At 41.4% G+C, this 144,179-nt stretch overlaps 1 protein-coding gene across 1 annotated transcript in view; it reads right to left on the bottom strand.

Annotated features, from left to right (window-relative positions):
* dcc (DCC netrin 1 receptor) overlaps positions 1-1,787 on the bottom strand; it is a gene marked incomplete at both ends in the record, with an annotated part of 329,103 nt that extends 327,316 nt beyond the window's left edge. The window contains one exon of the mRNA XM_083929753.1: positions 1,664-1,787. Coding sequence (XP_083785879.1) covers positions 1,664-1,787 — 124 coding nt within the window. The remainder of the gene's footprint in view (positions 1-1,663) is intronic.
* Positions 1,788-144,179: the final 142,392 nt, after the last annotated feature.

Raw genomic sequence — 144,179 nt, 5'->3', positions numbered from 1 at the left:
GACTCGGAGAGGGAGAGAGTTAAAGAGCAAGAGAGAGAGAGAAAGAGTTAAAAAGAGAGAGGGAGAGAGAGAGAGTGTGTGTTTACGTGTGTGTGTGTGTGCGTCCGTCCAGCAGTTCTAAGATCTGTTTGTTCAATAACCAAAATCATAAAACAAAGCAACGAACATTAAGTGACTTTTAAACGATGTTTTGGGATATTTGAAGTGGACTGAATCATACGTTCATATAAAACCCCCCTCAGATACATAACCTAGTAAAGTTATTGCTAAAATGCAATTGTATAATATTCTAGGGCGATGCTGTGCCTTCATGTACAGTATGCAACATTACCCAGTGATTTGCATGAATAATGTACAGTTTATGTGAAAGATCATTGTCCTACATTTAAGGTTTATTTTATCCAAGCTGTTTTTTTTCATATGATTTGGCTTTTTGCATCATTTTGTTCTTAGGGTTTTCTGTTTTCTGTGACTTGACTGGAGAGGGATTAATAGAGCACCATATCAGCAGCCTGAAAAGGATCTGTCATTGTCATTTGGAGAGAAGCTGAAGGTAGAACAGCAGCTGAATCCAGAGTGATTCACTGATATGAGCTCAAACCAGCAGCCCGGCGTGTGTTCAAAGCAGGTAAGATAAAAGCCCATCAATACAGTCAAAACCTGACAAACCTAATAAATCATGAAAATCAGTCAGGCACAAACCTCTTAATTCTGGGAGCAACTTAAGGCAGCAGAAGATGAAAGATTCACCAGTACCTTCTCAAAGCAGCAACCGAGCAAATGATTCGACCCTCTGCTAAAGCCCATTCAAACAGTCAGAGCTGCTGAAATAAAACTAAATATATAACTAAAACCCAGCAGCCTAAACCTGAAACGCCCCTGTTAACATTTCCATTCTGGCAGAAACTGAGGGGAACATAGCAGCAAACCCCCTAAAGGACTGACTAAAAGCAGCAATGTCAACACATGATAAGGCTCACAGAAAAAAGGCCAAACCTCAAGCACTGTTAGAGCCAACAGCCTAAACCTGAACAGCACTAGTACAATTATTATTATTCTGGGCAAAAGTGAAAGTTAAACAGCAGCAAAACAAGTGTAATATCCAGAAAACCCTGCTCAAAGCAGCTGCCTGACACACGATCAGACTGCTAAAGCCACATCATCCATTTAAACCCAGTAAACCCGACATGATCAGACCATAGATCAGACTAGCACAAACCACACAGCCCCGTGAAACCTAATCAAAACCTGGTGTAAACCAGTCAGACCAGCAGCCTGAACTAGATAAATCCCAGTCTAAATCCAGTAAAATTCACTAAAACCTGCTCAAAGCAGCAGCTTAACACATGATCTGCTGAAGCCCAGTGAAATCCATTTAAACCCAGTAGAAGCTGGTCAACCCCTGCAGCCTACAGCGTGATCACGCACAGCAGACCCCAGTAAACCCAGTTCAACCCGGCCAGACCCGGAACCCCCTCCTCTCCCCGGGTTACAGTCAGCCGACGGGGGGACGCAACAAATGTGCCAATTCTCGTTTGGTCTGCGGCAACCAGCAACCACACACACGCACACACAAGCGCGCGCACGCACACACACACACACACACACACACACACTCACTGCAGAGATCACGCATGCATTTCTCTTTTTTTTCCCCACTCACCGTGCGCTGTGGTATGAGCAGCCAGCAGCCAGCAGAGCAGCAGCAGGTAGAATCCTCCTGTCCTTCTCCTCCGCGCCAGCACCTCCCAAACATCACCCATACATCCAACCAAACCCGGCTCCATACCGCCCGGCTCCAGTCCCCAATGAGCCCGAGGAACCACAGTAACAAAATCCTGCTGTTGTGTGATTGATTTTATTTTTTTAAATCCTCCACAGAATTCAACTGTCAATTCAAACTCAAAAATGAGAAAAAAAAACCCACACACACAGGATGGTGAGTCCGGAGGAGGAGGAGGAGGAGGAGGAGAGAGAAAGAGGGGTAAAACAACCTCTCCTCTCCCCAAAATAACCCTCCTCGATCGGGCTTGGATCCCAAATAGAAGGGGGAAAAAAAGAAAAGAAAAGAGAAATCCCAAACAGACACACACGCGGTTAGTTTCCTTCTTTTCGGGATGACAAATAAGTTCCAGAAACTATGAAGGCAGAGTCTCCATCACTCCTGCCGGTGCGGCTGATTCCCATTCACACAGATGCGAGGAGGGTTCAAATCCACGCTGCCTTCCCGGAGGTCTGCTCCGTCTGCCGGGGAGGACGGATGGAGAGGGTCGCAGGAGGAGGAGGAGGGAGAGTCAGACCCACTCCCTCTCTCTCTTTTCTCTATAGGTCTATACAGCTGGAGAGAGAGAGAGAGAGAGAGAGAGAGAGAGAGAGAGAGAGAGAGAGAGAGAGAGAGAGGCAGTGTAGAGAGCTATTGATCTACAGAGGCTGGAGGTAAAGCCCGGAGCTGGAGCTCAGCGGGTGGATGTGATGTGGAAGCTGGAGCCCGGGAGAGGTGGCAGAGCAGAGGGAGATTAGCTGAACTCTCCTGCCCTCTCTGGTCACACCGGGAACTCTAACACTCTAGAGCCGGGGGAGAACGTTCATCAAGTCATCAGTATGCTCTTTGTAAGGATTATGCAAGATTTTTCAGTTGCCATTGTACACTCAGCTACAATGTATGGAAGCACGTTTCTGCAAATAAAATAAAATAAAAGAATGAACTGTTATTTATTAGAAAAAATGTTATGAGAAGACTAAATGAAAGATAATAAAGATAGTAAATCAAAAATGTGATTTAATGTGCATACCCACGTGAAGGGTTTAAAAACTATCCGTTAAACAAAAAAATGAATTTGTAAAATAAAAGAAATATTACAATAAGACAGAAGCTATAGAATATCTTGCTATGGGATCACACCAGCAGCTCAGACCACTTTTGAACTTCGCCTTCATTTTGATCTACACACACTTGTGAAGTTTGGTAACTATGTTGCACAGTTAGGACGCTATCACAGTGACAAAATCTGTCCACAAATAGCTAATAAACACCTGACCTGACTCCTCCAGATGGATTGATTCTCATTGGCTCAGCATGTCCATCTGGGAACTCTTGATTTTAGGTCTTTTGGGAAGGGGCGAAAATACTGGTTGCTGATTGGATAAACCCTCTGTCTATCACCAACATATGGGCCAAATCAACCAATCAGATCAACGAAGCGTATGAGTACTAACAGAGCATAGAAGCAAAGCACAGAAAGTAAACAACATGTCGGTAAAGGATTTCTGCATCTTTTCCTCCGAGAAAAGCCTCCAGTGCCGTTTTTTGCTCTTCTTTCAGAGATGGAATACTCACTTATTCTGATAAAACTCACTTGATAGCTGCGCTCATCTCGTCCACGGAAGCCTCCTCCATGTTGTTTACACTGAGCATTTGTTTCTCGTTTCGTCACACAGAAGCACGGACATTACAGTTCATAATGTGCATTTCAGGTATACATCCGTTCCTTTAATTTCATGTGAGGAAAAGTAATGGCTCTACTTCCAGTTCAAGAAGACTACTTTGGGATCACCTGTTCTCGTTATTCCTGTTGTTGCTCGTTGACTCAGGCCTCATCCACACGAAAAAAGAGATCGTACGAAAACGATAGGGGTTTCCCCACCCGTCGTTCTTAGAAAGTTTTCTGTCCACACGGCCTCGGCTCAAGAAACATCTGCGTCCACACCAGAGAAACCGAGCCAAACCGCTGTAGTACACATGCCAGGCCTGTAGATGGCTCTGTAACTGTCCCACTGAAATACACCATCAACGGAGAAGAAGACACTTTTGTCATTGTTGTGCAACTGTGCATATTTTTGATTTTGTGTCAACAACACCTGCCCAACTCTACCTCTGATTGGCTTACCATGAAATGTTACTCACCAATCATCATCATTTATGCGGTTGCCCCCCCCCCCCCTTCACCAAGGAAGTACAGAGATCTAGTTGGTGTGATGACAACAGCTTCAATGAGCTAATAATTAAAGTAACGCGCTGCATATTCTGGCAGTAACTGGGAAGAGTAATCTGTTATATTACTCATTACTGTAAAAAGTAACGCCGTGAGTAACACCGTTATTCCCATCACTGCTTTTAAGTGACAAATGTTTTTGCCAGGAATTTTAACACTAGCTTTTCTGGTATAAAGTAAAGTTGATGATGCTGAAGTCCTTTGGAACACATGGAGATGTCGTGCTGAAACCTGCCTCCTCATTTGTACGAGCACTTCACGATTACCACTTTGAAAGCAAAAGTCAATGTGACATTTTTTAACTTAACCAACTTCTCTCTGTGCAGGCTGTTTTCATGCATTTTTGGCACATATATCAAGGAAAAGAGTTGTGCAGTTATTTGTGCATTTTCCCTGTATTTATTGCATGTCTACTCTACATACTGAAATCAGGAGAGCAGGAGAATTTCCGCTTAACTACGTAGGTTGGGGTGGTAGATGGAAAGTCATCCACCAGATGCTGATGGACGCCTGGGTGAAAGACCTGTGTTTTCGACTTCGGACTTTCACCCAGGCGTGCAGGGTTCGTTTCCTGGGCCGTTGCCGTTCATTGCCGTTCATGTCCTGGACATACTAAAGCAGACTGCAACCTTTTTTCTAATCCTAAGCAAGTGGTTTTCATGCCTTACCCTAACCATTACCTTTTGTAGGCTTCGCAGTCGAGCTCCGGTCCATCACCGTCCGGTGGTCAACTTCCATTCATAACATATCATACGAATTTGTGTGACTTTAGCTGTGAATCGTGCTTGGGTACAGTACGAGTGGATGATGTGAGTAAAACCTTAGTAGAGGCACTTGAGCCTCGTTCTTGTCCACTGTATAACCCCAGCCTTTCTGGCCATGAAAGGCCATGAAAGGCTGGCCATGTTAATGTTTTAGAAGTCCTTTATTTGTCCATCAATTTTCACTCTATTTTTTCAGTTTACAAACACACAGGCCCGAAATACACACCTATGCACAGACAGGACCTATATATATGCAACTAATGGAGAGATGTTAGAGCGAGGGGGCTGCCAGTGACCGGCGCCCCGAGCAGTTGGGGGTCCAATGCCTTGCTCAACGGCACCTCGGCAGTGCCCAGGAGATGAACTCACACCTCTCCAGCCACCAGTCCACGTTCCATTCATGGTCCACACAGGGACACGAACCAGCAACCCCACGGTTACCAGCCAAGTCACCTATGGACTGAGCTACTGCCGCCCCCAGTTTTGTTGTTAATCCAACAACAGCACCACCCACACCGCACGCATGCATGCACACATCCTCACTACTGACTCCACTGACAACCACAACTCATCCTTTACTCAGTTCAATCATCTTATGTTCACAGCTATTATTCTATGTAAATAAATTTCCCTTCTTTTGGTCGTGGCTTCAGATGCAGGCTGTGAAACTCACACATGCACACACAGATGCTCAATGTTTTTCAATATATTATCAAGAACTACAATGCAGTCCCATGAAACTAGAATAAATACAAAGTGTTAATGTGTGTCTGCCTGCTACTTGGTTATTTCTGATAAATATAGCCTGGCAGATGGGCAGATTTTGAAAAGTCATCATGTCCCCGACATGATGACATGTAAAAATCAGGCAAGTTGAAACTCCAGGAAAACAGCAGGGAGAGGGACTGGAAAATCAAAAGGCTTGGCAAACGATTCATATTTTCTAATATTTTTTTTTATTAGAATCAGATATAATATATTACAGATATATATTACTTATTACATATTAATAGTGTGTTTTCTTTCAGATTTACTCGCAGCATGCAGAGAAAGTAGACCAGATGCTGCAATAATCGCTCCAGATCATGGTCCACAGAGCTGTGTAAACAGCTCAATTGGTTACATTGGGCGCTGAATAGAAGAGGCAGCGCTTCCAAAGCCAGTAAACCTGTCCCAGTGTTCCACTCTGTCTGCGGCGACCCATGGCCTATGTCACGGACAAGGAACTCCCATCAGAAATGGAAAATTAAAAATGCTGACCACTGCCTGCCCCTACGCCACAAATATAGTTCAAATCAAACTAACCCTAACCCTTACCCTTTAACTCCTGTTCTTAATGAGAGCCCAAGGTATACTAAACTGCAGGTAACCATAGCAATGGCAGTTGTATGGATGACACTAACCTAACCACAATTTAAACTGACTGCAGACACACTAAACAGACAACATTTTTCTTCTCTTAATTTTCCGTTAAAGTTGTAATCCATAAGAATTGAGATATATTGTTGTGAACAGCCGCACTGGGGGTAAGATGTAACTGTAGGCGAACCTCTGGGACTTCATCTCCCAGAGTTCCATGATTTCATTTGATTGGCAGCTCTCACGTCCTCAATGCTGCGTGATGCCTCATATGCTCCATATGTCTGTTGATCCTCCAATGTGATTCAGCAGTAATGAAATGTTACTGCACCGGTCAGACACATAGGAGCAAGTCTGACTCAGAATTCAGACTTGAACGTTCCATTTCATTGCCCTTTTACCTGTCAGAAGTTGGAATTTCCCAATTTCCGAGTACAATGGAGCGCAGCATAATCTGCAGTGACCGGCTCCACCTGGGCAGACCAACAGCTGCTGACTGACGAAGCATCACTAACTTTGCAACACATTTGAATAGAGCATAGGAATGTCGCCACAGACACTTAGATCGTATTTCTGAGCAAAGAGTACAAGTGTTTTCATTAGTGGGTCATATGACCTATCACCATTGTTTAACTCACTCTTTGATAGATAGGAACTTAACAGACAATTAACTAGATGAACATCTATGTAATATATCTTACACTCCAGATGTAGCGAATGTTCTTAACTATCCAGAAGTGCTCTTACCCAGCTGTGCTGAACGATAAATCTCACTTGATCTTATTGTTTATTAGCAAATGTTAACAGTCCCTTAGCATTATATAAGGGTGGGTGCTGTGCTGTGTGACACATGATCAAATGTTTTACCTCAAAGAAGAGCAAAAAGAAGATTGGCAAAACCCTGAAACCAATAGATACTAACCATATAAAAACAAATCATGGACATGTACAGAAAAACGAGAAGGAGTTCATATCATACAGCCTCTATATGGTTCATATTTTACTGCATGCACGAGGCCCATTGTCACACAAGAACACGTAACACACACACACACTTCCACAGACATGTTACACAAAGACACACAAACCTTAGATGGAAAGAGCAGATCATCAGTGTGTGTCTGCTCTCAGTCAGATCGGCCGATAACAAACCTCGCTCTCCCTCACACACATACAATTACCTAATTACTGATTATCAGACTGTGAACTCACAGCAGACTAAACACTGCAGCTCTGTCTCTCTGTGTGTATATATATCTGCGTGTGCATGTGTGTGTGTGTGTGTGTGTGTGTGTGTGTGTGTGTGTCAGAGAGAAAGAGAGAGAGGCCCAGTGTAATAAAGCCTTCTTTATTCCACATTGAAACCCTCCAATAGGAGCCAATTAGAACACAATACAGCTGATAGCATGTGTTTATCAGGCTGCTGCCTCACTGCCTCTCCTCTTCTGGTGGCCATGAAGGAGGTCTGCATCATCAGTGAGAAGGATTGAAGATATATGTGTTCATATGAAAGGCTTCTTCACTTCAAAACCGTTGTGACCAATAACACCCATATCCCTGAGTGAGCTGACCACACCCATCAGTAGAGGACGTCCCCCCACTATAAACCTGTGGGTGCATATACGCAGTCTTCAGATTTTAGTGGCACACGAGACGTTGAGAATATTTCCATTCTTCATCGTTTTTCCCTCCAGTTTCACCTTCTCTCTGTGTTTCATCAAGATCAGTAGCTCAGATTTACCAACACAGCAGTGGAAGACAATGAAACCCCAGAATGTGTGTGTGTGTGTGTGTGTGTGTGTGTGTGTGTGTGTGTGTGCGTGTGTGTGTGTGTGCGTGCGTGCATGTGTGTGTGTGTGTGTGTGCGTGTGTGTTCATCTATGAGCGGATATTAATGTCAGACGGGAAATTAAAAGCCAGGTTTGTAAAAACTGTGTGTCTGTGTCTGTGGGGGCAGCCTGACAGATATGAACATACACACACACACACACCCATGCACGCACGGACGCACGTATGCACGCACTCACACACACACACACACACAGACACACCCACACACACACACACACACACACACTTTCAAATTTGTAACCAGTGTTGTGGCTCAGTCAGAACAAGACACGACAAACACTAGAGATGTCCACGGAGCCACAGTGTTGAGGAAACACCTGTCCATTAGGAAACTGTCCTCTCCAGGTTCTCACTCTGCTGTAAGTCCCAATCTTTCTCGTGTGTGTTGTCATCTGTGACAAGGTCCACTTAATAGCTTCTTCCAAAACATCATCACAACATCTCATGGTCTTTTTCAGCGGATCTTACTCTACTTGCTTCTCCCCAGAGAGAGGAAGGCGAAGCAAGGGAACCAAACGGATACAAAGAGCGCCAACGTAGGACTAGAATGGACACTGCTAACCAGTGCTGTGCAGTAACACCTTACCAGGCTTTAGTCCAGTCATTTTAAGCCAAAGTAAGGTTGAGCGTTGAACAAATTTCAACAGAGGCAAACTCAACTGATTTTGTATCCTCAATATGTCCTGAGTAAGGACAAAAAGCCCTGAAAAATCGCAACAGGAGAAAGTTTCTAAAAAGACCCAAACATTCCCTATGCATTCACCTATTCTTTTTTTTTTCACGTGAATAGAAAAATAACCTTCACATATCACAATGACAATAACTGAGTTGATTAGTTACATCAAGAATAACAAAAAATATATTACAAGTTTTTTGAAATTGTTTGTTCACATGGGCAAATGAGGCATAATCTCAATATGTATGTGCTAATTTTCATAAATACCACAACAAATCTAAACATTGGGTAAAGCTAGGTGAAAATTTGTTGTTGAATCTTGTTAACATAGAACAGTAAAAGACTTATTGTTATAGTCTGAATGAACCCATAACTCTATTCATGAGCATTAATAAATGGAGGCAGGAAGAAAGACTTTAAAGCAGCCTTTATGAATGATAATTGCAGAGATGGGTTTGGGGCTGGGTCTGTGGGTCTGTGGGACTGTTTCTGGGGGATGAGTCTGAGAGAAGAACAGGAGAATGCAGAAGACAAAAGTGAGATAAAATAATGTCTATGTTTATGTCACAGTTTGATCGGAGTTGATGAGCAGTTATTGACACTCTGACTGTTTCTCAATATCAAGTAGGCCAGGTTCTGTCTTGTGACTTCAGACTTGGCAAGTTCGACTCGGGATTCCAGTCTCTGGAGGACTGGAGGACGGCAGGATGCAGTCCGCATGTTGGTCTTGGTTGTCAGGGTTACCCCAGCACCTCACATCTCCGAAAACGTTGAAGCAAATTTTAAAATAGGTCCTATACACAGATTCAAAGTTTAAACAACTATGTTCTCACCTAAAAAAAAAAAATCTTATATCTGCTTTTCTTGAGACAAATATAGTAGTATTTTGAAAACTACTAAACTCAAAGTTGCGCCACTTTCGCTGATGTCAGGGTGAAATGCATTCTGGGATAGCTGGCTGTCTGAAGTCCACAAAGTCACCTCCGATGCATCCTTGATAGAATGGACGGAGCAAGTCACATCCAGAAATTTGGCGAGATGCAGACTATTGAATTGGAACATGGCTCGGACTGCAACTGGTGGCGTTTCACAAGTCCACGAGAACACAAGTACAGACAAGAGCGCAGATTGAGAAACGGCTTGTGTCAGAGACTCCTCTGCTCTGATTGGTTGGGTGCAGTGGAATCTAATAGATGACATTAGGAGCAAACAGAGAGGTGGAGATACATAACGTTTTCACAGATCAACTGTCTCATGGGGCCGTTAGAATATAGTGACAGTTTCAATAAATATGAATAAACAAACTTATTTTTTACAGAAAGTTACCAACCAGCTTTAAAACAACTGCACTTTAGCTGAGGAAGAAACATTTCCCACATGCACACATTTGACCTCTGAGAACACTACTAATACTACCAGTTTTGAAGCTGTCCTGCTGTTTGGATGTGTTTTGGGGGTCATCCCTATGTACTCCGGTCGCATCGGCCTTTGCCTTCGTTGATTTGATCAAGCATATTTTGTAAGGCGAGGTTACAGTTAGGGTCAGGTGAGTGGCAGGGTTAGGAGTAGTGTTAGGGTCTACATAGGCCTATTTGCCAAGGAATTTGGCACTGATTGTGCAAAAAATAACAGGCCGGGGAAGATGGTCCAGTGTTACCCGGTCACATTACATAGCACCCGGGGAACATAGGTATGCTCCCGTGTTTTGTTAGCATGTGGCCTTGTAACACAGAGAACCATGTTTAACAACATTCCTTTTGTCTTCCAATCACACTGACACTTGTCAGTCTTGTCTATCACCTGTATTCCCAGTTTCATTTTTATTTATCTTATGTATATTCTAGTTTTGTGTGTTCTTCAGTCATTACCATTTTTGTCTTGAGTTGATGATTCCCACGAACAGTTCAAATGCCTGCAGGTTATTTGAAGTATGCTCAATAAATAATGTGTTTTAATGTAAAGTTGAATTCTTTGGTTGAGTTATGTATTATGTATTCATCATTTGTAAAGGTTCAACCAGCAGGAACAGATCAACTGGCGTGGTGGGCTCCTATTGGGCGAAAGGAGAAGATTGACAACTACTGGATCTGCTATACAGGTCTGGAATTTGTTTTTGACTTCACACAATGCCAAAGTTTATGACATGACAGTCACTTTAATAAATTTAAACTGTGAGGACACTCACATTAAGCCCAGATGGAGGAGTCTCCAGTGTTGTGTGCTGACTCATTTTCTCACCTTCAGAGGTAGTGAGAGCTTCTCCCTGTGGCTTCTCAAGTTGTTGGTGTATCTTTAAACACCAACTCAGAACTTTGTGTGTATTTGATGTCAATTGCCTGTTTCCCAGTGTATAACTAGGGGTGCTGGAGAGTTTGTTGTGACTCCAACCTTTTGGGTTATCAAAGGTCTCCCGGGCAGCCTTTTGTGTGTACTTGGCAGCGGTGGTTTAGTTAAAGTGCCAGTCGGCAACATTTGTTTGATCATATTCACTGAAGTCGACACTCTGCTCTGATAGAACAACTTAAATCATCCAGTTTTAGAAAAATCAGGCCTCTACGTGCACCTAGAGCCTGATGTTTGTCAAAAATCCACCGTGCCCTTATCATCCTGTCCACTCAGCACAGAGCTGACACTCAGTCACAGTTCGTGCACACACCACAAATCCCTGCTCCCCGCTTGCACAGGTTACAATGTTACAAACACTAAATGACGTTAGCAGTTGCTATCTATGAGTGAGTTAGCCAGCCTACCTCCATGTACCGTGTACTATATGTTGTTTATTGATGAGAGAGGACACGGGCGCGTTCACAGGAATCTGGTGCACGTGCACTGACAAGCACTTGATGTGAGGGAGCTGAGGAGCTCGGTGGTAGAGGGGGAGCGGTATGAGAGTTGTAAACATTCAAAATTTGACTGAGTCAACTCGATCTGCCAGACTTGCTGACGTCAGCTTTAACCATTTTAGTGCTTTATTTCACTAAGAAAGCCTGTAGTGGCTCTATACAGTTCCATTGTTTTTTCTCCCCTTTCCAATCTAATGTTATCCCTCTGGGATAACATTGAGACTGCCCTGGGTTTGCACCAGAGTCCCAACCCCACCTTTTCTGACATTAAACACATCTTAACCATTGCTAATGTACAACAACACATTCACTTCAACACATTTTAATATGGCTTAATACAGTACATCACAAAACAAGAAGGAAAGTACATTAGAAATTGGATTTCAGGATGCTATTTCTACTTGTAGCAAGTCCTCCAAAATAGCAGTCATACGGCCGAGAAAATTGATTTACACGGCTGTTCTTGTAGGTGGTCCACCTTTCATATCGCTCCTCTGCTTTGAGCTTGCGTTTTTCGTGCTTTTTCTCTGCGTAGTTCTGGTAACCATAAATCCATTGTCCAACTTTCAGTCTCTCCTGCACACACTGCAGGGTCCTGTTGAGTTTGGGTGTTTTTGGTGTTTCTTAAGACAAAAAGGAGATTAAAGTTTAATTAACATACTCTATATTCTGTACATTAATGATGAATAAAATGTTACATCTTCATTTGACCCTCTTTCATTCCCAACCAAGCAAGAGACATCCACGCTTTTTGTTCCTGTAAGATTTCAGTATGTCTGCTCGTGCGCTCACAGCGCTTGACAGAGAAAAAACTCCAGTCCCGACTGCAGCTTTAGAGGGGAGATAAATGGAGCAGCGAAAATGTTCATTTCAACTTCATTTATGCTTCCCCCAGTACTGTACTCTGTATGAAATGATTACTGTGTTATCACAAGTTGTTAAATATTTTACCTTTTGCTGAAAAAATACTGAAAAAATGCTTTGAGACAGCCATTTTTTAACATCAATGCCGGACTGCAACACTACCAACATGGTGGAAAACGACACTGTTTTTAAATTAAAACACCTTTTACTTTTATTAACTTTTGCAAACTTTTCTCAATACTATTTGTAAAGCTTTTAAAAACTAAGGTATCGACCAATCAATGGATTTTCCCCCGGAGAATGAGCACACACACTTGCAAAAACTTCACAAAAGACGAGTGCTTGCTAATGTGCGCTGAGTGGCCAAAAGTGTACAGAACACAGTACTCACTAACTCTTTTTTCTCTGGATCCTTCTTTTGAATATGGACCGGGTTCCTGAAATTGGGCCTTTGATCCGTAAATTCACGTTACACAAACGGAAAATATCCTTTACCTACATGTTGTTTAGTTTTTTAGCTTTGCCTCGACACTGTTAGTACGTCATACGCTTTGTATATCGGATTGGTTGATTTGGCCCGTATGTTGGTGATAGACAGATGGTTTATCCAATCAGCATCTAGAATTTCTGCCCCTTTCCAAAAGATCTCCAAACCAGAGTTCCCAGATAGATATACTGAGCAAATGAGAATTATGCGAATCAATCTTTTTGGTGGAGTCAGCTTAGAAATATGTATCAATGTAGAGGAATGTGACACAAATGTGATCCAAACCTTCAGCCTTGGGTCCTGGTTTTGCAGCAAAGAGGTGATAGATGGAGCTGACTGTTTCTGTTGTTATCTCTCCAACCCAGTTGTTGATCAGAGTTTTCTTTTTCATCTCTGCTGACTTCACGTCAGAGGTCAGGTTATCTGAGATCACCGTTGGCAAACAGCAGGCCTCCTTCAAATCACTTGAAGGAGACCTGGGCCTTTTGACATCCTCTTCTACCATCATCACTTTTTCCCACTGAAGCCTCTCTTTCTTCTGCCGGTCTTGTTTTATTTTCTCCAGGGCCTCCTGCCTCACCCTCTCCTCCTCCTTTTTTTCTTCCTGTCTCCTCTGACTTTCTGACACTTTCTCTCTCTCCTCTCTGTCTCGCTCGCCCTTCTCCATGGTCTCCAGAGCAACTCTTTGTCTGCGCTCCATCTCCATTGCTTTCAGTTCGACAAACATTTTTCTCCTGCCCTCCATCTTTCTCTCCTCTGGAGTCAGTTTTTTCAGGCTTTTCACAAGATCCATTTCAGTAAGGAGGTGCTGTTTTGCAATCATCTTTGCATTCATCGTGACGCTCTTGCTCAATGCGTGTAAGTTAGTAAACTCTGATGCTCTCAGTTCAAGAAGTTTGAGCTAAATGACCAGACAGGAGAGTTCTCTGTATGACCTTGGATGAGACAGAATTCTTGTTATGACTTCAGCATTCTGGAGTGGGAACATTCTAAAAGAACAGTGTGCCCAATAGAATTCCATCAATTCCATATAAGGTTAATTCAATTTAAATTCAATTCAATTTTATTAACAGTGCCAAATCATAACAAAAGTTATCTCAGGACACTTTACAGACTAGGTATAGAAATAACTACTGTGTGTACTGCAAACTCATGTCTTTAGCCCCTCTCGTGACATCACTTTGGTCCACACAGGAATATCTAAACTATCGCATGGATGCCATGAAACTTCATAGAGGCATTCACGCCCCCCAGGGGATACAGCTCACTGACCTTGGTGAAGCCATGTCATTCCCTGTATGCCAGCATGAAATTGACATTTATGAGTTTAAGTTAAGTTTCTTGACAAATATTGCTGAATGGATGGATGAATTGCTATAAAATTTGGTACAGATATCTTTGGTACCCAGGGGGCTGTTACTTTTTACTGATCGAGCTCCATCAGTCAACATTTCACTTTGTCAAATACTTGTGTTTATAACCAAATACCTGCAAAACTAATCACATTTCCCATCAGCCCCAGTTTTAATTGTGTTTAGTGTCCATTGGCAAATGTAAGCACGCTAACGCATTTAACTAAAAGTGAGACCATCAACATGGTAATCATTATCTGCTAAATATCAGTTTGTTAGCACTGTGAGCATGCGAGACACTGTTTTTCTTTTTACATATTTTTTTCTTTTATCTTTTCTTTTAAATTACCTTTCTCTACCTCGGAGAGTGAAACTGAACTATCATTCTTAACAATATTATGACACAGCTACAACGCCACAATAATATAAAGGCAGTTACTAAATAAATAATTACATTGAGAAGAAAAGATGTTAAATCAGAAGACACAAAAATAGTAGTATACTATATATATATATATAAAGTAGACTTTCAGTTGCAACCTACAAAGCTAGGGAGGCTTATTCTTGGCCTTATTTCCAAGCCAGGGGTGCCAAATTCCAGTCCGGGGGCCACTGTCCTGTAGATTTTACATTTCTCTCTGCTCCGACACACCTGAGTTTAATGATGTGCTTGTTATCAAGCAGCTGAAGCTTGTTACAGGTTTGAAAATTGTTAGACTCAGCTGTGTTGGAGCAGGGAGAAACTGTGGAACTGGGCACCCCTGGTCTAAGCTTAAAGATAATAAAGTCAATAAGTTTATTTTTATTAACTGGTCAAACATTTAAGTAATTTATCAAGAAGAAATATCAACAGTTAGCTGATTTTTGCTGATTTTTCAGTTTCTGTTTTACATCACTGTAATAGATATAAAACATTTTCCTCTCATGTCACTTTGTGATGGGCATTGCTCTTCATTTATTTTTTTATTTTAAATAGATGTTTATATCAAATTTTCAAATACAACAGGAATACATTGTAAAACATTGTTGTCGTACTTAGCAGACATACAGTACAAATATTAAATTCAGGTTTTCGAGTCTTCCAAAAAGTATTACACAACAGATATCTTCTTGAATTTATCTATCATACTGCTACGATCACTGCCTTTGTTGTAAATGTTGTTGTTTTTTGCAGTAAATTGATAAATATTTCACCAATGTGTGCTTTTAAGCTATTTACACAAACACACAGTGTGTGTTTAGAGGTCTGTTCGCTAATGAATGGAGTCATTTATTTCCTTGAGTTTAAACATGTAAGAATATTATATTATATTTGCATATTAGTAACTCTGGGATTAGATACAGAATATTACATTTTACTTTTAAGAACTCTGTGGGCCTGGATTTTAAGTGTTTTAAGTTGTTCAATCGCTGTTATACATGCTTAGTAAAGCACTGTGGCCTCTGTATCATGATACTTGTCGTATCATGGCCTCTGTGTCATGATAAGCATTGTGTGGTAGCCTCTGTATCATGATATATAGTAGTGTGGCCTTTGTATCATGATACGTATCGCATCCTAACCAATGCATCGTTATATGCATCGTATTGCATCTGTATAGTGATACATATAGTGATACATATCATATCGTGAGGTTGTAGGCATCACCCAGCCCGTGGGTTAAGAGGCTCTAAGGTCTGAACCATGATGACCAACTGCAGCGCATCAAAGGCTTCGATTGCAAATATCAGAAATAGAAAAACAGACGGATAAATATGTAGATATATAGATGGATGGATAGAAAGATAGGTGTATATATAGATAAATAGATAGGTTTGAAGATATTAGAATGTTATTGTCAAATGTAATAAGTAGTAGCTGCTGGTTAGTCATCTGCAATGTGTTTGATTGCAGGATGTCAAATATCAGAAAAAGAAAAACAGATAGCTGTGTTTTATCTCTTTGTTGGGGAGAAGGTTTTTCTCTTTTATGTTTATTGTTGAGGATGTCCACCTCACACCCATGATGAAAAGTTGCAGGACAAAACATACCACATTTGTGTTTTGGGTATTTGCATAACTTTTTCTCTGAAGACAGGAATAAGATCGTTCTCTAATGCAAGAACTAAAATCAGTGTCCCAGATAAACACGTTCAACTAGAGGATTTTGAAGTGAGCGAAAAGTCATCCAAAAGTATTTAAAATACTTGAGTAATCCAAGGAAATACATTACAGATTACATTTTAGGACATGTAATCAATGATCTGTAAGGGGATTAATTTGAAAAGTAACTCTCCCAACACTGCATATTTGAGCACTTGATGGGTCACACATCACCATTCTGGTCTCCAGTGAAACCAACGAGAACATGTGTAGTGCAGTGTATTTTGCCATAAGGTGTACAGGCTGCTAGCTGAATTTGCTTAATGAAGAGTAAGTTATTTAACAGTTCTTCTCAGACATCAGGGCCAAAAAAAAAAAATGCACGTGCCATGTTCACGAATGTCGACAGGCTAACAAACCCTCCTGTGTCAGTAACCTCCGAATGGCTTTCCACCAGGGCCTGCAATGAATTTGCCTCCTTCTTTAATGACAAAATCAAAAAAACTAGGCAAACAGTCAGTGCCTCCACATCAGGTGCAGGACATGTGCTGTCCATGTGTCCAACATTTGAAATCCTCCTCCTGCTGCCTCGATATTCTCCCCACAGGCCTTTTCATAAATGTATCAAACTGCATGGCTTCAGATCTTCTACAGATTTTAAACACGTCTCTTCTTTCAGGTGTCTTCCCACATGCCCTGAAAACTGCTGTTATCAAGCCTTTCTTAAAAAAGAACAATTTCACTAATGAACAATTATAGACCAATATCAAACCTCCCATTCCTCAGTGAAATCCCTGAAAAAGCTGTTTTTAAGCAGCTGAACAACATCATGGTAATAAACAGCTGTTTTGATGTCTTTCAGTCAGGTTATACCACACCAACGCACTGAGACGGCTCTTGTTAAGGACTTCAATGACATCCATTTAAACACGGACAATGTAAAAATTTCTGTCTTAGTATTATTGGCTCTCAGTGCTGCATTTGACACAGTCGATCACAACATATTACTAGACTGTCTGGAAAACTGGGCGGGACTTTCTGGCACAGCATTAAAATGGTTTGAATCCTACTTGAAGAAAAGGGACTACTTTTTGTCTCACACATCACACATCTGGGCGGCCAAAAATTCCCTCTTCTGCGGCTGTGGCTCAGTTGGTAGTGTGGGTCGGCCAATGTTCGGTGGTTCGGTCCCAGCCCGGCCCTTCTTCTGTCATGGCAAGACACTTCACCCACATATTTGAGGAGCTCCGCATCAGGCGCTTCTGTAAGTCTGAGACTACTATCGTAGTTTACCACTACCATGTATGGATGTGTAAATTAATTGAACCTGGACTCTGTAAAGCGCCTTGAGTACTGAGAAAGGCCTGCATGTGGCCTTTTACAGCTAAAACGTTCAAGTTTAGCTGTGTTAACTACTATAGTTATTATTTCATTTACTTTTTTGCATCGTCCTGAGCGACACAACCTGGGTATAGATAAAACTGTATGGACCTGAATAACTTTTCCAGCAACTAAACCTCTTTCTTCCTCTCTCATGTTCCATTCTTTCTTGCCCTGTATCTGTCGTGTCTTTACGACTACATAATAATAAATGTATTATTCTCAAACGGAGATGAAGTTCACTCAGTCTACTTTTAATGTAGAACATGAATATTACTGCGCATGCCGAACCACCAATAGGGAAAACAATGCACATGGGGAGTGATTACACCTAAAGAAATAGATCCTTTTAAAACACTACACTCCTCCCCTTTTAGATTTGTACTCCATATCTAAGCATATAGTAACATACTCAGTTTTGTGACACATTTCAATACAACAAATATCAAAACAGTCTGCCTTGCAGATCAATATCAGTGCATCAACAATTTCAACAATATCTTTTTTTTTTTTTTTTTAACAGTTCAGTCCATAACTTTGTTATAGCCACTTGTAACTAAGACAGTTCATTATAAGTGAAGTCTCTTAGGTGGCTCCCTTATTCTGTCAGGGTAACATCTTGGAATCTGTGGAGTGCCTTTTTCAGGAGGCACATTTCCTATTGTCCCCTACTGGGGGTGTCATGATCAGGTGTGGGAGATGGGTTCGGCGAACACACCGTATCAGGGTTGTTGGATGCAGGCTGCTCAGTGGTGTTGTTTGGCTGAGCATTCAATAGCTGATCAACATGACGTCTCCATGTATGTTCTCCAATGTCCACCTCGTACATCAGTGGTCCATTCTTCGTGACTATTCGCCCAGGTGTCCACTTGTTTTCACGATAATCCCGCGCCAAAACTTGCTGTCCAACATCAAAACTCCTTGCAGACTCACTTGACATTGTTTTGAACTGTTTATTCTGCACTTTCCTCCGTAAGTTGGGTTTCAGGAGGTAAATGCGAGATCTCAAGTGTCTGTTCATAAAGAAGATTGCCGGGGTTTGATTAGTTGTTGCATGAACAGAGTTACGGTACACAAAAAGGAAGTTATCCACTTCATGCTGAAGAGAGATATTCTCCTTTTCCATTGCTTTAATGGACTTCTTAAAGGTTTGGACAAACTGTTCTGCTAATCCGTTCGTTGCTGGATGGTGTGGCTTGAAGTGTTTAATGCCATTCTTCTTCATAAAAAGCCTGAACTCACCTGAAGTATACTGTGGACCATTATCACTCACAATTTGCTCAGGGAGACCATTCCTGGAAAAGATGTTCCCCAGTACAGAAATAGTCTTTTCTGAGGTTGTAGATTTCATTGGTATGACCTCTGGCCATTTTGAGTGGGCATCCACAGCAATGAGGAACATGGAGTTCATGAATGGCCCAGCAAAGTCGATATGCACTCTCTGCCAGGGTGCAGATGGCCACTCCCATGGGTGTAAAGGTTCCTGTGGGGCTGCATTTTGAATGTTGTGGCATCCTGAACAGGTTTTGGGGACATCTTCAATTTGTTCATCAATCCCTGGCCACAATACGTAACTACGGGCGAGACTTTTCATTTTAACTGTACCCAGGTGACCTTCATGTAGGTTCTCCAACACTCTAGTGCGAAGCTTTGAAGGCACCACCACATGTGATCCACACATCAGAGTTCCCTGGAAAACGGAGAGTTGATCACGTCTCACAGAAAACTCATGAAACATGGCATTTCTGTGGGCTGGCCAGCCTTGCACCGTGATGTCATACACTTTTGACAGCATCGGATCATTCCGTGTTTCTCTCTGAATCTCAGCATTCGTTACTGGTAACTGTTCCACCAGTGCTGTATGGAACACTTCTGCTGGATCTCGATCTGGATGTTGACCTTTCTTCCTCAGTTGTCTGTAGCGGGAGGCGTGACAAACCATCAGCATTACAGTGTTGCTTGGTCCCCTTGAACTCAATGTCATAGGAGTGAGCTCCCAAAAACAGTGTCCACTGTTGTAGTCGGGTGGCTGACATCACAGGGATTCCTTTCCTGGGGTTGAAGATAGATACAAGGGGCTGGTGGTCTGTCACTATTGTGAAGCGCTGGAACTTCTTTATGCCCCACACAAGGCTGAGGGCCTCTCTGTCGATCTGTGCATAGTTGCGTTCAGCGCTCGTCAGAGACCTTGAAGCGAATGCAATTGGACGCTCAGATCCATCATCCATACTGTGTGACAACACGGCGCCAATGGCATATGGGGATGCATCGCATGCAAGGCGAATGGGGCGTGATGGATCATAATGGGTAAGTAGTGCATCAGAGGTGATCAGTCTTTTTGTTTCTTGGAATGCTTTCTCACATCTTTCTGACCATTCCCATTTGGTTCCTATCTGCAGCAGGGTGTTCAATTCAGGTTTGGAATTAACTTGTGGTAATAGTTTACTAGGCCCAGATACGATCTAAGCTGTGACACGTTTTCTGGTCTAGGGGCTTTCAGTACTGCTTCGACTTTCTCTTGAGATTTGTGTAAGCCAAGTTTGTCAATGACGTGGCCACAATATGATATTTCACTCTTGAAAAACTCACATTTCTCTCTCTTTGCTCGTAGGCCATACTCACTAAGCCTTGTGAGCACCTTGCTGAGGTTTTCAAGATGTTCTTTGTCATTCTTTCCTGTCACAATTATATTGTCAAGATAACACTGTGTTCTCGGTATATCTTGAAGCACTTGATCCATTGCTCTTTGCCAAATGGCTGGTGTTGATGCGACGCCAAACACAAGCCGATTATACTGGTGCAGTCCTTTATGTGTATGATAGTTAACAACTTCCTACTTGATTCCTCCACCTCCATTTGGAGATAGGCTTGTGACTAGGGATGTCCGATAATATCGGCCCACCGATATTATCGGCCGATATTGAGTTAAAAATGTAATATCGGGAATTATCGGTATCGGGTTTTTACAACCGATGTTAGTTCTGTATGCTTCAGCATTTCCGAGTGTACCTGAATGCAACACGGGCCGTAGGCTTCAGCATTTCCGAGTGTACCTGAATGCAACACGGGCCGTTTACAGGCGCGTGCTTGATGACGTATAACAACAACAACACGCTCACTCGTAGGTTGCTAACCGTGGCTAACAAGCTTCAGCTCTCCCGGTGCATGAGATGTCCGTGGTTTGGAAGTATTTCCAAGTATCACCTCCTAACAGTAAATGTGCGCTTTGCAATGACTGCAAGGCGTTAGTTATGAGAGGAGGAAACAAGGCGTCTTCCTTTAATACATCACATTTGATCACCCAGCTCAAGAAGAATCATGCGGAGTTAAACGCTACATCTGTGCAGCAAAGTGATGAAAAGAAGCAACAGCCGACACCGAGAAACAAACTTTTTCTATCGTTCGGGATGCCGGATTCACCAAACTTATGTAGTTTCTCGAGCCCTGTTATGTCTGTATAACGCCCAGTCACAAGTATTTCTCAGACCAGTGTTTACCCGAACTGTACAGCGTTGTTTACCGTCACGTCGAGAAGGTAATTTCTGGTGCTGTATCCATTAGATCCAATACAGGTTAGCATGTTGAGCTTGACTGCTGATTTATTGATTGTATTATTTGTCAAGTTACTCAGTCTGGGAAAAGAAAACTAAGTTTGTTTACTACTCTGGACTGAAGCTATGCATCTTCCTTGTTGTGATAATGTCTGTAGTGTGTTTGAAGCAAAATATTCTCTCTAAAAACACAAACAATTAAATGAATGGCACTTTTTTCAATAACTTATTTTGTACAGACTGTGTTTACATTTGAAAAGCCGTGTTGCATCTATGTATGCATCCAGTGGGGCATCACAATAAAATTAGGCATAATGTGTTAATTCCATAATAGGTGATATGTGATGAATATTTGGTGTAAAAAGGCTGCATATATCGGTATCAGGTGATATCGGTATCGGGTGATATCAGTATCGGGTGATATCGGTATCGGAAATTAAGGGATGGACAATATTGGAATATCGGATATCGGCAGAAAAGCCAATATCGAGCATCCCTACTTGTGACAAATCAATTTTTGAAAACTTCTCCCCTCCGGCAGGGGATACTTCACAGTACGCAGCACCGGGTTAATGCTCACTTTGAAATCAGCGCATATGCGAACACCTCCACTTTTCCCTTTCTTGATAACTGGAACGACTGGCGTAGCCCAGTCACTCCAATCAACTTTAGAAAGAATGCCAGAAGTCTCCAGATTCTGAAGTTCAGCATCTGTTTTCGGACGCAGTGCGTACGGCACTGGACGCGCCTTGTGAAACCTTGGTGTTGCATTGTCGTCCAACTCAATTTTTGCTTTTATGTGTTTCAGTTTGCCAATGCCTTTTTCGAACACATTTGCATGATCTTTTAGGAGCTGTGAAATCCTTTGATGAGAGCTACATGTGGAACTCTTCAGGCCTGGTGATATGTTGAGAGCTTTGATTGTATGACTTTTCAGTACATAGAGCTCCACCTGGTGTGTTTTGTCACCATAAGTCACATCCACTTGCAGTTTGCCTTTAGGAGACACCTTTTCGCCAGTGTATGTCTTTAACATCACTGAGGTCTTTTCTAATGACAGCTTGGAAAACAGTCTTTTATAGTCCGCTTCAGATATTACAGACAAAGCCGAGCCTGTGTCCAGCTCCATTTTCAGCTTTACTCCAGACACTTCCGTTGTTATCCATATTATTTTCCTATCTGATCCGGTTATGCTATGCAGTTCTAGACATGACAGGTCATCTCCATCAGTTTCAGTGCTGTCTGAGTTTTCACATTCTGTCACTTTGTGTACATGTTTTGCTTTATGCTTGAAACTTTTGTTTTTGTCAAATTTTTCTTTTTGGCTGTGTTTTTTATCTGTTTTGCACGCTCTTTCTATGTGGCCTTGTCTATTACATTTTCTGCAGGTCTTTTCTTTGAACCAACAGTCATTTGCATCATGGGAGGTTTTTCCACATCTGTAGCATTTTTGCTTTTTCACATTGTTGAATGACATCTTATGCATTTCAGTTTCAATACTTTTCTTTTGTAGTTCTGAAGCAACCTTAGCTGCAGTTTCCATTGAGATAGATATAGTCAGTGCTTTATCTAATGTCAAGTGCTTTTCTGACAGTAGCCTCTTCTGTGTGCTTAAGCAATGCATGCCACATACTAGCCAGTCCCTTAATGCATCAGAAAGTCCCTCCTTGAAGTCACAATATTGAGAAAGTTTTCGTATTTCAGCCATGTAATCAGAAATGCTTTCATCCTTTGCCTGATTTCTTTTATGGAATCTGAATCATTCAACTATCACTAGAGGTTTAGGGTTCAAGTGGTTTCTCAAAATCAGATTAATTTCGTCAAATGTCTTGCTAGACGGTTTATCAGGGCTAACTAGGTTGCGTAGGAGATTGTACGTTTTAGCTCCCTTTAGACTGAGGAGCACGGAGACTTTCTTCTCATCCTCCACGTCATTAGCATCACAGTACAGTTCCACTCTCTCTATGTAAGTATCCCAGTCATCATTTGCACTGTCAAAATCATCTACTTTTCCAACGAAAGCCATTGTCAGTCTACAGATGAACCTTTTTAGCTTGTTTAGTTGCGTAGCTTTCTGTGTACTATGCACGTTACTCACGCATCCACATTTGGCCTCTACATTTCCCCTCCGTTAGTGCTGCTCCTCTTGCTTTCTCTCCTTCCTCCGGTTGACTTGTCATTCCATACCGTCTGCTCCATTTGCACATTAGGTTCGTGGAATCCTCGTCGCCAATTTATTGTGTCTTTACGACTACATAATAATAAATGTATTATTCTCAAACGGAGATGAAGTTCACTGTATGTAGAACATGAATATCACTGTGCATGCCGAACCACCAATAGGGAAAACAATGCACATGGGGAGTGATTACACCTAAAGAAATAGATCCTTTTAAAACACTACAGTATCCATCTGGGAAAGCAGCTCATGTCACTCATCATCACAGGTGGCCCTGTCATGTTGAGGCTGAACAGTGGTGCTGCTTCTGGCTGTGCTGCTCAACATGTCACTTAGTTTGGGACATGTAGTGGTTTCAATATCTAAATGTCCCATTTTTCCCCTCGCCTTCTCAGCCCCATCCTTTTCTTTCTGTTTTTTTACCGGTGTCTTTCAATTTGTTCAACGCTTCAGTTTATGACCAAATACCTGCGTAGGCTACTACTCACCAAACCGACGACTTTGGCTCTGGTACGTGCTGACGTGTTACGGTGACGTATTACGTTATTTCCGGTGCTTGTGTGTTGGTCACTCGTTTTTGTTTCACTGTTAGCTGCTCTCGCTAAATTCAACTGTTTTTGCTATAATATTCACCACAGCGGCTAACTACCGCTTAACATTTAAACATCCACTAGTTCTACTCAAGCACTCACAGCTCTCCTTCTTTCAGCCGCTTTCTGGCTAATTAATCGTTACACGCTGTTAGCCACTTTAGCTTAGCAGTTAGCTTCACGTCTGGTGATGGCTTCCCCCGCTCTCTCTCCTGCTCTCTCTTGCTCGGAGTGTCGTATGTTTAGCTACTCCTCTGCCTCCTTTAGTGATAATGGTAAGTGTAATAGGTGTAGTGTATTTGTAGCGCTGGAGGCGAGGCTCAGTGAGTTAGAGGCACGGCTCCGCACCATGGAAGCTCAGCCTTACGCTACAGTAGCTAGCCAGCCACCTACAACTTTAGCCGGTGCGAAGCCACATAGTGTAGCGTTAGCTCCTGCAAGCCCTCCCCCGGCAATCCCTGAGCAGCCAGGGTCCTCCTGGGTGACTGTGAGAGGAAAGCATAGTTCTAAATCGAAGCCCATGGTTAACCATCCGCACGTTCACGATTCAAACAAGTTTTCTCCACTCAGTGACACGCCTGCTGAGAAAACAACACTGGTTATTGGCAGCTCCATTTTGAGAAACGTGAACTTAGTGACACCAGGGACAATAGTAAAATGCATCCCAGGGGCCAGAGCGGGCGACATTGAATCCTATTTGAAACTTCTGGCTAGGGATAAATGTAAATATGGTAGGATTGTTATTTACGTCGGCTGTAATGACACCCGATTACGTCAATCGGAGGTCACTAAAATTAATGTGCAGTCGGTGTGTTCTTATGCAAAAACTATGTCGGACTCCGTAATTTTCTCTGGTCCCCTGCCCAACTTGACTTGCGATGACACGTATAGCCGCATGTCATCATTCCGTCGCTGGCTGTCTGGATGGTGCCCGGTAAATAATGTGGGCTTCGTAGATAATTGGCAGTCTTTCTGGGGAAAACCTGGTCTTATTAGGAGAGATGGTATTCATCCTACTTTGGAGGGTGCTGCTCTCATATCTAAGAACCTGGACGCAGTTGTTAACGGTCTAAAACCATGACAACCCAGTGTTGGGATCAGGAAGCAGAGTCGCAGTTTAATACTCCTCTCTGCGCTGCCCTTATCGCAGGTGCCCAGGAAGCAGAGTGGCAGTCTCTGCGCTCCCCGTGGAGCATTTTCCAGCTCAGTTTAGTATACAAACACTGTCTGCCCCACGATCATTTAAATTAAACAGATCAAAAATGAACAGAAGAGGAGCTATAAAGAAAAACTTGATACAAATCAACGCAAAATCTGCGACAATGCAACAATATCAGAAAATAAAATGTGGACTTTTAAACATTAGATCTCTCTCATCTAAAGCTGTATTAGTAAACGATCTGATATTAGACAACCATATTGATTTACTCTGTCTGACCGAAACCTGGCTGCGTCCCGAAGAATATGTTAGCCTAAATGAATCCACTCCTCCCAGTCATATTAATACTCATATTTCTCGAGGCAGTGGTCGAGGAGGAGGCGTTGCAGCTATTTATAATTCAGGCCTATTAATAAACCCTAAACCTAAACTAAATTATAATTCATTTGAAAGTCTTGTTCTTAGTCTTTCACATTCAACCTGGAAAACTGTGCAGCCAATTATATTTGTTATAGTGTACCGTGCTCCCGGTCCCTACTCTGAATTTCTGTCCGAATTCTCAGAGTTTCTGTCAAATTTAGTCCTTAAATCCGACAAAGTAATAATTGTAGGTGATTTTAATATTCATGTGGACAGCGATAATAATAGTCTCAGTATCGCGTTTATCTCTCTATTAGATTCGATTGGTTTTAGTCAGAGTATACATAGACCTACTCACTGTTTTAATCACACCCTCGACCTTGTTTTGGTTTATGGTGTGGAAATTGATGACTTAATAGTCTTTCCACAGAATCCTATTTTATCAGACCATTATTTAATAACTTTTGAATTCATATTACAGGACTACTCACCACTGGGTAAAAGTGTCTACACCAGATGTTTATCTGATAGTGCTATAACTAAATTTAAGGAAGCGATTCCATCTGCATTTAATTTAATGCCTCATCCTAATATTCAAGACTCCTGCACTAACGCTAGTTTCTCTGAAATTGATCACCTTGTTGAAAGTGTTGCAGGCTCTCTAAGAACAACACTTGACTCTGTTGCTCCTTTAAAAAAGAAGATAATAAAACAGAGGAAGTTAGCTCCGTGGTATAACTCACAAACCCGTGAATTAAAACAAATATCGCGAAAGTTGGAAAGTAAATGGCGCTCCACTAAACTGGAGGAATCTCACTTAGTTTGGCAAGAAAGTCTTAAAACCTATAGGAAGGACCTCCGTAATGCCAGAGCAGCCTATTACTCATCTTTAATAGAGGAGAATAAGAACAATCCTAGATTTCTTTTTAGCACTGTAGCCAGGCTGACAGAGAGCCACAGCTCTATTGAGCCATGTATTCCTATAACCCTCAGTAGTAACGACTTCATGACCTTCTTTAATGACAAAATTATAACTATTAGAGACAAAATCAACTCGCTTGGCACTATTTGTTCATCAAACCCAGGAACCTTACAAACTGTACGACCTGAAATATTCTTGGACTGCTTTTCTACAGTCGACCTTAACAAATTAAACTCTACTATTTCAGCATCAAAACCTTCTACTTGTCTTCTAGACTCTATTCCGACTAGGTTACTTAAAGAAGTGTTACCTTTAATTAGCACTCCTGTATTAGATATGATTAACATGTCTTTATCAGCAGGTTATGTACCAATGTCTTTTAAAGTAGCTGTAATTAAACCTCTTCTTAAAAAGCCCAGTCTTGATCCTGAGGTACTAGCCAACTATAGACCTATATCTAACCTTCCCTTTCTCTCTAAGATCCTCGAGAAATTAGTTGCCAATCAGTTGTGTGACTTTTTACATAATAATGAGTTATTTGAGGATTTCCAGTCAGGATTTAGAGCAAATCATAGCACTGAGACAGCACTGGTGAAAATTACTAACGACCTTCTAATAGCTTCAGACAAAGGACTTGTCTCTGTACTTGTCTTACTAGATCTTAGTGCTGCCTTCGACACTATTGACCATCACATCCTGCTACACAGACTAGAGCATCTGATCGGCATTAAAGGAACCGCACTGAGCTGGTTTAAGTCATATTTATCAGATAGATCTCAGTTTGTACATGTTAATGACAAATCCTCCATGCACACTAAAGTTAGTCACGGAGTCCCACAGGGTTCTGTCCTTGGACCGATTCTTTTCACCTTATATATGCTTCCCTTAGGAATTATTATAAGGAAGCACTCCATAAATTTTCATTGTTATGCTGATGATACACAATTATATTTGTCGATCAAACCAGAAGAAACCCATCAGTTAGATAAACTTCAAATGAGCATTAAGGAAATAAAAAGCTGGATGACCTGCAATTTCCTGATGTTAAACTCAGACAAAACTGAAATTATTGTACTTGGCCCCAAAGGCCTCCGAAATTCAATAGCTAAAGATATTGTTACTCTGGATGATGTAGTGTTGTCCTCCAGCACCACAGTAAGGAATCTGGGTGTTATTTTTGATCAGGATATGTCCTTCGATTCTCACATAAAACTAACAACAAGGACTGCATATTTTCACCTGCGTAATATTGCAAAAATTAGGAACATTGTGTCTCAGAAAGATGCAGAGAAACTTGTTCATGCATTTGTTACTTCTAGGCTGGACTATTGCAATTCCTTATTATCAGGCTGCTCCAATAAGTCTGTTAAGAGTCTCCAGTTGGTCCAAAATGCTGCAGCTCGTGTACTAACTAAAACAAATCGAAGAGAACATATTTCTCCTGTATTAGCTTCTCTGCACTGGCTACCTGTAAAATCTAGAATAGAATTTAAAATCCTTCTCCTTACGTACAAAGCTCTTATTGGTCAGGCTCCGTCGTATCTTAAAGAGCTCATAGTACCGTATCACCCAACTAGATCTCTGCGCTCTGAGAATGCAGGGCTACTCGTCGTTCCTAGAGTCTCCAAAAGTAGAATGGGAGGCAGAGCCTTCAGCTACCAAGCTCCTCTCCTGTGGAACAAACTCCCAAATGTTATTCGGGAGGCAGACACTGTCCCCTTATTTAAAAGTAAACTTAAAACTTTCCTTTTTGATAAAGCTTACAGCTAGGGCTTACGATAAGACTTTATTCTGCTTAATGATGCTGCTATAGGCCTAGTCTGCCGGGGGATAATACTTTTCCTGATACTCTGAGCTTCTCTCCTCTCTGTCTGAATCATTCATGTCCCATCAATGCATGTCACTAATTCAGCTTCTTCCCCGGAGCTGTTTGTGCTTTGTCGTCTCGCAGGTCTCTGCTGATCGTGGTGGTGCTTGATGCCGTTGTCCTACATGACGCTTCCTGCTGCTATTGTCACTGTTACTCATATATACTATCACTAGTTTAATAAACTATAAAATTTGTAGCTGTATCGTAGCTGCTATTGCCACTACTCATCATTGATCATGTTTGCCACCATAATTATTATCATTTTCATATTCTGTCACCTTAGCTGTGCTTGTTTCTACTATTCTGTTGTATTAACTGCCTTAACATATACGTCATATTCACATTACTATAAATATTATAGTTACTGTTAGGCTTTGCTTGCATCTCTGGAAGTGTGTCTGTCTGTCTCTCTCTGTCCATCTGTGTGTCTTTTCTCTCTTTCTCTCTCCTTTTCTTCCTCCCCAACCGGTCAAGACAGATGGCCGTCCTCCACAGAGCTGGGTCTGTCTGACGTTCCTGCCTGTTATAGGGAAGGTTTTCGTTGCCACTGTACTCTACAGAGGAATTGTTGGGTCTATGTAAATCATAAATAAGTCATTGAGTGTGGTCTTTACCTACTCTGTAAAGTGTCCTGAGATAACTTTTGTTATGATTTGACACTATAAATAAAATTGAATTGAATTGAATTGTTTTCATGGTCTGGATTCATCTTTGCTGCTGCTGCCCACCTCTTCTTCCTCGGGGCAGCTTGCATCCGACTTACAGGTGCATTGCTGCCACCTACCGTACTGGAGAGTGAAACGGTAGATTAGCAGAGGAAAAAAAACAGGTGTTCACTGAGTGGCGCGTGTTGGTACTCGTGGTACGTGGTCGGCTGCCCATGAGTACCGGCCGCTCTGTGATTCTCCAGATCACAGATGGCCAGTCCACCCCTGCTTATATGTAGTCATGAACTCCGACCTGAACTGTAACAACCACATTCAAACAATTACAAAGTCAGCCTACTATCACCTAAAGAATATATCAAGGATTAAAGGACTTGTGTCTCAGCAGGACTTAGAAAAACGTGTCCATGTATTTATCTTCAGCAGGCTGGACTACTGTACCAGTGTCTTTACAGGTCTCCCTCAAAAGTCCATCAGACAGCTGCAGTTCATTCAGAACGCTGCTGCTCCAGTCCTCACTAAGACCAAAAAAGTCGATCATATCACTCCAGTCCTTAGATCTTTACACTGGCTTCCTGTCTGTCAAAGAATTTATTTCAAAATACTTCTGTTGGTTTACAAAGCACTGAATGGTTTAGGACCAAAATACATTTTAGATCTTCTGCTCAGCTACGAACCATCCAGACCTCTCAGATCCTCTGGGACAGGTCTGCTCTGTGTCCCCAGAGTCAGGACTAAACATGGGGCAGGTCTGCTCTGTGTCCCCAGAGTCAGGACTAAACATGGGACAGGTCTGCTCTGTGTCCCCAGAGTCAGGACTAAACATGGGACAGGTCTGCTGTGTGTCCCCAGAGTCAGGACTAAACATGGGACAGGTCTGCTCTGTGTCCCCATAGTCAGGACTAAACATGGGGCAGGTCTGCTCCGTGTCCCCAGAGTCAGGACTAAACATGGGACAGGTCTGCTCTGTGTCCCGGGAGTCAGGACTAAACATGGGACAGGTCTGCTGTGTGTCCCCAGACTCAGGACTAAACATGGGACAGGTCTGCTCTGTGTCCCCAGAGTCAGGACTAAACATGGGACAGGTCTGCTCTGTGTCCCAAGAGTCAGGACTAAACATGGGACAGTTCTGCTCTGTGTCCCCAGAGTCAGGACTATACATGGGACAGGTCAGCTCTGTGTCCCCAGAGTCAGGACTAAACATGGGACAGGTCTGCTCTGTGTCCCCAGAGTCAGGACTATACATGGGACAGGTCTGCTTTGTGTCCCCAGAGTCAGGACTCAACATGGGACAGGTCTGCTCTGTGTCCCTAGAGTCAGGACTAAACATGGAGAGGCAGCGTTCACTTTTTATTCTCCACAAATCTGGAACAAACTCCCAGAAAGGTGCAGGTCTGCTGCAACTCTGAGTTCTTCTAAATCAACCTGTAACCATGTTCTTTATTTTTTAAATTATCTTTTGTGAGTTAAAAAACTTTTATATGTTTTAAATTACTTTTTATGGGTTTTTCTTTATATTTTATATATTTATGTGCCCCCCCCCCCCCAATGTTTATGTAAAGCACTTTTTTTTACAAGTTATTCGTAGTGACCCTCCCAACCCTGCACTTTACTATGTAATACGACACAGTTATGTGATTACTTATTTCACTAACGAGTTGTAAAAGGGAATTTTAAGTTCATTAATTACACTCCAGTTAGCCTGTAAATGTTCTCATTCGTCCAGGTCATCGTTATCCTCAAAGCAATTTCAGTCAAAAACAACTGGACTGGTTGTTTGTCTAGGAAGACGTTTCACCTCTCATCCAAGAGGCTTCATCAGTTCATGTAGGCATCTGACCAGGACACTCCAGTTACTAACACGGCATTACTTTAAAATTTGAATGTCAAAATGTTCTGATAGCAGTTTGGTCTCCCTTCAGTCAAATTGTAATTATATTGTATGTAACAGGAAAAAGAGCAAACTCTGAAACTAAAGACAAGAAATTAATTGGATGTAGATTCTTCGAAGTGTCAGTTGTTGTGTCTCCTTAGAGTTTGACAAATAAGGTCAGAATAAACGATGCCCAAAGGTCACAGCGTGCATGTTTACAGTTCTGTGAGGACATTTCACACAGAATAATAAAATATTTAACATTTTAATGCACTCAGCCACTCACAGCACCCAACAATAACTACCCCCATTATTACTTTTACTTGAAAACAGAACAGAAAATGAGACGACACTAGCCTGTTTAACAGAAAATCAGTCATTATCCCAGAGATGTTTACATGTTTAACACAAAGGAGGTTGCACATGTATAATGGATTTCTGTTTTTGGCAATGTTTCAATCTGCAAGATCTTTCTCAGGCAGGATATGCCGACACTTTGTCCCTCTCCCTCTGTCTGTCTCTCTCTCTCTCTCTCTCTCACACACACACACACAGAACTGAACAGTCATTTAACAAGTTCAAGTTCTACTTTTCATTTCATTAAACTAAGGATTAGTATTAACTTAGAATCTTTCCGACAGCTCACCAGCTTTGGAAAGCATAATCAGTTACCATTAAAATCCTAGAGCCATGACTGAAGATTTAATTGAATAGTTTTTGGTTAACATACTTGTTGTCTTACTCTTGCTTAGTGTTCGATGAGAACACTGATACCGTTTTATGTCTGTTTTGGTCCATTAAGATGATTCTAAGACATGTATTTAGTGTTCTGGTCCAACGAGTTTATTTTGAAACATGTATGAAGTGTTTTAAAAAAGTGGCTTCAGCATAGTTATTCTTATGCGAAGGAATACATAGAAAAAATGTCAAAGGAAAGGGCTGTCTGAATTTATTATTATTATTATTATTATTATTATTATTACATTCTAAATAAAGTGTACACTTAAATCTGTAATCTGTTAGATTTGAGATACATTGGCCCTCATTTATCATACGAACGTACAGCAGAAAAACGTGCGTACGACCATTTCCTGGCAAACTTCGGCATTTATCAATTTGGATGTGAGCGGGAGCTACGATCAAATCTCACGTCTGGTCTGAGATCGTGTACGCACATTTGAGCCTGTGTATTTGCGCTGCAGCACAGCAAAATCTGGCTGAGAATAATGAACAAACCTCAGCTGTCATTAAGCATGAGTAGTCACATATTAAGAACAGATCAAAACGGATTCTTGAAACGAATAAAAAAATTGTATTGATTGTGATTGATTGTACTCATGTGCGTCTGAAGGCACCATCCATGAATGATTACGCATTCATCAATCGCCAAAACTACCACTCGATAAATGTGCAGGTGATTTGTGATGCCAAGCTGTCGCTTTTAAACATGGTGGCCAGGGAGACACACACAATTTTTTTAACAGCTCGGCTCCAGCCCCCCGCCACCCCGACAGGGACAAGCGGTTGAAGATGAATGAAAGAATGAATGAATGACTGTGTTGGCGCGCGGCTGCAGGAAAGCGCACTGCAGAGCCAAAGTCATCTCCTCGGTAAGTGGCTACCCTCGATAAATTGCATTAAATCAAACAAGGTATCAGATGATTAACATCTTGGTATGGTTCTTCTAGACGACAAAGGTTATCCTCTAACGGAATACCTAATAACCCTGCTGGCAAACACCGCTTCAGAGCAGGAGCGCAGGTTCAGCAACGCACAGGCGCACACGGGTCACAGTGGAGTGCTGCTTTGGGTTGACTGCCTCCGTTATTCTTTTCCATACAGTGTTTTGATGGGCCCCTTTTATTCCACTCTTAAGACTGCCAAAAAACACATCTTTATTTTGCTCTACCTCGGATGTCAGGATGCCGATCTGTGTGTCGGAAAAGTGTCTTTTCTTCCCAGCGTTTCTCCTCTGCATGTTTGACCTCAGTGGGCGAGGCCTCCGAACCAGGAATATTTAAGGGCGTAACATGTTAATGACGATCGAATTCAGCCGCCTCATTTATCAATTCGTACGTTGAGATTGGTCCGATACAAATATTTCATAAATCCCACGTGGGTCCTGTCATACGACTAATTCTGCGCTCAGATCTGCGCCCGTTTTCACGCAAGATTGATAAATGAGGCCCATTGTATCTAGTGTCCTCTGTGGCAGTAAGATGTAACTGCAGGTTAGCCTGTTCTTCCAGAGCCTCCATCTTGTCACGTTCACGGCTCTTTTTTTAAACTTTACTAAAACACATTCACCTCTCTACTTCCAGTCCTTCCCCCTATATGTAACACCCCCCCCCACACACACACACACACACACACACACGCACACACACACAGACACACACACGTTCCAATTAAATTGCCCTTACTTCAAGCCTGACTCAGAAGTTGGAAGTTCCTGATTTCAGAGTACAAGTGAATGCAGCATACCCTGCTGACTGGCGGCACATTAACATTTAGAGAGGGAATGTCTCCACAGACACACAGATTGTAATACTCTGCAAATACACAAGTGCTTTCATTAGTGGGTCACATGATCAATCACCATTGTTTTAACTCACTCTTTGATAGATAGGAACTTAAAAGATTATTAACTAGATGAAAATCTTACAGATTATATCTTTAAACTCTTTTTTTTAAATAATTTTTTACTTTTTAAATTTCTCTCCAAACTTCTGCCTGCGCAGCCTAAACAACATGATAACGGGGAGCCATGCAGGACTTTGGCCCCATCACAGGATGTGTACTTCACTGGCCGTTTGTAATTATCCATCTGTCTGCACTGTAAAATAGTCCATGCTGCTAATGCTCTTCATTTTCCACAAGCTTAATACATTTGTTCTCTCTGTTTGTCAGACTTTGGTGATGAGTGAGTTCTTTAATGGGGGATAATTAATTGGATCAGCTTCAGCACAAACTGCACAAAATCACAGTGCTAGCACACAAGAAATTATTTTAATTAACTATCTATTCACAGACGGGGAGAGTAAAACCGAAAAAAATGGCTAATGCTTTCCTCTCCTAACTATTTTAATCACAATGTAATTGAGGAATATATTAAAATTGTTGCTCATCAATTTACATACAGATGGCCACCAATTGTTTTTGCCAGTTTAGTGTATAAGTCAACTCTCAGTGACTTTATACATTATCAGCTGTAAATCGCTGTTTAGAATTCAAACTCATTCGCACTGACAAGCTGTCATACATTCAAATGAAACCTAAAAGGCAAACCTGGAGCAATTAGAAGCGATGTTGTACCTATAACCTTTGCACTCTGGTATTTTTAGTACATGTGACTTAACATTGTAAAATTTTGAGAGATCCATATCTATTTTTAAACCTTTTTTAGGGCTCTCTCTTGCCCATTTATTATTAATATTGATTATGGATGATTGGAAACGTGGCAGAGAAAGAAGATGACAGGCAGAAAAGAGCTATGGGTCAGAATCGAACCCAGGCTGCTGCCAAGGACACTCTGCCGGGTGACCTAGATGTTGCCCAAAGTTATTGTAATACTAAAGAACTCCAGATTACAAGCTTACATGTTAATCTATGAAATCAATATCTTCAACCCATTCTTATCTCAGCTCATCACGTACGGATGTCTTGTAAGGACTCCTTGGCTTCAATGGGTAGCCCTGCATGTCAAACACATGGTACTCCACTATGATGACTGTTTAAACCAAGCACCCACCACAGCGACTTCCTGGTTGATCCAAGTCAGAAGTGCCAAAAACTGCAGTTATTCGAGTGTCCACTAGGAGCAGTTTCTCATTGACCCCCATGATAAACAGGCTGTTTTCACAGCATCATTAAACCTGTTTAAGGCCTGGTACAAAAAAACATTCTAGTCTGTATGTTTAGGTCATATCTCCATGACAACACTGAGGGGGTGAATTTTTTGTCGGCTAGTTTTTATTTTATTGGAGGTTAAAGTTTATGAATTAAAAAAAAGTGTGGCCTCTTGAGTGACAGCTAGCCTCTGGCCCTCACTTATCCTCGTAGGTAAACATCAGCCAGATGGACGTATGTCCTTCCCCCCAACGTCACATACATGCCCTTTTTTGGTAAGAGGAAATGAGAGTGTTCCCCAGAGGGAACTTATTATTGTCCAGGACTTGGGATGGAAATTATTTTTAGAGTGATCTATCAAATCATGTTGCTGCCACACAGCTATATTTAATTAAAATGTGATGCTGTAAAATATGCATATGGGCCAGCCTCGTTAAAAAGGAGATCACGCATGTTGCCGTTATGCCAGTTACATGACTGTTGAAGAAGAAAATGCAGAGAGAATTGAATTAAGCATCAGGCATCAGTTATGTTTGATGTGCATGTTCTGGACGTACTAAACCAAACCACAACTTCTCTCTGTGAGAAACTTAGGCGACTGTAACGCCTCATGAAGAAGTACAGACAGGCAATTTTACAACAGCCTCTGGTTAATAATGTTGGTGGTAATTAAGTTCTGATCCTAGTTCTTCTGGTTAATTAGAGTCAGTTTAAGTCCACCAGCTTGTTATATCCGCCTTTAACCCATTAACCCCTTGTTTCATTCAATACTGTATTATTCTGTATTATTCTTACAAGTTAATAAAATAAATGTTCAGAACTTCACGTCGTTGTGAGAATCTTCCCTTCTATGCAGAGTTGATGGTCAATATTACTGTACAAACTAACGGATTGGAGACGAGACTGATAAGATGTAGTTAATACATTACATTAAATTGCTTAAGGTATTCTTCTACATTAACAGGTATAAAACCTTCACCAAAGTTGGATAAACATCTTGTATCAAATGGTGTGGTGCCCTACATTACAGAGGTAAGTTAAATTCTTAAAGTTGATTTATTTAAGTCATAATACGTGTAGATTTCCTACACATGTCTAGGCTGAAGTGGTGACCTTGGATACAAACTTCTTGAATGTACTTGTTGAGCAGTGGAGATGTTCTGACATAAAGACAACACCAAAAATGAATTCAAAATTAATTTCACATTATATTGAATATCTGAAATTTGAGCAAAACATACCAAAAAAACATTAGATTATCTAAACCTTGGTTGTGATGGATTATCTTTTTTTTGTTTTTAGCATGTTTCACATCTGTAGGTTTCACAGAAACGTAAAAAAGTGAAACCAATCACTGCCTGGAGGATCTGGGAAATGATCAGCAGGTACGTGAAGGAAAATGTTAATAGTTCATGTTTTCAAAGATGTAAAACCCTTTCTTAAATCCTAAAACCACTTCCTGCTACCAATTATTGATGTTGGCCAGAATAGTGGGATATGGTTTGCCTGTTTGAGGCCAGAATCAATACTCAGAGGTGTTATCAGTTTATTAGCAGCGGTGGTGTGCCAGCGACTCCCCTGATAAGGTTGTAATGTAGCCGCAGTCCAAACAGCAGCTAAATAGACTGAACAAGCTGCTGTTTGTGTCTGTCGGCTGGAAGTCGGATTGTATCTGCAAAACAAAGAGCACCAGAGAGACGGCACACAAACACACACACACAGAACGGAGCCTTGAATCAATGCCGCTCAGCCAGGGTTGGAGGGAGGGGATAGAGAGGTAAAGTCAGCAGGAATGTGAAAGATACAGAAATAAAGAGAGGACAAGAAGGAACAGAGGTAGAGGTGAAAATATGAACCCATCAGATGGAGGGCTGAAGAAAGGGATCGAGAGAAAAACCTAGAACTGGAGAACTTACTCCAACAGTAAGTGGTGAGCATTTAAAGTCAAAGTACAAGTCCATTTACCATTACCAAAGATGAACTTCTTCCGCACTCCCTGACTGACTTTATTGCAACATCACTGAGTTAGCAGCATGGACTGTATAAAATGGACGTAGCGTACATCTGTGTCTAGTAATCTCAGACTGTATTTGGTCTGTTTTTTTCCCGCATCTCATTGTGATTTCATCTCACTCTGTGACGACCGTTCCAAATGTTTTTACCAGCTGTGACAGCGATGCTGGTTTTGTTTTCACCTTGTTAGTCTGTGTGGCAAAATGTGGTCCTGGAGACATCTGCTGTAACATGAACAACCACAGTTTTGAGCATTTTAAAGGATGTTTACATGTCTGTCTGTCTGTCAGTCTGTCTGTGGACAGATTTTGTCACCTCTGTAGCATCACAACCATGGCAGATATAGTTCAAAGATGAGTGTGGTCTGAGCAAGGGTGCCAGAAATAAGGGTCTAGAAAGTAGTGAAGGAGACAACTGACAACTTTACGCCCCTGGCCCAGATTTGGCGTTGCGGCTGGTGTGAGGAGGAGAGAAGAGAGCTTGAACGAGGGAGCGTGCTAGGGTATTGTTGACCTGATCGGGGCGTACTTCAGGGGTAATCAGGTTTCTGTTGCAGAAAGTGATTTTAGGCGAGGTGTGACTGTTTACATATCATTTATTTTTTCACAGTTAAAGTTCCGTTTAAGTCATCTGTGAAACTTTAACTGTACCTACAAAGGTGAAATAGGCTTGAGGTATTGAAACAGCAGGTTGCCAGTTTTTTTTGTTTCTGTTGGTTGAGATGATGAAACAGATTTTTGTCATCTGCTGGGAAAATAGAACAGGAAGAAACATAAACCTTTGACTCCACAGGGAAGAAAAAATGAATAAAGTACCATCAGGAGAAACTTGCAGTTGGTTCATGGCTGTCATTAAGAGACCAGTTTGTAGAGACGAGACGATGATTTCCTGTTTTATATCAACCTGCAAGTTGATCTGATGACATGCACAATTCAATTCAATTCAATTTTATCTATAGTGCCAAATCACAACAAAAGTTATCTCAGGACACTTTACAGAGTAGGTAAAGACACACATACCACACTAAGAGCTGGATATGGATAAAACACTGAAACTGTTTTAATCACTGTTCTTAAGGCACAAGCCGCTGCCCCTCCCAAGCATCACAGTTAATCCCTGTGAAGTAGCTTTGCCATCTACTTTACCTGCAGCCCAGTTGCAAACCAAACCCTTTCAACTAACTCCAATTTAAAACCATGACCAAGCAATCCAAAAGTCATGTGACGTGGTATAAAATGTCTCAAACGGCGCTTAGAGAGGAGGTTAGGGTGAATGGTTGGTTCATAAACACACAACCTGTCCCATGGTAAAGTGACCTATCTCAGTACTACTGATTTTATACCAAACCACGATCTTCCTAAAGCTAACCAAGTACTTTTGATGCCCGAACTTAACCATGTACATTAGTTTTGATGACTAAACCTGACCAAGGAGTTTTGATGCCTCAACTTAAGTAATAGTTCTCTTTTGAATTCACAAAAAAAAACTGAAACTGTGGCATATCAAAAAGTAGGTAGTAAGGGAATGAGAAGGTTGCAGCAGTTCAGAAATGTTTATCCAATTGTACTCACCTACAGGAGTTGCCATCTTTTCAGACTTTGACTCCTCCTTGGCATGTATCTGATGTTGGGGATGGAGATACGGCCATCTGGCTGACATGTACTGAATTAGCCACATTAGCACCACCGCCCGGGAGCTTTATTTTGCATGCTAATCCTGACAACTAGCCTCTGAGGAGAAGTGAGGGCCAGAGGCTAGCTGTCACTCAAGAGACCGCGCCCCTTATTATTCATAAGCTTTAACCTCCAATAAAATAAAAACTAGCCTGGTACAACCCCCCCCCCCCCCCCCCCCCTCAGTGTTGTCATGGAGATATGAGCTAAACATACAGACTAGAATGTTTTTTGTACCAGGCCTTAAACAGGTTGATGATGCTGTGAAAACAGCCTGTTTAACATGGAGGTCAATGAAAACTAGTCCTAGTGGACACTCGGCGAACTGCAGTTTTTGGCACTTCTGACTTGATCAACCAGGAAGTCGCTTTGGTGGGGGCTATGTTTAAACAGTCATCGTAGAGGAGTAACATGTGCTTGACACGCAGGGCTAACCAGTGAAGCCAAGGAGTCCTGACAAGACATCTGTACGTGATGAGCTGAGATAAGAATGTGTTGAAGATACTGATTTCCAAGATTAACATGTAATCTTGAGTTCTTTAGTATCACAATAACTTGGGGCAACATCTAGCTCACCTGGCAGAGTGTCCTTGGCAGCAGCCTGGGTTCGAATCTGACCCATACAGACTAGAATGTTTTTTGTACTAGGCCTTAAATAGGTTTAATTATGCTGTGAAAACGGCCTGTTTAACATGGGGGTCAATGAGAAACTGCTCTATTATGAAACCTGCAACAATAGTCAGTTGTCAGTCATTTTGCCCAATCTTCCAAATGATCATCATTCAGTAAAAAGCAAGTACAACCTTGTAAGTCATTATTAATCAGAGAGGTCCTTTTCTTTAAAGACTCTGACTGTGTGATCTTTTCTTAAGCTCACTGCAGCCAACCGAGTTTCAGCTCATTTGGTCTCAGGTTGAACAAGCTATTCTAAGAAATACACTTGAAAACTGTTCAAGGAAAAGCTGTTTGTGTTGCCAAAGCAGGAGAGAAAGCCAAGAGATTCAATAGTTTCAAAAGGGGAAAAAAAGGAGGCCTTCTCAGAACTTTCTGGCTAAAATGTTGCTCTTATAAATAAGGGCTGGCTAATTTGTGTGTTTGAGTGTGTACATGTTTTTTCTAATAAGGTTATGGTCGGCATCATTATGCTGTTGAGCCTATAAGGATTTGAATATTCATATTCTAAATGTTACAGCTGGGAAATGGTAATAAGCTGAAAATAATAAATGGTAATAAACAGAATTCATTGTGATATTTAAAAGATCTTAAAAAGTGCCCTTATTTTTCACTTGAGCAGCCGCCCACCAAAATGTCCATGCACGGCCCTGACTGAGCTCATATATGTCAGACAGATTCAATATGAGGGGCATATTAAGTCAGCGCCTACAGAACATACCTCAACAGAAACAAATATATAGCATTTCACACACTGTGTCTGTGCACAGGCTCAAAGGCCCTAAACCCCCACCCCACCCCAATCTACTCCTCCTCCTCAGTATTCTGCTGGCAGCGGCAGTGAGCGCTGCCAGCCCCTATCGATCAGACATTTAGCTGAATGTTCTCATCGAACAGCCGGCTGCGGATGAGACGCACGTGGAGAGACTGGGAAACAGCCTCTCTGACACACACACACACACACACACACACACACACACACACACACACACACAGACAGACGAAGAAAACAAGAGAAAACACAGGCAGAAAGAGGGAAGTGATATTGCGGACCATTAATACACATCTACGTAAGTGATAATCATGTACTAATTAAATAACTATTCACTTGAAATGCATTATCTCCGGATAAACACCTTGAGATGTGTCTTCTCATTTTCAATGAGGTCCCAAACAAACACTCATCAAACAAACAGAAACCAGAACAGTACAAGACACAATCATATATAGCAAAACAATGATAAAACAACCAATCAGCTATCACGTCTTAGGGATGGCCGATTTGGACCCAAACACACAGATGAACTGATGAAGAGTTCAAAGATTTATGAAGACAATAATTTATAAGTCCAAAGCAGGGAACATCAGTAAATCGAAAAAACTAGGAAGGCTCAACACTGGGATGAACTAAACACTACTGGAATGCTTGATGCTCCGAGCAAAGAACAATAAGAAGTGGCACAAGGAGATTTGTGCACAAAGATACACAACAGGCCTGTCTCTATTCGTTTTCAATTTTCCGCTCCTCATTCTCCAGCTTGTGACCCAGAAATCAATCTCAGCGATCCATCTTGAAGGACGTCCCGATGCCTAAAATGCATCTCGAAGAGTGAGGGGGCTCGCCAAGGGAGCTATAAGTGAGGATACACCGGTGTATCCTCGAAAGTCTTTTGTGCACCGGCGGCCTATGAAAGAGGCTCCACTCACACATAGTTAGAGAGGGAGAGAAAGAGAGAAAAAACATATAGTGATGCAGGGATTGCAGCTGATCTACAGGCGTGGCCGTGGGTCTGACAGGCTCATAAAAATTTACATTCTGATCAACAGCAGATGGATGATATAATACATCATTAATGAGGAAAATATTTATTAGGCCTGAATTCTTCAAAATGTGAACATAGAGCAGAGCTGCTCCGCTGGGCTCATGTAAACATAAGGAACAGCAGCGTCATTGATTATTTCACAAGCTAAAAGTTTAGTTCTGTTTCCTCTGTCATGTTTAATACTACAGTGTTTAGTTTTGCTGCTTGAAGAGTAATTCTGGCGTAAAATCATCCCATGGTCTTTTTCTACGCTTGCACACATCAGATAAGCCATCAAGACAGTTTTTTTCGTGTTTAAATAAATGTATTTCAATGTATTAAAACGTCTTTTTTAACCACTAATACTGCTCAAAATAACAGCAAACTTCTGCAGCAGAATGAGAAGAGTCCCTACACAGAAAACAAAGCACCATCAATGTAGTCAGAGAAGGAGTTTATTAAGAGTGTTTTACCAGCTCCTTTTATACTAAAGTCTATTCAAATCGATTACCAAAGACAGTCCAAAAGGAAGGAGCCCATTGATGATTTATTTAGGAATTGGTCACCTCTTCCAATTTATTCTGGGGACATGGAAACAAAAGTGTCCAGTACGGTGCAGTTGATGAGGGATGGGGAATCCTCCATGGCAGTCACACAGCGTGTTACGGTATTCAATGATTCCAGGCCACGGTGAAAAATGTTACTCTGGCAGCATAAACATTCTTCTTCAGTGCCCATGGGCTCACAGTACCCACAGGCACACGAGACTGATGCTGTGTGTGATGTTTCCCCCTACTGGAGCCCCTTCCGGCAACAGACGCTCGCACCCAGGGGCGGATCGGGACACAAAAATCCACCAAGTCAATTCTGACTGCACCGGCCCACAATGGGCCCACAACTGGCCCAACCCATCCCCTCCACCAGGACTTAACAGAAATATGACCACTAGATGGCAGAAGGCAAACTCACACAATTGATAATAAAGTGTAGGTTTAAAGCTCTTATGTGATTGCTACAAAAATCTGACACGAGTTAAATGACAGCTCTGTGTGTGTGTGTGTGTGTGTGTGTGTGTGTGTGTGTGTGTGTGTGTGTGTGTGTGTGTGTGTGTGTGTGTGTGTAAAACTTGCGGTGCAGACTGTGATATGATGACACCGCCCTGCTGAGGAGGAACTATGAAGAACTCAGCTCAAATGTTTTGCTAATTCTCACCAGTGTCAAAGCTTGAGCTAACCGTTTTCCTATCAACTCACCTGCAGCACTAGTTGACCCCTGGTTCTGGATGTTCCGGAATAAATCTGTGATTTTTGACCATTTTGATGCACTCTCCTCTGCACTCCCATTCGTTCATTGGATAAACGTGGAGCGATCATTGGAGCGATACAAGGTTCCCATTTCCCATGAGGCTTTGCTCCGACCATTTTACATTAATTTATGAACAAAAAACTAATTCAATCGTTGGCCATTTTATATTTGTGGTCATGAAAGTTATGTAATGTCTGAAAAAAAATAATTAGATCAAGATAGGAGGCTAAACAAAAATCAGTAGGCTGGATTAATGAGAGTGAGTGTGACTTTGTAGCAACCATACGTGAGATGTAGAGACACAACAAGTGTTATATATAGGGGTTGGACCTCTGTGCCTTGAGTTTATAGAGATCTTGGAAATGTTCACAGGGTTGTACTTGAGCACAACATGACCACGCAAGGCAGTCTGCCAGGCTGGTCAATTGAGCTTATTGGCCACTTGCCAACTGGATGATTCCGATGGCCACTCTGCCCCTGCCCCCACCCCTTTCGATAGGCATTTTGCAGCATTGGGGAAATTCGCTGTCTGGGACTTTTCCAAACCTTTTCAGTCTTTTATTAACTTTTATTTTACCATACTGCCACAAACTGGAAACTGGAATAAATCATCAATGGACTCCTTCCTTTTGGATTGACTTTCGTAATCCACTTGAATGGACTTTACTATGAGAGGAGCTGGTACAGGGGCCAGTAGGTAAGTCTTTAAAACAATCTTTTAATAAACTCTGGGTTCACTTACCATGTTGTTGGTTCTTTGTTTTCTGTATAAGGACTCTTCTCATGCTACTGCGGAGGTTTGGTGTTATTTTGAGCAGTATTAGTGGTTAAAAAAGACGTTTTAGGATTTATCCGGTAATAGTTGTCACATGAAAAAAAAAACTGTCTCAAAGGCTTATTTAATGCATGTAAGTGCGGAAAAAACACCATGGGATGATTTTGTGCTGGCATTACACTTTAAGAATGAGGTCACACTGTAGGCTACAGATTACATTTTACACCTGAAACATGTTATCATGTGCTTTCCTTATCCAGATAGGATATGTAGACACAGGTGTAGATGAGGTCTGAAACACAGGAGAAGAGACAGGATGCCATTTCACCCATCACCACACAAATGTTTCCTGTGGAGTAACGTAAATGCTCACGTCCTCTGACATGCAGGAGTGACAATCTGGAGACAATGAATCCCTTTGAATCCCTGAATGACGGTCTGATTGTTTCAGTGTAATGGAGAGATAGGACTGTGTCTCTGGAGGTAGAGCGGGTCGTCCACTAATTGGAAGATCGAAGTGTCCTTGGGCAAGATACTGAAGATGAAACTGAAGTCCAAATTGCTCCTGTAGGCTGTGCCATCAGTGTGTGAATGAGAATTAGATTAGATCCTGATGAGCAGATTCTCTGCAATCACTGTAAGAATGTGTGTGAATGTGGCATGTAGTGTAGAACGCTTTAAGTAGTTGGAAGACTAAAAAGGTACATAAATGCCATTACACTTAAGTCCATTAACTCGTGACACATAGGTGCGGTTCTGCTCTGCTCAGCAACGTAAAAGCTGGTTATTGCAGTTCATTTATATTCACAGACAGTTATTCTCAATCTTTCCTATCCTCCCTCCATCCTTTCCTCTTCTCCCCCTCCTCCCAGTCCTCCCAGTAGGAGGTGAAGCAATGTTAACTACCTCTAAAATAACCATCTTCTCTCTATCATATTTGCCGTTCTTGACAATTGTAAAGATGATTAAAAGTAGCTTAGCGGCTTCGGGGGGGCTGTTCCCCGGGGCACTGTGTGTGTGTGTGTGTGTGTGTGTGTGTGTGTGTGTGTGTGTGTGTGTGTGTGTGTGTGTGTCTGTGTGTGTGTGTGTGTGTGTGTGTGTGTGCGCGTGTTAATCTGGTGGAAGTTTGAAATGTAATTACAGACAGTTTGAGTGTGAGACTGAAGCTAACAGAGGTCAGAGTAGCTGCTGCAGAAGCATTAAAGCAACACTCGGCGATCTGAAAATGTGTCTGACAAACACACACATACACACACACACACACACACACACACACACACACACACACACACAGTAACTTGAAAGTTGTTTGGGCTTTATGTGTTAAGTTTTTGGGATATCTGAATTTAGTTCACAGTGCTCAGTGTAGAAAAATGCTATTTTAAAAAATTCTGCAGCATGTCTCTTCTGCAACTGTGCCCCAGAGCACACACAGACAGTTTTCTCAGGGACTATTTCTTCTGTGGGTGGTTAATATTGAAAACTGTTGAAGTTGCTGCCTAATCATTTGTATGTGTATATGCATATGCTACCTACTGACGCTCTACACATGTTCTGTACTTGTGGGGACCCTCATTGACATAATCCATTTCCAAGACACTAACCTTAAAACCAAACCCTCCGAAGACGGAATGTCTTCACTTTTCCAAAAATGCCTTTACTTTTTACCATTGTCCTCTGGAAACCCAAATTTACAATATTCGTCTAAATATGTAATTCAGGGGTTTATGAACATATAGTAAGCATATAAAAAGTATTAACAATTTGTTTAAATCCAAATTTAAGTTATTTTCCTGGTTTTGGATTTGCCTATATTTGATCCATCTATCTTGCTATCGTCAGCTATCTATTTATCTATAGTTAGTTGTCTATTTTCTCTATTTCTTCATAAATTGTTAGTTGTACAGCTAGCTGTTATCTATCTAGCAGTTATCTATCTCCGCTCTGCCGCATCATTCCTGTGTGCTGTCCCTGGGTGCACGAACACCGGCTAAGAAAACAATGTGTCCTCCTTTTATTAAACATTTACGGTAAAGTCCACTGGAGAAACAGCAGACCGTGTTTTTAATGAGCTGCGGTGGACTCGACCACAAAAACTCCCGTATATGCAGCTCTCATTTCCCCCAAGACTGGTTCTACAGTTTCGGCTAAAAGGCTCTGTCTATCACCTGGAGCTGCCCCATCTATCACATGGAACTTTACCCTCCCTCCGTCTTCACACAGCACATGTCCATGATGTCCCGAACCTGGAGGTTGATCATGTGAGTATCAAACCATGAATAAAATTAATATATACATTAGTGAATTATTAGACTATATTTAATGTAAATGTTATCTAACTTGGATGTGCTGACAGTTAGCTCTGGCTATTCGTAGCTAAGCTAAAATGATTGTAATGTACAGTGATGTGGCATGTCTTGAGCTAACGTTAATTCATTTAGCCAGGTAATCACTGTTAACATTACATACAGTAAAGTGCGTAAGATAACATATCAGAGGACATTAGTTAAGTGGGTAATGGTAGTTTTTTTAGTCCATGTTAGCTTTGATATTGTTCATTAACAGTAGCAGCCTGTGCATTAACTACCTAGATGACATTCTCAGAACTACATTTGTCTGACAAAGTTAGATTAATGTCAGAATTATCTTTCACCCGCACAGATTATCAGTATGCCTGCACCCAGAGGTGGATTAAAGCACAGGCTGGCCTATAGGCTGCAGCCTAGGGGCCCCAGGTGTGCAGAGGACCCAGATTGGCCAGACTATTTTTAATTTTTTTTTTTCAATTTAACACACTGGGGGAAAAATTTTTTCCTCCTATTAGGGCCCTTAGAAACATAGGAAAAATAAAAAAAAATACAAAAAAATTGCTGATTGGATAGATATGGCACACATTTTCCCAATCAACTGCCATCATATTGCCGGGTTCTTAAGGTCACTTTTGTTGTCAATGATACTTTACTCACTCTTATTAGACAGTAAAGCGACAAAATGGTTGCAGACCAGTTTTTTTCTGATAAAGCATGATAAGTAATGTGGGAGGCCCAAACAAACAGCAACCTTGGGGCCCATGACCCCTTAATCCGCCACTGCCTGCACCAACATCCTGTAGCAACATCACTGTTGCGTGTCAGTGCGTGGTGGAGCCTGAACCTTCATCACTATCTGTGAGCGTGCAAGACTAATGCAGCCCTGTGGAGCCAGTCTGTGAGTCCACAGCTGTCCAGAGGAAGGAACCAAGGTATAAAGCTAATAATGTTTTTGTGAAAACAATGTGATTTAACATTGTTAAATACAAAAGCCATGCTGTTTACCTGCTCATTAGCTCTGTGTCATAGAACAATTGTGTACAACAAGGTTTTGTTCTTCATATTGAAACCTCCACAGCTATCATTGTGAATAGTAGTTAAATGTTTTTCATTGTTGTAATATACTATTATAGTTCTTATTTTTATAGTATGAAGTGTACACACTGTATATAAATATTATTATTATTACGATTGTTATTATAGATATTGCAACATGTTGCTGCTCATGGAGGAATTGTTCCGTCTCTGTAAATCATAAATATGTCATAGTGTTGTCTAGACTTGCACTATATATGTATAAGTGCCATGAGATAACTTATGTTTGGATTTGGCACTATTAATAAAATTGAACTGAATGGATTAAGGACTGTGTTTTTATGCAGCCATGATTAAAGGAAATTGAGCTTTTATATTAATACTCAATTTGTTATTTAAATGAGTTTTGCAAAAACCTCTTAAATGTTGTCTGTATGCTCTTGTTTTTAATCTTGTTTTACTCTGTAGCTCTTTGGGGTTGCTTTCTCATGGAAAAGTGATTGACGAATGAAATTTATTATTATTCAAGTAGAATATCATACATTAAATTATCTAATACTTACGCTCAGTAGCGTGGGAAGGGGGGTGCTGGGGCTGACTGTTTAATACTGGAGCTACTATGTTGTACTTTATCAGGGCCAGTCCTGGTTTTGTCTTTAAATGTACTGACATGGCTGTACCATAAGTCCCGTAATGTTTTTCACAATGACGGGAAAATCTGAGGGCCTTCCGTCAAGTTCTCAGACACTGAGGACGATCTACTGTAACTAGGTTGTTCAATCCCGTTTGTAACGGTACTGATGACATCATCTTCACCTTGCGTGAACATGTGTGTTGAGAGGTTACATTGAACGCGTACTTTGCCGACTGATCGCAGAGCTGCTGCTGACACGCCGGCTACACCAGGCGTGAGAGCAGTGCCATAGTGGTGCGAATGCACAATGGAGATCTGCTGAATAAATGTTGCTCATGGTAGACTGGCTCGTTAGGTGCATGCATGCATGTCTCCCTTTGTGTGCGGCAAGTTTTTTTTTTTTAAAAGTGGCAGTGTCTTTTTTTTTTGAAAGGCAGAACGCTAACCAATATGGAATGAATCAGAAAATATGTATGTTTTGTAAGATTATTTTTTTGGGGCAAGTTTTCAAGTTTTTTATTAGATAGGACAGACAGGAAATGGGGTGAGGGAGAGAGGGGGAGACATGCAGCAAAGGGCTGCAGGTCGGAGTCAAACCCATGGCCGCTTCCTGGAGGGCCTTCAGCCTCTTTACATGGGGCGACTGCTCTAACCACTTGTCCACCGGTCGCCCCGAATCAGAATATTGTGTGGAAAAAATGTGTTGTGCATGTTGGAAATGATGATATTTGTCTTTTGTCAATAATTTTTTTTTGCTTTTGGATACATTTGAATCCCACTAGTCGGACACAATCCTTATTCATTAGTAAGTTATTTATTTTAGTTTTATGTGTTTGGAGCATTTGGCAGTCAGTAAGCAGCCTAGTAGTGTGCGATGCGGTAGGGTAAAGCAGCAGAAGAAAATACGATGACGATGACTCATTCATTCATTCAGTTGGCAGCACCCCCTACTTAAAACATCTTCCTGCTTACGCTGCTCTCCTCACACCTGTCCATGGCCTTGAGAAAGTGTTAATATTATACAGGGGCATGCAAAGTCACACGTTATGAGAAAAAAAAAAATCTCATCTGAGATTGGACATAGTCAGAATCTTCACACTGCTTAACCTGAAGTACTTCCCCCATAAAAGTGTTAATTAGACTGATTAAAAGGTGAATTGTTTTTATATGAACAAACATTTAACATGATAAAGTGTCATAACTTTACAGGAAACTATTCAGTCAAATAAATGTATTCTATGCCTCTGCCCAACTAACTAAGTAATAGTTAGACATCACAGTAAATTGACTGTATTTAAGATTTGAGTGAGATAAGAGCATGTGTTTTAAGATAAGTCTTTATTGATCCCCAGAAGGGAAAATTAAGTGTTTCAGAAGCACAGATGGAGAGGTGTTTAAGCAATCCAAGACATGGTTACTGGGTAAACTGACACAGTATGATTAATAGCAGCAAGTCTAGTAAATACTGTATGTAAACAGTGTACACCAGCATAATGTAAACTATACTGTGAGTGAGTAATGATACTTAGTGTTGTTGTATAGCAACATGGAAATACCTAACAGTATATGATGTGGTAAGACGGTATAACAATTTAGTATAGTATGAGGTATAAAATGCATTGTGATAGTAATATAATAATATTAGTGTAACAATATAGTACAACAGAATATTAAATGTTATATGGTATGGTACAGTATAGTATAGTATGTATATAATATACTCAAATTTGATATATATTAACTCAGTAGATTTACAGTGTAGAATGTTTGATATGGTATAATATAGTGTAGCACGGTATGAAATAAATAGTAAATCAAGTACAATAAATAAATATCCCTTCAAATATATAAAAACCTGTAGAAGAACACCTGTAAGTACAATATATGGTTAAACTTGTCAATGAGTACTGACTTCACTATTTGCACCCGTTAATGACCATTTCACAGTTGTACGTTAACCCTCATGCAGATGCAGGGTCATCCCTGCATCTGCATGTTATACAGTTTGTCCCAAACTAGCGGACCCCAACCGTCTGCCCCGCCACTATGACAACATTACTTTTCCAGGAGGCGCGGGAGTTCCAAAAATGATTAAAGTCATGATAAAATATTAATAGCTCTGAGAACATATGGGGAAGTCTGACGTTATGCTAACGTTGCCTGTGTATGCTAACTAATCTAACGTTACTCAGGAGAAATACGGAGAGCAAAACATTTAGTAACTCAGTGAGCAGCTGAGAGGAATGATTTTCATTCAGCAGGGCTTCTGCTTGGTCCTCTGATTCTGAACACTGATTCTGACACCCAACTATGATATATGACATATATACATTTTTACTTTTTAAGCCATGTTTCCGGTGGCTTTAAATATCCTCACTGTCCTCCAATCTAAAATGTCCACATTTTATTAAATGTTGTGGCCTGGACTTAGGGGGTTGCTTGATCTTGCCTCTCCCTCCCAGCCCAGAGCTATGCCCCTGGCCACACACACTGCACTCCAGACAGAAATGTTCCCTCTGACTTCTGACTGGCTGAACTGCTCTGCTCTTTGCACTTCATTCTGACTGGATGTTAAGGTGGAACAAAAAACTCACAAAAAACTGTGCTAGTCTGGAGTTAGGAATCCACTTAAATGCTACATATTTGCTTTGAGAACTCCGACGTGGGAGTGTTTAAGGAGGGTGCAGATCTGGAGGAATCTGCATCAACTGTACTTGCCTACTTACATTTCTGCACTGACACTATCTTCAAAGTGTTTATAAGCCAGAAACCATGGTTGTACAGCACAGTGCACTCTCTGCACATGGCCACTTATTGGTTGGGTGATGTGCGTTACTCGTGCTGGGTAAGAACTTGTCCATGCATTTATCTTCAGCAGTCTCGACTACTGGAACATATCAGACCTTCTGCTCAGCTATGAAAAAAACTAGACCCCTCAGATCGTCCAGGACAGGTCTGCTCTTTGTCCTCAGATTCAGAACTAAACATGGAGAGGCATCGCTCAGTTTATATGCTCCACATATCTGGAACAAACTTCCACAAAAACTGCAGGTCTGCTGCAACCCTTAGGGCACACTTGTGCTTTTGTGTGATTGTCCTCCCTCCCTCCTCCCCCAAGGCCTAGGCCCACTTGTACTCACAATACTTGAAATGATCCGAGCCTCGGCTAGAGTGCTTCATGCTTATATTTCATCACCCCTGAGAGATTTTTTTTTCATGTTTTCATCTGACCAAATCTGCAATAAACACTCCACCGCCGCATTAAGCCAACGCAAACGCTTCAGCGGTATCTTTTTAAATGTCCGTCGCGAGGAATAGTCCTATAATTGACATCAGGACCGCCGTCAATGCTCGCGCTTATGCCTGTACAGTAAAGGGTATAGTTAGGACCCAATAGCAGCACACAATCAGGCAGGTTTAGTTGTAATTAATCTTATTCAACAAAGAGGGACAGGCAAAAGGAGAGTTGATGGCAGGCAGGGATTTATCTAACAGCTCTAGAGAGAGAGAGCTGGAAACCAGGAGATACTGGACAAAGGTCATGGTTTGGGACAGAAGGCTGAGGTGATATCCAGGAAGACGACAGGACAAAATGGTCAGGGGCAGTCAGGGTAGGGCTCCAGAAAAACGACTAGATTTTGAAACAGGGATTGGTTTAATTGGTGATTGGTGTGAGCTTGAACTGACCTTTACGGAATCGATTTAGCCCCGAATGATTTGTTCTGCTCATTAAAGGCAGGTTTTGGACTTTGAGCCCCACTTTTCTTAGCATGCTTGACGGAACGGGCCCGAGGGAAGTAGGAGGATTTAACAGTTCTTTTGTTTCTCCATCATGTCTGACTTTGGCAGAGGTCAAGGTGTCTGTAAAAGTGCAGCTTCGGGCTACTGTTGACTGATAACGTACCCACCAGCTCACAGGCCCAAGGGGAAGAACCCATGCACCTGAGAGGCGCCCTCACAACTTGTGGCTACCCCAGCTAGACCTTTGTGAAAACGGCAGCTGCTTCCAGAAAGACAACCAACGTGTTTTAGAAAGAAAAAGAAAACAAGAGAAACAACATTGTCATCCCGTATGTGGGTGGGGTATCAGAGAAACTCAGGAGGATCTTTAACAAACTCTGAATCCCTGTGTATTTCAAACCCAGTGACACACTCAGACAGAGACTAGTACATCCCAAGGACAGAACACCACACACCCACAAAAGCAATCTGGTTTATGCTGTCCAATGCAATGAGGAATGCAAAGATCTCTACATTGGAGAAACAAAACAACCACTGCATAAATGCATGGCCCAACACAGGAGAGCTAACTCTTCAGTTCTGGACTCTGCTATCCATTTACATCTCAAGGAGAAAGCCCACTCCTTTGATGACAACAATGTCCACATCCTGAACAGAGAGGACAGATGGTTTGAAAGAGGAGTAAAAGAAGCCATGAATTGCAAAAGTAGAGAAACCATCGCTAAACAGAGGAGGAGGTCTGAGACACCACTTATCTCCAATTTACAATGCTGCCCTTTCATCCCTTCAACAATCTAACCTCAAAGAACAACTGTTCACAAATGGCCTCCTGTGACTCCAGGCTTGTCGTTATGACCCAATAGAGCACTAACGAAGTCTGAACCTACTTCCCACCAACGACTGTCACTCCAACGGCCTTGTGAAGGTTGAATAGCTGGATCTCCACAATAGATAGTTGGACCAGTCCCAGTCTGGTCAGATGTGTACATGAACTGATGAAGTCCTTGGATGAGAGGTGAAACGTCTTCCTAGACAAATAACCAAGTCCAGCTGCTTATGACTGAAATTGCTTGGATATAGTGAGTTGTTGTTGATGTTGATAGCGGATGAGATGAATGATTTTTACCTGTAGCGACGGCCTGAGGGAAGGAGTTGGAAAGAGATGTGGAGTGGGTGTGAGGGTTCATGTAAGATAGTGGTGGCTTTAGGTCTGACTGTCTGTGTGTGAAGGTCTGACAGGGAGGACTGTGTGGTGCCTGTTATTTTACTTGCATATTTGATGATACGTGAAAATTTGGTTTTGTCCTTGACAGAAAGAAACGTGTACCAGGATGAGATGTTGTAAGTTAGGACTGTCTTAATAAGTGATCTGTAAACTGTTAAAATGTCTTTTGTCACATTAAAACTCCTCAATTTCCTCAGCAAAAAGAGCTGTTGCTTTGCCCTTGTGTAGGCTTGTTCAGAGAAGACAAAGAAGGACAGTGTTCGGTTCACCTCAATGCCCAGATACATGAAAGCCCCCTGGCAATATGCTATTAGGCTGTAAGTGTCCACCAGGTGAGCCACCAAGGCCATGTCCGCATATTTGACAAGTGTCATTTCGTCCATGTTGCAGGTTATTTTGTGTAAATGGCAAAAAGAATAGGAGATAAGACACAACCTTTTGGGACCCCTGTGTTTATGGTGATTTTGGTGGATCCTTTGCCTTTGACTGTTACATGCTGCATGTGATCTGTCCTGTAGAAAGTGACCAATCCATTTAACCAGTGTTGGGTGACCTGTAGTTCAGTGAGCCAGTCTGATAAGGTGTTCATGTTGACTGTGTTAAAAGCCGAGGGGAAGTCCATAAATCCAATCATGTAAAATGCATAAGTGTGGTCCTTGTTTTAGTAACAATGTCCAAAAGTTTCAGGTGGGCGTCTTCCACCGCTCGACTTGCTTTATAGGCAAACTGGAGTTTGTCTGTCTGCGACTGAGCAGGTTAACAGCACATACCACCCGTTCCATGCACTTGCATAGAACAGATGTCAAGGCCACTCACCTGTAGTCTTTGGGGACCATAGCTTTGGTACTCTTGGGGGTTGGAATAATGGTGGATTCTTTCCATGAGCGAGGAACAAAACCTGAGATGAAAAGCAGCTGGAAGAGCTGGATCAAGAATTCAACCATGTAGTCTGTCTGGGCCTGATGATTTTCTTGGGTTCACTTTGGAAAGAAAGTGGACCACTTTAATTTTCTCCATTTTGATTGAAGCATTTGAGGGGCTGGGAGTGCTGGAGGTCTCAGGTCTTGACAGGTGTAAGTTGTCGATCTGTTGTAAAATGTGTTTAGCTGCTCTCCAAATGAGGTGGGATCAGGGCGTTTGATATGCACAGTCCTCTGCTCTCTTCCCATCATGGAATTGAGCCCTTGCCAAGCCTCCCTGACATTCCCTATTGTAAATTTACCCTCCACTTTGTTTTTATAGTGGATTTTTGCCAGCTTTGATTTCTGTCTGAACTCTTTCTCTAACTCATGCACCTTCTGTCTGTTGCGATGCAAAAATGCCAGTTTCTTTTTATTTAGGCATGTTTTCGTGTCTTTTGTAACACATGGTTTATTGTTGGGGTACAGTCTAACCTTCTTTGATGGAATGACAGAGTTAGTGCAGAAAGTCATATAGGATGAGATTGACCAAGTTACCAAGTTCAGATCAGAGTTGTTTTATTTTGAAAAACACATCCCAGCCATGACATAACATTAAAGTTCAATTTATTTGGGCCTGATGGGAAACATTATGTTCGGCTGCGTACTAGAAAAGACTAAACCCAAAGTGTCTAAAGAAGTCAGTTAAATTTGGAGGAGGAAGTGTCATGGTTTGGGGGATGTTTTCTGCAGTAGGAGTTGGGCCTCTTGTACAGCTACATGGCAGGGTGAATGCACATGTTTCGGTGAACCTCTTTCGGCAACATGCAACACCTTCACTGCAACTGTCTCCCAATCAGCTGCAATTTAAATGGAAGACAATGTCCCCCGTCACAATGCAAAACAGGTAGAGCAGTTCCTTGAAGCTAGGAATATTGAAACAATGAAATGGCCAGAGTCCAGATCTAAACCCCATAGAGGATCTCTGGAAAATCCTTAGTAACAAAGTAATGTCTAAGAAACCCACTACATTTACCGAACTGTGGAAGAGACTGAGTCAGAATGGACCAAGATAAACCAGAGCAGTGTGAGAAACTAGTGATGTCCTGTGGGTGCAGATGTGCTGAAGTCATTCAAAGCTGTGGCCTCTACACTTCCTGTTCATTTTTCAATCCTATAGCCCGAAGAAAACAGTGTTTAAATGGATGCAAGTATGGATGTTCTTTTACTCATCTGTCTTTTTTCTTTCCTCATCCATCTTTGTTTCCTTCCATCTTCCCTGTCTCCTTCCCTCCTTCATCCATCTTCTCCCCCTCCCCCATACTCTCCTCCCCTTAATCTATCCTTTTGACCACTCATCTTTTCTCTCACTCCATCCCTCCCCCACTCACTCAGCAGAGAACAGTCACCACAGATCTTCAGTTCAATTTCACATTTTCACACATTTATTTTCTCCTGCAGAACACTGTCAACAATTATTTGAAGTGTTAGAGAGAGCAGGTGAGTATAATTTTATATAATATGTATATTGATTTTCAAAACATCAATAACAAATAAACCATTCATACAGATTTAATGCCTATGTCTGTCTCATAAATAGATATCAAAGAGAGAGAAATAAAGATTCAAAATAAGTAATTAGGTAAATAAATAACATTTAAATTCAGAGGGACATAATAACAAGAATATGGTAGTACAGTATAGCAGGTGCAACTTGACATCGAGCCTCCCATCCATGGAGCTAACGTTAGCAATCGTCAACTAAGTTATTGCTATCGCTATTGTAAGATCTTAGCCTCTGTGTCTCAACATCAGGGGGGAAATGTCCTGTGGTGACACCCCTCATGCCAGTCAAGATGAAGGAATGAGAAAACACCTCTCCAGTGGCAAATTGGACTGACTTCTACATTTGTAAAGGATGAATTTTCCAGGAGAATCCAAAGGATGTGATGTTTGCCTTTCTTTAGCTACCTTACAGCCAACAGTGACATTAGCTAACGCTAGCTAATAGAGTCTAACTAATGTTAACAAATGACTGCTATGTTTTTGTGCTGTGTTTCATTTTGCATCAGCAGCCCAGAGGTTAGCGGCTGTTCTGTAATGGCAACAACTAGTTTGCTGATCCAGAGGGGTGACAGACTCTGCCCCTGCAGAATGTGTGTAGTAGAGGCACAGCATGGAGTTTCCTGCAATGCCGATTAAATCCTAGGTAGATCGTGGTTTTAGCAATTGTTAGATAATTTAAGCTTTCTTTTTAATGCGGACAAATTGCAAATTGTTGTCATTGGCAAAAACATTGTCGCCGTAGGCAGAAACATTGTTGCTGTTGGCAGAAACATTGTCTGTATTGGTAGAAACATCGTTGCTGTTGGCAGAAACATTGTTGCTGTTGGCAGAAACATTGTTGCTGCTGGCAAAAACACTTGCTGTTGGCAGAAACATTGTCGCTGTTGGTAGAAACATTGTTGGCGTTGGCAGAAACATTGTTGCTGCTGGCAAAAACACTTGCTGTTGGCAGAAAAATTGTCGCTGTTGGTAGAAACATTGTTGCCGTTGGCCTAAACATTGTCGCTGTTGGCAAATACACTTGCTGTTGGCAGAAAAATTGTTGCTGTTGGCAGAAACACTGTCTCTGTTGGTAGAAACATTGTTGCCATTGTCAGAAAAACTGTTGCTGTTGGCAGAAACATTATTGCCGTTGGCAGAAACATTGTCTATATTGGTAGAAACATTGTCACTGTGGATAGAAACAGTGTTCCTGGCCGCTGTTTGCTCTGCCCTATTGAATTGTATGCACACAGGGGATTTTACCCAGAACATATGGTAAAATAAACATTGTGATCGGGTCTACTGACACATTGTTGCAACTGGTAGAAATGTCACAACGAATTGAAACTTTGTTGCTGTAGACAAACATTGTAACCGTTCATAGAAATAAGGCTGCTGTGGACAGAAACATTGTTTCTGTTAATAGAAACATTATTGCTCCAATAAAAACATTGTTTCTGTTGGTAGAAACATCGTAGCTGTTGATATAAACACTGTCGCTGTGGAAAGAAACATTGTAGAGTTTGCAGTTTGGTGAAACATGTTTCTTCTTTCCACTTTTGTTCGCATGTAAGAATTTGAGATGTTTTGGTATTAAATTAAAAGCTACCAACAGCAATGTCTGCCTTTCAATGTCTGGTGACTGCTTCTGTCTCGGGGGTTAGATGCAATGTGTGTGTGTGTGTGTGTGTGTGTGTGTGTGTGTGTGTGTGTGTGTGTGTGTGTGTGTGTGTGTGTGTCTGTGTGTGTCTGTGTGTGTCTGTGTGTTTGTGTTTGTGTGCATGCAGACTGCAGATTGATCACCCCTGTCATAGCAGGATTGCTGCAGAGTGCTGAACACAGGCTGCTAATTGATAGTGCTCCTCTGGGCCTCATTCACTCCGACAGCAGAGAGAGGAGACAGAAAAACTCCAGGCTCAAAAGAATGAGGGAAACAAGGAGAGCCCAGTAAAAACTCATCTGCTTGGGCAGATGATATGTCATCACCGTGGGTACCATCATCATCATCAAAATCAAATTCACTTCAGGTTAATTATGCTGCCGCAGAAAGGTGTTTCACTGTCAATACATTTTTATTTTGGTAGAAACACCCAAACACTCCTCTTAAATTACTTTTGGTTAAAAAAAAAAAAAAAAAACCCTGATCAAGGGGCCGCCACTGGCACAGTGGTTAGAGCAGTCACTCCATGTGAAGAGGCTGAAGGTCCTCGAGGGTTCAACTCTTACCTACGGCCCTTTGCTGCATGTCTCCCCATCTCTCTATCCACATTTCGTGTCTGTCCTAAATTAAATAATTTAAAATAAAACCCTGATCAAAATCATCAGCATTAGTAAACATGTTCACACAGTTCCACAGTTTTGTTTTTTCTCTCTTATTTGTTAAACTAATTTAATATTATATACTTTTGTGTTCTTTTTTTATTGACATGCCTTTCTGAACTTAAAAATTCATAAAGTAAGTAGAAACAGCAGTAATTGGATGATAGAAATAGCATCACTGTGGGTAGAACTGTAGAATAAATAACAATCAATTACACCTGCGCCGTGACAAGCAGAGAATGTCTGCTGTAAGGTAGTAAAAGAATCATTGCTGAAAATTTGAAGACCATGATAGTGGTCTCCATATTTGCTCTTACTTTAAAGGTTGATTCATTAAAAGCTATATTAAAAAAAATAATAATACACCCACATGGTGTTTTGAGAGGTACAGAATAAAAAGAATGCTCTTCCATAGAAAATATATTTAGTCTGAATTAATATTTTAATTTTTTTTCACTGGTTTGACAATGACTTTCTTTCACGTTTCTATTATAGCAGCCAAAAGCGTTGGGCGTTGCTGGTTGCCAGGGCTGCCTGTTGTTGGGTGCAGCTACTGTAGGCTGTCACTGTGTGAAATGGAGTTTGCCAATCCTGCAGCTACTTCGGAGCCTCAGTGAAGGGGGTGTTATTTGTCCCAGCAGCTGAGTGAGCGGAGACGGGCAAAAATCAGAGTCAATATAGGCCGAGCATTCACTCCATGGACTGAGAGAGAGCAACATCACTTTTATCCTTACTTAGCTGGAGCGGTTAACGCTAACGGCTACGGTAACTTTCTTTCAAACTCCTCTGCAATCCTTGTTTTTATGGTGTGATTTGCCTGAGGGGATGGGTTCAAACAGACTCAAACAGACTCTGGTCTCCTGTAGGTTACTGGGTTGGGTCTGACCAACCTGGCAACCTGAATGCTCGAATTATGTTTTGTTGTTGCGACTGATCTTGAGACACTTGATGGTGCTATTCGGCTCATTCTCCATATTCAACCTTTAATATACAGCATATCTTCCATCTGAACGAGTCCCTGAGGAGTATGGAAGAATCCAAATATATAACACAGTCAGATCCATGCTAGTTAATACTGAAATTGACTTGTACTGTCCTAATTTACTTTGGATGGTTTAATTCTCCTCAACCTCTTTTTTTCTCCCTTCCCCCCTTATCTTTATCCCTCTGCACTCCCCCACATTTTGTCCCTTGCGCTGAGTCGATACTTCACATCTGTTTTAGTCTGTTCAATATTTGATGAACAGATAATTTGACGGATGCAGATGAAGCACAGCAACCGTACCCCACCCCTTTCCTTCAGCATCCTTCTCCCCTTCATCCTCCTCCACCCGCTCATTCCATAACTCCAGCCCAATGGATTCGTCTGACCTGTCCCTCCATGGCAGCACGTCATTAACAAGTGCTTTGTCAGCTGAGCTCTGACACAAGATGGCTGCTCAGCTGCAAACCAGACGCCAACCTTCAGACTCTTTGGTCCCGCACTGATATTATCTAGCTACATACAAACACAACCAATTACTGAAAATACGGACACATTATAGGATAACAAAAATAAATAGATTAAAAAAAAGTGTTGCAGCACGCGTACATGCACATAACTAACCAGCCTGGTTTAACCCCATATGCTGTTTTTCCACACACATCATCATTATCAGCTTGGTTCGACTTTCCATTTCCTTTTCCTTCAGTGGCGTGGTTTTTCGGGGCTACCACCTTATGGTAGCGTATTTTGACCTTTCTTATATTTTTAAACAGTAGTATTTTAATAATATATCTCATATCACAGGAATTAATAAAGTCATAAAATGTGAATTCATAAATATGTAGGATATTATTACATTGGGTTCTGACCTTCCACATCTGCTGTTAGAAGCCAGCGAGCCTGAGTGGTCAAAGCTGTGAAAAAGATAAATACATTTAATTTCCCCATTATTTTGGATTGCAACCCACCCAATAATCCAAACCAGCCACCACAACCCACCCAATATGATATCATAATTATTGATGATGAATGTTAGTATTAAAAACACAACAATATGGTCGATTTTCTCAATTTAGCAGTACAAAATGGCGACGTTTTTCGGCGCACTCTACCGCTCTGAGCTTTGGTTATGCCCACCTCAGACCTGTGCACCCCTCCAGTCTCTCCCTATGTGTGAAACAGCCATGGTGGGATGAAGACAGCACAAGAGAAAAAGAAAGGCCAACCAACAAATTTAAGTTGTTGGTTGGGCAGAAGAATAAAAATATCTTCCCAAGAGGAGGAACGCTACTGTTAGGGCTACAGTGCCACCACTCACGAGTCAAATAATGTTAAGTGAACAAAAGTTAGTCCTACTCTCTGTGACATTCAGTTCTCAGCGCTCACTTGGTCACTGTGTTTAGTGCAGAAAAACATGACAAAAAATGTCTGCAGCTCATAATGTCTGGACTGTGCAGTGCCTCTCTGCCTCACTTAACACACATTGGCCCTCATTTATCAATCTTGCGTGAAAATTGGCGCTGATCTGAGCGCAGAATTGGTCGTACTACAGGACCTATGTGTGATTTATGAAACATTCGTATCTGACCAATCTCAGTGTACGAATGAGCGGGCCTTGATAAATGCGGCGGCTGAATTCGATCGTCATTAACATGTTACACCCTTAAATATTCCTGGTTCGGAGGCCTCGCCCACTGAGATCAAACACGGAGAGACAAAACACTGGTAAGAAAAGAAACTTTTCCGACACAGAGATCGGCATCCTGACATCCGAGATGGAGCAAAATAAAGATGTGCTTTTTGGCAGTCTTAGGAGTGGAATAAAAGGGGCCCATAAAAACGCTGTATGGAAAAGAATAACGGAGGCAGTCAACCCGAAGCAGCGCTCCACTGTGACCCGTGTGCACACTGTTGAACCTGCGCTCCTGCTCTGTAGCGGGGTTTGCCAGCGGTGTTATTAGGTATTCCGTTTATTTTTAATCTTTGTCACCTAGAAGAACCATACCTAAATGTTAATCATCTGATACCTTGTTTGATTTAATGCAATTTATCGAGGGTAGCCACTTACCGAGGAGATGACTTTGGCTCTGCAGTGCGCTTTCCTGCAGCCGCGCGCCAACACAGTCATTCTTTCATTCTTTCATTCATCTTCAACCGCTTGTCCCTGTCGGGGTCGCGGGGGGCTGGAGCCGAGCTGTTAAAAAAATTGTGTGTGTCTCCCTGGCCACCATGTTTAAAAGCGATAGCTTGGCATCACAAATCACCTGTAAATTTATCGAGTGGTAGTTTTTGCGATTGATGAATGCGTAATCATTCATGGATGGTGCCTTCAGACGCACATGAGTACAATCAATTGCTCCAACGACAATTTTTATTTTTTTTATTCGTTTTAAGAATCCGTTTTGATCTGTTCTTAATATGTGACTGCTTATGCTAAATGACAGCTGAGGTTTGTTCATTATCTTCAACCAGATTTTGCTGTGCTGCACCGCAAATACACAGGCTCAAATTTGCGTACACGATCTCAGGCCAGACGTGAGATTTGACCGTAGCTCCCTCTCACGTGTAAATTGATAAATGCAGAAGTTTGCTTGGAAATGGTCGTACGCACGTTTTTCTGCCGTACGTTCGTTTGATAAATGAGGGCCATTGTTTTCATGGTACATGATATACCATACCAAGTGCATTCCTGCAAATAATACATTTCATACCATAGTTAGAGCCCCCCAGTCCCTAAGCCCTTAAAGAACTCCCGTATAACATTTTGAAAGACATTCATAATAATCTTCTGTATTTTCCTTTCTATATGTGGTCATGTGACACCACCACAGCATGAATATTCTGAAAGCCCAGGTTGTTCTGAATAAAAGGTTGCAAAATACTTGATTGTACCTCATAGGGCTGAGGTTTAACCACTATACTTACACTAGGAGACCAGGCGAGAGGAAAATAGAAGAATATGCCATAGTTAATAGGGTTGATGGTTAATCCTCCCCCAAAAGTTTGTTTTGTTTTATACAAGATCAGTGAAGGTGAAAAAAACAAGTAACCACTTTCAAGATGGTTTGAAATTATAATGAGTACTCTAAAATTTCACGTAGGTGTGAATGGTTGTCTGTCTCTGTTCTACTCTATGTGCCCTGCGATAGACTGGCATCCTGTCCAGGGTGGACCCCGCCTCACGACCGATGTCAGCTCGGATCGGCTCCAGCCCCCCGCGACCCAGACAGGGACAAGATGAATGAATGAATCACAGTATTCAGTGTATTGTTTTACAGTGTATCAGATCAAAGAAGGTGAATAGAGACAGCTGGGAGCAGTGAGATAGAGGTTTCAGATGAGCAGGTAGGAATGCTATGCTCTGACGAGGCACAATTTAAATATGAAAGTAACCTGATATCATTATCATTATTTATTTTCACTACTCTTGTGATCTCTCTACCTGAGCGGCTCATGTAGCCTGTATGTGTTTATGTTCACTTACTTGAGCAAATAAATGCTCAAGTTTATGTCCAAAATATTATATAATACAAGGCTGGCCAGGAGTTCTCATCTATCTCATCATCTGTTTACTACTGTACACACACACACACACACACACACACACACACACACACACACACACACACACACACACACACACACACACACACACACACACACACACACACACACACACACACACACACACACTATTTCTTCCCTTCTCCCGCATTCATTCATGCACCACATTAACATTAGTGAAGTAAGATCTAGATACATTTCAATATACCAACAATCCCCTGCTGTTACACTTAGGTTAATGATAATGTATAGGCTACTGTCACTTTCCAGGTGACGTTATGATACCATCAGGCTCAATTTCTGTACCAGTTGAGTCGCTTCCTGAAGTTTCTGTAAGGTTAGCGCTCGTGTCAGGCAACGGAAAAGCCAGCAAGCCAAGACGCCTGCTGCTGCCAATTTGCCAAAACCCCACACAGTGATATGACAGTTAGATAATAGAAAACCGCTCTGCGTGGCCGAGGTGATTCTTGTGCCCCCCACATGTCATGAAAAAAACTGTCCCACCTCGGCGGCCCCGTCGGCCCATGCCCAGAACCGCTACTGCCTGTGACTGATTAGCTGCACACACTTAATCAGAAACACCTGACAACTCTGGGAAAGCAGCAAGGGGATCGGTGCACTGGCAGGGGGTGTGTGGGACATTGATTAGGAGACAGGTGTGAAGGTCTGTGAGAGGAGACGGAGAAGAGAAAAAGACAGTGTGCGGTGTCGGCGAGGAGCAAGAGAGCGGGGACGAGAAAGACGGGAAAACAGGAGGGGAACGACCAGTGCGGTCCGTGAGGAGTGCTGAGACGAGGGGATGCGTATCATCCCCAAAATACTGGTCCATCACCAACATACGGGCCATATCAACCAACCACATCAACAAAGAGTATCAGAGTAACAGTGTCAAGGTCCATATTCTTAAAAAATAGTGGCTTTGCTCGAAAGCTGCGCTCATCTCATCCGTGGAAGCCGCCATGTTGTTAACACTGAACAGTCGCCTCTTGTTTCGTCACCCTTAAATCCGCCTCAAAACCAACACTGATTGGACGTTCGCTTGGCAAACGGTTCCAAATGTTTTCTGCCGCACTTTACCGGACTGATCTGCAAGTAAAATACAATGGAGCTCATAAGATTAGGACGGTCTCACAAGGCTAGTAATTTATTTTGTTAGATAAAAAAATGTTGTCAGCAGTGCCATTTTGTTCGTCTAGATTACTGTTAACGACCCTCTATTTTGATGATAAAAGGCAGGGTCATTGAATAGTGTGTTGATTAATGGGGAAGTAGGACACCATAGAACTGCAGACTCGTCCTTAACTGTGGATTCTCTACACAGGCCTCCTAAATCCGGTGTCTGAACACGGCCCGGCCGCACAGGAGGAAGACGCACCCTCTCACGGATTCTGGACTTTGTATCTGACTTTAAAGAGGCTGTAGCCCTGGACGCTATGAGACGTATGTTTCAATTTTTTTAATAAACAATATCATTAAAACCCCCAAATCACGCTGTTGTTTTGGCAAAGTTCTCACCAGTAAAACATACGTAACAAATTAGATTTATTAAATGGGTCTGCCCCGTTACAGTTCTTTAATGTCTGTTTTCGATAAATAGAGTGTAGTTTAATGCCACTAACGTCCATTTTAATCCAAGTAAAGTCTGGTTCTAATCCTATTGGGGACTGGTTTACCCCCACTAGTGTCTGATTTAACCCCAGTAGGGCCTAGTACAAAACTACCTGATTTGGTTAAGGCAAGGGAATGATCAAAGTTAGGGTTCAAAGATATGCGTTTGTAACATAACCACTGTGAAACACAGACATGAACAGAACACAAACCAGTCTCCTGGGTGAAAGTCCTGTGTTTGTTTGACTCATCACCACTCTGACCTTCTCCTCTCTGCACAGATTTTGTTGATCTTATTTCTGGAGCACTTGCTCTCAGCGTCTAATTATGCAGTGGATGGATTTACAGTTGAAAGCCTGCTGCGTGATAAACAGACACTCAAAGGTGCCTTGTGCGACGGGTCAACCTCCAAGAGCCATGACAACAGCAGTATTTGACACTCTGAGAATGAAAATAGGCTGCAATATTTCTGAGCTGTAGCAGGTGGATGTTACATTGTTGTCTTAGTTCACTGTGTTAGCATGCTAGCATTTGCATCAGTGCTTAACATAAAGTAGTCTACAGCTCAGGGTGATGTGAATGTCAGTTTTGCAGGTATTTGCTCCTAAAACCAAAGTAGTGGACACATTTTTGCTACGTTCTCACTTCAGTTCTTAGTGACCTGAATGACATTGAATCTGACATTTTCAGGTTCATTTTATGCGACTTTGCCGTCATTCTGACCCGCGCTGCACTTTTTTGTACATAAATGATAAGGTTGAAAAAAAAAGTGCAATACGCGGAGCCAGGAACAGAATCAAAACAAACATGGAGGACAGCAATGAAGCAGGCGGCCACTGGAGGGAGAGGGAAGTTTTAGACCGCGTCTTATCGTAACCATCTGTTTTCGATAGCATTTTGAGAGAAATGTCCGAACGTTGTGGCATGTTGTCATCAATGATCAACTGCGCATGCGGGTCACTTCAGGAGCGTGAGCTGTTCACACAGCATCTGTAGACAGGCCACATTTAAAGACGTAACGTGAACAGAAAATCGGATTTGAGGCAATAAATTGGAATTGTGCATGATGACCTGCAGTGTGAACAGAGCCTTTGACCCTATGATGGTGCTAGAGGAAAACTCAGGGGATCACCTAAATCGTTAGGGTTCATTCTCTGGGGAATATGAATGGCTGTACACAATTGTATGTCAATTCATTGAATAGTTGTACAGATATTTCAGTCTGGGTCTGGTGGATTGACTGACCGACATACCAACATCGGCAGTTGCACGCATAGCTAAAGCGGGTTTGTTAACATTTTGAGTTGAATAGAGCACTGAGACAGATACATACATACTTCCATGAAGGGAAACAAACACTAAGGTTAAAACTGTAAACTGCAATTTGTGAAGAGACACTCCACATATTGTGTTTCAGCCTGCTGTTTTGTGCGGGGAAACTCATTTCACAGAGCTGAGAAAAAAACACCATAAACAACACACGACAATAATGAAAGGTAACACTGAAAGCAGTGAACTTACCAAGGAACTTTCACTCTCTAACTTTCAACTCCATATTTTTAGACATTAATGCCCATTTAGAACCAAATGGTCCCAAATGCGAGGATTATCCTGGTGAAAAATTCAACACAGTAATGTAAATACAGTGAAATAAAGTGTTGCTGTTCTGCACCAGAGGCCTGGATGGCTAGCTTTCATATTTTGATCAGCTATTGGGCGGCAGTAGTCCATAGGTGACTCGGCGCCGAACTGGAGGGTCGCCGGTTCGAGTCCCTCTGTGGACCATGAATGGAGTGTGGACTGGTGGCTGGATAGGTGCCAATTCATCTCCTGGGCACTACTGAGGTGCTGTTGAGCAAGACACCAAACCCCCAACTGCTCAGGGTGCCGATCCATTGGGCCCCCCTTGCTCTGACATCCCTCCATTAATTGCATGTATATAGAATCGAATCCTCTCGGCAACCGCTCGCCGAGCTCCGCTCTGTTGTTCTCAATCGTTTCTGTCTGGTTAAATCTGTGGTCAAATCACCAACGCAATGTTTTTTCTACTGTGAAAAAAATAAGGTTAACACAGAAAACTGTCAGTTCACCAGAGAACGGAGAAGTTTTAGTTTCTGTCACTGTGAAGCCTGTGTTTACTCCGCAGCCAAATCTGGGAGGAAAGAGGATAAGCTGAGAAGGCATTTTCAAAAATCATGCAAACTTCAACACCACGTTCCCACTGAACTGTAAAAAAATACTCTGCATTTATGTTACGTTCATTTGTGTCAGTCCATTTTCTGATGAATAAACTAATGTTTCACATGTGCTTGTCAGCCTGGTAAAGGAACTAGTAACTGAAGTAATCAGATAAATGAAGTGGAGTCAAAAGTAGAATATTTCACTGCTTTGTAGAGGAGTAGAAGAATAAAGGAGCATGTAAATAAAAATACTCAAGTAAAGGACAAGAGCCTCAAACTTTACTTTAGTCCAATAATTGAGTGTAAACCTCTGGTTAACAGGTTTGTTCATTCAACAAGGATTGTTTTTGACAAGCTTGTTGCACTTTGAGACCTATGACAAATATTTACATTGATAAAATATATTCCCTCCTATGTCACCTGCATTGTTTTACAATATCCATTAATGTGATGTTCATATTTTTCCAGCCCCTCATTTTGGATCATTTTCATCGACCCGCCCCAATTCCACATTAATTGAATCGCCCTGATGTAGAGTAAATCTGAGCAGAATTACATTCCTGCTGATGCTGAGATCCCTTTAGTTTAACAGAAATAAAGTGCCATGCTGAAACAGAGCGTTATTGATCGGCATGATTATTTTTTTATGACCAAATGAAGCAGCAGGCGCTGCACTGAACAGGTCTCTGTGGTGAAGCAGAATTATTAATTTAGCCAAGAGACTCAGGCCTGTAGGTCAAACACTTCTAACAATCATAACACTGCTGTTGCTTCCCATTTAGATAGATGTTCTTATTTCAATCCCATAGGTTAACTTAAAGCAGTAAGACTTTATGTGATGGGGTGTGCATAAGACTGACATGACCATGACATGACACCTGTCATGAACATGAACAATATTTATAACTGTGTTGACATTTAGTGTCATTTGAGACATTTTGACACTTGAAATGCAAAGTTAACAGTGTTTTAGATGTTTGTTATGACTTTTAAATTTTCAACACACTGACAAATTCTAATTCTACCACTTTAAATGAGGTCAAATAAAAATATGTATGAGCCAATGTCGAAACCAACCACTTATGATAACTTAATGTAATGTATACAGATAAATAAAATAAAATTATGCCTGTTTTTGACAGGTTATAGTGGGTTGCTTAATCTGTCATTACACAGATCTTAAACAATGTCAAGTTTGCATTAATAGTGTTATTTACTGATCGAGGGGGGTCCCGGTATCTTTTAATCATTGGATTTTCAATTCACATTCATTCAACGGATATAACAAAAAAATTAGTGGTTATTGGATTTTCGTTTTACAAGACTAAAATCCAAACTGAATTACATGTACAAGGCGTTTTATTTGATTTTTGTTTTGTAGTTATAATCACAAAAACTCACTAGAATCACTAGAAGAGAAAAACGAAAAAACAACTGTTTTTTTTCCTATTCTCCGACTGAAAGTTTCCATTTCCCCAGTAAAGCAGCTGTGAGGACAGTGCTGTGTCACAGAGGGATTTCTGCTTCTTCTTTGATATTTGAACTTGTGACAACACACGGTTAAGCTCCTGAGGGGCTTGACTGTTGGGAGTTGGGACTGGTTTGGTTCAAAAGTGCCGTATCTATCGTTATGGCTTATTGTTGTTGGAACGCTAGCTTGTTGTTGTTGCCATAGCTACGGTGAACAGAGAGTACCATTATTATTGTTTAAATATTATTATTATATGGAAAAATTCAGAGGAACAGCCCATCATACACTATTAATATACTAAGAGCTATAACTAACGTTAGATATAAGGCCACAGAAGCTGTACCATTGCCTTAGCAAAAACAAAAGCTAATACAACTAGCAACAGCCAGAATCGTTAGAACTGTAACTGATGTGTTATGATAAGTTATTTGGTCAAAGTCTGACGGCTGTTAATCTACAGTCCGTAACTGTATCACCAGTTGGGCGCCGTTCGCTGGTAGGGTCCCTATCCGGACACATCCCGTCTTTTCTTGGTGCTTTTAGAATTCATTTACACACTTCTAAGAATCTACAAGTGATATTTCATATTTGTCCATGGACATTTGGTGACTTAGATGAGAGAAAGCAGTAAGAAAGTTTGGGCAACGCTCAGCCTGAGCGGCTCAGGTGGTGGTTTACATTAAAAATGGAAATGAAGAAGACTTTTACGGTATATTTTGGAGCTGTTAGAGCACGTCATTTATTATGAAGGCCTGAAGTGTGGCCCTGAACGTGTTGACAGACTTGTTTGGAGCTCCCAGTGTTCACGGCGAGGAGAACGGGGCATCTGAGTATGGCCAAGGGTAGCACACAACGTTAATTCACCGGTGTCAGCGTCCTTTTGATGTCTACTGTAAACACAAAGCTAAATCGGACCATTAAAACAGTTTATGGTTACAAAAGTAAGAAGTTAGACTTTAGTTTAACACCATTAAATAATTTTGAAACATTACACGAGCATTCATATTTGTAGGTTAAACAGAAGGTTTGATCGAATTTAAAAACAGTCCGACTGGTGACATAAATCCGTTACATAGTGCTGTTCTAAGATACTCAAGCAATCTAATGTTAATAAATAAACTGAACACAACGATAAAGACACACTTCCATAATAGCAAATGTAATGCTTAGGTGACATTTACCCACACAGGTAAAATAATATCAAGACGTGGTGGCTTAGAAGTGTGTAAATGAATTCTAAAAGCACCAAGAAAAGACCGGAAACTGTTCCAGATGGGATGTGTCCGGATAGGGACCATATCAGCGAACGGCGCCCAACTGGTGATACAGTGACAGAGCCGTCCAACTTTGACAAAATAACTTATCATAACACATCGGTTACAGTTCTAAGGGGTCTGACTATTGCTGTTTGTAATAAGTTTTGGTCAGAAATGCTGGATTTCATGGCTTATTGTTGTTTGGAAGATTGCAGCTAAGCTAATACAAGCTAAGGCAACGGTAACTACTAATTTTTTGATTTTTAAGATCCATTTGTGAGTTGAAAATTGAATGACCAAAAGATACATGGACCGTGGGGAGTTAGGGAGAGTCACGGACAGGTTTGGGGAGAGAGTTCCAAAGTCTAATAAAATATCTTTACTATCCCCAAAGGACACAACCAATAAATAGATACAACAACAACAAATAGATTCAGGTTATTGCATTTTAAGAGATTCATTTAACATGCTAATAGCAGCAGGAATAAATGACCACTTGAGTCTGTTTGTTGTGCATTGTAGCAGGATGTTTCTGCATTGTTGTATTTTGCGCTTCATAATGCACCACACATTTTCAATGAACTGCAGCAGGCCAGTCTAGTACCTGCACTCTTTAACTACGAAGCCACGCTGTTGGAACACATGCAGAATGTGTCCTGTCATTGTCTTGCTGAAATAAACAGGGGCATCCCTGAAAAAGACTTGGCTTGGATGGCAGCAAATGTTGCTCTTTTAAATGTTGCTGTACTTACCTTTCAGCATTAATGGTGCATTCACAGAAGTTACCCATGATGCCATGGACACTAACACGCCCCCATACCATCAAAGATGCTGGCTTTGAACTTTGGACTAAAAACAATCTGGATGGTCCTTTTCCTTTGTTTCAGCCCGGAGGACACAACCTCCATGATTTCCAAAAACAATTGTAAAGGTGGACTCTTCAGACCACAGCACACTTTTCCCCTTTGCGTCAGTCCGTCACTGATGAGCTCAGGTCCAGAGAAGCCGGTGGTCTTTCTGGTGTTGTTGATGTATGACTTTCACTTTGCATGGTAGAGTTTTATCGTGCACTTATAGATGATGAACTGTGTTAATTGACAGTGGTTTTCTGAAGTGTTCCTGAGCCCACGTGGTAACATCCTTTACAGAATGATGTCGGTTTTTAAAGCAGTGCCACCTGAGGGATCGAAGGTCACGAGCATTCAATGTTAGTAATCGGCCTTGCCGCTGGCGAGCAGAGATTTCTACAGATTCTCTGAATCTTTTGATGATAATATTATTCTGTTGGACTATTTGCCCATGCAGTTGTTCACAAAGTGGTGACCCTCGCTCTGTCCTGGCTTGTGAAGTGACACTCACCTGTTTCAATGAACCTGTTCACCTGTGGAATGATCCAAACAGGGTTTTTTTTTTATTATATGTCTTGTCTTTGTAGTGTATTCAATTGATTATCCGGCTGTTAAGTCATGACGTAACACCCTTTCAAAATATCTCTAGCGCTACAATGATTTCCTACACAAACCATAAAATATACATCAAAATGAATCATCTCATTAAATTTGATTTGGTCTTGTCTCACCTGACATGTCCCCCCTCTCCCCATCTTCTCTCTCGTCTCCACATCTGATACTTTACTTCATCTGAACTGCATCTCTTTGCACTTGTTTCTTATCTCCCAATATAATTGTCTAACCCTGTCTCATCTATTTTACCCTTTCTTTCACATTCTTACTTCAACTCATGCTACTTAGTACTCTTTACATTTTCTCACCCGCTCTATTTTATCTCATCTTGAGTCCAATTTTGTACGGTGTTGTGTTTATTGTTCCTCATATCTGACATCACTTAACTTTACCTGACCTCATCTTTGATCCCCACATCATCTCATCTTGTGTTTTCAGGTTATCAGACTCAGCTTCAGAGGCCAAATAAGTATGAACACATCCATCATCCACCGACTCAGTGCTGTTTGGAAATGTGTGCCCGTGACGCGAAGCACACAGAGACAGCAGAAGGGTGCACAGAGGGATGACGGAGACGTTGTATAAGATGACACACACATTAGCAGTGGTTCGGCATGATTTAAGAAAATGTAAAGAAACACTATCTGGCAAACAACATCACCAATAAATGAGCACTGGAGTGGTGAGTGTTTTATTACAGAATATTGAATGCTACGGTACATTCTCCTCAGCTGAGAGAATGTGAGAGAGAGGCAGAGAGATTTATAACGAAGCTTCAGGACTAAAAGAATGACACATTCGCATAGGAAGAAACATTGATGTAAGAGTCTAGATCAATGCAGCGCACACACACGCAGCGCGCGCGCGCACACACACACACACCCACAAACTCAAACCTGGTCCCTACCACGCCCAACCTGGCTGAACCTGACTAGTAAAACTACATTTGAAGCCTGAGACCAGCATCTCCATCTTTGCTTTGCTCTATCGTTACGTTCTCAGGACAGGTGCAACATAAGGACTTTACTTTCACTCTTCTCACTGGGCATTGCATTTAAAAATAACCAAACCTGGACTTGACCCAAGACCAATGATTTTTGCAACAACCTGCTCAAACAACAGACGTGACAACTACTTTGTCTAGTCCTGTCAGGCAGCAGAACCCTACGGTGTGTACAGACTGAATGCAAACATCAGTGGAAAGAGTTAAAGGAGCCGACTCGACATACAGAGCATTCAAATTATACTTTTTATTACTCACCTGTTTAAATTATATTAAGCCTTAAAGTTGTACTTAAGATTTACATCCATTTAATTGCCTTTTAAGTTAATTTCTATCAAAGAGTGAGTTAAAACAATGACAATTGATCATATGACCCACTAATGAAAGCACTTGTTGCCTTTTTGATGAGTATTCCAATATCAGTGTCTGTGGGGACATTCCCTCCCTAGACGTTAATAAGCCCCCATGTTAGTGAGCGGTTGGTCTGTCAGCCCAGATCGTCACAATTACAACTTCACTCAAGCTTGTAGTAAGGGCAGAAGTGTAATAGGAATGTGTGTGTGTGTGTGTGTGTGTGTGTGTGTGTGTGTGTGTGTGTGTGTGTGTGTGTGTGTGTGTGTGTGTGTGTGTGGATTTAAGAGGGTAACATATAGGGGACAGACTGGAAGTAGAGAGGTGAATGTGTTTGTCAGCACACGATGATCATGAACGTGACAAGATGGAGGCTCTGAAAGAACAAGTTCCTCTGCAATTATATCTTGTCACAGAGGGTGTGTGTGTGTGTGTGTGTGTAGGTTCCACTTTTTTCAGTGTTTCAAGGAGAGCACCTTTAAAGGCCCAGACGCACCAAATCAGCTTCAAAGAACTAGTGGCACTGAAGGCAGACTTTTGCGTCGCCTCATGTCATCTGTGTCCCACCCAAAAAGTTGCACATGAACACACCGCAAGGACTACAAACAGCCCTTAGCAATTACGAGCCCTTAGCAATGTTGTTATTTTTAAGCTGATTTTGTTCTGCTTAATTATGCTGCTATAGGCCTAGTCTGCCGGGGGATAATACTTTACCAGATACTCTGAGCTTCTCTCCTCTCTGTCTGTATCATTCATGTCTCATCAATGCATGTTACTAATTCAACTTCTTCCCCGGAGTTGTTTGTGCTTTGTCGTCTCGCAGGTCTCTGCTGATCATGGTGGTGCCTGCTGCCGTGGTCCTGCATGACGCTTCCTGCTACTATTATAATTTATCACCTTAGCTGTGCTTGTTTCTACTATTCTGCTGTATTAACTGCCATAACATATAAGTCATATTCACATTACTATAGATATTATTATAGTTACTGGAAGTGTGTCTGTCTCTGTCTTTGTGTCTGTCTTTGTCTTTCTCTGTCCATCTGTCCGTCTTTTCTCTCTCTTTCTCTCTCCTTTTCTTCTTTCCCAACCGGTCAAGACAGATGTCTGTCCTCCACAGAGCTGGGTCTGTCTGACGTTCCTGCCTGTAATTGGGAAGGTTTTCGTTGCCACCGTACTCTATGGGGGAATTGTTGGGTCTTTGTTTATCATAGAGTGTGGTCTTTACCTAGTCTGTAAAGTGTCCTGAGATAACTTCTGTTATGATTTGGCACTGTAAATAAAATTGAATTGAATTTAAATTGAATTGAATTGACTACAGCTGACAGCCAACTATCGTGTACATTCTGCACCTGCATGAGAGGAACTAACTCTCCATACCAGCAGGTGGCAGTATCTGTATTCATTATTTAAAAAAGGGAACCCCGGAGAACGACAGGATGGATTAAAGATGCTAGCTAGTATGCAAACGATCGACATAACCTGATGTTGAAAGAACAAATTATATTTTCCCTATGTATAAACATTAACCCAAGCATGAACTGTTTCTGCAAAAGAGCACAATGGCAAAAAAAAATCTTACCTGATTGTTTTCCATCTCACAGCTGCTTGAATTTAATCTTTTGTTTACTTTCCTCACTTCCTTTCTCCTCTTGTGCATTGATTCCCTCAAGCTGAACTTTCAATCAGATGCTGTGTCCCAAATCGGCCACTTCCACCCTCAAACTTTTTTGAGGGCGGAAGATCGCTCTTGCCGGAGTCGGTAAAATGCATTGTACTGCATTTATCAGTGCGCACACTCAAAAACGGCCAAACTGCTGAGTGTGAATTGGCTGAAAAGTGCAGGCGTGGAATGATGAGGGCCGACTACTGCCATCAGTGCAGGACACAGACAACAAGGACAACAGATGATGGACGACTATCAGCTGATGGCAAGACTTGCCAGGAACGTCAGTGTTGTGCCTGCTCTTGCATCAGGTAATGATCACTACTTTGATCTTGTTGTGATAACGGCTGTGCCTCAGTTTGGTTTCCTTTGTTTCTCTCTGTTTCCTCACGCCCGCCATGTCCCCTGTTGGTCTTTCTGTGTATGTGTTTGTGCATGTGTGTGGTTCCTGTCCTGCTTTTCACTCTCCTGGATCCCTGTTCACCTGTGCACCCGCCATCAATCGGCTCATCACCTCGCTCAGTGTGATCACCTGCCTCTCATCAGTTCATCAGCCTTGCAGTATTTTATCTGATGCCAGATTGTTGCATTTGTAGGGACACGCTTCAGTTCTTCATGCTTTATTCCTGGATTATACTAACTGCATTTTTTTTGGGAGTTTTTCCGCTGTCTGACATCTAATTTACCAGGATAAATGTGCCTGCACAGAAAACACACGCACACAAGATACTGATGATTGCAAATGGACTGACCAGATGTGTACAGTGGGCCATGTCTATATAGTTATTATATCCACTGTTGTATTTCAGTACCAGCTACAACTAGTGCAGAACAAAAACACTGAAAATCCATCAGCAGGCCGGTATGTGCATGGTAATTGCACTGGGCCGGCTGAGACACCATGGATGTCCTGCTGAGGCTACTGCCACCTGAGATTATACATGGAGGTACCACATTACAATACTATTTACAGCACTGGCTATGGCTTGTAATATAGTGTGGTGTTCAGTGATGTTGAAAGGTTCGCAATGTAGTGTTACGCCCCAGGCTGGGGGACAGATACACAACATAAATGAGGCAGAGAACGGCGTTTTTTAAATCAAGAACACTGTAATTTATTGTTCACAGCTTTAAGGAGAACAAAGACTATGTACAAATGTGTGGACAAAGTCAAAACACTATAAAACCGAAAACCAAGTGAAGCAAATCTTCGGGGTGAACCCAGGCCAAAAAAAAAAAAAAAGAAACTATCTTCTCAACCAGAATAACTTGCTCTCGGAGGAATAAAAAGAACATAAAATTTCAATACCTAAACTTAGTCCCTAAACTAACAAAAACAGGAGAAAAAGACGATCATAAATAAAAGGCAATTACACGCTTACTGCTTCCTAGCCAAAATAAATATTATGTGCAAAAAGTGATATGTACAAAGTGAGGTTAACTAAATCTAGTGCTAACGCACAGCACAAAAGGTTGGCCAGTACTAACACACATAAGATAACCAAAACCACAGCTAGAGATGTTACATATTATTAGAATACAATTCAAACAAAGCTCAGGTCAACAGCTCAAGCAAACCTGGGAGAACAGCCACAGTGCACAGTGATAGCCCTCCCATGCTATTCAACTGGACCCGTCAGGCTCATCGGCTGCAGCTGCGGAGGACCAATTGCTGGCGGCAGGACCTATAAATCAAACATTAGCACTCACTTGGGCCTAAATATCAAAACAATCGGCTGGGGCCGTAACAGTAGTGAGTCCCTCTGGGTCATGTGAGTGGGTGACATGGCTCTTAACATTTTTCACCATCCTCCCTGAACCATCTGAGATGTAATGTAATCTGTCCCAAAATTAATATTCTTTGATTTCTATATTTTCATTAGTTAAAATCAAAGTGTGATCTGAAACATAAATAAATAATAAATCATTTTATTTAAATCAATCTGAAAATATTAGACTATTAAATCAGTCACACCACAAATGAAGGACTCTTGCAAAGCGATGGAAACTGCTTTCAAGAAGCAGGAAGCTTTTAACTGTGGTAGATCCTGATAAAACATTTCAATGCTCCACTCTGATAAAGATTGCAAATGTCCCTCACCTTGTGTTCTACCACATGCTAATATGATTAGCATCACAACTTCTAGAAACTTGATTCAAATGTTACAGTGTTAAAAATACACACGTGCATATACTGTAACTTCTGTTGATTGCAGGCTGTGCGCAGGGGTGTTTCTAGGTGGCAGCCTGAAAAGTGATTGGCCATCTCAGTAAGAGAGACTGTCTTCAAAAGAGCTGGTTCCATTTCAAAGCTATAGTAAAGATTGGTATCATATTAAACTGGACAATCTAAGAATCCAGGAGGCTAAATAATGTTCCAAAGTTAGGCTACATTTTGGCGAGGGAAAAACTGGTATGTCCATTTTTAAAGGGATCCCTTGACCTCTGACCTCAAGATATGTGAATTAATGTCTTTGGGTACTCACGAGTTTCCCCTTTAAAGATATGTCCACTTTATGCAGTACAAATTTGTGCATTCAGTCGGTCTGATATTGCCCGTCACCCCTTTTCTTGTTGTTCAATAATAGCGTCCAAATTTCCTTTTTACTAATGACATGCTTCACTTCCTCATAAGTTTGTATTAGTTCTTGCCGTGAACGCGCACTCAACAGAATTACATACACCTGGCTTCTCATCCTGGTTTGGCGTACGTGCAACCGATTAAACCAGAATGATCAGACCAGACTAGTTCAAGGCTTTTTCATTCATCCCGGATGTCTTAATTGTCCGGTGCAGACATATGTCCGTCCTCCACAGAGCTGGGTCTGTCTGACGTTCCTGCCTGTAATAGGGAAGGTTTTCTTTGCCACCGTACTCTACGGGGGAATTGTTGGATCTATGTAAATCATAAATAAGTCATAGAGTGTGGTCTTTACCTTCTCTGTAAAGTGTCCTGAGATAACTTTTGTTATGATTTGGCACTGTAAATAAAATTGAATTGAATTGAATTAATTCTGCCTTCGTGCAACAGCCCTCTGATGTTTTCAGAAATCCAGCCACTGAACCTCTTGCATCATTTCAGGGCTCTGAGATGAGTCTGTATCCCAGTACAAGTAACTCAGAATAATAGGCGTTGACTTGCTCTCATTTAAGCCTCGTATTTTGGCACCTGTTAAAAAAATGAGGTGAAATTGGGTTTTTTATTTTAGAAACAAGTCTTGCTTTTCCTTTGAGGCCAAAAGCAGAATCGTTACGACCACCTTTATGTCTGTGCTGGAAATGGCGGTGCTGTATTCATGCTTTCATTCCACAATGCACATACTGGATACTGCAATATCACGGAGCACTTAGATTTATCACATATCTCAAAGCCCTTACTCACCATTGTTCATGTAACGCTCTGGTTGCATGGTCAGCCACCCATAGACTTTACCATTGGCATTTTTTATTTAAAGGCTGTCCTTGGACTCCTTCTGTCACAACTTCAGCCAGGCTTTAGTTTTGTATTTGTTCATGTCCTGTTTTGCCATGTTATTTCAGATTCTGCTTTGCTTCACTGCTGTTTCCAATCACCTGGCCTGCCCCATCCACTTACTCACCTGCTCCTCATCAACTAATCAACCCCTCTGTTTATATATATTGGTCCTTTCCTTCTGCTCCTGGTCAGATTGTCTAGTGTCTTGACCTTGCTTTCTAGTGTTCTGCCTGTTCCAGTTTCAGACCTGCCTTTTTGGATGATCCTTTATGTCTGCCGTTATTGGATTTGTTTGCCTCGCTGACTGTTCACCTGGTTTGACCTCTGCTACCAATTAAACTCTGTTTTTGCACTTGAACTGTTTTTCTGTCGTGCTGTTGGGTTCTCATCTGCCAATATTGTGAAGCCGAACATTACAATCTGGCCAAAATTGAACAAACCCAACAAAAGGACCAGCCATGGAGTTTGAACAGGACTGTGGAAAAATACATTGCCTCCCATTCATGTGACCAAGCACATGTTTTGGAGAAGATTGCTGCACTACAGCAGTGGCTCAAGGTTTTCTCTTTTCACCACTATCAAAGCCTTCACCTTGGCATACCCTCACCCAGCCAAACTCTCAGACCATTAGGGTCGGCTCTCTAATTGTGCAGCCTGTCTGTCCTGAGCCTGCTCTAGCCCCAAACCCATTCCTGGGAACCTGTCTAGCCCTGGGAGGTCCACGAAGCTTCTGCAAGACCGCCAGGCGTCGAGTGCAGAGGCCCAGTCTTTTTTTGGGCCATGTTGCCACCATGGCATGCCCCTCCAGAGCCTATCCTGTTAGCTCTCAGCCTGCTTCCCCATGCTAGCCTCCAGCCTGCTAGCCACTGGTCAGCCCCTCTGTTAGTTCCAAGCCTGCTTCCTTGTCAGTTAACCTCAGGCCTACTAGCCTCCAGCCAGTATCCCAGTCTCCTGTGCCAATGCAGCAGTCCCGTGGTCCGTTGCAGCTGCAGCACCCTGGATTCATGCCACATTTTCACCCCAAGGACTCTGATCGACAGCATATGATTGCATTCTCCACTTCACTACATGAAGTGGACCCTGGCTGTACACATGAGGGTTCTCTGGGAGATTTAAGAGTATTCAGGTTGCTTTCCTGACTCCAAGCTGGTGACTGCTCCACCTCCCAGGCCCACCTCTAAGGAGTTTCAGCTCTGCCTCTGCCCTGCCACCAGGCTGTCCACTTGAGGGCTTCAGCTCTACCCCTGCTCCACCATATAGTTTACCTGGTTTGACCTCTGCTAACAATTAAACTGTTTTTGCACTTTAACTGTTTTTCAGTCATCCTATGGTTTCTCGCCTGTCAATATCAAAAAACTGACATCTTCCTTCTCACCTACAGATCTACATCCTACAAAAAAGTATGGTCTACACTTACAGGACTTGTCTAAACTGTCCCTTAAGTCTGCACTGAAGTCAGAAAAACAGTGTTTAAGTTTGCTGGTCTGTCTAGAATTGCCCGCAAAACCACAAATCTTTGGAAGCTGCTCTTATTGGACACATTTAAGAATTCTAAGTTGCATAGAAGCTGGCACATGATTGTTGAATGTGATCAAATAAAACTGAGTCATTTGTTTCCATTTAATTGTATTGTGTTTACATATTGATTGTATTGACATGAGATCAATCATTAACCATCGTGATTTTTCCAAATGTATTCCATTTTAGATTATTGCCTACTAAAATACAATGAGATGAGTGCAGTACAGTAATAATAGGATTATATTAATGACTAGTCTCTGACTTATAGAGAGCACTAACACCAACATCCAAGTTGTAATTACGACTGTAAGCTTGTTTGTTAAAGCTCTGCTATAGCCATCTTTGAACTGAAAGTCCCCCTCCACTCAAGTGTTTTTCTTCTGTTGCTGCCCTCTAAAATGTTTGACATTGACTATAGTGACTTGTATCTGAGCAAAGTGTTTCACTTAAAATGGTGTTTTCAGATTCCTCTCTTGAAGGAGTTGTCTGTGGACTTCACTTTGCATTGACCATTTATGGCTTAATGTGGCCATGTAGAGAGCGGGATATGAGGCTGATCAGGCCGTTCCCATGCATTTTCATACGTATAACAATGAAAAGTAATGTGCAGTAATTTATGCTTTTCCACATAATTATTGTGTGTATTCGACATATTAAAAGCAGGGGAGGTATAAGACAGCAAATCTCTGCTTGAGGAGGCAGTTTGGGGTGGTGGATGGGTCCAAAATGAATAAGGGTTTGTGTCCCATTGCCGTTCATGTCCCATACATACTAAGCCAAACAAGGACCTTTTTTCTAATCCTAACCAAGTCGTTTTGAAGCCTAACCCTAACGGTTACCTTTTATAGGCTTTAACCAGCCGCGTAACAGTTTTCGGCTTTTGTCTGCATGTTCACTTTTTTGTACTCCATAGAGTACAAAAAGTCTATTTCCTCTGTTCTTGGAAGGATGCTACATTGTGGATAAATGTATTTTTTAACAAGCCCATGAACATCACAGGACAGATCATATGTGATTGGTTGGAAGTGAATCTGTGCCATAAAATAGATTTGAGCTGTCAGTGAGGCTGAGTTATTCAGGATATTTCTCCTCAGAGGGACTCATTGAAATTCAATGGGTACATTAGTTATCTGACTGTGAGCCCGGTGGCGACGCAGTGTGACGCTGCTGCTGTTTTCCATTTATTTTTATCTGACTGGAAACAAGTTTTGTTTTTAGAAAATTAATTTCTTTATCGACTGTCTACAGCGCTGAACACAGCAACAGCAGCACACAGATATACACGCATAGCATGAAGACAGTGGCTGTTTAACAGTGAACTCACAAACACAGAAAGAATAATGACATCAGGCCACAGCAGCTCTTACATAAAAAACCCATCTTTTCAGCCCTGACTGGCCTTTGTCAGGTTGGTGTCTCTGTCAGTGAGATATGTCCTATGTTGTCGGTCTTATCAAACACAAAACAAATCCACATTGACACCGAATTGGAGCTCTTAGCACTTTGTGGCCACCAGTCACATTAATGAGGGCATTCGTGTTTCCTGTGAAAAGCTCACACCCACTCTCACCCTTGATCATTGCCTTAAAGAATAATTAACTTGGCTCTTAATTCTATGGTTTTGTCCATCATTTCAATCAGTAATAACACTGTATTCATCAACTGAGACCCGGGAACAGGGTGACATCACTAACAAGGTTGAAACCTAGAACATAGCTGGACCCTGTACAGAGTTGACAAAGTTATTAACTGGATCTCTTTTATACTAAATATGTACGTCTTATGATACTGACAGATTGTAACGGCATCTACAAGTTTGGGCTGTATGACTTTGACCCACCTTGACTTTGTCAAATGGTCGGTGTGTCAAATGTGAACGGTTTTTATAAGTGAATACCAAAGAATGGTGTATCTAAAGGAAAAAACTAAAGGATGCCATTTTATTTCAGATCATCCTCATGAGCATAGTCTACAAAGTGTAACACAAGTAATAAGAGGCTCATGTTTCCATGGTCACACTCACTCACTCACTCACTCAACTTCAACCGCTTATCCGGGGTCAGGGGCAGCAGCTCTAGCAGGGGACCCCAAATTTCTCTTTCCCAGGCCACATTAACCAGCTCTAACTGGGGGATCCCGAGGCGTTCCCAGGTCAGTGTGGAGATCTAATCTCTCCACCTAGTCCTGGGTCTTCCCCGAGGCCTTCTTCCAGCTGGAGGTGCCTTGAACACCTCCCTAGGGAGCAACCCAGGAGGCATCCTTACTAGATGCTTGAACCACCTCAACTGGCTCCTTTCAACGCAAAGCAGCAGCGGCTCTACTCGAATTCCTCACGGATGGCGGAACTTCACACCCTATCTCTAAGGGAGACTCCAGCCAACCTCCTGAGAAAACCCATTTTGGCCACTTGTACCCGCGACCTGGTTCTTTGGGTCATGACCCAGCTTTCATAGTCATAGGTGAGGGTAGGAACGAAGACTGACCGGTAGATCGAAAGCTCTCTTTTCGTCACAAGTTGGTAGAGCGACAGCTATACCGCCCCCGCTGCTCTGATTCTCGGACCAATCTCACGCTCCATAGTCTTCTCACTCGTGAACAACATCCCGAGGTACTTGAACTCCTTCACTTCACCTGCAGTAAGCAAACCACAGATCTGACGCAGATTTCCCCACTCTGAAACCTCTTGTGCAAAAAGTGATGTCCTTCTTTGTGAGCACATACACATGCGAGTCAACATGCTCAACCATGAACACTATCAAGAGGAAACAGAAACAGACTGACAAATTCACATCTCAAGTGCCTCACAAGGAATGCAACAACATGGTTTCACTCATCCCAGTATTCAGGTAAGTCTGATTTTAATTTATCCAATCCAATACATTTTATTTGTAAAGCACAATTTTAAAAAACACAAAGGTTTCCAAGGTGCTGTGACAAAGCAAAGCATAATATATAAATAGACTGTCCACCCCCAGATATAATATCTGTGCTTATAAAATCAAGAACCTACACGGTGTGAAAAGCCAAAGTAAAAGGGATGGGTTTTGAGAAGAGTTTTAAACTTAGACAGTGAGGAGGCCTTTCTAATGTGCAGTGGCAGTTCATTCCATAATTTTGAAGCTGCAACAGAAAACTCAGCCTAGCTGATCAGCTGACCTGAGGGGCCGGCCGGGTGTGTAGGGGTGCAGAAGCCCAGAGAAGTATATTTGGGCAAAACCATTAAGAGATTTAAAAGAAAATAAACAGAATTTTAAAATAGACGGGTAGCCAGTGGAGTGAAGCTAACGGAGGCGCCACCAAGGACCTTCGCTATAGTCCTGTTTTCAATTAAGGTTTATTGGCTGCATTACATATATGTGGACTTTGTCTTTAAAAGTGAAATTCCAGCATAAAATCACCCCAGGGTCTTTTTCAGCAAATACACTCATCAAATAAGCCATCGAGACAAATTTTTCGTGTAACAACTATTAACGGAGATATCCGGGAGAGTCGCTCACAGCCAAATGCGGCTAACAGTGATTAGCACGGGGGCAGTACGGTGAAGACATTAAAACGTCTTTTTTAAACACTAATACTGCTCAAAATAACAGCAAACCTCTGCAGCAGCATGAGAAGAGTCCTTACACATAAAACAAAGCACCAATGGGCTCCTTCCTTTTGGATTGACTTTGGTAATCCACTTGAATGGACTTTACTATGAGAGGAGCTGGTACAGGGGCGAGTAGGTAATTCTTTAAAACACTCTTTTAATAAACTCTGGGTTCACCAACTACGTTGTTGGTGCTTTGTTTTCTGTGTAGGGACTCTCCTCATGCTATTGCAGAGGTTTGACGTTTTTTTGTGGTTAAAAAAGATGTTTTAATGCCTTAATCGCACTGCCCTAAGCTAATCAGTGTTAGTCGCATTACATAAATTACTGTTAGAGACTGTTAGCGACTCTCTGTTAATAGTTGTTACACAAAAAAATTGTCTTGATGGCTTAGTTGATGAGTGTATTTGCCGAAAAAGACCCTGGGATGATTTTACGCCGGAATTTCACTTTAGCTGTGGCTCTACCAGAAAAAATAGTGAAGATCACTGCTCTACAGTACAAAGCTTGTGTAAGATTAACTTCATCATCAGATTAATATAGGTTTTTTTCCTTTTAGAAAACATTGCATCATTTCTCTTGACCAAGATGCTGGAAAGGTGGAACAATGACAATGTGAAATACTATATAGAGAAGTATAATTACACCTTGTTATCACACTGAATGGCTCTTGCTAAAAAAAGTACCAACCATAAAATTAAATGTGAGGTTTGATATGATGAAAACTACAAGGATCACAACTTTTAATTTACGTCGATTGAATTTTTAGGGAAGCTGCTGCTTTGATTCAGTTTCTTTAACTTTAATACGTCCTTCACTCCTTCACTTCATCTTTCTCACTTTCTCTCTCTCTCTCACTCTCTCTGTCATTCTCCTCCATCCTCTCTATGCCTCATGACCACATCAGCCCCAGGCTCTCCATTAAATCTTCATATTAGCGAGACATCTTGCTGCCGTTGCTGTAATGACTGCAGGAACGTGGCGTATCTCTTCATTTGCTTTCAGGTCGATTTTCCACGCTTTACATCCCTCATTTTCCCCTCCATATGTTCCCCACAGGATTTATTACCGCCTATCTGCAGCTGTACTGTATCCCTGACGCGGCCGGGGGCTCATTTGAACTGTAAAAGCTGGCACTGTGAGGGCTAATCTGCCCACATGTAAAGGCGTAATCCACATTGATCTACAGATGAACCCAGATCAGAGGAGATTAGATAAGGCTTGTTCACCAAACGACCACCCCCGCTTCCTGCTTCAAGCCCAGCTCTGAAGATGAAGATGAAGACGAACCCTTGTCTCTTGGTTTCAGGCAACACCATGCAACTGCTGCAGAAAATAATAAAAGATAGGAGTTGCGGTATTCCTGTCCTCAGTAGAAACCATGTTACTGTATTATAGTTTCAGTGGTTTTACAGTGATTAAGTGTGTAGAGATGAAAGATGATGAAAGTATCAGACAGAAGTTTGTCTTTTCATCCTGCTGTGATTATGTTACAGCTGTTAGATCCAAACTGATCTGATCAATAATGAATCAATTCCTCCTTGTAAATGAAAAATCCTGCTGCTCTTCACCTTAATAATGAACCAAACATCAGATGTTCTCTGTGCTAACACACCGGGCATGCAGAGAGCTGCTTTGTGTGTACTATACCAGCAGTAGGAAACACTTCATGCAGGGTAAACCTGACTGAGCCGACTGCCTAAAGATCTGTCACTTACTTAAAACATACATTACAAACACATTAACTAAATTTGTTCTCACTAATTACTTAAATGTACAATTTGTAATTTTCTGCCACTAGGGGTCTCTCAATTAAAACAACAGCAAAATAAGCAGCGTTGGATCATGGGAGTTGTTTAACGGTGTTCAAATACACATGGGCTCGCTCGGCCCACCAGCCCAGCACGGCAGGGATTTGCGTTTCCATTACTAAAGGATTACCTGCTTTATAGTGAGCTCAGAAGGAGCTCTGTGTATTGTGACCGTCTTTGTATTTTAGTGTTTTAGATTTTTAGATTTTTTTTGTAGATTCAAGATTCAAGAAGCTTTATTTATCCCGAGGGAAATTACTGTGCAACAGTTTCAATACAAAGATGGAAAAGGGTCAGAGTAACAATAAGCTCACATAAATCAAATCAAAATAAAGCTAACATAAAATAAATCAAACAATAACTAAATGTGACAGAGTGCAACGGACATTGTGGATAAACGTAGGTTTATACAATATACAACAATACGCACCGTGCAGTTTAGCAGCATACTGAAATAAAATAAGTACAAGCTAAATAAATGATAAGGAGAGATAATTGAAACAGTGTTAAAAATGTAGCAGCATTTCTTACTAAACTAAGTTACATAAAGTGACATTTGCTCAGGACACAGTGTCTCCACTGTTCCTTACCTGACCGGGGGGGGATTATTATAGAGTTTGATGGCCACCGGAAGAAAAGACTTCCTCCAGCGTTCAGTGTTGCACCGGGGGAGAGTCTGTGGCTGAAGGTGCTTCTGCTCGAGGTAGGATATTACTACAGACATTCCGGTTCTTACTTCGCCACACCTGCTATTGTTTTTTGTAAGCGAGTGGTCGAAGAGCTGCTGCGAAATGAAAAAAGTAATTCCAATGCCTATAAATTCTTCACAATAAAAGCTGAAACTTTTATAACGAAGCAGCAAAATAAGGAAATCTTGGGTTTTCACCTGCAAGAACATGGCACAACTCTGATACGACTAAACACCAACAGGGAAGTAAATTAATCAAATTTCTGAAAGATCAAACAAGAGAGACTCTAAATGTCAAATCCCAGATATTCAGTTAGAAGCCACAAAAGTACTGAGAGCTGAAGATTTCAAAGCCTCTTTTTCTGCTGTCCTGCTGCACAGACATGAGTTGAGTCTCTCTGTTTGAGGGGGAGAAAGGGTGTCCTCACTGGTTGTCTAGTGTCTTCACCTAGCTCTCCAGCCTCTGTTATTCTGACCCTGGTTCTGTTTTGACCTGTCCTTTTGGACTTTGGACTTGCCCTTTTGCCTGCCCTTTACTGGATTTGTTTGCCACACTGATTGACCCCCTGTTTTGACCTCCTCTGCTTATTCAACTCTGTTTCTGCACCTGAACTGTGTCGTGCTTTTGGGTTCTTGTCTGCCTTTTTATGAAACCTCAGTTGTACAAGGCAACCACAGCACTGGCACATGCACAAAGGGGATATGACACCAATGACAAATGTAACCAAATGTGCTAAATGTAATCGATTGTTACCTTGAATAATATGACACATTTCTCTGGTTTGAACATTTTTGGAAAGTAAACTCAACAAATTAGATAAAATAGTCTAGTTGTTTTTGACATTTTAATGCAAATTAATGTGCTCTCTCTTCTGAGAAACCCAAAGAGAAATTTCCCCAACTTTGCATTGTGTCACGGGTTTATGGAGAATTTCAGCATCTTTCAGGTCATGGTTTTGGTTTGATGGTCCACAACTTTAATGTTTTGATTCACTCCCATGGCTCAGCCCAGCATCCACACAGCAGTCAGCTTGTTTTCAGTGAGTGAGATCTAAAATGCAACTGTACACTAATTTTCCATGCAAGTATATTGACAACAAAAGATCATCCTTTGAGAGCACAACAAAGATTATCATGAAAAACATCGGGTTATTACAAATGAAAGAGGGCCATAATGGCCAATATAAAATCAACAGCAAAGATATAAAGTGAGTCCATTTAACAAAACACATTGGGCATGCACATACAAGAATTCACTCAACACAGGAGCAGACTATCACAAAGTGGGAAACCAACTCCTCAGTGAGGAAGCAGACCTGATATTAGCAGGTAACTATTCCAGTCGGCTGGGGCCTTGAACATAAAAGCTCTGATATTATGATTTGATGTGTGAGGTGTCAGAAACGGCTGAAGGCAAGGGGGATAATTCCAATAAATACATTTATATATAAGTAAATACCAGCCTCTCCGGGAACCATCACCTTATCGTGGTGGAGAGGTTTGTGTGTTCCTGTGAACCTGAGGGCTGTGTTGTCTGGAGCCTAGTGCTCCTGGTAGGGTCTCCCATGGCAAAGTGGTCTCAGGCGAGGGGCCGGACTAAGAATGGTTCACAAAGACTCAATGGACAAACGAGGAAGAGGAAGAGAGACCCTGCTCGGAGGAAGCCCGGGCCCCCGTCTGGAGCCAGGCCCAGACGGAGGGCTCACCGGCGAGCGCCTGGTGGCCGGGTTTGCCGGCAGGGCCCCCGTATGGAGCCAGGCCCAGACGGAGGGCTCGCCGGGCGGGTGTGGGGATACTCACAAACCCCCGGCTGAGTGCCGCGGTGTTGGAGTTCACCCCGGTGGACGAGAGGGTCGCCTCCTTACGCCTGCGGGTGGTAGGGGGGAAAACTCTGACTGTGTTTGTGCATATGCACCGAACAGCAGTTCAGAGTATTCGGCCTTCTTGGAGACCCTGAATGGAGTCCTGCATGGGGCTCCGGTAGGTGACTCCATAGTTATGCTGGGAGACTTCAACGCTCACATGGGCAATGATGGAGACACCTGGAGAGGCGTGATTGGGAGGAACGGCCTCCCTGATCTAAATCCGAGTGGTCGTCAGTTATTAGACTTCTGTGCTAGTCACGGATTGTCTATAACTAACACCATGTTCGAACATAAGGATGCTCATAAGTGTATGTGGTACCAGAGCACCCTAGGCCAAAGGTCGGTGATCGGTTTTGGGATCGTATCATCTGATCTGAGGCCGTATGTTTTGGACACTCGAGTGAAGAGAGGGGCAGAGCTGTCAACTGATCACCATCTGGTGATCAGTTGGGTCACCATCTGGTGATCAGTTGGGTCAGAGAATGGGGGAAGATTCTGGACCGACCAGGTAAGCCCAAACGAGTAGTGCGGGTGAACTGGGACCGTCTGGAGAACGCCCCTGTCCAACAGATCTTCAACTCTCACCTCCGGCGGAGCTTTTCTGGCATCCCTGTGGAAGTTGGGGGCATTGAACCGGAGTGGGCAATGTTCAAAGCTTCCATTGCTGAAGCAGCAGCGCTGAGCTGTGGCCTCAAGGTCTTAGGTGCCTCAAGGAGCGGTAACCCTTGAACACCGTGGTGGACACCGGTGGTCAGGGAAGCAGTCCGACTGAAGAAGGAGGCCTTCCGGGATATGTTATCCCAGAAGACTCTGGAGGCAGTTGCAAGGTAACAACAGGCCAGAAGGTGCTTCTGGAAAACCATTCGACATCTCAGGAGGGGGAAACGGGGAACTGTCCAAGCTGTTTACAGTAAGGACGGGACGCTGGTGACCTCAGCTGATGAGGTAGGAGAGGAACTTCTTAATCCGACTAACACGCCCTCTTTTGTAGAGGCAGAGCTGGAGGCTGATGGGGAATCATTGTCAATATCCCTGGCGGAAGTCACTGAGGTAGTCAAACAACTCCACAGTGGCAAAGCCCCAGGGACTGATGAGATTCGTCCAGCAATGCTGAAAGCTTTGGGTTTGGAGGGGCTGTCTTGGTTGACACGTCTCTTCAACATTGCGTGGAAGTCTGGGACAGTGCCAAGGGAATGGTAGACTGGGCTGGTGGTTCCTCTGTTTAAAAAGGGGGACCAGAGGGTGTGTGCCAATTACAGGGGTATCACACTACTCATCCTCCCTGGTAAAGTCTGCTCCAAGGTGCTGGAAAGGAGGGTTCATCCTATAGTCGAACCTCAGATTGAAGTGGAACAATGTGGATTCCGTCCTGGACGTGGAACAACGGACCAGCTCTTCACTCTCGCAAGGATCCTTGAGGGGGCTTGGGAGTATGTCCATCCAGTCTACATGTGTTTTGTGGATCTGGAGAAGGCATATGACCGGGTCCCTCAGGAGATACTGTGGGAGGTGCTGCAGGAGTATGGGGTGAGGGGGTCACTTATGTGGGCCATCCAATCTCTGTACACCCAAAGCGAGAGCTGTGTCCGGATCCTCGGCAGTATGTCGGATTCGTTCCCGGTGGGGGTTGGCCTCCGCCAGGGGAGCGCTTTGTCACCAATCCTGTTTGTGATTTTCATGGACAGTATATCGAGGCGTAGTCGTGGTGGGGAGGGGTTGGAGTTCGGTGGGCTGAGGATCTCATCGCTTTTTGCAGACGATGTGGTCCTGATGGCATCGTCGGTCAGTGACCTTCAACACTCACTGGATTGATTCGCAGCCGAGTGTGAAACGGCTGGGATGAGGATCAGCACCTCTGGATTGCTTACTCCGGGTAGGGAATGAGTCCTTACCCCAAGTGAAGGAGTTCAAGTACCTCGGGATCATGTTCACGAGTGAGGGGAGGATGGAGCGTGAGTTTGGCCGGAGAATCGGAGCAGCGGGGGCGGTGTTGCAGTCGCTCTACCGCACCGCTGTGACGAAAAGATAGCTGAGCCGGAAGGCAAAGCTACTAGGACTAGGTGGAGAGATTATATCCCACACTGGCCTAGGAACGCCTCGGGATCCCCCAGTTAGAGCTGGTTAATGTGGCCAAGGAAAGGGAAGTTTGGGGTACCCTGCTAAAGCTGCTGCCCCCGCGACCCGACCCCAGATAAGCGGATGAAGATGAGATGAGATAAATACCAGTGTAAATGCCTTCTTACCTTTAGTGATGGCCAGTTGAGTCCAGTATACATTATGCAGTGATGGGTGAAAAAAGGGCGTCTGATTTCTGGGCATTATGATACACTACATCACCGTAGTCAAGTAGAAGTATCAGTGGATCGACGCGTTTCTCCGGGACACTTAAAGTAAAGCAGTTATGAGAGCCGTATAATGAGGTGAGACCAAAATTTGCGTAAAACATGATCAGCATGAAGTTTAAATGTGAGTTGAGAGTCTAACCATACAAACTTTCAACATTATGCAGAGGAGTGTCGTCAATGCAGTTTATTTTGAAAGAATAGGGTAAAGATTTCAGCTTTAGCCTCGTCCCAAACATCATAATGTTTGTTGATTTAGATTTGTTAAGAAGATGCTTATTACATGATAGCCATTTCTGCACGTCTTCCATCCACCTTGTTAGCAACATCTGGGCAGATATTACTGTTGTTAAGAGGATAGCGGGTTCATTTAAAGCTTTGAAGTTGTTGTCCATATATGCTACTTTCACGCTCTAATCAAGCTGCCTTTCAATTCTTACAGGCTGCAACTTTAAAGAGTAAAGATATTGGTATCATATGAAACTAGACGATCTAAGGCATCCATAGTACCAACCATGTCATACTAGTTTGTCGGGTAAGGGGCGAAATAATACACTGATTTTGGTGAGGAAAATATTTGACTGTTTTTTTTTTCAATAAAACATAATAATGCTCTTTGATGATGTTCTAAACCCTTATACACTCTAAACTTTAAACATTTGAACAGGTACATAACAAAACACAGTGGCCCTCATTTATCAATCTTGTGTGCAAACGGGCGCAGATCTGAGCGCAGAATTGGTCCTATGACAGGACACACGTGTGATTTATGAAACATTTGTATCTGACCAATCTCAGCGTACGAATGAGCGGGCCTTGATAAATGCGGCGGCTGAATTCGATCGTCATTAACATGTTACGCCCTTAAATATTCCTGGTTCGGAGGCCTCGCCCACTGAGGTCAAACATGGAGAGAAGAAACACTGGTAAGAAAAGAAACTTTTCCAACACACAGATCGGCATCCTGACATCCGAGATGGAGCAAAATAAAGATGTGCTTTTTGGCTTTGACTTAAGAGTGGAATAAAAGGGGCCCATAAAAACGCTGTATGGAAAAGAATAACGGAGGCAGTCAACCCGAAGCAGCGCTCCACTGTGACCCATGTGCGTGTGTGCTCACTGCTGAACCTGCGCTCCTGCTCTGTAGCGGGGTTTGCCAGCGGGGTTATTAGGTATTCCGTTAGAGGATAACCTTTGTCACCTAGAAGAACCATACCAAAATGTTAATCATCTGATACCTTGTTTGATTTAATGCAATTTATCGAGGGTAGCCACTCACTGAGGAGATGACTTTGGCTCTGCAGTGCGCCTTCCTGCAGCCGCGCGCCAACACATTCATTCATTCATTCATTCATCTTTAACCGCTTGTCCCTGTCGGGGTCGCGGGGGGCTGGAGCCGAGCTGTTTGGAATATAAAATAATCATGTGCCCCCCCCCCCCCCCCCCCCCTCCCGGCCACCTGGCCGCCGCGTTTAAAAGCGACAACTTGGCATCACAAATCACCTGTACATTTATCGAGTGGTAGTTTTTGCGATTGATGAATGCACAATCATTCATGGATGGTGCCTTCAGACGCACATGAGTACAATCAATTGCTCCAACCACAATTCCACCAAGAATCCGTTTTGATCTGTTCTTAATATGTGACTGATTATGCTTAATGACAGCAGAGGTTTGTTCATTATTTTCAGCCAGATTTTGCTGTGCTGCACCGCAAATACACAGGCTCAAATTTGCGTACACGATCTCAGACCTGACTTGATTTGATCGTAGCTCCCGCTCACGTCCAAATTGATAAATGCCAAAGTTTGCGTGGAAATGGTCGTACGCACGTTTTTCTGCCATACGTTCGTTTGATAAATGAGGGCAAATGATTATTGTGAAAAACTGGACACACTGCATCTGACCTGCTATCTCCCACTGGCCATAATGGCTTATAAACATACTCCTCTCGGTCTCTGTTCGCTGGTTAGAAAATGTAAATTTTGAAAGTAAAGGGCAAACAAGGTCAATCAAGTCTAACAGATCAATTGAGGTGAAATAGAACAGGTAACATTCACTGCAGTCAGTTTGAGTTTGTGCTCAGGGCATTCAGACTGGCCAAATGAACAGCTTTGAACTTGTGATCGCTCTGAGCATGAGAATCCCTAATGCTGCTCCAAATGTATTATACAAATTCCTCTAGCAGGCTTCAATCTTCTGTAACGCTTACAATTCTGTCCTCCCTCACACACAAATCTAATTCTGCTCTAACAATGCTGTGTGTGTGTGTGTGTCCTAAAGTTTGAATTGCAGACTGAGTAGCTTTAAAACATTTTAGTGGCCTCTCAAATCTTTATTGTCAGTAGCTCCCACTTGTTTCCACTGCCCTTGTGTGGCCAAAGAAATCAGGCTTTACAGTTATTGCTGTAATCTTGGTCTCAACTGAATAGTGCAAACAAATGAACAAAACACCATTAAACAGCTAACATTTAGACATACTGTACATTTAAGATTACAAATAACCTATCAAATCTGTGGTAAATCCATGTATCTCCATCCAGAATCCAATAAATCTGCATAAAATCTAAGTGGTTAATTTAGCTAATTTAGTATGTACTGTACAGGCACCGCAATAACAAAACAGAACAACTCCCCTTGCTACTAACACTCCCCCCAAACTGTCCACAGCAGCAACAGCAATGACTAACTGCAGAAGGATTAGATTGATAGTTTGATTTTGATTTTGGATGGAGATATGTGGATATACTTTGGATTTTGCAGCTTGAACAACATCATGTTCATTTTTTACAGCCTTTAAAATGAAATAATCTGTTACAACATATTGTTTAACACTATACTTTGTTAATTCATGCAGACAAATTGCACATTTCAAAGCACAAATCAAGTCGGTTAGGTGCACAAATGTTTCTTTTTTTTCCATGACACTTTAAGCCCCCAATGTCAGTCTGTGTGAGTGAAGCTCCATCCTTCAGCATCAATGGCTGCCTGGCTCTCAAACTGATGCTTTATTGGCCAGCACACTCCAGTACAAGGATTTTAAATCTTGGTGCAGCACTTACCTCGTTAAATAATTTATAAATACACTGCCAGGGCTGATGAGCTACTGAATTCATTAAATGGTCATTCAGAATATGAGCATGCATAATAATGTTTGTTAATAAGGTATTGTAAACAAAATGTGTGCATGTGTAGTGTCTCTGTGATATGCTTTGATTGTGCCCACACACGCTTGCTGTTTTTTTTTCATTAAGGTGTGTGTGTGTATGTGTGTGCGTGTGTGTGTGTGTGTGTGTGTGTGTGTGTGTGTGTGTGTGTGTGTGTGTGTGTGTGTGTGTGTGTGTGTGTGTGTGCGTGCGTGTGTGTGTGTGCGTATGTGTGTGTGTGTGTGTGTGTGTGTGTGTGTGTGTGCGTGTGTGTGTGTGCGTATGTGTGTGTGTGTGCAGAGCAGACCAGTGAGGTTCTTCCATTATAGATTTGACCTGAGGGGTCAAACACACACACACACACACACACACACACAGAGCTGAAGGGAAGTTGACTATTAGTTTCCTCTCCATCATTCTACCTGCTGACCACGACTGGCTCACTCTGATTTATCTCCTCTCACTAAGTGCCCGTGTTTCCCTCTGTCTGTCCGTCTTTCCGTGTTTCTCTCTGAAATCAGTCATTCGCTCCTCTGTGATGCTGTGTTGTGTTGCAGTTGTATGAATTTTATCTTGACTGGTGGCTGAACTCCTGTGCTGCTGTTGATGTTGCCTTTTGTTGGTGTCGTGTGGCTGGTAATCCCCCGTGAGGAGTCCTGATGTAACACATAACCAGCCTCAAGGCCTTTACATAACGTGGGAGCAGTCTAGGGCTTTTATTGTGAAAGGTACAACGGCCTTTGTTGCAGTCGAAAGGAGTAAATGTCTCTGTCATGAATGTTTTACAATCACTATGTCTGTATTTTGCTGTGCAGAATCTCAGAAATCAACCTTGTTTTATTCGAAAAGTCACTTTATCATCGCGTTATATTTACGTTCTGTGTGAAAGTACTCGTGACTAAATCAACTGTTTGAAAAAATATATTGATGTGTAAAAAATGAAATGAAACAGTAACAATCAGATCTTTTATTTAATGTTATAATTATTATTATTATTATTTAATCGATAAATTAGTAGTTAGATGAATTAACTTGTGGAAAAAATAATCATTAGGGACGTCTGAACGTGATCCTTCCATTTTGAAATTCTACAGGAACTTTTTTTAAAACCTAGAAACAACAAAGCTGGGAGACACTACAGATTGAATACCAGAAGATTGTAAACCAGATGAAGGATCAGATCCCCCAGAGGAACACTGGACTCCTGGAACTTTGCAAGCAGAAGCAGAGTCTCTCTCAGATGTTCAAAGGCACCACAGACCTCCTGTTGAGCAATGAAGCTGAACTCCAGAAGGAGAAGCTTGGCAGGCAAAACACAATGCTCTGGAGGAGAAGTTCGTAAAGGACATGGCTGAGAAAGAAGAGAGCTTGAGGAGCAGGGAGACAGCTTGGCAGGCACACCACAGAGCTCTGAACAGGAAGTTCAAAGAGGGCCAAAAAGAAAAAATTGGAGACGTATTTTGCAAAGGACGAACTGGAGAAGCTCTGTATGAAAATGAAAAAGAAGAGGAGAAGCTTCATGTCTCAGAAGACTGAGGAGGAAGGACAGAAAAGGTTAAAGAACATGGAAGACAAAATGTACGAGAAGATGAAAAAGAAAGAGGAGCAGTAGAAGGTAGAGAAATAAACAGAGAGGAAGACAGAGACCAAGAAGGGCCTTTGGACTGGATGCACAAGAAGACAGTAGTCCCTCCCACTTCCTCTCCAAGTGAAATCCTCATCCACACTCCGATCCGACCTCACCCCTTAAATAACCTTACTTGTCCCTCCACCACAACCTCCGCCCGTCCTGTCGGGGTCATCTCTATGTTCCCCGGGTCCTATGTTTCACGGTAACATAAGATTTAGCATTTTGTCAGGGTTGGAGGTTAGGGGGTTAGGGGGTAGGGTCAGGGTCTACATAGGCACATTTGCCATGGAAGTTGGCCCTGATTGTGGAAAAGAACTGGGGCAGCTGGTGGCACAGTGGTTAGAGTAGTCGCCGAATGTAAAGAGGATGAAGGTTCTTGAGGCAGGTGGCCGCGGGTTCAACTCCAACCTGCTTCCCTTTGCTGGATGTCTCCCATTTTCTGTTTGTCCTAAATAATAATAAGCTTGAAACACTGCAAAAAATGTTTACTTTCTGAGCTTATCCTCGATGCTGTTAGTACGTCATATGCTTCATTGATCTGATTGGTTGATTTGGCCCGTATGTTGGTGATAGACAGCTGGTTTATCCAATCAGCAACCAGTATTTTCTTCTCAAAGATCTCCAAACAAGAGTTCCCACATGGATATGCTGAGACAATGAGAATCATGCAAATCAGTCCAACTGGCGGAGTCAGGTTACTAAAGCACACCCTGCTTTATCATCTATTTGACTCTAAATGGGATCCTAATTTACTAAATGAACATCATGCTGTATTGAATTAGACTTTAAACAATTGAGGCCATAAACTCATTAGGAAAATGTTTACTGAGGTACTAAATCAAGTGAGAAGTTCAGGCTCATTTCATTGACTTCTATACAATCAGACTTCTTTGTCCAACCGATGGAGTCGCCCCCTGCTGGAATTCAGAAAGAATGCTGGTTTAAGGGACTTCTGCTTTACTTTTGAGACCTGGACACTACATCCATCTCTTTTATATAATATTTGGGTCAAATATATGAAAACACCTGCCAGCCAATCAGAAACCAGGAGCTTCTGCAGTTAGACTCGTGTTTTACATGATAGGGTCTGTGTGTGAAAGTGAGACTCACAGCAGGTGGGCCTGTCAGAAAGAGCAATACGTGCACACACACACACACACACACACACAAACACACACACACAGTCTCATTCTCTCTCTGTCTGTCAGTGTCAGTCACACTAATAGGGTGCTGTCAGAGCATCCGAGCACGAGACAGACAGAAGGAAACAGACAGAGAGAGAGAGAGAGAGAGAGAGAGAGAGAGAGAGAGAGAGAGAGAGAGAGAGAGAGAGAGAGAGAGAGAGAGAGAGTGTGTCACTCTCATGTTGTTTACTTGATTGATCTAAACCCACACACACACAGACAGTATGTGGACCTGGCCCTCTGAGCTCAGTGGGTTCAGATGTTGACTGTCTCAGTTTAGAAGTTTAATGAAGATTAATCTGGTCAAACTGATCCCTGCTGCTGCTCTGTGGATTGATTTGTTATTATGGTACGTGCTTCTCAAATAATACTCAAAACCTGTACCTGAATATTTAACCTGTAGATTAGCTGTAATCCATGAAAGCAGATAGTTTGGGTTTTATTTGAGACATGGAGCTTAATTTAATGTTAGGAATGACCTATCCGACATGTATTCAGCTGATCTTGGAATTGGTATTCACAGTTACTGTGTATGTGTGTGTGTGTGTGTGTGTGTGTTTGTGTGTGTGTGTGTGTGTGTGTGTGTGTGTGTGTGTGTGTGTGTGTGTGTGTGTGTGTGTGTGTGTGTGTGTGTGTGTGTGTGTGTGTGTGTGTGTGTGTGTGTGTGTGTGTGTGTGTGTGTGGTATCGGGTATATTTCGTTAACCTGGGAGACCTCAAGCGCGGACTGCGACGACCCGAGACACAACACTGTAATGAGTCACTTCCTGTCTAAAAAACATCTTCAACCTGCTCTCTCTCTCTCTCTCTCACACACACACACACACACACATACACACACACACACACACACACACACACACACACACACACACACACACACACACACACACACACACACACACATGCACACACACACACACACACACACACACACATGCACACACACACACACACACAGCTTAAATGGTTTCTGAAGACATATTCCACAGACCAGTACTGTACATTACAGAGATATGGGGATCAGTGTGTTATTATTACAGTTTCTAACGTTTGTTTACACACTTAAAAAAAGAGCCAGACCGATGGGTCAGCCGATATTTAGAATATATTTTCACAGAACATGTAATTCAGAAAACGATGCTTGGGCTGATTTTATTCTAGTCTTTATTTCCTCTGTGTTAAATTCCAGAATTGGTTGACATTGTAATACATTATATATAATGTATAATAATGCTAAATATTCTTTAATTTAGTTCGGCCGCCATATCCGTAATCAGTTAAATTTTCTCTCTAAAATCGATTCAAGGATCAGTCTCAAAACCCCCAGATTGGTCTAGCCCTACTTAAAATAAATAATAAAATTGAAATAAAAATAACTGTTAAATTCACACTAAAGGAGTAAAACCTCAGCCTAGATCACAACTATAAGCACTTTTTTTAACACTTCACACACTTCTCTACGTTAGACACTTTCAAAAGTCCTCACCTATGAACCTATTTATCAAACACAGCTGTCAGGGGCCATTTAGGCTCCGTTCACACTGCAGTTTCAAGTGACCTGAATCATATTTCTTTCGCTCATATGTGACCCATATCTGATTTGCTTTTGACAGTGTGAACAGCACCAGTCCCATTGAATCTGACATTTCGAATCAGAATCAGGCCACTTTTAAATGTGCTACTGACTCGGATATTTTGAATGTGACTATAATCTGAACAGCCAGGTCATATTTAATGGGACTTTGACGTTTTTCTGACCCTCGCTGCACTGTTTTGTAAATGAATAAATAAAGTTGATTAAAAAAAAAAGGGTGCCACAGACGGGAGCCAGGAACAGAATCAAACCAAACATGGAGGACAGCAGTGAAGCAGGCGACCCTTGGAGGGAGATTGAAGTTTTATAACTTGTTTTAGTTTAAGTTTAGTTTTATATTAAGCCATAAAGTCCTACAATACAGACTGCCGTTGCCATGTTGGCTTCCGTAAACACTGTTGTGATGTGATGTCATCAATGATCAGCTGTGCATGGGGTCACTTCAGGAGCGTGAACTGTTCACACAGCAATCTGTAGACAGGCCACATTTAAAGACATAATGTAAACAGACAAACAATAAATCAGATTTAAGCAATAAATCGGAACTGCGCATTAAGACCTGAAGTGTGAACGGAGCCTAAGGTGACTTAATTGCAAACTCACTAATCAGACGTAAGCAATGCTTACTAAGCACTACAAAAAGGCCTAGTGAGTGTTGTGTAACCCACTCCTGGTTAGTACACTGGTAATCTAGGTTTGTGAGGAGCTAAGGGAACGGACTGTTAAAACCATACAGCTAAGTAAACACATCAAGGTAGGTTGCAAATGTATGTTTTAGTAAAATGAAATTGCAGGTGATAATTCACAACATGAAATAACATATGAATGGCAATAAAATAGAAATGGGCCCTTTGAAATCAAAAGTCAGTAAAGTCTGTACTGCGATCCCTGCCACGTGTCCCATCAAGTGTCCTTCAAATCCGGTGTCTGGAGATTTCTAAGTATTAAAGTGTCCAATGTTCTCCCGAATGTTCCTTGAATGAGTGAATGTGTGTGACAGTCCTGGCGGCAGGCCCCATCCTACCACCAGGTGGAGTATTCGATGAATCGGGTCTCAGTTCCAAGCAGAATCACACTGGGAGGCTCGCCATCCTGAAGAAGCTAACTATCACTCCAAAGCATAACAATAATGTAACACTAAGCATAATATAGTATAATACCTAACGATTACATTTTGAGGCCTTTCATTACACTTCAGTTCAATAAGTCTAAATCTCAATCATTGTCTCAATCACTGCAGTAGTGTTATACAGTCAGCATACATTGCTGTATTTTACCCTACGGATGAACCAGCTTTGTATGGCTTTGCTGACATTTGCAATGCCCACTCAAGTGAAAATACAAATACATTTAAATAAGTCACATCTCTCACAGTAACTGTTTAACATTTACGTCTTCCAAACAATAACACAATAAAATGAACATGTTATGGTATTTCAATACCATCTTCTCATACTGTTGAGTTGACTAATTAGCAGCACTAACATTACCATTTTGCTTGATATTAGCAGCTAGGCCACTAGCACCGACTGACTCAATAGCAGGCAGTCTGATTGACACAGCATACAGGATATAGTTAGCAACATTAGCACAAAACTGCTATCTTACTGAGGTCGACCGAGGAAAAAACGTGACTTTCCCTCTCCGGACCGTGGCGTGCATAAACTATGTGTTTAAGCAGCTATAACCGTGACTTGATCATTATCTTCTCTTTTCTTTCATCTGCTTTCTTACACCCACCCACACATACACACACACACACACACACACACACACACACACACACACACACACACACACACACACACAAACATAAACACACACACACACACACACACACACACACACACACACACATCTGATCATGCAGGTACGTTGTGATCTGTCAATCAAGCTTGACCAACTCTGTGTTTTGACTGGCCTGTCATCCCTCACTCTCTCAGAATAGAAATAGTGCATCTACTGTATATCATCATATTATTATTATTACTTTAAACCTAGTTACCAAATTCACTGGGTTACAGTTGCAGTAGGAGGAAGACGAGTGAGTGTACATCCAAGGTAAAGAGATGATATTTCGGTGGGTTTCTTCTTATTCACGCTTTCTTTTTTGTCTTAACAAATATCTTTGCTAACAGTATTTACTATATTCTAGAATACGTTCTCTTCTGACTTTCAGTGCAAAATGCAACCTTTGGAAATGCATCGATGCATTGAATATTAAAATTATATCATACTGTATATTTTCGTCAGTGTGCAGTATGGTCTTGTGTTTCGTCAATATATTTATATACTTTCTCTGGAACAATCCAAGCCAGATTATATCATTAGATACGTTAAAATGTTAAAAGCACAGCAGTGTGTAACTGATTCAAACTATCAGTTGATGTAAACCGTGTGCCATGTCATAACAAAATAGGCTTTTTGTACATCTGAGGGAAAACAAAATTACGCGTGAGTGTTTCTGTTTTGTACGAGTAGAGAGTTGCATCCATCTATATAGCAGCTGTAGCTGTTAGTCTCGATAGTTTTTTTTATTGGAAACTATTGCTCATCATTTAAATAAATCAGTATAGAAACAAAACCAAATTTTGGATAAAACACTCTTTTAAACATATCTAGAAACAGTGACTGTCAATTTTACACATAAACCTGATTTTAACTGAAAAAATGCCCTCAACCTTGCTTTGGTACAAATCATTTTGCACACTTTAAAGGATTTAAGTATCCCAGGTTTCCCGGGATGTAAAGGCGCCCCGGAAAACACAGGGTTTTTAAACTGACTTGCAAAAAGCTCTACCAGCCAGGAGGTACTGGACGCTTTGATCCCCTCTGTTCAGACAAAACAGAGACTCCTTAGTCTGAATAATGTTCAAACAGACTCATCAATTGTTGTTTCCTTTCAGAGACTGTGCGCAGCAGTCTGCTGCAGGATGAAGAGCACAGAATGAAGGTCAGATGTCTAATTGATGTTTTAATTAACTTATTAACCAAATGGCTCTTTGTAATTCCAAGAGGCTGAGTGACTGACTGAGTGACTGAGTGACTGAGTGACTGTGTGACTGAGTGACTGAGTGACTGAGTGACTGTGTGACGACAAATGAACAGCCAAAGCTCTGTGAAGCTGCACTTCTTCCTGTAAGGATGAAAAAGGTTCAGATCTGGCGTTTGCTTCTCATCCTCAGCAGTCATGGTCAAGGAAATGTGGCAGTACATTATGTTGTTAAATGATTCATCATGTTTTCAGTATGAAAGGGCTAAGAGCTACTTTAGATAGAAGTCTGTGGGGAACTGATATGTATATGTTACGCTGCTATCAACAACGATGTGTGCGATTATTATCTTGAATATGACTGTTGAGAAACAATACTGCTAACAAAAATTAAACAATACTAACTTAGAATTTCACACATGGGAAAAACTGGATCACATACTTCTTGCAGAAACCTAAAAAATGCAGGACAGCGGCCCTCCAGGACCGGAATTGGGCACCCCTGCTCTGGAAGATGTCAGTCACTTACAGTAGACAAACCCACACAGTCCTGAGAAGAGGTCGAATCAACTAGTTACCTGACAACACCTGTGTGGGTGTTCATGGGCTTTTAGTGAATATCTATCACAAAGCGAGTTAAAACAATGGTGTTTGATCATATGACCTACTAACAGGGCTGAACTGGGACCAAATAATAGCTCTGGCATTTTGTGGTCCCTGGCGGCCCACCATTGTTATTTACATGATATGTGTAAGCACACGCCATACCAGAGGATGTATGTGCACATTGTGAAGTTTCAAAAATTACAATAAATGGCAGTAGCCTTTTAAAAAAATATATACGCTCTTTCACTACTCATAGAGACCTTTTTCTTGGGGGCGGCCCCACAGTGCCACAATTCCCATCTAGAAGTGAAAGTGGTTGTCAAAGAAACACTACTAGAGATGTCTTTACAGTGTTTAATTAAACATACAATTTACACAAGACAATTAGGCCTACAGTAAGAAAGAGAGAGAGGGAGATACAGAGACAGGCAGACATAGGAAAGAAAGAGAGCAGGTATCAGTTAAGGTATAATCTTTAGTTGAACAAAGACATAATAGCTTATTTAACTTACATATGCTGAGAGACAAAAGGCTGCATGGACCTTGGTGCTGAGGGAGAAGGAAAGAAGAGGTGAGGTCAGGGATGCTAGATTGACTGTCTCTTCTAGAATTAAAAAAGAGATATTTAGTGCATTAGCATTATTTGACAACAAAGGCTATAAAGGCAGTATACATTAACACACACACACACACACACACACACATACGTATGTTTTAAGTCTGACTAAATAAAAGTGATATATTAATATTATTATATATGTATAATAATTTCCTAGGTTTTCCATTTGCATATAAGCCTACAATGTCCCCAGATATTGTGTAGTGTACACGTCCTATAACACTTTCACTGTTGATGCCACGTTGATTCTCCTAACATTTCAGTGGCCTCTCTGACCTCAGTCTGTCCCTGCTGCTGCTGCTGGGTCACGTCTCTCGTCAGCATCATCCTCTCCATCCTTCTCCTCCTCTCCCTCCTTCTCCTCCTCTCCATCCTTCTCCTCCTCTCCCTCCTTCTCCTCCTCTCCCTCCTTCTCCTCCTCTCCATCCTTCTCCTCCTCTCCCTCCTTCTCCTCCTCTCCATCCTTCTCCTCCTCTCCCTCCTTCTCCTCCTCTTCCTCCTTCTCCTCCCTATCCTTCTCATCCTCTCTCTCCTTCTCCTCCTCTCCCTCCTTCTCCTCCCTATCCTTCTCCTCCTCTCCCTCCTTCTCCTCTCCCTCCTTCTCCTCCTCTCCCTCCTTCTCCTCTCCCTCCTTCTCCTCCTCTCTATCCTTCTCCTCCTCTCTATCCTTCTCCTCCTCTCCATCCTTCTCCTCCTCCGCTACCTCTCCGACAACCACCTGTGCACTACGCCGCTGGGTCCGGGACTGCTGCACTCGACCCGCCGACAACCACCGAGCTTGCGGTAGCATCAAACATGTCGGTGATTTTGGCACATTTTGCTGCGTCCTCTTTTAGTATTTCTATTTTTTTTTCCCTGAGCTTTTCTGCTCCAGCCTTCTGTTTTTGTTTTTTTTCCCTCCAACTCAAATAAGGCCACCACACTCCCTCCACCTCCGGTCAGGACAAATGATCAAGAGGGAGGGGGGGCAATGAGAGCTTAGAGATTTCATTGGACTAGCCCAATGTCCTTCAAGAATATCAACTAATAAGCCACCTCTTGTGTCTCAGATACCGTTGCAGTCGATTAAAAACTATATACTTACTATATACTATATACAGAAATTGGAAATTCCGAAACTTCAGCAGTAGTGTAATAGGAACATGTTTGTGTGTGTGTGTGTATTTAAGAGAGGAAAATATGGGGGAAGGACTGGAAGTAGAGAGGAAAATGTCTGTCAACAAAGTTTACAAAAGAGCAAAAATAAAAATGTCAGTGACCATGAACCTCAAGATGGAGAACAGGCTGAAAGAAATCTTATGGAGTACAACTTTAAGGTTTAATATCATTCAAACAGGTGAATTATAAAAAAATCTTTATTTCTGCTGTAAAGTTGGGTATTTTTACATTAGGCTATACTGTTTTAGAGCCAGCCTCCAGCAGCCACCAACTGCAGTTTTTGGTACTTCTGCAGTGGCTTCATTTCTCAGACCTGCATCTCCTCTGTCCTTGGGCAAGACACTGAACCACAAAAAGCTGCGTGGTAGACCTGCTTCCCCTGTCATCAGTGTGTGAATGTGTGAATGGTTGAATTAGCCTGAAAAAAAACCTTGTCAATCACTAATCATGCACTCTATTGCTGTGACCATTTTAAAGGAAAAATATACTGCATGAAGGCCAGAGAAAACACACATGAACAATCTCAGACCAAGGTGTCAGCTGTTGAACCTGGCCCGGCATCTTGCCCATTGCCATGACAACCTACCACCTACAGCATATTAAACCTTTTCATGCAAAACCCCAGAGAGGGAGGGCAGGGGCGTATTGGTACCACACACACACACACACACACACACACACACATATAGCAGCAGACTGTGTGTGCAGATTTTCAGCATCATTCACCACACTTTAGATCAGCACACACTCTCAGTGACATTGTTCCTGCGTGAGTCTCAGTCTGAGTTCAGCACAGCAGAAACACATCAGCATTAGAGTGTGAATGTTACAGCAGTCAAATCTCTGTTGTACTACTAAAGACCTGTCGCTGAACGCTTCAACACATCACTAAAGGCATTATGTCAATGGCTGTACTCCTCTGTCTGACTCACCAGATGCAGACTGATATCGACTAGGATGGGTACTGAGACCCGGTTCTAAATCTGCCCAAGGCAATTTTTAAAGACCATAGTATCGATAGGCTCTGGTGTTATCAGTTCTGTTTAACCGTGTTGGAGAATTTGAATGATGAATTTTGCTATAAATCCTCCTGAGCAGACTCTGTGTCAGAGCCTGTCCTGCTGTGCAGGGGGCGGGGCAGGATGCTGTCACTCTCTCTCACACACAGAGCCACAAGGTCAAACAATACCAGAGTCACAGCTTTTTTTTTTTTTTTTTTATTGTATCATAAATGCTGAATTTTAGTCAATTTTCATCATATTAACAGTTACTGTAATGGAGGAATCGGATTGTTCATTGTTAATTGGATCTTGGTTATGGTCATACTGTAGGAAGCATTCATTGCATCTCCATTTACTCTTTAATAGAAATAGGTTTACTTGCAATTGATTCATACATATTCCTTAGCTTCTTACCCAGCAATGGAGACCATATATATATATATATATATATATATATGTATGTATGTATATATATATATAGTTATTTTAGGTGTTAGGACTAAGGCTAGTCCTTTAACAAATTTTTAATGGAAGAATGGACTTTTAAAGTCATCCTTGGAAGGAATTAATTTTTTTTATTTAAATCGGTTATAGCTTCATTATTTTTGTGTAAGTTGTATATGATGCACCTGGATGCAAGAACTGCAATATAATAAAAATAATAATACAATAATAATAAAACAATTAGCAAGTCAAGTCCACACCTGGACATTATTTGCAGATCACAGCTGATGCGTCTGGACATGGCTGTTTCACAGGAGGTCTGTGTGTTTGAACTGTAGACGACTGCTGGTGTTTTCAGGTGATTTAAGAAGATAAACAGGAGATCTACAGTACCAGTCAGAAGTCTGGACACGCTTCTCTCATTCACCTTTGACTGGTAGCCTACTGTATGTCTGCATGTAAAATTACACACAGAGCTGGAAACGTGAGCGCTCACTTCACTACCCATGTTGATCGTTATTAATTACACTTACAGGCTATATTGTAACGCTAGTTGTCAAGCCAGATGTGTGCATGTGCGTGTGCGTGTGTGTGTGTGTGTGTGTGTGTGTGTGTGTGTGTGTGTGTGTGTGTGTGTGTGTGTGTGTGTGTGTGCGTGCGTGCGTGTGTGCGTGTGCGTGTGTGCGTGTGCGTGTGTGGGTGTGTTTCTGGTAATCAAGCCAAAAATATGTTCCTGGAAACCTTCTGTAGCAGGATCTGCCACAGCGGAGATTTGAGTATTTTGCCAGGTGTTTATACAGTACGTCTCTCTCTCTCCCGGACATCGCCCATGATGTGTGATCAGTAAACTGCTTATTTTCCACACAGCCGACATCAGCTGTCAGTGACAAATCATATGCATTCTGACCCAACAGCTTAAGCTTTTCATAAGATCTTTTGATGGTGAGATATGTCAGAATGTATTCGATTTGTGACAGGAGCTGATTGTGTGAACAAAATAAACACACAGTGTGCATGTCCGCACCACACACACACACACACACACACACACACACACACACACACACGCACGCACGCACGCACACACACACACACACACACACACACACACACACACACACATACACACAGACACACACACACACACACACACACACACACACACACACACACACACACACACATACACACAGACACACACACACACACACACACACACACACACACACACACACACACACTGGTGAAGTGAACGTGATATCTAACTTTTCAGCCTATTAATGCAAATAAAACTGAACACTACTAACAATACGTGTGCAATAACTCTGTCACAACAAGTGTTTATCTTATGTTGTGTTTTTGTTACATAAAAATAAGTGAATAGGTAGAATCTTTATTCAAAGCTATATTTAAAAAATAATACACCCACGGGGTGTTTTGAGGGGTACAGAATGAAAGTATTGCTTTTACATAAACAAATATATTTAATGGGCTACATGGTGGTGTAGTGGTTAGCACTGTCGCCTCACAGCAAGAAGGTTACAGGTTCGCTGGGCCTTTCTGTGCGGAGTTTGCATGTTCTCCCCGTGTCTGCGTGGGTTTCCTCCGGGTTCTCCGGTTTCCTCCCATAATCCAAAGACATGCATGTGTTAGGTTGATTGATGACTCTAAAATTGCCCGTAGGTGTGAATGGTTGTCTGTCTCTGTACGTCTCTATGTGTCCTGTGATAGACTGGCGTCCTGTCCAGGGTGTACCCCGCCTCACGCCCGATGTCAGCTGGGATCGGCTCCAGCACCCCCCGCGACCCCGACCTCGGGATAAGCGGTTGAAGATGAATGAATGAATGAATATATTTAATCTGAATTAATATTTTAAAACATTTTGACAGGTTTGACAATGACTTTCTTTCTGTTCTGTTTCCATTGTAGCAGCCAATAGCGTTGGGCGTTGCAGGTTGCCAGGTTTGTCTGTTGTTGCTACAGAAACAAGAATCATGTTGAGTTGAGAGCTGATGGATTCCACAGCACTCACAGAAAGACTTCAGCTGAAGACTGGCTAACGTTAAATACTGTTGTAAATTCATTGACGAGTCCAAATGAGTGGTTCCCCTGTTTGATTCATCACTGACATGGAGCAGGCTGATCACTGACACACTCTACAACAAATTTTTTGTTGTTGCGACTATGATCTTGATACACTAGATGGCGGAGTTCTGCTCATTCTCCATATTCAACCTTTAAGCTTCCATATATTAAGTTACTTTATATAATATAAAGTTACAGGAGGTATTTGTTACTGATGTTTGTTTACATTACGTTAAGTTACTTTGTGTTACATTACGTACGTACGTATGTTTGGTATGTTATGTTATTTTTTACTGTTATTTGTGTATGTTAAATTACATCACATCTCACATTGAACTATTATGGTGTGTTTTCGACAACACAGTATTGTATTGTGTTGTGGCATATTACAGAATATCATCTAGTTATAAATGCAAATGTGGAATTACATTTAGGCAAAAGTAGAGGATTAAATCGGTTGAAGACAACGGTTTAAACTGCCACCACCCCCACCCCACCCTCCATCCGTGCCTGTCCCAGGGTCAGGCTGTCTATTTCAGTATGAAAGCCCTGCAGGCAGCCTTGTGACCCTGGAGGTTCTGCTGCCTCTGAGATACCAGCCCTGAAATTAACAACCTGCCCTCCTCTCCTCCTTCACCCCTCCTCCCCCTCACCCTGCTCCTCTTTTATCTTCCAGCATTCCTTCTTTCTGTCTTCTGTTTGCATCCTTAGCCATGTCCTCCACCCATCATTCTTTTCTCTCTTTACTTTAACTCTTCCCTCCTATATCGCTCAGACTTGTCTGTCCTTACAATCTTTCTCTCTCTCTCATTTTTCTACTTCATCTCTTTTTGTCATCAACCTCCTGGCCCTCCTACTCTCATCTCTCCTCCTCCTTCAGATGATTCATCTTCAGCTGTAAACAGAGAGGTTTCTCTCCCGCTTTAAACACGTTGTTGTTTTGCTATGAGCTTCACATTGTAAGCAGTGTAGGAAACATTTCATCACCTCCATACATGAGAGTGAATGTTAGAAGAGTCATGTGAAAACTGTTAGGGGACTTTAAAAGTTGGACTGAAAGTTTTAACATGTACTTATTTAGTAAAAATTCTAACAACCAAAAAAAAGAAATTGAAATGATATGGTAAACAGATTTCTCCAGAGGTTGTGAATCTTTGACCATCTCTGTATTTTGATCAGTTAAATAGCTGTGTCTAAAAACAGTTCCATCGCTTTACCATTGCAGCATAGACTACAACTACCAAGTAGAATAACAATTTTGCTATCGATTCATCTCCCCTCAAACCAAGAAGCATCCATGATACACAGAACGATTTAACTCGTGTGATATAAGCTGTACTGTAAAACCTGTATTTATATGTTAAAACTGACCTATTGTTATTGTTCTGACCAGCTGGAAAGCTACAATATAAGGAGGGACACCACATCGGGTTGGATGCAAAAAGATACAGCATTTATTTACAAAAAGGATATCATAAGAAAACAAAAGAAAAGCTGGATGTTGAGTCAGGGAGTAAAAGAGCATGGGAGCCACTTACTGTATATAGACCCAGCCCACATCATCACCCCATAGACTGTATATTAAGATGGACGCCGATGTTTGTTCAAGTGTTTTTCTTCATTGTTAGGTTTTAAAGTTGTACTCTAGGATTTCCATCTATTTAATTGTCTTCTAAGTTCCTATCTATCACAGAGTGAGTTAAAACAATGGTGATTGATCATGTGACCCACTAATGAAAGCACTTGTTGCCTTGCTGAGTATTTCAATATCTGAGTCTGTGGAGGCATTAGCGGGCTAGATTTAAATAGGTCTCCATGTTAGTGAACCTGCTGACAGTGGTTGGTCTGTCGGCCCAGATCGTCACTAACGGTTATGCTGCGTTCACTTGTAATCGGAAATGGTGAACTTCAAACTTCTGAGTCAGGCTTGTAGTAAGGGCAGAAGTGTAATAGGAACATGTGTGTGTATGTGGATTTAAGAGGGGAACATATAGGGGAAGGACTGGAAGTAGAGAGGCAAATGTTATTCCGGTGCTTGTGTGTTGGTCACTCGTCGTTGTTTCACTGTTAGCTGCTCTCACTAAATTCAACTGTTTTTGCTATAATATTCGCCACAGCGGCTAACTACCGCTTAACATTTAAACATCCACTAGTTCTACTCAAGCACTCACAGCTCTCCTTCTTTCAGCCGCTTTCTGGCTAATTAATCGTTACACGCTGTTAGCCACTTTAGCTTAGCAGTTAGCTTCACGGCTGGTGATGGCTTCCCCCGCTCTCTCTCCTGCTCTCTCTTGCTCGGAGTGTCGTATGTTTAGCTACTCCTCTGCCTCCTTTAGTGATAATGGTAAGTGTAATAGGTGTAGTGTATTTGTAGCGCTTGAGGCGAGGCTCAGTGAGTTAGAGGCACGGCTCCGCACCATGGAAGCTCAGTCTTACGCTACAGTAGCTAGCCAGCCACCTACAACTTGAGCCGGTGCGAAGCCACATAGTGTAGCGTTAGCTCCTGCTAGCCCTCCCCCGGCAATCCCTGAGCAGCCAGGGTCCTCCTGGGTGACTGTGAGAGGGAAGCATAGTTCTAAATCGAAGCCCATGGTTAACCATCCGCCCGTTCACGTTTCAAACAAGTTTTCTCCACTCAGTGACACGCCTGCTGAGAAAACAACACTGGTTATTGGCAGCTCCATTTTGAGAAACGTGAACTTAGTGACACCAGGGACAATAGTAAAATGCATCCCAGGGGCCAGAGCGGGCGACATTGAATCCTATTTGAAACTCCTGGCTAGGGATAAACGTAAATATGGTAGGATTGTTATTCACGTCGGCGGTAATGACACCCGATTACGTCAATCGGAGGTCACTAAAATTAATGTGGAGTCGGTGTGTTCTTATGCAAAAACTATGTCGGACTCCGTAATTTTCTCTGGTCCCCTGCCCAACTTGACTTGCGATGACATGTATAGCCGCATGTCATCATTCCGTCGCTGGCTGTCTGGATGGTGCCCGGTAAATAATGTGGGCTTCGTAGATAATTGGCAGTCTTTCTGGGGAAAACCTGGTCTTATTAGGAGAGATGGTATTCATCCTACTTTGGAGGGTGCCGCTCTCATATCTAAGAACCTGGACGCAGTTGTTAGCGGTCTAAAACCATGACAACCCAGTGTTGGGATCAGGAAGCAGAGTCGCAGTTTAATACACGTCTCTGCGCTGCCCTTATCGCAGGTGCCCAGGAAGCAGAGTGGCAGTCTTACACACCTCTCTGCGCTCCCTGTGGAGCATTTTCCAGCTCAGTTTAGTATACAAACACTGTCTGCCCCACGATCATTTAAATTAAACAGATCAAAAATGAACAGAAGAGGAGCTATAAAGAAAAACTTGATACAAATCAATGCAAAATCTGCGACAATGCAACAATATCAGAAAATAAAATGTGGACTTTTAAACATTAGATCTCTCTCATCTAAAGCTGTATTAGTAAACGATCTGATATCAGACAACCATATTGATTTACTCTGTCTGACCGAAACCTGGCTGCGTCCCGAAGAATATGTTAGCCTAAATGAATCCACTCCTCCCAGTCATATTAATACTCATATTCCTCGAGGCAGTGGTCGAGGAGGAGGCGTTGCAGCTATTTATGATTCAGGCCTATTAATAAACCCTAAACCTAAACTAAATTATAATTCATTTGAAAGTCTTGTTCTTAGTCTTTCACATTCAACCTGGAAAACTGTGCAGCCAATTATATTTGTTATAGTGTACCGTGCTCCTGGTCCGTACTCTGAATTTCTGTCTGAATTCTCAGAGTTTCGGTCAAATTTAGTCCTTAAATCCAACAAAGTAATCATTGTAGGTGATTTTAATATTCATGTGGACAGCGATAATAATAGTCTCAGTATCGTGTTTATCTCTCTATTAGATTCGATTGGTTTTAGTCAGAGTATACATAAACCTACTCACTGTTTTAATCACACCCTCGACCTTGTTTTGGTTTATGGTGTGGAAATTGATGACTTAATAGTCTTTCCACAGAATCCTATTTTATCAGGCCATTTTTTAATAACTTTTGAATTCATATTACAGGACTACTCACCTCTGGGCAAAAGTGTCTACACTAGATGTTTATCTGATAGTGCTATAACTAAATTTAAGGAAGCGATTCCATCTGCATTTAATTTAATGCCTCATCCTAATATTCAAGACTCCTGCACTAACGTTAGTTTCTCTGAAATTGATCACCTTGTTGAAAGTGTTGCAGGCTCTCTAAGAACAACACTTGACTCTGTTGCTAAAACAGAGGAAGTTAGCTCCGTGGTATAACTCACAAACCCGTGAATTAAAACAAATATCGCGAAAGTTGGAAAGTAAATGGCGCTCCACTAAACTGGAGGAATCTCACTTAGTTTGGCAAGAAAGTCTTAAAACCTATAGGAAGGCCCTCGGTAATGCCAGAGCAGCATATTACTCATCTTTAATAGAGGAGAATAAGAACAATCCTAGATTTCTTTTCAGCACTGTAGCCAGGCTGACAGAGAGCCACAGCTCTATTGAGCCATGTATTCCTATAACCCTCAGTAGTAACGACTTCATGACCTTCTTTAATGACAAAATTATAACTATTAGAGACAAAATCAACTCGCTTGGCACTATTTTTTCATCAAACCCAGGAACCTTACAAACTGTACGACCTGATATATTCTTGGACTGCTTTTCTACAGTCGACCTTAACAAATTAACATCTACTATTTCAGCATCAAAACCTTCTACTTGTCTCCTAGACTCTATTCCAACTAGGTTACTTGAAGAAGTGTTACCTTTAATTAGCACTCCTGTATTAGATATGATTAACATGTCTTTATCAGCAGGTTATGTACCACAGTCTTTTAAAGTAGCTGTAATTAAACCTCTTCTTAAAAAGCCCAGTCTTGATCCTGAGGTACTAGCCAACTATAGACCTATATCTAACCTTCCTTTTCTCTCTATAAGATCCTCGAGAAATTAGTTGCCAATCAGTTGTGTGACTTTTTACATAATAATGAGTTATTTGAGGATTTCCAGTCAGGATTTAGAGCAAATCATAGCACTGAGACAGCACTGGTGAAAATTACTAACGACCTTCTAATAGCTTCAGACAAAGGACTTGTCTCTGTACTTGTTTTACTAGATCTTAGTGCTGCCTTCGACACTATTGACCATCACATCCTGCTACAGAGACTGGAGCATCTAATTGGCATTAAAGGAACCGCACTGAGCTGGTTTAAGTCATATTTATCAGATAGATCTCAGTTTGTACATGTTAATGACAAATCCTCCATGCACACTACAGTTAGTCACGGAGTCCCACAGGGTTCTGTCCTTGGACCGATTCTTTTCACCTTATATATGCTTCCCTTAGGAAATATTATAAGGAAGCACTCCATAAATTTTCATTGTTATGCTGATGATACACAATTATATTTGTCGATCAAACCAGAAGAAACCCATCAGTTAGCTAAACTTCAAATGTGCATTAAGGAAATAAAAAGCTGGATGACCTGCAATTTCCTGATGTTAAACTCAGACAAAACTGAAGTTATTGTACTTGGCCCCAAAGGCCTCCGAAACTCAATAGCTAAAGACATTGTTACTCTGGATGATGTTGTGTTGTCCTCCAGCACCACAGTAAGGAATCTGGGTGTTATTTTTGATCAGGATATGTCCTTCGATTCTCACATAAAACTAACAACAAGGACTGCATATTTTCACCTGCGTAATATTGCAAAAATTAGGAACATTGTGTCTCAGAAAGATGCAGAGAAACTTGTTCATGCATTTGTTACTTCTAGGCTGGACTATTGCAATTCCTTATTATCAGGCTGCTCCAATAAGTCTGTTAAGAGTCTCCAGTTGGTCCAAAATGCTGCAGCTCGTGTACTAACTAAAACAAATCGAAGAGAACATATTTCTCCTGTATTAGCTTCTCTGCACTGGCTACCTGTAAAATCTAGAATAGAATTTAAAATCCTTCTCCTTACGTACAAAGCTCTTATTGGTCAGGCTCCGTCGTATCTTAATGAGCTCATAGTACCGTATCACCCAACTAGATCTCTGCGCTCTGAGAATGCAGGGCTACTCGTCGTTCCTAGAGTCTCCAAAAGTAGAATGGGAGGCAGAGCCTTCAGCTACCAAGCTCCTCTCCTGTTGAACAAACTCCCAAATGTTATTCGGGAGGCAGACACTGTCCCCTTATTTAAAAGTAAACTTAAAACTTTCCTTTTTGATAAAGCTTACAGCTAGGGCTTACGATGAGACTTTATTCTGCTTAATTATGCTGCTATAGGCCTAGTCTGCCGGGGGATAATACTTTTCCTGATACTCTGAGCTTCTCTCCTCTCTGTCTGTACCATTCATGTCTCATCAATGCATGTTACTGATTCAGCTTCTTCCCCGGAGCTGTTTGTGCTTTGTCGTCTCGCAGGTCTCTGCTGATCGTGGTGGTGCTTGCTGCTGTGGTCCTACATGACGCTTCCTGCTGCTATTGTCACTGTTACTCATATATACTATCACTAGTTTAATAAACTATAAAATTTGTAGCTGTATCGTAGCTGCTATTGCCACTACTCATCATTGATCATGTTTGCCACCATAATTATTATCATTTTCATATTCTGTCACCTTAGCTGTGCTTGTTTCTACTATTCTGTTGTATTAACTGCCTTAACATATACGTTATATTCACATTACTTTAAATATTATAGTTACTGTTAGGCTTTGCTTGCATCTCTGGAAGTGTGTCTGTCTGTCTCTCTCTGTCCATCTGTGTGTCTTTTCTCTCTTTCTCTCTCCTTTTCTTCCTCCCCAACCGGTCAAGACAGATGGCCGTCCTCCACAGAGCTGGGTCTGTCTGACGTTCCTGCCTGTTATAGGGAAGGTTTTCGTTGCCACTGTACTCTACAGAGGAATTGTTGGGTCTATGTAAATCATAAATAAGTCATTGAGTGTGGTCTTTACCTACTCTGTAAAGTGTCCTGAGATAACTTTTGTTATGATTCGACACTATAAATAAAATTGAATTGAAATTGAATTGAATTGAATTGAATGTGTTTCAATAAAGTTTACAAAAAAGCAAAAAAAAAAGAAGAAAAATCAAAAGTCAACACACATAGTGACCATGAACGTGACAAGATGGAGGCTCTGAAAGAACAGACTCACCTGCAGTTACATCTTATTGCCACAGAGGACGCTAGAAACAACCTATCTCAAATCTTATGGAGTACAAGTTTAACTGGTTATTTGGTGCTATAAAAACAGGGTGAAACACCATGATTGACAGCCGCGATCGATTCGCGATTAGCAGGCGGATGTATGGACGTCACTTCGATGGCGTGACTACACCCAAAACATCACTGCACAGACTCTGGTTGCATGATAACAACATGGCGGCGCCCGTATCCGGAATATTTTTGCTTCACTTTTGTACAGTGTGAGGAAGTGGAGCCGCATCGTCCATCTTTATATACAGTCTACTCTTCACATAGGTGCACTCAATCAGTCAGTGAGCGCCATCTACAACACATAAAGCACACACATAGAGCACATACACACACACACACACACACACACACACACACACACACACAAGCAAAACAATTACAGAACACAGAATGACGCGTAACATTATTATCATTCCCGATTTCCTGTCCCGTCCCAGTCACGTGATGAATAGTAAAATTGACTCCCATCCTGTGGGACTCTTGAGAAAATGTCAACCTCTAATATTGACTTGAAATAGGGTGAAAATTATCGGTATCAACATTAATGAGCTATAAGCTAGATTACACTGTTTCCAGTCAGTAACACACAAAAGAAGTTGGCGGTGTCTCCTAGCAACACTGGCTCCTGGTTATCAGTCAACCACAGTCGGTAAACGCCCACACCTCGACAACCTCCCCAATATGTGAGGACAAACAGAATACTTATATTTAGTTAATCATTAGCTAAAGGAGCTCAAAAAGTGAAGTTTGTTAAGAGGGTGGCACTAGAGATACGATCATTAAAAACTACAGGTTCAATGTCTAGAGAGCGGGAGTCAACTGAGGAAAGTTTGTGGACATATGACCCGTATTATTATAAATATCTCACTCTGAACCAAAGTGTTGGACTGACAGATGGACCAAGTATTAATACTTACAGTAGCTGCACTATTAGCAGTAGCAAGTTATACATGTAGTGGTAGTAGTCATCCATCACAGTGGCTCACAGTTCAGTTCACACAGATTCAAATTAACTAGTTCGTATTCAAAACTTTGAACTTGAATTAGAAGTTCAGAGTCCCAAACATTGAACTCGTTCCCATTCATTTTTTTTTTTTTTCTAAATGAATTGCTCTGAGCTCCTCTTTTTCAGCAAAACCTCCTTCTGGATGCTTCAACTCAATGTGTCATTTGAAAATCGACGTCAATGTGACTGACGTTCAGACTTGTTTTTCAGACTGCTCGGTTAGGCGGTTTCATGCATTTTTGACACATAACAACAGAATGTAATGTGCCGTAATTTGTGTGTTTTCCATGTGTTTATTTCGTGTATTCAACGTTTTTGTAACTGAAGAAAGTAATGCATTGTACTTTGTGTGTATTCTACGTATTTATTTCATGTTGGTTTTTTTCACATAGTAAAAGCAGGAGCCGTAGTATAAGACAGTGAATCTCCACTTAAGAAGGCAGGTTTGGGTGGTGGATGGGTCTTAAAACACAGGACTGTCACCAGGGGCGAGCGGGGCTTTTTTCCCATTGCCCATGCCAGACGCAATGAACCAAATCACAACCTTTGTACTAACCTTTGATGGTGGTGGTGCCTGCTGCTGTGGTCCTGCATGACCCTTCCTGCTGCTATTATCACTGTTACTCATATATACTATCATTAGTTTTATAAATTATAACATTTGTAGCCATAAAAACATCATCAGTTATATGTCTCTCTGTATCACAGCTGTTATTACCACTACTCATCATTGATCATATTTACAACCATAATTAAAATCATTTTCATATTCTATAACCTTAGCCGTGCTTGTTTATACTATCTTTCTGTATTAACTGCCATAACATATAAGTCATATTCACATTACTATAGATATTATTATAGTTACTGTTACTTTTGTGGTTGCTTCGATCTCTGGGTGTCTCTGTCTTTCTGTCTGTCTTTGTCTCTCTCTGTCCATCTGTCCGTCTTTTCTCTCTTTCTCTCTCCTTTTCTTCCTCTCCAACCGGTGCAGACAGATGTCCGTCCTCCACAGAGCTGGGTCTTTCTGACGTTCCTTCCTGTAATAGGGAAGGTTTTCGTTGCCACCGTACTCTACGGGGGAATTGTTGGGTCCATGTAAATCATAAATAAGTCATAGAGTGTGGTCTTTACCTACTCTGTAAAGTGTCCTGAGGTGACTTTTGTTATGATTTGGCACTATAAATAAAATTGATTTGAATTTAAATGTAATCATCTTAAACAAACAAGCGGGGGTTGTTTCCCATTGCCCATTGACCGATGTACTGAACCAAACAACCTTTTTTTCTAATCCTAACCATGTCGTTTTCGTATCTAACCCTTAGTCAACAGCAATTACTAAAGCACGGTCGCAGTCCACGTCCGGTCCATCGCATCCCACAGTCCACTTCACGGTCTACTTCCAGTCCGTCACCGTCTCACGGCCGACTTTCATACATGATTTTTATCAGAACTTATCATACGATACCGCACAAACCTGTTTATGAGAATACATTGCTCTGTTATAATGTGACTCAGTCATTCTTATGTTTAACAGTGGTTTTAGTTTAATAGCAGTATTACTAGCAGAGGTGACTCAGCAATGTTTTCTTTTTAATGAAGAGCTGGTGTAGACTCCACGCTGCCACACACACACACACACACACACACACACACACACACACACACACACACAGATGAGCTGAGGGAGTTGAATTGCACTTCACTTTTTTCAACTCAGCCCTGTGGAACAAAACTCATCATACCAGACATCATTTCTGTATCGCCTTGCTCTCTGTCCTCCATCCTTTCTACTCTAACCACTCAGTGATACAGAGAAGGTAGTCAGTGTGTGTCTCTGTGCAATACTGGAGTCATTATTTAAACTTTTGTATCTTTATGAAGTCTGAGACGACATACTGGAGTATAACCAAAATGTCTCTGGGTTTGGATTTTCAGTAATGTGTCTCTGAGTCTTATTCGTAGTGTCAGTACTGTTGCGAACATGAACAGATAATTTCCTTGTGAAATGAGTCAGACAGTATGTAATTGGTTTTACCAGGTCATGGATGGATTCCTCTTGGTTTCTGTCAGATGCCTTGCCTCACTGTCTCTACTTTGTTAGACTTGTTTTTTAGGTTAAAGCGCCTATATGGAGTTTTTGTAAACAAATTTCTCTCTACACTCAGTGTTTCATACCAACACTTATTGTGTGTGTCCTTGAGTTCTAACAAATTCATTGTGCATGCATCTTATTTCTTTTTACTTTTTTTGTAAATTCAGCGGTGTGCAGAACGATGTCACACAGGCTCAATCTGGTGTGACACATTTACAGTTTTTACTCGATTGCTAAGACACGCTTCATGACACTGGGATCATCTTGATCTTCATCATCACTTTCTAAGCACAGCAGAAATCTTTTCTTGCAAATGTTTTCACACATTCTCACCGGGTTCACACATTTTCACACCCTTTTTCAAAACAGTTAACAGGGATGCTTGCTGGCCTTGAAAGGACCAATCACAACCGTTTATCTCATATGGGGGGCTTAAGCACAGTTTTTCAGGCTTACAGAGCTCAGATCAAATTGTCAAGCGATCTCATATGACTCGATATTCTGTTACTGCATCGCTTATTTCTCAGAAACACATTTTGGAGTGCAGTTTATCTATAATTTGAAAAAGTTTGTGTCCCGGTTGCCATTGTTTTCCCACTGTGAAAGCACTGGTGATATGTTATTGTAATTTGTTGTAGGTATAACGTTTCATGGCTCTGAATAGTTGTAGGTCTATCTAATTGCATCCAGAATCATTTTGCTCTGCACCGTTGATAGCACCCCTTGTAAAATGAAAATGAACTGAGTTGGCCCAGACTCAAATGCATTTGCGATTAGTCTGGTGATGCCAGCCTACCTGTAGCTGGCTAAAACATTAGATTTAAGCTTGTAAAAGGATTATTTTAGCACCAATGTTGACCAGAGAGCACAGAGTGATTCTCAAACATTTTGAGTTACAGGAAAGAAAAAACACGTTCAAGCAACCAATTAATAGGACTAGGTGTCTTTGCATTTTAATGCAAAATAAAATAAATGTTCTTTATTTTTAGAAATTGCGTGTCATAGCTGACCATCATTAAATTTTCATTGAATATCATAGAAATACAAATTTTAAGTAATACCAAAATCTTGCTGCTAACATAATCATGTTTGTCTACTTTAACTAAAATATATATATATGTCAGGTCAACTGCAGCTGCAAGGTGGAAATGCTCAGCCATAGGGGGACTGCTGATTTTACTCATGACACATCTTGTAGCATATTAAAAAAAACATACAGACATGTTAACAAGGTTAAACACTTGATTTTCATTGGAGGGGTTCTTTAATAGTGTTCTAACAGCTTAGTCCTCAGACTGTGTGTATTTCAGGTAGTCTGTGAGTCCAGCAGCTGAAGCCAAAGCACCATCTAACACGATGATCAGTCAGTTTAAAGAATGACTCTGACTTTCAGCAGGGAGTCTCTCACACATACAAAATTACGTTCCACAAATAAAGGTAAGAGCAAACGGCCAAACAGTTTTTAGGTGGAGCCGGTGTTTGTTTTAGAACGTATCAGTGTTTACTTCACTATCTGTGATCTAGCAGGACTGTTGGCTCACCCACCAATCATAGACCAGCCTGGATGATTGCCCATATCGCCTTGATTTAGGAAAACAATGGATTTGTTTAACTCTCTTAGTCTCCTCATCATGATTTTTGTCTGTTACTTTTTATTGTTTGCATACTGTGGTAAGAAACTTTGATTTAACGGCCAGTTAGTTCAGCTGTTAGTGAGTTTAACTTTCAGACCAACACACATCAGTTTCATCTGTGTGGTCCGGTACAGAAAATTTCCAGGACATGCCTAACCTAGCTCCTTATAAAGACTGGAATCGGGGCGAAACTGCTGGCATTGCTTCATTGTGAGAAAACAAAGAACTAATTAACACTTACACAGTCACTTCATACATCTTTGGCTGATCCAATTCGCCCAAGAGTTATTAGATATAGAAAAGTGTAAATGAATCCAAGAATCACTTAATATAGATTGAATATATGAATATAAGATAGTTAAAACCACATGAGACACATTTTTGTTGAAAATGCATCCATCTCAAAGACACATTAATTCTATTTATTGCTCCCAAACATAACCATGGCAATAAGTGCTCTGGTCTGTCCCCTGTGATAATGGCAGCTGAAATTAGCTGTTGTTCTCCCTGTCTCATTAAAGCAGCAGGAAGAATGTGGCTCCTCCAGTGATTTCAACACTGAAGGCGCATCGAGATGCTAAGGCTTTTATCTGATCCCTGATCAGTTCAACCACTAAATGATCTTTAAGTGGTTTGTGAGACAGCAGTGATCTGTATGGGTGAGGGAGCGGTGTAAGAGCCCAAGACAATACATCTTTTGTGTCATTCATAGTTTATAAATAGAATAAATCATGGATATCTATAAAGTGCACATTCTTCTTCTACAGAGGTTTGGGGCAGTTACTAGAAAGTTACAGGTGCACTACCATCCAGCAATTATCTATCCAAGATAACGAATTTTTAAAAGTGATTGGTTCACACACAAAAAGATATTCAATTTAAACCTCATGGCATACACAAATAATCATTTAACTTCATTCTCTGAGTTGAAGGACAACTTTTCCCTTCCTCAATCCCACTTATTTTGCTATTTACAAGTAAGGCATTTTGTTAAAGAAAATGAAAATAACTACATAAATCCTAGCATGGAGCACACGTTTTTTGCTATAATGAAACAAAAGCCAGGCTCTAAACATCTTATTTCAAAACTGGTATCAATATTATCCAAAGTTTCTGCATTCCAAAGTCTGCATGGGAGGCAGATCTTTTTACGGAGCTGTCTGATGAGGTGTGGAGAGAAGGGCTGGTAAAGATGCACCTAGGTTCAACTAATGCCAGGTTGCAGCTGATCCAATATAAAATCATGCACAGATTACATTATTCCAAGGTAAAACTGAGTAAAATGTTTCCTGATATTTCCAATATTTGTGACAGATGAAACCAAGGAATAGGAACCCTGGGGCACATGTTTTGGCTCTGTCCAAAGATTGTTCCTTTTTGGCAACAGATTTTCTCATGGTACAGTGGTGTTTATGATGTGAAGCTGGAACCAGATGTACTTTTTGTAATGTTTGGTTGCTCCGAAGCCTCTTTTTCACCCCCACGCCCTATGCAGGTGACCATCAGATTTGGCATTTTGGTGGCATAAAGGTTGATACTTAATGAATGGAAGGCGATTAACCCTCCTAGCTTTTCCTGATGGCTCAGGGAAATGGTCTCAGGGATACACCTTGAGGGGCTTCGTAGCAATCCGCGCACTGTTACACCATCCGTGGAGTCTGACTGAGGCTGGGGCCCCAGTGCTGAACATATTCAAACTTTGGCATTTTGGTAGATGTCTGGTCAGTGTTTGTGTTTGTTTTTGTTTTTCTTCTTGTGTTCGTTTGCTTGTCTGTTTTGCTTGTTTATCTTCTGTTTTGGTTTTGTATGTTGTCAATGTTTTGTTTTTTTTCTTTCTTTTTTTAACTGTTTGGCTTGTGATAGATCAAACCCCTGGTTTACCAATGAGCTATCTGACTTGTTCATGGAGAGAAACAAAGCTTGTCCCATTACTAGAGGCTCTGGAAGAAATTACGACTGGACTTTTTTTTTTTTTTAGAAAACTCAGTAATAGATTAAAAAGTCAAATCTGAGTACTTTCTAGATTTAAGGTCTGGCTCATACTCAAACCCTGCACATTTTGGATGTAAACTCTAATAAAAATGATAACTTCTCCTCAACTCCTACTAAGATCAAGGTCAACGACTGTTTATTCTCTGACCATAAAGTAAATAAATGTAGAATAAATGTAACTAATATTAGTTTAGCGGTCAATAAACATTTTGTAGACACATTTTTGAGAATGGGGAATAAGATCAATTTCCATTGGATAGCAATGTATTCTCTTTTCCTCACAGGGTTACATTTACCCTTGATCCAATTTCCTCTGGTGTAGTTACCAGAATGTGGAAAATGGCTCATGTTGTACCCCTACATAAGGGAGGTGATAAAAACAATCTCAACAGCTATGGACCAATATTCAAACTGCTATGTCTGTCAAAGATCCTGGAATATCTTATAAATGATCAGTAGAAAGTATGTCGGTCTATCGCTCCCATTTTGAGCCCATTTCAATCCGGTTCGAGAGCAGGGCACAATACTACAACTACTGTTACTTTGGTCGTAAATGACATTGTATCAGATTTAGATAATAAAAAGCACTATGCAGCACTTGTTGATCTTTCAAAAGCATTGAACATTGGTGCATGCATTGTAGATCATTGCCTGCTCTTACAAAGGCTACATAATATTGGACTTGATATGAATGATTGGTTCAGGAACTACCTATAAGAGAAACAACAATAGGTTAAGTTTATATAAATAGTTTTTATCAGTAACAAAAGGCGTCCAACAGGGCTCAATTTTAGGCCCATCCTTATCATTATTAACATAAATAATATTGTTTCATCTTTGGAAAATTGTCATATCCACCTGTACACGGATGACACAGTGTTGCAAGGCTCTGCCTCCTATTCTATTTTTGGATACTCTAGGAACGACAAGAAGCCCTGCATTCTCAGAGCGCAGTGATCTAGTCGGGCGATACGGTACTATGAGCTCTTTAAGATACAATGGAGCCTGACCAATAAGAGCTTTGTAGGTAAGGAGAAGGATTTTAAATTCTATTCTAGATTTTACAGGTAGCCAGTGCAAAGAAGCTATTACAGGAGAAATATGTTATCTTTGGTTTGTTTTAGTTAGTACACGAGCTGCAGCATTTTGGACCAACTGGAGACTCTTAACAGACTTATTGGAGCAGCCTGATAATAAGGGGTTGCAGTAGTCCAGCCTAGAAGGAACAAATGTATGGACAAGTTTCTCTGCATCTTTCTGAGACATAATGTTCCTAATTTTTGCAATATTACGCAGGTGAAAATATGCAGTCCTTGTTGTTTGTTTTATGTGAGAATCGAAGGACATATCCTGATCAAAAATAACACCCAGATTCCTTACTGTAGTGCTGGAGGACAACACAACATCATCCAGAGTAACAATATCTTTAGCTATTGAGTTTCGGAGGCCTTTGGGGCCAAGTACAATGACTTCAGTTTTATCTGAGTTTAACATCAAAAAATTGCAGATCATCCAGCTTTTTATTTCCTTAATGCACATTTGAAGTTTAACTGATCAGTTTCTTCTGGTTTGATCGACAAATATAATTGTGTGTCATCAGCATAACAATGAAAATTTATAGAGTGGTTCCTTATAATATTTCCTAAGGGAAGCATATATGAGGAATCGGTCCAAGGACAGAACCCTGTGGGACTCTGTAACTAACTTTAGTGTGCATGGAGGATTTTTCGTTAACATGTAAAAACTGAGAACTATCTGATAAATAAGACTTAAACCAGCTTAATGCAGTTCCCTTAATTTATCCAATTTTTTCCCATTTCGGAAAGTTTCAGTGTCTCTCTGTCCGTAGGATGCTGTTGCTTATTTTTCTGTGTTGTTTTTTGTCTTTGTCACTCAATATCATTGTAAATGAGGGTTTCCCCTTATGAAATGGGATGGTTCAATAACGGGACCCTTAGGTGTCGATTGGATGAATGAACTGAATGACTGAACGCTCAGGTGTCGATTCTGTGATTATCTGTACTCTCCACAGGTTGTTTGGTGAGAACAGGGAATATGATGGACACACACACACACACACACTCGATGAATTACCACTCATTTATTCTCACTTATTGTGGAATTGGGAGATTTGATAGATTGGTGTGGTTACTACAAAAAAAGAGAAGAACAGAGGAAATACACAGACACTATTACCTATGCAATAATAATAAGCATAAAAAGTAAGCCACTAAACATACAATGCAGTATCAATGAAATGCAAAGATAAATGCACAAATAAACACAGCAACGGTGATGTAAATAGAAAACAGTCCTCACAACTATAATGGAGTGCCAACAATGTACAAGGCTTAAACAAATTGCTACAGCTGCAGTGCAAGCATAGGGCGAGTTAAATAAATGTACGATGGATCCTTAATGGAAATGGAAACACAGAGAACACATAGAACATTCAGATGGCACAGTGATCCATAATTTATCAACATAACTAACATTGTCAAATATAACATGCATTGAGAAGCAGTAACCATCAACAACGGTAGATATGCATTTGAAAAAGAAACACACCATAACAGCGATGGAAACTACTGGAAAACTAGTTCACATTATCAAAATAATAACTGCTTTGATTATTACTCACATTTTTGTGGACGCACAGGATGATGAATCAAATGAATAATGTGAAATAAAGTCCAGAAAACTGCAGTGGTGAGCAAAATCTCTGTGGGTGTCGAGAAATAATGCTGGCTGCAGAAACCTATAATGGGTGCAGACTTGACACTGTTCACGTGAAAGACATGCACGGAGCCACAAATTCTAGAAGGTGGGATCATTGAATGGGATTTATGACCACTCCTCAATGATCGCTTACGAGTATAAATAAAGGTTGAATGAATTAATGTATTTGTATCGCTAAACATCTACGCTATGTAGCACAGCGACTTGTCAATCACACGGTGACCCTCCCTTAAGCATACCCTGCTATGGTCTATTTTACTCTTAATGCAACCCTAATTTATTAAATGAACATCTGTACTGAAGAAGACTTGAAATATGTGATTGAGACCATAATCCCATTAGGAAAATGTTTACTGAGGTAAATCAAGTGAGAAGTAGCATCATTTTCTCATTGACGTCTATACAAAAAAGCTTCTTTTTGCAGCCAGTGGAGTCCCTGCTGGACATTAGAAGGAATGCAGCTTTAAGGCACTTCGGCATTGGCTTCCCTTTTCAGACCCGGAAGCTACATCTTTATTAAGGCTAATTTGATTTTTTTTTTCATGCTAATTTCTTGTTGGCCAAGTAATGTAATATGACGCTCCATGAGAGGAAGTCCTCCCTAACCACTCAACAACCAGAATACAAGATTGACATTGCGTCCGTCAAACATGACGTTCGGTAAAACGTAAGATTCATACAATAATGTCAGGATATTAGAACATAAGTTATAAACTACTTTTCAACACATCAGTCAAAAATGACATTTCATCTTTTTAACAGTCCAAATTTCTTTTTTTCAGATTTACCAACAGATTGGTAATCGCGTTGATATTTTAGTTCTTCTGACCTTATAGATCCAAAGAAGGCAGCCCGACTTTACTTATCTCTTGCTCTTTGAAGACACGATGCAACAACAGGCCTCACAGCAGCTATGAAGATAATCTCCCAATATGCAAAGTTTGGGAGATTTGTTGTTATAACTCCACATGGTTTTGTTTTTCCTTTTTTAATTAGAAGGTTATGTATAAAATTCTCACCATATCTTACTGGGTGTGCTCTGTCACATATTAGGTGAGTTTCCTCTATGGTCAACTACCCGGGATGAGGCAAGTCTATCTCTTCAAAAACACCCCTAATTTACATGTGAGTCGCTGTTTGACCACGTAGAAAATGGCCCTGGGGGTCCAATGACAGAATATATACATGCACAGACTCTCATTCAAATCCAGATTCTTTAGTGATTGTTTTAAGAAATGTAACAACCTATATTGCAATAAAATGTGTGTCATTTTTTTATTGAACAAAAGACAATAGAGATAAGTAGCCAACAAATGTAAAATAACAAGCTGCTGTGGGTTGGTTTTCCTCCTGTCCTCCCCATTGTTTTTGATTCACCTTTTGTGTACAACAGTTAAAATTATGCATGAGGCATGCATGTTTCTACACCCAAAAAATATGTTCTTAATGGGTGAATCTGCAGCACCCACCTGAGGACTTGGAAAACTTCATTAAGATATAAGCCTGTGAATGTTCTCATTCGTCCAGGTCATCATTATCCGCAAAGCAATTTCAGTCAAAAACAACTGGACTGGTTGTTTGTCTAGGAAGACGTTTCACCTCTCATCCAAGAGGCTTCATCAGTTCATGTACGCATCTGACCAGGCTGGGACTGGTCCAACTAACTGGTGTGGAGATCCAGGTATTTAACCTCTCACAAGGCCGATGATGTCACTGACACCCTTTGTGCTCCAAGTGCCCACGCCCGTCGTTAGAGTGACAGTCGTTGGTGGGCAGTTGGTTTCGACTTCGTTAGTGCTCTATTGAGTCTGAACGACAGTCGTTGGGGTCACCCGGGCCATGTGTGAACAGTTGTCCTTTGAGGTTAGATTGTTGCATCTCCTGGGAAGGGATGAAAGGGCAGCATTGTAAATTGGAGATAAGTGGTGTCTCAGACCCCCTCCTCTGTTTAGCGATGGTTTCTCCACTTTTACATAGATGGCTTATTTTACTCCTCTTTCAAACCATCTGTCCTCTCTGTCCAAGATTTGGACATTGCTGTCATCAAAGGAGTGGGCTTTCTCCTTGAGGTGTAAGTGGACAGCGGAGTCCAGGCCTGAGGAGTTAGCTCTCCTGTGTTGGGCCATGCGTTTATGCAGTGGTTGTTTTGTTTCTCCAATGTAAAGATCTTTGCATTCCTCGTTGCATTGGACAGCATAAACCAGGTTGCTTTTGTGGTGGTGTGGTGTTCTGTCCTTCGGATGTACTAGTCTCTGTCTGAGTGTGTTACCGGGTTTGAAATACACAGGGATGCAGTGTTTGTTGAAAATCCTCCTGAGTTTCTCTGATACCCCAGCCACATATGGGATGACTATGTTGTTTCTCCTGTTATCTTTTTCTTTCTCAACCACTTTGGTTTTCTTTCTGGAGGCAGCTGCCGTTTTAACAAAGGTCCAGCTGGGGTAGCCACAAGTTGTGAGGGCGCCTCTCAGGTGCTTGCGTTCTTCCCCTTGAGCCTGTGAGCTAGTGGGTACGTTATCAGCTCTATGCTGCAGTGTTCTGATAACGCCAAGCTTGTGTTCCAAAGGGTGGTGAGAGTCAAAAAGTAGATATTGATCCGTGTGAGTGGGTTTTCTGTATACCCCTATGTGGAGGCTCCTGTCATTCTCCATATGGACGTCACAGTCCAAGAAGTGCAAGCTGTTGTCTTTAACTTCCTCTCTGGTGAACTTGATGTTACTGTCCACTGAGTTGATATGTTCAGTAAAAGTTTGCACCTCTTTGGATTTGATCTTAACCCATGTGTCGTCCACATATCTGAACCAGTGGCTTGGGGTTACTCCTTTAAAGGAGTTCAAAGCCTTGCCCTCTACCTCCTCCATGTACAGATTTGCCACAATAGGGGATACTGGTGAACCCATGGCACAGCCGTGTTTCTGTCTGTAAAAAATGCCATTAAACTGGAAATATGTGGTATTCAGGCACAAATCCAGAAGTTGGCAAATATGGTCTGGTTTGACATTTTTCATTAAGATATCTTCTAGCCCGCAACACTAAGGTCTGTGGTACCAGGATGAGTCAGTTCCAGGTTGGTGAGGAAGACCTCAAACCCAAATCGGTACCTGATGAAGTGTGAATAATGCTATTGAGTGTTGAATGTGACTTATGTTATAACCTTTGACCATTAAATGCAAAGATCAAGTCTGTCAGTTCCCCACTGCATTTATGGAAGAGCGGCAGGTTGTTGGTCTTCACAGAGAACAGTAGCAGCCTCAAGAAGGATCTCAGCATAGCCTGAACCACAGCCCATATATCATAGCGGTGTGGGGCTACTCTGGGAGGACTAGGGGTGTCAAACTGATCCAGTAAAGGGCTGCTGTGGCGGCAGGTTTTCATTCTAACTAAGCAAAAACACACCTGGTCCAACAAATCAACTGTGTGAAGGCAGTTCTGGTGATTGAGTAAGTCGAGTCAGGTGTGTTCTTGCTTGGTTGCAATGAAAACCTGCAGCCACAGTGGCTCTTTACTGGATCAGTTTGACACATGTGATGTAGAGCTTGTACTTCTCCAGGAACTTCCAGATAAGTGGCACATGCACAAGCCCAGATCAAAGGTGTTGATTAAAAAATCGATTCATGTTAAATGTGCGATTCCTGTCAGTCACTGCCAGCCCGCCCATCAGTGAAGGTGTTTGGGCGCACTTTGGAATTGAAAACCTCCAGGAAAGGAGAAGCTGGACATGACTCATTCAATATTCAAGGTTTACAAATTGGAAGTCAAGTACTTTGGCAACAGTACGAACGCCCACTGCAGTCAATTGAGGCGTCATTCACTTCTCCGTAGTCAAACCAGCCGGCCTTTTATTTGTAGTGCACCAATATTCTCACCATACTGTTGGCTTCTTGTGTGCTGCAGTCTTCTTGAGGTTGAAGTTGTTATGACAGATTTTGTGGTATCGAGCCTCTTTTGCAAAGGGATCTTTACCCATGACTTTGTGAAGCACACTGCTTTTTCCAAGAGCTTCAGCCATGGGCTCGATACTCTTCCATCCTGGCACTTTGTTCCTCTATTTTGGAAACTTGATGGTCCTCTTGGTTTTCCCGTGCACTTTTAGGTCAGACTTGTCACAGAAAATGCATTACTTACTAGGAAAGTGCAAGCATGCTGCTGCCTGTGCAGCTTTCAACTTCAGATGAGAATACTTGTGTGTAGGTATTAAGCACTGAAGAGGGCTGGTCTGAACTAGTACTTTGTGAGATTTTTAATTGATCCATCATTAAAGTTCAGGTGGCAGTCCCTATGGTACCGTCTAGTCTCAAAATGGACACCATCTAGGGTTTCTGGCAGCAGATCACAAACAGCCTTCATACAATAAGGTAAATCTACTGGCTGAGCTAGTCTTCTGTCATAGATATCAAGTAAAATAAACAATTTCTCTTTGGCATCACCTTTTATAGAATTGAAACAAGACAAAGGAGTAATCAGATGCACTTGGGTGTGTAATACACAAGTGGAAGTAGCTCCTTTGAGAGGGGGTTATGACCTGTAAGTCTGATCACTTTTCCAGGGAAATTAAGGGAGCGCTTAAATCACACATCAGGGGCCGTATTCATAAAACATGTTCTTAGTTAAGAGTCATTTCTTCAAACCTATCCCCAAAGCCTCTGAGTGCCGATTCATAACAAAAGGTACTCCTGAATCACTCTTGGCCCAAAGATGTTTTATGAATATGGTCCCGGATCTTGATGAACCGATTATTCAAGTAGAAAATCTTTACTGATATAAATTGTATAATATGCTGAGTACAAAATAATTTAAATACGGTAAATGGAAAACCAAATGATCACCCCACTGAGGGTTTGATTCAAAAATCACACTGTCAAATCAAAGTGAAAAATTCAAATCACAGGCTGATCCAGCTTGCATGAATTTTATCACAGCAACTCATAATATGACTCAATAGTGTGCATGGCCCCTTGTGTGCCTGTATGCACCTCCAATAACATTGGGCTTTTTCTAGGAGTGTGCACCTAGACAGTCCGTGGTGGTATTTGGCATGGATGCACTAATACATAGTCAGAGTCAGAATCAGAATAAGAAATACTTTAATAATCCCAAGGGGGAAATGTCCCATATGTGCTAAATTGGATTTACGTCAGGGGAATGTGAGGGCCACCAATGCCTTCATCATCCAGGCTACATGAGGTCGGGGATCATCCTGCACCAGGAGGAACCGAGGGCTCGCTGCACTAGAGTAAAATCTGACATTCGCTCTGAGGATTTCGTATTGGTACCTAACAGCAGTCAGGGTACTGTTGGCTATGACATGGAGGTCTGTGTGACCCTCCAGTGATATGCCTCCCCAGACCATCACTGACCCACCAACAAACAGGTCATGCTGGATGATGGTACAGTCAGTATAACTTTCACCACAGCGTCTCCAGACTATTCCATGCCTGTCACATGTGCTCAGTGTGAACCTACTCTCATCTGTGAAGAGAAAAGGACGCCAATGGCTGGCCTGCCAATTCTGGTGTTCTCTCTGAATGCCAGTCGAGCTGCAGGGTACTAGGCTGTGAACATGGGCCCTCATGGAGGTTTTTTCTGACAGTTTGGTCAGAAACATTTACGGCAGCAGCCTGCTTTAGGCCTTTTTTTGTAGGGCTGCGGCTCCTGATAGCAGATAGCGGCCCTGCGGTTGATGCCCTGTCCAGGGGCCTCATGTATCAATGTTGCGTACGCACAAAAACGTGGCGTACGCCATTTTCCACGCCAACGTTCAGATGTATCAAAAGTGAAATGACCGTGGAAATGTACGGTGCGCCACGCAAACTTCATGGCTGTTGTAAGCACGTTTCTTCAGCTATTGTTTCGTTGGCGACACTTAGAGGATGCTGGAAAACTTTTAATCATGTGAAAACAATTCATCCTCAGTGTAATGTGCGCATCAGAGACACATTAATGGACAATTAACACACGTGTTTGCAATCATAAGGATGGATATAAAAGCATGCGCAAAGTGATGAAAAATGGCATTAACAATGGCAGCCTTGGCCTTGTTAGAGGACATCGCAAATGGTTATATCAGACGTGAGAGGGTGTTTAGAGAGCGGGAAGATCTGTTGGCAAATGACGACAACTGGCTCATGAGTCGTTTCATGTTGCCGAGGCCAGTGTTACTGGAGCTGTGCGCGGAGCTGCGGCCAGCCCTAGAACGACACACAGCCAGGAGCCAGGGGTTGTCCGTTCCCACACAGGTGCTGACCACTCTGGGGTTTCTGGCAACGCATGACTCGTTCAATCTAAACAATAGCATGGTTGGTAACAGGTTGGAGGCTGGCGCGGTGCGCGATGGGTGCTTCTCGGTGAGTAAATAATGTATCCGTTTAATGCGCCCCGAATTTAAACCAGCACAATGCCCGTTTGGACACGCGCATTCAAATATGTGTATTTGTTTTTTTCCCTGGTGAAAAAAGAATAGCAGAGCTATCTTGTCTCCTTGTGTTCAGTATTTGTTTCAATAAACGCGTGCGTAAAGTTGGAAATGTCACACTTCAGTAGCCACGGCGCACCTCTGCAGTCATTAATATAAGTGTGATCAGTCTTGTCAATCCTTGTAACGAAGTTGTTTTGTTTTGTTTGTTTTCCCACGAACAGTAGTGTGATTATATATATATATATATATATATATATATATATATATATATATATATATATATATATATATATATCTTTAGAAATTGAAGGGGCGCTGGCGCTGTCTAGACAGGTCGGGCGGGGTGCTGCTGTACACACCTGAGAAGGTGTGCCGCATCGTGCTGGCCTGTGGTGTCCTGCACAACTTGGCACACCGCCATGGCATACCACTGCCAGAGCACATCCCCCCACCAGAGAAACCGGGTGCCGGACCCGTCAACCTCAACCCGGCAGCATCTGATTTCAGCGATGTAAAGAGGCAAGGACACAATTTACTTTGTAAGTGCATTTATTGTGTGACAAATATCTCCCAGTTCATTGACCATTGATCTAGATGATCACTGACGCCACGGATTGCTCTCACTATTTCCTCCTGTGATTCCAGCACAGCTTGTGGAAGGACACGGCCAGTCGGGCGGACGTCAGCAGCTGGCGTGGAGTCGCCAGGGCGCGTGGTGCCAGAGGAGCCAGTGGAGACGCAAGGGCGCACGGTGCAGAGGGAGGAGCCCTCTCCTGTCTCATCGTCTATTGAGAAATATCATTTTAAAAATGAAGTAATTAAACATGAGTCAATGTGTTTATATCCTGGCAACTTAACGCACGAGCTTGTGTAATGTGAGCAGCCTATTGTACGACCAGTATAATGACATTTCTGAGTTTAACACATTTACCTTGAGCATGATCTGTGTCGCCGTCATGGGCCACCACAACTCCGCTTAGCGCTGTGTCCCCCCACAATAGCCGCCACTCTCTGAGTAAAGGGGGTCAGTTCCTCCCCTCCGGTCCCCCCGCTCGTTGCGGTGATACTTCGGCGGTGGGCAGAAATCCTCCGCTTCACCTCGACCTTCACGTCGGACCATTTTTTTAAATTTCAGTGGGTGTGCGCTGCTCCGACCCCACAGCGTTCACTGCCCCACACACACACTCCCACTCAAATGTATTTTTCTTTGTTTATCCCTGAAGAGAGGCTACCAAATAACACAGCTCTTCGAGCTCAGACTTGTTGAGGTTGCGCTTCTTACCTTTACTCATCGTTTAAATCTGATGGTGCAGAGAGGGAATCCCTGGTGCAGGCCCTATTTAAATTGATTTGCATATTTAAATGAGGGCTTGGGCAGGGAGGAGTTTAGCACTTCTACATGTGCGCTAAATACCACGTTGATTGGGATGTACAAAGGAAAAGTGCTTGGATCCATGCGTACGCACACTTTGATACATCTGATTTTTTTTGTGCGTATGCCAGTTTCTGGATTCTAACGTACGCCATGTTTTAGTAAGAAAGCCACCCAAGTCTTAGTACATGAGGCCCCTGGTATCTCCTCCATGCTCTTGAGACTGTGCTGCAGCAAAACCTTCTTGCCAACGTAACATATGAATGTGCCATCCTGGAGGAGCTGGACTACCTGTTCAACGTGATTGGGCTACAGAAGAATCGGTCAGGAAGGATGAGGGGAGAGCAAGTGTCTGTGGCCACCACATCAAAACAATTCCCTTTGGAGGTTGTCTTCTATTGTCTCTCCATTGCATCTGTTGTCACACCAAAGCAAGTGGATTTGATTCAAATCATTTGTGCTTCCTAAATGAAAGATTGATATCCGTGAAGTTTAATTGACTTGGTGTTATACTATGGCTATTAGGTGTTCCCTTAATATTTTAGCGCAGTAATGGAGATAATATAAACTTCTTGCTTGCAGATTGGTGACGATGATATTTCAAATGTTTCGGGAGCAGTTACCAGTAAACAATAAGTAGTTCTGTCAACCAGGTGGACTCCTGTTCGAAGGCCAATTTGTAAGTACCTTGATTTTTTTGTATGTGTTATATTAGAAATTAAATCTTTCTAGTTTGTTTTGGTTGTACTTTAATTGTTAACCCAGTAGGATCACTTTTAATGAGTTGGTGACTGGTGATGATGATCAGTGAAACAGGGGGTTTTGATGACTTTTGCTTTCAATTATTGTCAGATTGCCATCAGTTAAAGTGATTGCCATCCCATTTAATAAGAAATGGAATTTAAATGATATTTTCATTTGGCTATTATGAGCCTCAAGTGTGTTATTTGCATGTTTTCAATCATGAAGGGTGGTTGTTTCATGTCATTGACCTTTCCATTTGATTTCCTGTGTCAAAATTATATGAAAAAGTGGGTAATGTCTTTGTGTGTTGTCTGATTCAGGAGTTAAGGAAATAAACATTTTTCGCACAAATTCATGATGGCTGCCAAACCAACCCCATGGGACATAGCTTCTGGGTCTGAAAAGTGAAGCCAATGTGGATGTACCTTAAACCTGCATCCTTTATAATGTCCAGTAGGGGGCAATTCCACTGGCTCCAAAAAGATGTCCAATTGTATAGAAGTCAATGAAAAACAAATGAGCCTACATCTCACTTGATGTATTACCTTAGTAAACATTTTCCTAATGAGTTTATGGTCTCAATCAATAGTTTCAAGTCTTCTTCAACACTGCATGATGTTCACTTATTATGGTCCCATTAAGAGTCAAACAGATAATAAAACAGGGAATGTTTCGTGGCATGGTTACATTGTGACTGACAGGTCGCCATGATAGTGACATGACAGAGGTTTAGCAATGCATATACTAGGCACCGTGTACATTAAAATAGTTGTGAACTTGTTTTCGTGTTTCGTGGATGTTGTCTGTGTTAAAGTCTCAGGACTTTGACCCTCAGTGTGGTTTTACTTCATCAAAGTTAATTTTAACATTCTGGTGGAGTATAGGGTCATATCGCATCATGGTTGTGATAAGCAACTGATAAAGCTCATTCAATTGGCTGACAATGACCGAACTGGCTGACAAATTACTTAATAACATTAAATGATCAAATAGAAAGGAATATTATAAATGAACAGCAACGCAACAGGAAAAGTATTTTCCTTGTTGAAAGAAACATCAAATCACAGCCATATCTAGAACCTGCATCCTCGCTCCATCATTGTTTACACTACTTTCAACGTATCCACAGGCCCCCTCTCTTTCTCTCTTAGATGGATCCATTCTCGTCTCCCCACTCTGTGTGCAGCTTAATTGATCTTACTGCCTTTGCTCGGCCGGCTGATTAATTGCACTCTCTGTCAGTGTTTCAGGTTTGAGATGAGACAGAGAGAGAGGAGAGTGAGTATGGGCGTTTTGATGAAGAGGAGTCTGAGAACAGCGCAGCAAGACAATAGAGAAAGTTAGTGCCGTAAATGGAGTTCAGGAACTCCATTATGAGTGTGATTACAGCTCTGTATGATAAAACGTCTCAGAATGGAACCAGCAGTGACAGGCAGCTCCGCTTCTTTTCTAACTTTGCGTAAAGTGCTGGGCTCATAGACGCTCAGGATAACAAGCTGTTCAACTCCCAAATAATGAATTTGCTCCCCAATCTGAGGTTGGTTTGATAAAGACAAGTTTGATGCAGTAAACACTGATATAACTGATTCACTCAGCATTTGCACACACACGCACGTCTGTACTTTCAGGTGCAAACTTATAGTCTACATGCAAAGTCTAAACTCTCAGTCATCTAATGCTGCAATCACACCACATGTGATAGACGCGATAGAAGCAGCACGATAACATATAAAGTCAACCTACACACGTGATTTGACCCGTTCCTCGCTTTGCTTGCATCTGTGTCGTTGAGATTGCGGTAAACGTCACAACATCCGGGAGATCACCACAGCCACCATTGTTGCAGTTTCTGACTACATGAAGAAAACCAGACTGCTCCTATAAAAACAGTATAATATATAATGAATATAACCATGACCGGTGGGTGGCAGCAACGTGGCTTTAGGCATCTAGTGTGCCGGAAATCTAAAAGAAGAAGAAGAAAGCTGCCAATGCAGAGTGAAGTGTACCCTGGTCTGATCTACAGGAGAGATGAGAAGCAGGTCGGCACCCTCTAGAGCTACGGAGGTTAAATCACTTACGGCCTGATCTCACTGTAACACAACGGCTCTCTTGAGAGCCACAGACTTCAACTGAGAGCTAATTTCTGTTCATTTAAAAGCATTCAGATCCCTGGTTGGCACTAGCATTACTTCCCATTTAGCACAATAGCAAAGTTTAGCTGCAGGCAGCATACCTTGCGTTTTTTGCAATTTCATCGCGTCTATCGCATGCGGTGTGATCGCAGCATAAGTGAAGAAGTGAGAACCACACAACCTTTTCCAAAATGTGCTTAAAAAATATTCACTTTCCAGAAATATGTCCTCATCATTAAAACACTACTCGCATTTCACAAAATGTCATCCCTTTCAAAAATGTCGTCCTTTGAAAAACTGTCTTCTTTTCTCATACAAATACAAACATGTTTTAAAGTCTATAGAAAAAACAATCTACAAATACAAAATCAATATAGTTTTGACACAACCAGATCATCTCTCGGGAAACATACATTCTATTCTATTATATATTTATATTCTGCAGATGTTCCATTAAAGGGATATCAAAGGAGAAGGTTGGATTATTTTCCCTAATACAACTCATTCTCCCAAAGAGAATAACTATAGAAGTAGAAGCACTATGTGTGCAGTCTCAGGCTGACATGGAACTGATCAGAAACGCATAAAGAGACTTACTGATAACTATGCAGGCAGTTCAGGTTCCTGTTGTGCAGACAGACTAAAAATGGCTTTGTATTTTAATCACATTTGTTCAGTGTGCTGTTTGTTTTGACTGGCAGCCAGTTTGAGCAAACATTATGAAATAGTAAAGTTTTCCCTTTTTTGTCAGTATGTGGGTTAACTTTTAACAACATTTGTTTCAGGTTTACCATAACAGACAAAACAAGGTGCTTCTTCATGAAAATGTTCATGTTCATAGGATTGTGCATGTTTAGCATGTACTTTACATCCTGTAAAAGGCAGTTTTAAGAGTGGTTTCACTTAATTTCTTTGAAAATCAACCTGCACTCCTGAAACTTTGCGACAGAAAGAGCCATGCGTCCATTTTCAACCGCTTGTCCCTGACGGGGTCGTGGGGCATAGAGGCGATCCCAGCTGACATCGGGCGTGAGGCGGGGTACACCCTGGACAGGACGCCAGTCTATCACAGGACACATAGAGACAAACAGAGACAGACAAACATTCACACTCACATTTACACCTATGAGCAATTTAGTCACCAATGAACCTAACACCTGTCTTTGGACTGTGGGAGGAAGCCACAGAACCTGGGGAGAACCCACGCAGACACGGGGAGAACATGCAAACTCCACACAGCCCAGATTCGAATCAGGGAACCTCTTGCTGTGAGGTGACAGTGCTAACCACCACACCACACCACAGCACCTGCTACAGAAAGATTACCATCATAATTGAGTGTTAGAATGCTAGCATTTGCTAACACATAGCATAGTTAAGCTGAGGGGGATGTTATTAGTTTTGCAGGTATTTGATTTTAGACCAAAGGACCTAATTATGACACTACTAGTGTGAATAAAAATAGGTGAAATTAGTTCCACCTAAAGCAGGTACAACACTAAAATACTGCTGTACAGATTAATGTTCAGCACATCAGCGATCTATTTAGCAAAACTGAAAACTACCCTCAATTTTCCACTTGACATTACAGAACCAAATACCTTTGAATAACCAGAGAAAATTGTGTCTGGAGTCTGCTTCACTAAAAAATGTAATGACAGCTCTGATGGACTGCAGCAGTCGGCTGAGGACGGTGGATGCATTCGAAAGAAGCTGTAAACTCAGAAACTGCGTGTCATGTACCACTCTTGCACTCAAGGTAACACAAGGAAGCAAGGTAGCGATGGAATTCAGTTGAAATTCAGTCCATTGCTAGGCAACAGCCTTGGTCCTTGTGAACTTCCTGTCAGTTGTCATTCACATTCACTGCAACAGGAATCAAACTTGGACACATTTAGAATGTTTATGTTTACATCTTTGAAAAGTTCTATAAGTAGACAGTTCCGTTCCATTCATGCCCCGGCTGTAATGACGCTGCAGAGACGCAGAGAGTGCAGCTGTGTAAAACTTAAAAACGCTGACCAATCAGAGCAGACCTGGCTTTTTCAGTAGGGGAGCTTAAAGTGAGCACCACTAAACATGGTAAATGGACTTGTACTTATTTAGCGTCTTTCTAGTCTTCTGACTACTCAAGGCGCTTTCACACAACTTGTCACATTCACCATTTCACACAGACATTCACACAGATGGCTGTGGACATCTACACTCAAAAAAGTGTGACTGGGCTTAATTAATATTTACAAAATAAATATTAGCAACCTTTACATGAAAAAAATTACTATGTGCAGTTTGGTATATTATTATGTGGATTTAATCAAATTTGATTAGATATCAATTGCATTTTACTCATTTATGTTTAAATAATATCAGCTTTAAATTAATGCGTATCATTTAATTATATTTTATCAGTAAATTCAACAATTGCGAAAAATTAATACATTTTACTCAACGTGAACTCTTTGGTTTTAATCGCCGTACACTTCCGCCCAGTTCGCGCCACATTGATGTTGATGTCTGCACCTTGATGTCTGCCACAGCCGTCGTCCACTGCCATTTTCTCAAGGTAAGAGGCTTGATTAACAACACTTTTACATTGTTTTGAGTTATCGTGAGTTACCTAACAAGTTTACTGACAAGTTTAATATATACCATGTCGTATTCAAAGTCACGGGAGCCCCCCCCCCCCCTTAACAAGCTAACTTAGCTAACGTGAGCGAGAGGCAAACAAACGTTGTTCTGAGTATAATTACACACAGCGTGTTATCGGTTATTCTGTACTCGAGTAACAGTCAAAAGCGGTACATTCACCGGCTTTACTACTGTTCCGAGTTATTAAGTTATGGTGTCTGTGTCAGTGTTTGCTGGTGGGAGTTGGGGGTAGCGGTGAGTGCGGCGGTGTTGGTAGCGGTGGGTGCGGGCAGCGGTGGTGGGAATTGGTTAAACACTCTGGCATTTTCACTTTTTTAAAGCTTTGTCTTGCGTTACGTTGACCGAGAGTCATGCTCTGGTTTGCTTGATAAAGGCTGGTGTATTACATCGATACCTAGGTCAACATGGCAAGAAGCTAACCCCCTCCTTTTATTCTTCTATCCTTATATTCGCCAGTCGCGTTTTCAAAGTTGTGTTTGTGGGTCGTGTTGACAACACAACGCCGTTGGTGAACGCTGATTAGAGGTCAGTAAATAAGAGCATTGTGCGAACCCTGAGGTGACACAACTTTTTTTTTTTAATGTATAGCTTTATGTATATCTTGCCGGTCACTATTTCTATTGCTTTTGCCTTGGGTGATTGTGAAGTATGGAACTCCTGTTGAGTTATTTATTTAATTTTTTCGCATGTGAAATGATATGCTGGGAAATATGTAACAAATGATCATGTTATGCATATGAATAGGTGATGACTGTGTGACAGACTATCACAGGCAGACGTTAACATATAACCAAATGTTATGATTACCATCCAAATAATTATGGACCTCACTGAACAAAAGCAAGTGTAAACTATTTAGTTGATTTTCATATATCATCTCTTCTGAGTTTGTGATTAAAATATTAATTCATCCAAATGACTTAAAACTATGCATTTCTTTCTAGGTGCATAGGGAATCGATCAACCGTTCAAGACCACAGGTATATATTGCACTTAATATACAATGTATGCTTATACATTTCACATACTGCACTGTATATTATATGAAGGTTTGTTCACTGTTTTGCAAAACTATGTTGTTGACTACTTTCTAATTAAGCAAATTTGATACAGTTTAACTTAAAGCTCCAAACTGAATTTGAAATGAAAGCATGCATAAGATATGGAAAATGTTTTCACAGATTAGTTATGTTGACATTTGGTTTGTATTGTGAACATTCTTTAGATGACAGACAAAATATATTTAAATGTACAAGACTGAAAAAGCACAAACTTTAAAATCAAGGGTCCTCAATTTTTACGTGTCACTGTAAATATGTAATTATTAGCACTTTCATTTAAGTAAGTTATTATTTATACAGTTATATGCAAGTTAATAGGACCTTTTTTCTCATTACTTTAGGTTTTTACCTGATGGGATGGCAGTGTAAGATCTGCAAGTCTTTGTCTGCTACAAAAGGCAACCTACTAAAGCATTACAGACTACAACACGCAACATTTGGTCGTGGGCAATCTCAGCCATGTCTCCATGGTAGTTGCCCGTGCACATTCAAAACGCAAAGTGCGCTTCGCACACATTTGTCCAGGTACCATGCAGCTAAGGAAAGTCTAGAGCCAAATATCCTCTATACTTTTAACTTTAGTTTAGTTTGTGATGCAAGTTGTTCTTCTGAGAAGGACTTTTTTCAGCATATTGGAAATCATCTGAAAGGTCATGAAACTGTCTTTTGTGTATTTGAAGGGTGCAATTTTAGGACAAATATTTACAATACATTTCTGAAACACAAAAGCAGAAGACATAAACCCTATTCTTTGAGTGATTTTAAGCAAGCTGTGTATGAGAGACACTATAATCAGACAGCCGACCTCTCTGATATACCAGAGGCCAGTGCTGATGAAGGAACAGGTTTAGATTGTGATCCCGAAAGTGCATCATACCTAGTTCTGAATAGAATTGGCTTGCTTCTGCTGAAGCTTCAAACTATCTGTAATGCATCTGTGAGGTGCATTGATGCTTTGGTTGACGATCTTCACTTCATTTCTTCTTCAGCGTCTGTAGCCGTTCTTAGAAACACACTTGATTCAACATTGAGATTAAATGAATGCACTGTAGACCAGGCCATCATTACTGACTTAGCAGTACAATTGTGCAACTTCCATCCCATTAGTACAGCACTAGGAGCAGGTGGTCCTCTTAGTTCAGCTTTTAAGAGAAGAAGGTATTTTAAGGAGCATTTCCAGTGTGTTGACCCTGTTGAATATATTCTTGATTTTCAAAAGAACAAGACCTTTCAGTATGTGCCCATTCTTAAAACTTTGCAGGAAATCATAAAAAATAAAGACATTGCAGAGGGAATCTTATCCAGGTCTTTAAACAGCACTGGATATATTAAGTCAATTTTTGATGGCAAATTTTACAAGAAAAATGATTTTTATGCTGGAGAGGAAGCACACCTCTCGATAATCCTTTATGTAGATGATTTTGAGGTGTGTAACCCGCTAGGGACGTCAAGGAAAAAATATAAATTAACAGCCATTTATTGGGTTTTAGCAAATTTGCCATCTGAGTTACACTCTGAATTAACATCAATACACCTAGCTTTACTTTGTAAAGCTGTTGATGTAAAACAGTTTGAATACAAAGTAGTTTTGAAACGACTATTGAAAGATCTTTGCACTCTAGAACAACAAGGGGTTTTCATTCCCAGTGCTGGGAAAAGTATCAAAGGGACAGTACACTGCGTTGCAGCTGATAATCTGGGTGCACATTCGATCAGTGGGCTAGTTGAAAGTTTCACAGGGCCATACAACTGTAGGTTTTGTCTTGGACATTCTTCCAAGTACCAGACAGATGAAGTTCGAGGTGGAGCATTTCCACCTCGTACAAAGGAAGACCATAGTTTGCATATACAAACCGTTAAAGAACATCCCAGTTTAACACATTTCTTTGGTGTAAAGCGGTCATGTCCACTGACTGATAAATTGACTCACTTCCACTTTGTCTCTGGCTACCCACCAGATGTACTTCATGATATCTTTGAAGGAATTGTTCCAAGGGAACTGGCGTTGTGTTTTCAGGTTTTCACTAAGAAAAAGTACTTTAATTTAACTCAACTTAACACATTTATTACATGTTTCCCCTTTAAGGGCTCAGACAAAACCAATAGCCCTCAGGAAATCCCTCAAAGTTATATAAGTCGCAAATCTATAGGGGGAAATGCCCATGAAAATTGGGCCCTAATACGGATGTTGCCACTCATTGTTGGTTCACTGATACCTGAAGGTGATTCTGCTTGGCAGGTGCTTCTGACTTTAAAAGACATAGCTGAATTGGTGGTTGCCCCTGTTCATACACTTGAGACAGTTGCATACCTGGACTTCAAAATATCTTAACATCGTGACAGATTTTTGGCAGTTTTTCCTGAAGAGAAGCTGACACCCAAGCACCATTTTTTGGAACATTACCCTACATTGATCCAAGAATATGGGCCTCTGGTTGGCGTATGGACAATGCGCTTCGAAGCTAAACATAGCTTTTTCAAGCAGGTTGTGAGGCACACCAACAATTTCCGTAATATCTTGTTGACTCTTTCAACACGACACCAGATGATGATGGCATATCACCTGCAAACAGATGGTGGAAAGCAGGCACTGTGTGTTGCTAAAATATCTGAGGTGCCTTTAAATATGCTGCATCCAGACATACAGGACACCTTAAAAGAAACATCACCACTTCTGTCTACTGTGCTGTTAGCCAAGACTGTCACCTGTTATGGAACAAGGTATATGGTCGGGATGATCCTTTCCTGTGGCTCTACAGACGGACTTCCTGATTTTGCTGAGATAATTCAGATTGCCATTTTGGACAATTGTGTGCACTTCATTGTAAAGTTACTTTCTGCCTGTTATGAGGAGCATCTAAGATCATTTCAGTTAGAGGACACTGGGAAAATGGCCCTTTGGGAACAGCAGAAACTTGGTGATGTCTACCCCTTGGCTGCATACAGTGTGGGAGGAAAGCGCATGGTTACACTCAAACGTCACATCTGTTGTTCGGTTTAGGTAAATTACAGTATATTAAACTTTACAGCCGTACTTACATCATGTTATCTGTATTCTGGTCAATGTAACTGGGATTTTAATTTCTTTAATTTCTTTAACCATTTGATTTAACTTTAATTTCTTAATTCATGACAGTGATAATTCATTAATTGTAATTATAATACATATATGTGTGTGTGTTTGTGTTAGGACTCTGTAATTCTACCAATTATTAACTTGATTGGTGTTGATTCCTACAAATATATCTTAAAAATCCTATATAAAAGGACTTAAAAAGTTAAATGATTTAGGAAATTAATTAATTTTCTTTCCATATAATAATGGTTAATTATTTAATGTCAAATGAAATGCAAATTCTTTTAAAATACTTTTTTTTTCTACTTTTCATTAATAAAACTTAAATTTGTCCAACATGTATGATAGCCGCAACAATTTAGATTAGACATATAACATTGACACGAAATTATGGCAACACACAAAACTTCCATTGATTTGTAAGTTTGTCAGTGATTTATCATATGATGCCAGAATTAGGAAATATATATATATATTTTTTGAAAATTCAAGTGTATTTCAGTTGTCATTAATACTCTGAGTTTTTGTTTCTTTTTTCTGGTGGCACACCCAAGGCTCTTTATTGTATCCACTGTATGTGTGTTCTAAGCATCTGCGTCTCTCTGTCGATATTCTCATCACCAGGATGGCAGAAATGGAGGAAAAACTGCGAGTAATCGTTGACGACCGAATTGAGAAGTTGGTCCTTCCATCAGGAATCCCACTGACTGTAGAGGAGCTGCAGACTACTGTGAAAGAGAACTTAGGAATTTCAGAGGAGTTTGGTCTTCAGTATTTGGACTCAGAATTTGAAGATTACTTCACTCTGCGTAAAACTGACCAAATTAAACACAAAGACACGATAAAGGTTGTCTATGCTGCCCCGGTTATTCTTAACTTGCAGCACTGAAGGTATCCTAAGTTGGCCATATTATTGTTTTTTTTTATTTAAATCTATATTAAATCTCCAGGAGAAAGGGTTAACCTGCCTATAAAAACTGGTTATTAAATAAGTGCATATCTTTTTATTACAGCTGTTTGCATACACTTGGCAACCAAATTAGACATTGTTTATCACACTATCAAAAATGTGACCATTCAGATAGCTTGTGCAAAATGTTTTTTGATGTTCATACAGTGATTATAAACAATATGCTCTTTGTGTTCTACATAACTCTGCCCTTAGTAGTGTCTGTCTCCACTCGCCCCTATTTTTTAGATGCTTTAACGTCAACAGGGAAGCAGCGTATTTGTCCATAAGTGACAAAAATTACCTACCAGCTCAGCATCACTTCAATGATAAACATAATATTAAAGTGTTTGGATTTTATGGAAGTTTCTTTTTCTTTTCCAGGACCAGTGGCTTTCTGAAAATCTCAGTTAGGACAGGAAGTGTTTCATAAAACTGGTCTCTCAGACAGCACAGAAAGGATCATTGACAGTGGTTTCTTAAAAAGTAACAAAAGTCTAAGCCTTCTAGTGTTAAAAACTTAAACATGACCTTGAGTAAAATTAATTTATGTTGTTTCAGGCTCCTAGCAATCCTACCATCAACATAACCAGAGACATTGTCATCCGGTGTCTGATGCTGTACCTTGGAGAATCTGCTGATCAGCTCTTTAAAGAGTATGATGTAAGTTGAAAGGCATCACTTTCTCTCTCTCGCAATCTCTATTTATTTAGGACCATCTCCTTTACCTGTTAGGTCTGAAATACAAAATGTTCTCATTATTTTAGGATGCAGATAAAGACAGTGTGGCACAGGACTTCGCTGTGCAAGACATGAAAATCTACAGCATCCAGGCTCATCTGTCAGATGGTGCAGAGGACATCGGAATTGTGATAGATGGAACAAAGGTCCTGACCACTCTGGGAAACTTCCCAAGGGCTTGTGCCATTCTCATTGGTTTGACGTATGCAGTGAATCTTGCCTATCCCAAGGAGCTCAGGTACATTTTCGAAGCCCTTCAGAAGCTCTTTCTCGAGCTTGACTGTTCAAAGCTTTCGCCAAAAGTGAACAGCCTCAAGAGCAAATTGCTGGCTTAAGAAAAGGACCATAAATACACTGGAGTGCTCAGTAATTCTGTGTTGCAGTTAAGTTTTCAAGTCTTGTTCAGAAAAAAATATGTTATTCATACTCATTTAAAGGATGTGATGTTATATTTTGGACTTGCAACTGGCACATATAACTGGTTTTGTAGCTTGGTATTCCAGAAGTAATGGGCAAATGATAATGCTGAATCATAACAGGGACAGTGAGAATTGTGTTTTGAAAACTAAATATGAAAAAATGCTTTATCTAATGGAGTTGTTGATGTTTCACAGATCGTGGGTGTTCTGTAGGAATTGTTAAGTCGCATTTATATGGTTTACTTCGAGGCTTTGTCTGAATTTAAGTGCTGCACTTTTAAGAAGCATTTGTGGAACTCATTTAAGGGAATTGCTGCTGTGATTCTGTTGTGTACACCAGGGATACATACGTATGTTGTATGTCGGAATTAGAATTTTTACAAATTCATGATTTGAGTGCCACTTTTTTGCAGACTGAAAACATTGACATAAGGTTACGACTAAACTTTGAAACATACCTAAAAGTCTTCTGTCCCTCAATGCTATAAAGGGTTGGGCAGAGGTCATAAGTCATTCTGCTTTTAGGAGGAATTTGTAGATCTCTCTCATCTTTCCTTATGAACTTGATATCACTTCATAATTAGCCTTGATCATAATAGATAATAAACAGATTGTCAGCATACACATCCCTATTGTACACATACACAATGTGTACACATACACATTTTTTTACAGCCTCCCTCTTTATTTCTTTGTATTTTGGCATTTTTATGCACAAATATTTAGTTTGAAAAATGTTGATGTCTGTGTCAACAAAGTTGCACAAATAAATGTTTACCTGCTGTTTTCCTGCATATGGTAGTTTGTTGACTGCATGGACTAAAGTAAATTCTTGCAACATTAAGGCATGGTATTGAGTAAATTTGACATAAAAACATTATGGCAACAAAGTGACAATCAATAACATTAAATAGATTTTAAGACATGTGGTACCCATTATAAGTTAATGCTACTTATTTTAATTATTGAATCCAAATCATTATTATCCAAATATATAGAAAGATATCCTCAATTTCACCCATAAAATTAGTGAACATAACTATACCATCCAGATATTTAGTGAATATAAATCAATTTAATCCTGATACTTGGTAAATATAAATTAATTCCACCTACTAAATTAGTAGTCCTAAATCACTTTTTTGCAGATATTTGTTAAATATGACTTACTATTTTCCAGATACCTAGTAAATATTAATCAGTTTTCCCTGTAAAATTGATTTGGATTTAATCAACATTTATCATATTTTTAGTAAATCCAAAATATCTTAACCAATGATTTCATTATTGTGCATTTAATAATTTTGTTTAAATTTAATTAATTAAATCAATAGTTTTTAATCAATTTGTAAGTAATTCAAATCTATTCAATTATATTAATTGTCACTTTGTTGCCTTAATTTTTTTAAGTAGACAATGGTCAAACTTTTCTGAGTGTACATACTATCTAATCTAACCATTCACACCACATTCACACACCCGTGCGCAAGGACACTTCGACATTGCAGACCAGATTGAACCGCCGATCTCTCGAATGGAAGACGACTGACTCTACCTCTGAGCCACAGCCGCCCCCAACATCACAACTGTATGAAAGTTCTGGCACCAGTTTCTGAATACGGGCTATGTGCATTTCTTCATGGATTGAGTGTTTTGATACTTTCACAGTATTGAGTACCCAGAGAGGATGCTGGCTTATACCAGTCAATTTGTGTTGCTTGTGCTTTCTCTGTAAACTGTGCTGTCACTGTGGACTTCCATCTCTTTCTTCTTCCAATAGTGTCTGAAATGTCTGTGTAACTCACAGTTCAGAGAGGGTAAACCTCCGGCTCTGTGTACTCACATCCACGGCTGACTAGGTGCTAGTGTTAGTGTAGCTGAAATCTCTTCACCAAAATGCAATACAAATACATATATACACAATGCAATTTGCAAATACAAAATATACACAGTTGTATTCTAATGTACACTGGCGGGACTATTCTCTGCCACGGTGTCAGGATTTTCCCCTCAACCCTCTCCTGGGTCTGTCCTCCTGTTCTGGTCTCTTTCCTGTCTCTTGCTCTTTGCTTGACGCCTCCTCCCCAGCTCGAGGCTTCAGTAGCTAATGTTAGCTGGTGCTAATGTTCATCAACTACTACTGGAACTCCTGAACCTCAACCGTCTCATCACTCCAAACTACCTCAGTGTCATTACCGGTGTTGGGCACATTACTTTAGAAAAGTAATTAGTAACAGTTACTAGTTACTTCTCCCAAAAAATAATTATAGTTACTGAGTTACAAATTATAAAAATAACTACATACTATGGAAAGTAACTGAACTGTTTTAATGTTGCTGTGGGACAAAGTGAGAAAAGTCTCCAATCAAATATCATGTATTATTGTGGGTATTAGATTTACTATATTTATATAATGCATCGATAAAAATCACAATAGATGTTTTGTAACTTCTGATATTTATTATATTGAGAGTGACAAAGTCGCACTGGAATTGCATTAAAATCGGACGTGCAGAAGCACGGACATTACAGCTCATAATGTGCATTTCAGGTATACATCCGTTCCTCTAATTTCATGTGAAGAAAAGTAATGGCTCTACTTCCAGTTCAACTAGGCTACTTTGGGTTATTCCTGTTGTTGCCCGTTGACTCAGGCCTCGTCCACACGAAAAAACAGATCGTACAAAAACGATCTGTTTCCCAACCCCTCATTCCAGTTTTCTGTCCACACGCCCTCGGCTCAAGAAATATCTGCGTCCACACCAGAGAAACTGAGCTAAACCGCTGTAGTACACATGCCAGGCCTGTAGGTGGCTCTGTAACTCTCTAACTATTGATTACTCTGGGCACGTGACATTGATCAGAGGCACATCCGCGGCGCATCGTGAGTGATATTTTACGTCACCAGGATGCAGAAAAACGCAGTTTCTAAAATTATTTACTTCTGGGGGAGGACACACAGACCCCTCCTCTATGGTTTTGAAACCCTCCCTATAATTCTATAATACAGTCAGACACTTATAAGACCAATCTGAATCTGTCTGACAAAAGAAAGCTCTTGTAGTGGACATAAAATGATGGTCTGTAATTGCCCCGTGTGATTGTAGCTGGTTTTGCTGCTGCAGAGCTCTTGCTCAATACTGGACCAATCTAAAAACTTATTGTCCCCATTAGTCACAAATAGGGTCCAGGTAGAAAAATACAGGCATTTCCCTTCAAGCCTCCTGGTAAAACAGCAAACAACCAGACCTCAGATTGTGGAACTAATGGGGCAAAGAGAATTAGTAACTGTAATGTAACTACCAAAATTTGTAATTCTGTACACCACTGGAAAAAGTAATTACATTACTGTAACCCATTAATAAGTAGTTTGTAATTGTGTATTTCTGATTGTACATGTTGACAAGGACATGTACAGTTCCGTTGGGGTAAAATGTGGCCTCGGGAAAGTAGCAGGGCACGTCATCTCAAATGTCCCCTCACTCGGTGGGTCTCCAATCCAAATAAATACAAAGGGATTTACGAGACTCCGGAGTTGACGTATCAAATTGAATGGGTTTCAATCGTCGGGTAATGGTTGATAGACCAGAGCGGCGCTGCAGCACTTCTTTGAAAGTGAGAAATACAGAATAGTGGCAGTTTGAATAATCTAGTTGACATTCAGGTTAGACACAGTTTTATGAGCATTATTCCGACAATTATCAAAATGCGTTTGTGAACATGGGAGAGAGCTAGGAGGCGACATGCAGCAAAGAGCAATGCAGCACTCATTTTAACAAGCACATGCACAGATGCGTGTGCGTCAGTAGTAGAAATAAATAGCAAATTACCACTGGATAAAAGCGTCTACTCTCTACTTGTTTTAGTGTTGAGTGCTACCTATGTCACATCTCGCTTAGAGTTATATTTAATCAGCAACCAGGCTCTTTTAATTGGTGAAAGGACTCTCATTTAAATGAGGGGCTTTACGATGAGTGAGACCAGTCTT

Source organism: Echiichthys vipera (genome assembly GCF_963691815.1).
Source record: "Echiichthys vipera genome assembly, chromosome: 16".
In the NCBI taxonomy this organism is placed as follows: domain Eukaryota; kingdom Metazoa; phylum Chordata; class Actinopteri; order Perciformes; family Trachinidae; genus Echiichthys; species Echiichthys vipera.
Note: the sequence above shows the minus strand (reverse complement) of the source record. Positions and strands in the feature narration are given on the sequence as shown.